At 40.4% G+C, this 144179-nt stretch overlaps 1 protein-coding gene across 1 annotated transcript; it reads left to right on the plus strand.

Moving 5' to 3' along the window:
• The first annotated feature begins 301 nt into the window (after positions 1-301).
• LOC141018190 (solute carrier family 12 member 9) lies at positions 302-78134 on the plus strand. Its single transcript, XM_073493108.1, has 13 exons — positions 302-796; positions 6399-6533; positions 7932-8069; positions 8755-9075; positions 12039-12146; positions 12257-12368; positions 34798-34955; positions 39392-39474; positions 52479-52603; positions 64342-64534; positions 70503-70677; positions 73213-73359; positions 74395-78134. Exons 1-13 carry the CDS (start codon positions 577-579, stop codon positions 75354-75356), a joined length of 2877 nt encoding a protein of 958 aa, XP_073349209.1. The 5' UTR covers positions 302-576; the 3' UTR covers positions 75357-78134.
• The last annotated feature ends 66045 nt before the right edge of the window (positions 78135-144179 follow it).

The raw sequence follows: 144179 nt of genomic DNA on the forward strand, positions 1-144179 counted from the left end.
TCTATCGATCATGATTCATACGTTATAGCAGGATACGCATATTATGGCAAAAAGAACGACTGAATTTTGCGTTCAATGCGTATTCCTGTTGAAATGTCTCATTCGTGTCTGTTTTGTCTCTGGCATGTGTCACAGGCGTCGCGCTAGCTCGTCAAAGCTTTTATTTTGAAAGATTGATCAGAAGTTGTAGTTGTGGTTGAGGGGGATTAACGTTCGCACATCACATGATATTCCTCTATTCAGTAGTTTTACTGAGGAATTATCCAGAGCTACTGTGGCAGGACATGGGCTGCTTGTGGGGGTTTGTGACTGCTTTTTAATATCATGTCTGCGGACTTCGCATTCTGATGTGCAGGTTTAATACGCTGGTTTGAAGTGCTGTGATTGATGACGAAAGCACTTACCTATTCTGCTATGTAGCTAGGCAGGCAGTCGGAACAGTCAGGAGGCGTCACTATCCTCTGATAAAACCTCTGGAAACATTTATTATTATTACATTGAAGGAGCAAGCCGGAGTTTGCAATTATTCAGACCACTCTGTGAAGTTGTGAAGCTTGTGCGGAGGCAAGTTTCACTATGACAGAGCGGACTCCTCTTCTCCACTACCGCCTCTCCACCAGCGTCAATGAATCCGAGCAGCGGTCACCTCCGGCCGGGCAGGCCCCGGAGCAGCACCCGGGCAGCCCCAGGCAGAGGTCCGCACATCAGCGGCAACCGAAGAAACTCTCCATCTTCTTCGGTGTGGTCATCCCCACCTTGCTGTCAATGTTCAGCGTGGTGGTGTTTCTCAGAATAGGTGAGTGCCGATGGTAACAGACGTCCACATAAATCACTGCACACTGTTTTCTGACGTCTTAATAAGAGAGGTACGCCAAACCCCATTCAAAATTCTGAGATGTTAATGCACAGCTAATCACTGAAGGTTCATAATGTGTAATATTACGTTGGGTTTTTTTTAATAGGAGTCACTGGTGAATTCGGTATGCAAGCAAGTCATCAAATAGTTGTTTCATTAATATCAACTCAATAAGAAATCCTCTTTTGTCTGAATAACATTTGAGGTCCACTTGTGAGCATGCAGACCAGCTCAACAAGTAGATTTTTTATTGAATTAAAGTTGTGCTTAATGACATTCAAACTGATATGATAAATCCATTTAAAAGTTTGGAGAATTAGTTTTCGACTCTTTGGCTCACAGGCAGTGACTTCAGGTGTCACACACACCTGCACTCAAAATCAGGTTCCTATTTCTGCTTCAGTCCTCTGTTGGCCCTCTGGTGCTGCTGTAGTTTGAGATGTGTGATTTGCAATCACCAGTTATATGCAAAGTGAGTTTATCTATTTGTAATGTAATTACATTTAGCATTAAATGTAGCTAAGCATCTAACACAGTTTTGCACGTAACCTGCAAGGCTGATGAATTCCCCCAATGAGCAGGAGAACGATCTCTCCTTGTTTACATTTATTTGGTAAGAATACAATGTTTGACTGGACTTTCTTTAGTTTTGAATGCTACGTATAACCTAATCTCGGATCTATTTCTTGAGGTTTAAATAATAATTTGAGCAGTTCAGTGAGATGCACTCTGGCATGGAGTGATGAGCTTCAGATGCTCAGGCTTTTGATATTTCAGACTCACAGAATAGATTCGTTCTCACATTTTCCTCAAAGTGTTATTATTGGTAGGAAAGTGTAACTCACTGGTTTCTACAGGTCTGCTTCAGAGTCTTATTGCTGTGGCAACACTAGGTCAAGTTCATATTAAAGAAGGATTTCTGTTTTTTATTTCAAGGAAATCTGTCTAGGTTTAAGTGTAAAACTAGCTGAATTATGAAGTTTGTAAAGAGGGTGTAACTTCCAATTTCCTGTGAAAAAATGTGTGAAGCTAGTAATCGTATGTCATGCAATCCACAGTTTAACATTTCTGCTGTCAAAACATAAAAAAGAAGCAACTGACAACGTAGATAATCTCCTCTTCTAACTTTGCTCTGTCTGTTCTGGTTATTACGGTCTTCTGCTTGTCTGTTTTTTCCCCTGCTCTACCTCTTAGTTGTTTTCTAACTCTCTCTCATTTTACCCCCTCCCCTGCCACCCCAGTCTCATGAGATGTCAGCTGCTGTGCAGTGGACACGCATTGTGAACACACACACGCACACGCACATGCACACACTCACATGGACACACACAGTAGCTGTCTGTGTTGTACTTTTAAACTAAGGCTCTACACAGGAACTCACAGTCGTTTAATTGTGGATGTGAAACTATTGCAGAATCCTCAGCTGCGAGAGCCTCCACATACGTGAAGATGAAGAGACAGATGTGTTGTTGGACGGTTTATCTTTGAAGTAAAACACGGTCTAACATATCCCAGTAAATCAAACTGAATGCTGTGTCCACTGCTGCATTCTTGCCTTTTCCATGAGATTTTGGTTCTGATGCTTTGTGATCATGCGACACCCAGAGCAATGCTGTAGATAAAAGCAGACCATGAAAATGGAAGCATTATGCTGTTAGTCACATTTACTGATCGTATATAAACAGCTACAATCAGGTCACAGTAGTTGAAAGTGGTGAAAATGCGTAAAATGTGTCTAACATGCTGTAAAATGGCACTGACATCTTTTCCCACACTTTGATTAGATACACATGACTTTGATTATGAAGATGCAAGATTTTAGTTATTTTAATCAACCATTGCTAGCATCTGACCTCGTTTTGCACATTATGGGCTCTATTAAGACGGTCTAAAGCGCAGTGCGCAAGTGTGTTTAGGACGTGTACAAGTCCAATTTGCTAGTGAAACGGCGGATAATCTGGGCGCAAAGTGCGGCGCACGGCGCAAAGAGGTGGTATTAACACTCTGAATTAGTCGTGGATGTGTTTTGGGCGGAAAATAAATCAAACCAATCCGAGTGTCTCCCATTCCCTTTAAGAGCCAGGTGCATCAGGAGCTGACACATATTAACCAGTGGCACTGGTCTATGCTGAAGGAAAGGGATGTGATCCTCGGCTGCTGGACCCTCTGCCTCATCAACAGCTCTGTTTGACTGCATACGAAAAAATAAACTGTTATTTAACTGAGGAGGAGGAGGAGCTCTGCTACACGTCCCTCTGTTTGTGTGGATCTCAGTCTGTGGATCAGGCAGGATGGGTCATCATCCTGATCAATAACGGTGGGATGAGAGGGTGAAATAATTTCCAAATGAGGAAAATATTGATGACATTACCTGCATCGATCCTCCAGCAGCAGAAACAGTATGTGTATCTCTACATTAACACACGCATTTGTGCACAAGGAACAGCTGAAGAAAGAAACTAAATTGATTATTTAAAACTCCTGACTCGTTTCCTCTGGAGAGTTTATAACTACAGCTTTCAGTTTTGCTGATTAAATGTGCCATGATATTTGTTACAGTGACATGAATGTGTTCATGAAAATGTTTAAAATAACTGAAGCAGCCTCTCAAATCATAAAATCAGAGTGTATGAACGGTGTGAACCCGCCTGTGTAGTGCAGTAAACAGACTGCTCTTTGACTTTAGACCAGCTTTTTTGTTGGTGTCACTTTCTGCTGCCTCAAGATAGCAATCCACCATCAGTGCGCCTGACCACACCTCACTTTAAGGGGCGCACAGGTGGGCGCAGGTACATTAGCTATTTACACAACGTGGGCGCTGGGTGTGTAAAGGACAACTGCGTCAGTCTGAAACTAGCAATGACACTGCGTTCCGCTTTGCACCTAGCCAAACATAGAGCCCTATGGGGTATTGAGTTTTTTTGAGCAATGGTGAGATTGATAAGTGTGAAATCCTGTCAAGCTGTGGCAGAGTTCTTGATTGAGCAAGTATTTATTTATTTTTTATTTTATTTAACCTTTATTTAAATCTCGAGGGGATAATTGAGTGCAAGCCCTCATTTACAATGATGTCAAGAGCACAGGGGAACAATGAGACAAACAACAACAAAAACAAACATTGTTAAAAACAGTTACATTCAAAAGCAGAGTAGCTGGAAATCATATTTGTAAATTGGTCCATGGAAACGATTGTGTTGAGTTTGAGTGTCTGTTGTAAAGTATTCCAGGACGATGCAGCAGAGTAACTGAAAGCATTTTTACCAAATTCAGTGTTAATCCGGGGAACGTTGAGCATTAAGTAATCACTTGAATGTGTTGAAAAGTTACTATGAGTCCAATTTAATAAAGTGCTGATGTATGATGGCGTGTTGCCTTTCAAGACTTTATAGATGAAAGTGAACCAGTGCATGTCTCGTCTCGTGGATAAAGGTGCCCATCCAACTTTTCATATAAAGTGCAATGATAGGTGGAGTAGCTGTCACCAGTAATGAATCTGAGTGTGGAGTGATAAACTGAGTCCAGTGGTTTTAGAGTGGAGACAGAGGCATGTCTATAGATGATGTCACCATGTATAAAAGTATGTATAAAACATATAAGAAATCGTTTGAAGAATTGTCCTTAACTTTGACTAATTAGTTAAACAATCTCAGTAAGAAGCAGGACTTAAAAGCTATGTTAAAAGAAACTTAAAGCAACTTTTAACAAAGTCAAGGTGATTTTTTTTATAGTGCAGATTGCCCTGACTCCTGAGTGCTTTTAAATAAGAACTACAATTAGCATAGCATGTACCACTTCAATACTTTCTGCTAACAATCCCACAATGCAAACAATCACATTTTACAGATGTGAAGTACTGTTGTGCAACTCACTATAGAGGAAACCACTGAGTATATCTTATACTGAATGAATTATGGAGTGATTCTAGACAAATTATCATGCATTGTGCCCAGTGTTTGCATGATTCAGTATACTGTAGCATGCAAAAGGAGAGCTTATATTTGCCCTGCAGTTATGTCCACACTAGCAGTAAACACTCAGTAACCAGTTTATTAATTAAACTGGTACCTGAGCTTGCTGCCGAGGTATTGACAGAGGCACCAGACACTACAGTGCAGCCTCCAAAGTGACCACAAACGTAAATCATCTCTGCTGAACATTGTAATATTATAAACATCACAAAGGGAGAATTAACTTCAAGAATGCTGCATTGAAATGCATTCATTTTAGATGCTTTTAGGAATATTATTCATCCAAATGTAATTAGTGAATTATAAAGGGGGATATACAAATGATTAAAGGATACATCTGTGATATGTGCCTTTCTCAGTCTCAAATCATGACTAGACGAAAGGTTTTCTAAGGCGATGCGGCATGGAACTCTTAAACGTTTTACAGAAACCGGATGATTTGTATCCAAAGAATGATCAGGCAGACCCAAAGTGACCACACCATCAGAAGATTATGTATATGTAGTCAATTTGAGTGATTCAGTGGAAGGACTCAACAACATTTGATTGTATATATACTGAATCCACCATTTCATTAATGTTTTCACGTAGCAGTAGGTAGGTAGTAACAGGAACAGACAGTGTATCTTATTAACCTGTCATCATACATTTCCAAAATATGTGATCTGCCTTTGCTGGTCACTCCTGATGGATTTTGGATCTCTCTTGAAGGAGACATTTTCAGGTTCCATTTTATATTACTACTAGAATAGATTTACATGCTTTAATGCTCAAGAAAACCCATTTCTTTTCTTGTATTGTCCAGTGCTGCGGCTCTGTGTTCACTCTCTGTCTGAAATGCTCTGTTTTAGCTTCTGTCTCTTTAAGGCCCCCTTCCCTTCTGTTCTGATTGGTCAGCTCATGCCTGCCTGAGCCAACACCGCTAACAGTCTGTCTCCGATCAGCTCTGAAGATGTGTTTAGCACATTATTTACGTGCCAAACTAGCTGCTAAGCATAAATAATGTAAATGTGTGGCATGGTGACGAAGTGTGATGTCAAGAAGTCACAGTATTAAAGGCGGGACTACTGAGGCATTTCAGGCACTTCAGGAGCATTTTTTGAATGGAGCTCCCCTTGTCAAGATGTTTTACATACACAAAAACCTATATAACACACTGAAGGAAAGGGAAAAAACGAAAGAAAAAAAAATCAGCTACCTTATACAAACCCTGATTCCAGATGTCAGCAGTACAGAAAAAGCACAGAGAGGAAACTGGGGTCACCTTCAACATGTGATCCCAGTTTCACTTTCAGAGTGACTGTTGTGTTGAGTCATTTTGTGCAACGGTCACTTTCATTTTGATATCTGACATTCTGACAACATTAGGAATATATTATTCATCATAAACTGGAAGCACAGTTCTTCCTCTTTGTAGTTCTCATGCCACACTGAACGCTCACATCGTCAGTGCTCGTCCTTGGAAAGAATAACTTCCCTCCTCAGCCACACTGACGTTACAGCTAATGCTGAAGTTCTGCTTTCGACCAGCTGCTCCGTGTTTGTCTCACTGTGTTTGTATTTTCCCTGACCAGGCTTCGTGGTGGGACAGTCTGGACTGTACCAAGCCATCGCCATGTTTCTGGTGGCCTACTTCATCATCTCCATGACTGTTTTGTCAGTCTGTGCCATCTCCACCAATGGAGCCCTGGATGCCGGGGGAGCCTATTGTATCCTCTTGACATACGCACCATCACATGACATTTGCACATGACAGTCAGTATCAGGAACATCGTCAAGATACCAAGAGCACACACTTGTAGAATTCCTTGATAGGCTCAACAAAGAGAAAGTGCCCTCATTCTAGCACTGTGTTACCGAAGTATGTCGCATTGTATGTGGCAGTGTTTGTCACTGACTGGCGGACTGATATGTTTGTTAACTGCACTATAGGACATTGTTTGCTACTTTCGATAGGGGCCAGTATGTTTTGCTGCCAGGAGTCTGGTCATTGAGCCCACACAGTGCTGTTTATCAGTCAGGACAGGCCGTTTCCATCATTGAAACACATTAACATGTACAGTTTAGACACACAGACTGTACATTAAACGGCATTGTCTCCTTAACATTTAGTTGTTGAAGTTGTCACTTCCTGTTGATGATTTGTAGAGAAATAACACTTTAAACATGGATCATCTGCAGTAATTAACACTGTCCCCCAACACATAGTATGTCACAGTATTTTGATTGTGGAAGTAAAGTTGTATAGAGTAATCTATGTTTCTACATTTACACACACTATTATAGTGCTTGACAGGACTGTTTTGACTGTGTTTAAATTTTCCAACCATTATTATATCTAGAACTGCAACAACTAGTCAATTAATCAATTAGTTGATCGAAAGAAAATGAATCACAGGATATATTGATAATAATAATTTCAGTCATTTTTCAGTCTGGTTCTTCTTAAATGTGAAGATTTGCTGCTTTTCTTTGTCATTTATGACACTATATGAAGCACCTTTGGGTTTTGGACTGTTGGTTGGACAAAAGAAGCAATCTGAAGACGACACTTGGCTCTGTGGAATTCTGATGAGCATTTTCACATTTTTTGACATTTTATAGACTAAACCATTAATTGATCAATTATGAAAATATTGAGTAGATTAATCACTAATGAAAATTATTGTTAGTTGATCTTATCATATCCTTTACCCACCTCTGACTATAATCATAAAAAATGCAGTCATTAGCTCTAAATTAATCTCTTAATCTCAGTTAAATTGTTTGACATTTTCCAAATTTGCTTATTCACGAAGATTGATACCTCTGTTATATCTGTCTGTTGAATATGAAACTACAGCCTGGAGGCAGTTCGCTTACCGCAGTGACTAGAAACAGGGGAAAGAGCTAGCCTTAGATCAGGAGAAAGGCAAACTAAAATCTAAAAGTTGTGATTTGTTTCCCTCTCTCCTTCTGTAGACAAAACATACCATAGCCAAGACCATCTCCCCACTTCACTCATGTCAACCTCTTCGACAGAAATGGGTTCTATAAGAATTTTTAAAAACTCACCTTTTTCACAGTGTATCCAACCACCAAGTTCACTTTGCCTTAACTTCGCTCAGACATGATAAGTCGAGCGTTGGGGCCAGAGTTTGGTGGCAGCATCGGCATCATGTTCTTCCTAGCCAACGTGTGTGGCAGCGCTCTCTATGTGCTGGGTCTGGTGGAAGCCATTGTGGCCACCTTTGGAGTGCCAGAAGGTGAGTTCAAACTTGGAAATGATTGTATTAGTTTAGAAAGATGATTTTATATACAGTAGATTTAGCTTACAACATATTACACACATTATAATACACATTTCATACAACATGTTTCATCCATCAATCCACTATATGTACCTGCTATACTTTTAAAATATCAGCAGAGTTAAGAAGTAATACTGAGACGATCCGAAAAGCTCAGACATTATTGTATTATTCCTGAAATAAAGCTGTTTTTAAAGGGTACAGCAAGTGATTCTGGGCAAAAATTGTTGATTGTTGAGTTCAATTTCCAGGTCGATAAATACTATCCCTGGCCGCATTATGCGGCCACAGTGTGATTTAAGAAAGCATGCTCGCAATCCGCATTTAAAAGAGGCATGATGTGAAACAAAACAGTGTTGGCATCTAGTGTGATATTTTTAAGTGTCAGGCAGTGCTTTGTAAAAATGACACAACAATAACAATCACTTACTCTCCCTGTTATATGGCGGTTGATTTGACGACACAGAAAATGAGACTCATTTATCTTTTCCAAGAATCACATGCTGCACCTTTAAATTCACCAATTCAAATTTTCATTCTGTGCTGTAATGTTGTACTCTTAAATACTTCCTGTCAATCATTTACAAGCAGTACCTTTTCCCTCCTCACCTCCTGCCTCCACACCTTTTACTTTCTCTAGATGGAACTGTGGCCACTTCTCCCTACCAGGTCCTGCCATCAGGCTACTGGTGGTCTCTGCTCTACGCCACAGCTGTCCTCCTGCTGTGCCTGCTGGTGTGCCTGGTGGGAGCCCACATCTATGCCAAGGCCAGCTTCCTCATTTTCCTGGTGGTCATGTTTGTCCTGGGCACCGTCTTCGTCAGCTTCTTTGCTGTACACCCTCGTACTGTTGTCCTGCCCAGTACTGCAAACCTGATAGCCAATGGAACGGGCCCCGTGTTTCCCACCACAGCTAACTTCACTGGCTTCAAGTTGGAAACGCTGCTCGGGAACCTGTGGGGTAAGGTGGATGAGGCTGGGAGAAAAATAGCTCTGTCAGCATGTTTGAAGATCCTCATTTGATCTGTGATGTGTTTAATTTTTAAAAAGGAATGTCAATGAATAATCGGTTAGTTAGTGTTAATAATTGAATAGATTTAAACTATGTTAATCAACATTATAGAAGACGAGAGAAGAGGGATGTGAACTGCCTGAAATTGTTCTGTGGTTTGGTTGTACTTCTGGGTTGCATCAGTTGTTCTACATTAATTTAGCTGAAAAGTGACAAAGGAGTCGAAACACATCATTTAATCATAATTTAAATTATTGAATTAATTGTTCAAATATCTAATTTACATGGATTTAGTGGCAATTATGAGCCATGCTAGCAGTTTAAAAATGCTATTTGTGTATTTTAATGATGATCAAGCTATTGATTGTTAACGAGCCCAATGTTCAATTTAGGAAATTCCTTGAAATTTGTGTCTTTAGTTTAAAGGCTGTAATTCAAACTTACGTTGACATCAGGACAATGGCAGACTGGAAGATTTGACAAACTTAAAGAAGTAATTTTCTGACTGCATAAAACTGGGCTGATGGGTGACGTTATGCGAGTTGGGCGGCGCTTGGTTTTGGCTTGGAGTCAGTTTTGAAATGGGAAACAGTAAAGCGGCCATATCGAACAACAGTTCACTAAAATATGTCTCTGTAAACATTTAAGAGAAATGGACTATGAACAGGATTGTGGCTATTTGATCAGAACTACCTTGTTTTACAGTTCATGTCCACAATATTTCTCCATTGCATCTTACCACTTTGTTCAAATGTTTCTGAAAACAGTTTAGGTGAGAAATAGGCAGTGTAGCAACAGAATCTTGGTTTATAGTTTATCAGCATTGTCGAGTTTAGACAGTTTGATCAGAGTTTAGTGAGACACCGCTCCCTCAGTACGAGAGAGGGAGAGCAATGGCACTCTATCACGATCCGACTACTCTATTTGTGTCCGTGGATGTGGGCATACAAAAATGCGGAACAACAATCTGAAGTTGATTTTTAAAAAAAAAGCCCTAAAGTTTGCCAGATGATGCATTCTGGCTGGCAAAAGAGTGGGAGGCTTTGGGTGCAGGCACAATGGACAGAAGTTTAACATTGTTCATTTGCATACACCACTAAAGTTGTAGTGACACAAAGCTCTTTGAAAAATGGCAAAGTTCCTGTTTAAATGTGTATGCAGGTAAGGGGTCAATAGTAGAAGGTTACATTGACCAGTTTAACCACTACATAATGGTTAAAACCAGCACTTTGGGATATTTTTTCTCAGAGGGTTTTAACAAGCATTGTATTTACAGCTTTTAACAGGGTTGCACAATGCAGTCGCTCAATTCTGTTCATTTATTGAATTGCAACAGGCCTAAAAAATGATTGTAATACAGTTATTAATGAGAGATTTGTCACTTGATTCAATGTGTGAAAAATGTAGGTTTGGAATTTTCACTTTAAATAGTTGCGTATTGGAAGTATGGCCTCAGTGACAAAGTTTATTGTACATCTACTGTACATATACAGTATTTCAGTAAATCCAAATGCAGAACTTTTATTTTCATCTTCCACTGCTGCCTGTTTTTACACTTTGGTTCTTGTATGGATTTAAACAAGATTTAACATTTTAATTAGTGAACTTCAGAGGGGCTCTTTGCGCTAAGATAAGCTAAGGTAAGCTAAGCTGCTCAAAGTACCTTCACATTCACTGTACAGACTCGGGTGGTATCGATCTTCTCATTTTGACGAGAACGCAAATAAGCGTATTTACCAAATTTTTCTATTTCTACTATTCCTTTTAAGAAAGATGGAGCATTTCACTCTATCCTACTAGGTCCCAACTTCATTTATGTGAATGCTACATCAACCTGTAGGACTCACTACTGCAGCGCTAAGGACATGATCCCTCACTGGCTTCCCACCAATTAACACAGCTGAAATCAGCATTGCAGAGCCTCTGCAGTGGTGGCGTGAACTTTTTGCTGTCATCACCGTTGTGTCCCCGTTTCTGACCATACATAATCATTTCCTACACTGTTGGCAGAGAGTGGATGTTTGTATTGATCTGTAATTAGGTGTACATGCTCTCCGATTCTTGACATCCAGGGAGAACTAACCAAGCAGCCCACTCTGTGTGCAGGGATTATATCCAAGCATATGATTACTAAGATAATTGCCGTAACTCGGGCATGTACTCAGGCACACGTGAGAACTATTACACTTTAAAGCTTTCAATAATCCCAAGATCTGACTAAATGGAGCACAAACGCACACAGAGACATGTCAAATTATAATTTTACATGTTTACATTAGTTTAAAGAGAAAAGGGTAAATGTGTTTAAAACCTCCATGGATGGTTTCTGAATGTGTCTAACAACCTAAATGGTTTTGTTGCATCAAACTGCTGTATTGAGTACATTACAAAAACTGTTGTTAATATTAGCTTTTTGATTATTTTCTTTGTTTATCTTAATGAATTTTTTTTAGTTAAGTTCTTGTTGGAACCCCCCAGGTAAAATTGGTATTATTATTATTATTATTATTATTATTATTATTGTTGTTATTGTTAACAAGAGAGTGCTTGCTGAATTTAAAGTGTCAGTCATGATCCACGTTGGATTGGGATGGATTGGATTGATTTGGTAAGATATTGCATGTATTTCCAACCATACCCATACAATCATAAAGATTTGATTGAGAGAGTAGTATGAGTATTTTGAAGAAATAAATCCACCATCCTGTGATGAAGTAGATGCCACTCTGTAAACAACAGGAAATACGTGTAGAGAATGCTTTTTTCCAAATGCCGTAAAAGAAGATGAAGTTTGGCTCCGAGCAGGTACAGTTGAGTGTCGGCCAACGAACCAAATGGAACTTTCCGTTAGAAGACTGATGATGCTGATAAAAGCACAACAACAGTAACTTATCTGTTATCTCTTCCCGCAGCCGACTACACTGTGGATTACACAACAGGATATATGATGACATTTGCCACTGTTTTCGCTGTCATGTTTAATGGCTGCACCGGCATCATGGCTGGTTCTAACATGTCAGGTAGGTGAGGGCAGGTTGTGAGTGGGTGTGTGTTTGTTTCTGTGACCTGATATTGACTGATATGATCTGTGAGCTACAAATGAACACATGTAAACTGCTTTATTTATCAGGGGAACTTAAAAATCCTAGCTACTCCATCCCACGTGGCACCATCACAGCTGTCATCTTCACCTTCATCATCTACAATCTGCTCTGCGTACTGGTGGCCTGCTCCTGTGACCGGTCAGTCACACACACACACACACACACACACACACACACACACACACACACACACACACACACACACACACACACACACACACACACACACGCTAAGTAAAGTAGCCTTACATTTTCTTGTAATGTAGCTTCATGCAGTGGATTTCGGCACCTCCGTGGCTGGTTATGGCAAACGAGAGTGAAGATAAATCCAGTTTTTAATCCCAAAAGTTTCAAAACCTCTATACTCTCCTTGACTCCTGGTGTTTTCCTCTAGAAGCTCCAGGCTCCGGCTGTTTCCTCCAGAGCTTGCTGGCTCCAGCTGCTATCTACAAGTTAACACTCCTTAACAGAGTAGCTCGTTAATCCAAAACACCGGTCTCTGTCTCTCCACACCCATCTTTTAGTTCAATTACCCGTACAGAAAGTCATATTATGTGTCAGATATCTGAATTAAAATCCTCCAAAAGGCATCATCACCATAGATGCGGCTGAGTGCCTGCAATTAGCTGAGGTGAAGCCGAGCAGACAGCTTGGGGCTACCCGTCACTCAAAGCTGCCATCCCCCCAATTATGCTTAAGTTTAAGCCTTAAAAATTATTTAAACAAGTGAGTTATATAAAAATGCACCCCCCCATACAATTGTCATGATGGGGTAAATTAGGTATAGGGACCAAACCATTTTTTGCACCATGCTGTAAACATGTTTATTTCTGCCGTAAAGTCACCTTTGGAGCCGGCCTCAAGTGGCCATTGGAGGAACTGCCGTCTTTGGTACTTTGGGCATTGTCAGGGCAGTCAGTGAGCGTTGCTAGCTCTAGTTGCTGCGGTTTGACTCGCACCATTGGCACTGGACAGCCCTTGTTAGTGGCTTTTTGTCTGATTCAGCATGTAGATGCTCATCAGTGAGAGGAATCACTCTGATTGACTGTTCAGATAAGTGGATCAGTGCATGAAAAGAGAAACGAAAAAAAACAAAGGGAAAGCCCCTTAAGCCTGTCGCTGTAGTATCTTAATGGTATGTAGTATTTTTCTCCTCCGTCTCTTCACCAGTGCCATTTGCAACTTTTTATCAGACATATTCTTGATTAGAAGCAGCTATACACCGACCAGTCACAACATTAAAACCACTGACAGGTGACGTGAATAACATTGATCATCTCATCACAATGTGATGTTCTGCTGGGAAACCTTGGGTGCTGGCATTCATGTGAATGCTACTTGACACGCATCACCCATCCAAACACTGTTGTGGACCAAGTACACCCCCTCATCACAACAACACTACCAGATGGCAGTGGCCCCCCAGCAGGACAATGTGCCCTGACACACCGCAAACACTGCTCAGGAGCAGCTCGAGGAACACAATAAAGGGCCCAAGGTGTTGACCGGGCCTCCAAATTCCCCAGATCCCAATCTGATCGAGCATCTGTAAGACATGCTGGAACAGGTCTGATCCATGGAGGCCTCAACCCCCAACATACAGGACCCAGAGGATCCACTATAAAACGCCCTGGTGCCAGACACCACAGGATGCCCTCAGAGGTCTGAAGTCCATGTCTTGACAGGTCAGAACTGTTTTGGCTGCACAAGGGGAACCTTCACAACATTAGGCAGGTGGTCATAATGTTGTGGCTGATCGGTGTATAAGCGAGAGAGGTGTAAAAAAAAATACTGCTGAATCATAACAACAGATTGTATATTGGCAGAGTTTCGTTGACACAACAGTTGGACTTTGATGCAGTTACTTCATTTATGTTAGTTTGGTGTGTCCAGGCCTTAAGGCATTACTTCAATGTCCCCCTAAGGCCTTAAGCCCTGAACCCTCACTGGCTTAGTTGATGTCATCTGGTAAATGTTTGAGAAGATGCAAGAGGCTTAAATGATATGAATAGGAATGGGATACTGCGACATTTCAGTTTGTCTCATTGGTTTGAATCACAGGGAGAAGTTCCATAACACCGTAAACGTTTAAGTGTGAAGACTTGGGTTAAGGTTAGGGTTAGGCAAGTAGTGGTTATGGTTGTGGTCAGGGTAAGTCTTCAGGAAATGAATGTAGAGCCCAATCCAAACGTTCACACTTAGACTTAGACTTAGACTTATACAGTTCAACAAAATTAAACTCCAGGCAGTATCTGAAAAGCATTAATTTATGCTTTTGACTTTTCATCTTCCCATTTTCATATAATTGTCTTGGGTTTATAGTATTTCAGTATAAAACACATTCAGTTATATCATTTACATCTACAAGCAAACAAAAAGCAGTGAAACGACCCATAATTGAACATTAATCCACACAGACCCAACAAGGTAATTAAACCTTTGGGTTGATAAGAGTACAAGTGTGGTGCTGTAGTAATAGATATAGCAGATGAAATCCAATACTCAGCGGCTATCAGATAATGCAGACAGGGTTCATTTTCTGCTTCACCAAACAGAACTGGAGCATCAGAGGAGGCCAATTTCAAAACCATCTATTCCGAGTGAATGTTATCCAACACCAGGTGTCAGATAATCAATTTGAACAACTGCAGCATGCTTGAAAGAAAGTGGACAAAATAATGGAGACACAATACTTTGTGACTTTGTGCAAGAATGACCAATGTGACTCCATTCAAGCCCATTTTTTGACAACACTTTAGTGAGTCAGTTTTTTTTACTGCATAATGCAGTCCTAATGCAAATACTAGCACTTTTAAATGTTAGAGCAGTTGCAGCAAAAAATGCCCATGCGAGCACACTGAAAGCTGGCCTGATCAGTCTATATTCAACAATGTTTGACGCTTGCAAATATTATTCATAAAGCTAAATGTCCATTAATTCCCTAGTTTCTGATAAAGCTACTAGAGATCAGATTAAAAACAAAACAGTCAATTAAAGTGAGCTACTCTAATGCTCTGACTGGGTGAGATTCATGCACATTTTAACACTCCGTCAGGTGAAGCAAGTGTACAGACAGAATTAAGAGCAGACAGAGCAGGGAATTTGGGAAAGGGCAACTGAGTAAAACTGAGTGGGAGGTTATAATTTTGTACTTACACAAATAATTTGTCTAAGCACTGAATACGTAATTGTTTCCCATCAAAATATTTGTGCATTTGTAAATTTTGTTTACCGTTGTGCTGCCAGGATTGAGACACAATTATAGCTCATTAGGTGTGATGCCATGAAACAGGGTCTTAAAAACATCTAGGGCACTGTGCTCTGATATTTGGATGGGAATTCTGTCTTGAAGGATTTAGAAATTCTTCCTTGCAATTTTACATGACAGCATGACTCGCCCCTTTGAACAGTTTTTGTGGAGATAAGTGATGAAACGACAGACGGAACAATCATCCCTGCCTTTAGTACATCTATCAGTAGGTCCATTACAACACGCTTACACTGTAGCATAAGGTATATTTAGTGATCTAGCTGTCCATGGTCTTCCATAACCGCCCACAGTCTCTTTCTGGGTGATATTATAACATAAAACATTATTCATGTTCATTTACTACACCTGCTACACGTTAGCAGCATGAAGCAAGTTTCCTGGTTTTGAGTTGTTGTGTTAGAAGACAACTGCTACTTGACATTGAACGCTGTGTAATTTTAAATAAATAAAAATACGTTTTGAATAACAAATATTTGCTACCCATGGGCTTGAAAAGTTTTTGGTTTCTCCTTCACAGAGGATGCTAAATGTACTCAGCTCGGTTTTACAACAAGTCTTGGCAAAAAAACATGTCAGATCATATCAAGATGTCCAGAGAAATGGTGTAATCCACAAGCCTGTTTAACACTTAAGATACCAATGTGGTGAAATATGTAATGAAGTGTTAGCAGGCAGCTAACAATCCATCATGGACACACGGGTATTTCTGGCGTCTGTGTCCGCTCTTCACTTCACTCTTAAAGTTAGTGTGGAAAAGTCTTAACCTTGGTGTTGCACTAGGTGTTTACTTCTTTTTCTTTTCTTGTTGTCCCTCTCCCCCTCTCAATCTGTCTCTCTATCTGCTGAGTGCCAGAGTTCAGTATTGATGTAGCTCTAAAGCCAGTGTTGCCAAGGTGCTAAACTGACATGACGGGGCTATAAAAGAGCATTGGAGATCAATACTGCCATCATTTACCCTGCTGCACCATCCTCTCTGCGTCCACACACACTCACTGATAAGAGACAGTTTCTTAACACACTTGCTCCACCTCTGCAGTACTCTATCTAGAATCACACATATTACTTGTACTTTAGGTTAGTGTATGCTTAAATACATTTTCATCTATTGTAGATATTTAACGTAGTTGTCCTTGTTAAAAATATCAGATATATAGTTATTTGGTCATCAATGATGGAAGGGGCAGTGCCAATATTTTAAATTGGGACCAAGTCAGCACTGAGCCCCTGCTCACATGACCCAGCAAAGAGGCCACAAAGATCCCTCACATGACCTGTGTGTGTGTGTGTGTGTGTGTGTGTGTGTGTGTGTGTGTGTGTGTGTGTGTGTGTGTGTGTGTGTGTGTGTGTGTGTGTGTGTGTGTGTGTGTGTGTGTGTGTGTGTGTGTGTGTGTGTGAGGGAGAGAGAGAGAGATGGGGGCATTGTTCACACTTGGAATTAAAATGTGTCTCAGTCAGAAATGCACAGCTCTAAACACATTTGTGGATGCAGTGAAATCTGGGCACTCAGGCCAAATCTGGGACACGTGAACACGTACAGCAGCGGTTCCCAACTAGTAGGCCAAGTATGTCTACCTCAGAATGTAGGCTACTTCGGCAGTGGCCAGTGGGTATATGGAAATATTGCAGAACAACTCAGCTAATTTGAAAAAAATAGAAAATATGTTTAGATCAGAAAAACATTTCCATATATTGAGTCACTTGTAACACCTGAACACTATGTGTTGCATTTAACAAAACTGTGAAAACTAGCAAATAAGCAGAGATGTCGACAGATAACTAAATCGACAGATACACAGCTGAACAATAGATAGCTAAAACTAACAGATAAAAAAGTTGGAATTTCTAAATGTCAAAGATTAATGGTTAAAACGTAAGCTAATCATATTCACCTGTTGAAATGTTTGGCTGAAATAGATGGCTAAAAGAAAATGGTTAAAATAGTTAACTATAAGTAATGGAGAAATTGTTAGAGCAGATAGCAATTGATGGATAAACAGTTGAAATGGTTAGCTAAAGTAGGCTACTGAATAACAAGGCTAGTTTAAATAGCTAAATAGTAAGCTAAATGTAGAAATATATATGAAATAAATAATAATATATGAGCTATATAGCTACAAGTAATGGATAAACAGTTGAAATAGTTAATGTAATGGATAAATGGTTGAAATAGTGAGCTAAAAGTATTACACTGTTGCAAAGGTTAGCTAAAAGTCATGGATAAATGTTAGAAAGCCTCCAGCTGCTACCAATCCATGGTGGTAGTGGAACAAATGCAGACTTGACCAAACCAAACTCTTGTTTAATTAAAAGTTAAATAACTTTCCAGTTTAAAATCAACTCAAATCAACACATAGGCCCATGTAGGTCTACATGATGGGTGGGGATGTACTCCAGGTCACCTGCCAGGGCTGTGGGTGTACAGGGTTCAGACAATATATACAGTATGTAGTCTTGACTAAATGCACCCCCAATGTATTTGGTTCTGTCAGACTACTCAGAGTTGGATCATTGAACCGAGGTATCACAGAACCACTGCAGTTCCCTCTCTAGCAGTATGCCTGAGAGGAAGTGTGTGTGTGTGTGTGTGTATGTGTGTGTGTGTGTGTGTGTGTGTGTTTTTGTGTTTTCTTTTATGTTTGGCAGCAGTTTCCCCACTGATAAAATCAAATGGAAGCAGGTTAGTGGACTTTGCCCACTAGTGGTCACACGAGACATTTGATTCACATTGTGTTGCTGGCTGTGAACTGTGGCTGGATCTAGACACTATCTGGACACATGACACACTTGTGTGGACTGCATGCCCAGGCCTGTGCTGTTCCAATTAGATGAAGCTCTCCTTCAACTTTATCAGTGGAGATTTGTTTTGTTCAGCACCATTCTTACTGAAAGCAGCAACAACATATCACACCGTGTGCATACTGTGTGTGTGTGTGTGTGTGTGTGTGTGTGTGTGTGTGTGTGTGTGTGTGTGTGTGTGAGAGAGAGATGGAGATAGATTATGTAACACTGCATTATGTGGAAATCTGGTCATATGACTTACTGTAGACAGGAAAGGTTAAAGATTCATATCAATAGACAGAATGGTATAAAGGAAGAGAGGTATGTGGTAGAAAGTGAAACACCAAGTTCCTCAGAGCTGGCAGCTGCTTATTATGAGACACAGAAGAGTTAAACATGGCGTGTAAAATCCTGTTTTATTGTCACTATCTGCCTTATCTTCACTTAGCTTGGAGTCATGTGGTTTATTGAGGCTTACCAGAATCCAACTGATATGAGCGTTATCTTGCTGGAGAAAATGAATAATAATTTCTCAGAAAGGAAAATTGTCTCTTACAGGGTATTTCCTAATTGTGCACTTGTTTCTGTTTATCCTCATGTAGGCCAGATGTCTGACTTTGTGACCTCGGAAGAAAAGATAGTCACTTAAACTTTACCAAGTTACTTTATTGAGTAGATTGTCTCATATGTCTGAGTGTTTTTCTCATCTTGCTTATACATAGTGGTTTATGCAGAATTTCCTATGTTGCGTAAATGAATCTCAGCATGTAATAAAAGCTCAATGGTTGGAATTTACTGCTTTCACTTCCCCAGATTCACAGACACAATGGGGCTGATTGTGCAGAGAGGAAAAAGTCACAAGACAAAAGTTGACACTTAACTCATAAGAATGCCCCCATTGACTGGCCAGCAGCCACTATCCGGAGATGACAAGTGGGCCAGTAGTGACAGTGTCAGGTCCCGCTGGTGAATAATTTATTTTAATATCCACCTTTCATCTTCTAATGGAGGATGTAGGAGCTTCTGAGCATTACCTGCTTGTAAGCTGTGTGCCGCAGGATATTTCATCTTCTGCTCGTAGAAAAACATTTTCATTCACCGTCGTTTCTGCTACATTAAGTCGGCTCACTCCTCGAAAAAATATTACCAACAATACCAAAAGTGCATCATAAAACTTTATTGATTTTTCTGTAAGGAAATTAAAAAAAGACTAATATTTATCATAGAGCAGGAATAAGTAACATCCATTTACCAAGTGCAAATTGTTTGAGGAATGAGGGGGATTCTGCTCATACATTATAAGTACAAGAGCACATACCAATTCAAAGAAAGCATTTTGTGGAAAACACCCTGAGATATCTGTATACAAACAGAATCACTATGCGTTGACTGATTTATAAAAACATAGGCGCTCAGCATGAAGAGAAACTAAAACCATGAGGGTGAAAAATTATCTTACATTTGTCTCATGCCAAAACCAAATAACACACACAATGACACACAAGCATGTGTCTGGCCGGCGGGCAGCAGGTTTCTTGTCATTAAAGCACACACACGGACAGGCTAAGCAAATTATCATGGATTAAAATATGACCGCTTCAATTAAAGTCATTCGTCATATTATGGCGCCACCATACTACATATCAGGGAGGCCGTCGCATCTGAGACGAGACTCGAGGGAAACTGTAATGATGGCGGTATCTCATTATTATTGGATGTCACTGTGGGACTGGGTAGGTAGAAATATGTTTTCTAACCTTTAACTGTAACAACCCTTATGTAGTGTTTATATTGTTTACAACACACTATAATGTAGTTGTGTAAGGATATTTAAAGTGTTCATTAGTATGCAAGTAAATCTTTGCAGGGTTGTGTCTGACTTTTCCCTGACAGGGGTGACCCATGTGGGCCACTGACTGACACCATCATGCAAGCAGACACACACACACACACACACACACGTCCCAACAGAATAAATTCACCATTTTTCATAACTTCTTTAAACCCGCAATAGACAAGTTTTCTGCCTCAACCTATCATTATGAAGTGAATGTTGATTGCACAATGTAATGGCTATAGATCAGGGGTGGGCAACACTTTTCTAGAAAGCTATACTGACTTACAAAATGTAAGCGAAGGGCCACATATTGGGCAATTGAGTCGAAACCTTAAACACATAGTGCTGAATTATGTTAAACTACTTCTCAGTACCAAATGCAGAACAGACGTGCAGCACTGAATGAAGAAAAGATCAGGCAAATAAGAACTATTCATGAACAAACGTGGCATTATACTTCATGTAAAGACCACATTAACTTATTGTCTATCTTAAAACTGTAACTAGCCTATGAGAATGAATTACTGTTAGATATTTGTGACTGACAACATGAAAAGCAATGCCTGCCCATGTAAGTTAGCCCATTGGTAACAGTTGAGACGCTCACTACAGAGGACAGGTGTTTACCAGCTAGTGGTAATCTGTAACCTGAGTCAACTTCAGGCCTATTGTCCAGTAGAAATGTAGACAGTTGGAATCAAGCTAAATGGCAATGCAGACTCACTGTAGTCGTTCGCCTTGAGATTCATTTACGTGCTGCCTCTTATTGACTTTTTAGAGATGGTTTTATTTTTTGAAGTCTTCGCGGGCCAGATTTTGCCCATGTGTGTTATAGATTATCGACACCATCAGCGTTTCAATTGGTTTTCTATAAACCTCACTTTACAATTTTGTCTGCCGCTTGGCACACAGTCACCCAGGAAAAGGAAGGTTAACTGTCGATCCATTTCTATTAAAGACTAAATTATTGAATAAAACTCGCGCTAAGGGGGGAAAACTGTCTGTTGTCACTTTAAGTACCATCATTACAGTGTCTTATAGTTTCCTACGTTCCTGTTTAAATAAAAAAATAAAAAAATTATATAACATTAAAATCATTTAGCTGTGGCTTTTGTCCAAAGTGACCCTACAAGAAGTACACTTAAAAGATTTAAAGGCTAAATAGTCCTAGTAGCAATCCTGACCAAGCAGAGTCAGAAAAACAATTTCCATACTTAACATTCTCAAAAAGCGCTTGTTTCTCCAAAAATAGGCTACATACAAAAGAAAACAAGCATTTTATAAATGCATTCAAAAATACTTCTCAGGCACTTGTTTCTAACTAAGCCTCCACCTCTCTCTGGGCAGATGACAGAAACCCAGGCCCCCTGGACGTGTCCCCACCCTTTGCCACAACCTCCTATCAAGCATTCAGACCGGTCTATAAACAGATAATGAATGACTGTCAACACAGTCAAACATAGCTGTAATCATATTTGAATATATGTGATTCACACACGATCACAAACTTACAATTTGTTTGTGTTGTGTTGTGTTTACAATGTTCAAGTTATTAATTTTTATACATATGTACAAGTCATTCACAGTAGTTGTACTGTGTTTACCTCAACAGGCTCTATCTTACGCTCGGTGCAAAGCGTCACACAGTGCAGTGCAAGTGTCATTGCTAGTTTCAGATTGACGCAGTTGTCATTTTCACGCCCAGCTCCCACTTTGTGTAAAAAGCAAATGTACCTGCACCCAGCTGTGCACCCCTGGGTGTGTTGGTCTTAAAGTGAGGTGTGGTCAGGCGCACTGATGGTGGATTGCTATCTTGATGCAGCAGAAAGCGACGACGCCATAGACCAACAAAAACAGTCTGTTTCCTGCTATTTAAAGGACGCATTAGATGCACCTACACAAGCGGATTCACACCGTTCATACACTCTGCTTCAGTCATTTTAAACATTTCCATTAACACAGTCATGTCACTGTAACAAATATCATGGCACATTTAATCAGCAAAACTGAAAGCTGTAGTTATAAACTCTCCAGAGGAAACGAGTCAGGAGTTTTAAATAATCAATGAAGTTTATCAGCTGTTCCTTGTGCGCAAATGCGTGTGTTAATGTAGAGATACACATACTGTTTCTGCTGCTGGAGGATCGATGCAGGTAATGTCTTTAATATTTACCTCATTAAGGACCCTATTATTTCACCCTCTCATCCCACTTGATCAGGATGATACTTTTTATGACCTATCCCGCCTGATCCAGGGACTGAGATCCACACACACAGAGGGATGCGCAGCAGCGCTCCTCCTCCTCCTCCTCCTCCTCCTCCTCCTCCTCCTCCTCCTCCTCCTCAGTTAAATATCAGTTTATTTTTTCATATGCAGTCAAACAGAGTTGTTGATGGACAGATGATTGTGAAATGGTGGGGTAGAGGGTCCAGTTAGCTGAGGATCACATCCCTTTCCCTCAGCGAATACGGGTGCCACCGGTTAATATGTATCAGGTCCTAGGTCACCTGGCTCTTAAAGGAAATGGGAGACGACACTCGCATTGGTTTGATTGATCTTCCACCCAAAACACAACCAAGACTAATTCACAGTCTAAATACCACCTCTTTGTGCCGTGTGCTGCACTTTGCGCCCAGATTATCTGCTGTTTAACTAGCAAAGTGGACTTACGTACACGCCCTAAACGCACAGGCGCGCTGCGCTTTATACCGTCTTAATAGGACCCAAGGTGTACTTACTAGATTTCTCCCTGATCTAAAGGCCTTCATTAGAGGTTAGAGTTGTCTCAGTTGTAATCAGAGAAATGAAAAGCATTTATACTTCACTAGATATAATAAGCATAATGGACATAATTATGACTATGAAATAATGATAATGCTTATTATTTCACAGTCATGAAAAATAATTAATTCTTGCAGCTTCACAGAAGGAGTTGTTAACAAATGGAAATTAGATAAATTGAAATGATATTAAAATGCCTGAAAGAAAATGTCAATGTTTGGCATGGCACAAGAATTCAAGTGACATCGATTTACCATGTGCAAATGGAAAATACTGTTCATTCCTTATTAGTGCAACATGCATCAGATACTGATCATTTTTTGAAAATAAGTCTGAAATATCTTTACGTAAACATAAAACATATATTTATATCTGCTTACAACTTAATTATAGTGGGTTCGAAACCATTAATTAACTGTTAATACTATTTGTAAATTCTTCATTAAATAGTTACAATAAATTGGAAGATTAAAAGGCTGCAGTAATGTGACAGCATGTGTTTAGTATGGTACTAATGCTGTTTGGTTACATGTTTCATCACAACTGGTCCTATATGTGCTGAATTTTTTAAAAGGAAGTTTCCACTGATAGTTCTTAAATAAAAGCTCAAGGAAAATTCAGTGCCTGTTGTAGTTGCTTGTCTTGTCCAAGGGGTGGCAGTCATGCTCTCTTACCAACCAGCTATGCTCCCTTAACACAGAAGACTTAGAGTGACAAACTAACCTTTACGTAAGTTCTTCTAAATTGCTACCTGCTGCAAATTGTAGTTCTGCATCATAGCTTTAAAAGGCAAAGTAGTTAAGATCATATTTTTAAAAGTGAATGTCAAAGCAAAAGCCATTGAAAATAATTGTACCGCACGATATGTGCCTCTTTATAACTGCCTACCTGTGTGTGTGTGTGTGTGTGTGTGTGTGTGTGTGTCACACTGATGCTGTAAGTCTGGTACACGGGGGGATGTCACTGAGTGCTCATTATAACGAGGTATGAGGTTGTTTAACCCATGGCCAAAAGCATCAGCCAGTTCAGACTTAGTCTTAACATGACTTATTACATGACATACCTCAACAGCTATTACTCCTCCATTATACCCTGTCTGTGGCTTTGCTCACTGCTCACAGTATTCCTGGAGAATCATGGGTTGATGGCTTTGTTGGGTGATTTTTTTTTTTTAGTGAGTCACTGAATTTCACAACATTTTAGAAATACAAATACACACTTCTTGCACACATTTAAATATGTTTTCAGAAGCATCCCAGCTACATAATTCAACTTCTATTTGGATTTTACACCCACTTCACAGCGGGATCCCTGTGACTGTGTGATTGACTATGCAGATGCACTGACACTACTGAGTGTGTATGTGTGTGTGTGTGTGTGTTTTTTTTAACAGCCGTATGAGCGCATTTTCTGCTTCACAGCTATTAGCGCTGCAAAGAAAATGAAGTTCATTTGGATGTGAAAGCCGTACGCCTGGTTTCCAGGTCACTGTTAATAGAGCGACCCCATATTTTGTCTGTTTTTGAGATTATCGCTGATGATATGCCACTATGGTAAGAGGGCCGCTGATGATGGCGATGAAGGCCGAGAGGATGTGAGATAAAGGGGAATCTATTAACCTCATGTGACCAGCTAGCCAACCATGACAGATTGCCCTGTCCCTACTTTATCAAGCTCTTTTGATAGTGTGTGTGTATGGCTTTGGAACTTAAATCTTAACAGTGTTAGCATGAAGACTCATTCTGTTGCTCTATAGTTTTTTGTTCTGTTATTACTGGTTTCATGCTTGAATATTAGCTAACTGGTTTTGTGTGTGTGGGGGAGTTTTGTCTTGGCTTGATTGACTACATTTTGTGTCTGTGTTTGTGTGTGTGTGTGTGTGTGTGTGTGAGAGAGAGAGAGAGAGAGAGAGCGGGTGCTTATACCATGCACACATGTGCTTCCACAGCGCTGTGCGTCTGTGACCCGTGGGCTAATCCACCCCGCGCTATAGAAGCTTTTGTATTAATAACGGACTTGATAATTATATTAATTTGAATCTGCTGGGCCTCCTTTTGTTGTGCTATCTCTGACATGCAGCCTTGTCAATGTGTGCGCAATCCGCACCCCCCGAAGTGCCTCTGTCTCTCATCTCACTTCTGCTCACCCCCTTCACGCACACACTGCATCTAATTCCTCTCACTTTTCCAGAAAAGCCCCATTTTTCATCACAGCACTTTTCTTTCGTCACTCCATCCTCCAAAAAATATGTTCTATATTTCTGCTGTGTCTCTTGTCTTGTCACCCACACACTGTCTATTTTAATTCCTGTTTTCTTTTTCTATATTTTGTCCTTTTCCGCACCCCACTCTGGTTGCCTTTCAATCATAGACTTTTATTCACTTTTTACTCATTCAGCATCTTCTGTCCTGCTTTAGTCCCTTTCTGTCTGCTGGATCTTCCTTAGAACTCTGAAGCTTTTTGAATGACTCAACAACCTTTACCTCCTTTCCAATCTGAAAAGGGATTAAAGATTCTTGGCCATAGTTTGTAGTTTATAGAGGTGAATGTTCATGGTATAAATCACCAGTGTCATCAAGATATGATATTGATTCTTTGGACAAAGATGCAATGTTTGCTGATATCACAAAGTCGGTACGATTTCGATTTGATTCAATTCAGGGGGCCTGCGATCAATATGAGTCGATTTCACCTGCCAATTTAACACAATCAGTCAGAAGAGGCTGCCACCCTGTTATTTTCTGCTTTTGGCAATAAAATAAATAAACAGCACATAAAGAAATTGTACATAATTTTAGCCAGTTAAGTGCAGTAAAGTTTACTTTCAATTGCCTCCACTAACACACAGAAAACATGGCTGAACAACGACAACATTTAACAGAAGGTAAAAATGCAGCTCAACAAGTGTCAAGGAGACACTATTAGTCAACATTATTAACTTAAGCCTATGGAATTTTACATTGCATAAATTAGTCGAGCAGCTAGCAGACTTTTCCTCTGCTCATTGCTTAACAAGTTACATGTATTATTTATACTCTTTCTTACACACTGCTGGTTTAAGTCACTGCATCTCCTGACGGAACAGCACAGATGAATTTCAGCCTGCATGTACGTTTTTTCAGCCTAACGTTGTTGAAACAGAGCAGCTAATTTTAGCTAAGTTAGTGGACTGCTTAGTCAAACACAGTAAAAGACATGTACAAACAATCTCCAGACCCCAAAAGCATATTGTCTTCTGGCAAATTTGCTACAGAAGTATGCACTGCTTGAGTACACAATCAACTAAAGCATGTTGAGCAGTATTATTGAATGTTTGGCTTGTATCTTTATAGAGGGGACCTGTGTGGTGCCAGTCAAGGCCGATGTCTCCCATCTGGTTAAATGGATAGTTTGACATTTTGGGAAATAAGCTTTTTTGCTTTCTGCCGAGAGTTAAATGAGAGAATCCATCATTTCACTCTCATGTCTGTATGCTAAAAATGAAGGTACTGTAAAACCTGTGGTAACAGCTGGCCTACCACCAGCTCTACAGCTCACAATTTAACATGTTATATCCCTTTAGTTTCAAAAACCTATGTGTAAAAACAAGCTGGGGTTTTATGATGAGATACGTGCAGGAGCTATATCATGTGAGTGACTTCCCGGACTCTCCTCACTTATTTGCTTTAACTCTGCAAGAAAGCAAATACGTGTATTTCCAAAAATGTCAAACTCGTCATTTGGTTCAGCCTTGTCCAGGAAAGAGTCAAGGAAACAGATTCAGGTTTATCACACTTCTCCTGTCACTTCATTTGTTTGGAGGTGCAAAGGCAAAGTAAACATGAACGTGTTTTTTATGTAGTCTATGAACTTTGTGGCTCATTCTCTGGCAGAAAAGATTCAGGACCCTCATGTGGGACCACACACTCTGTGGTCTTTGTCATTCATCACCTCTGCTCATCCTCAGGCTTTCTGCTCCTTCTTGTCCAGACTCTGGCCATTGTAAGGCAACAAGTCCAGCATCCCTTCTCCCCTCACCCTCACTCCTTCCTTTTCCCTCTCCTCCCTCTTTTCCCCTCTCCCTCCTTTATTTTGTCTTGGCACTATCACCCCACAGCAGCATTCTTGGCTTCCCTTCCTCCTTTCTACCTCCTCTCCCCGTCTATCATTCATCCATCCATCCACACGGCCATGTTGCCTCCTTTTGTTATTCACCCCGTATCTCTCCACTGCAGAGATTCCACTCACTTTCGCCCCCTCTCTCTCCTCTGTTTGTTTTTGAGGATGGGGGGGTAACAATGGTGGCTGTGCAGGCCAAGTCTTTAACAACATGTCCAGTCTGTATTAAAAGCTGCTGGGATTGAAGGGAGAGATGCAGGGATGGAGAGCAGCAGCAGGAGCGAAGAGAGAGGGAGAGTGACAGTTGTTTAGATGTCAGGATTTTTTTCAATTTAAAATGGGCTGGCAGGCGCTTTGTACAGTCCATGAAAGATATGAGGGACTTTATTATAATTGATGAATACCTCATCTGTCAGATATAGTAAGAGCTACTTGAATATTTTGATCCAATTCTACACAAGCATTAATGAGCGAAGAGCAGAAGTCTTTATGTCACTTCTGGTCTTCAGTAATCTCTCATTCAGGGTTTCTTTCATCTGTCTTTCCAGAGAAATTAAAAATGTTTCTTGGGTTAACTATCCATAGTCCAATATAAATGACAATCAGAGTTTTTGCTATTATAATTTGAACCCTTGATGACTTTCACAGTGAAATGATGATTAAATTAAGATTTAAAGTTCAATTTCAACCTGGGAAACATTTATTGACAAAAAGAATCTCACCACAAGGTAAATTTAGTAGACCAATGAAACACTATGCAAGCACTCTCATGCACAATGTTAGCTAAATATGCCATTAAACTTTTCCATTTAAAAAAAAAATAGAGCTGTGGTACATTCATCAATCAGTAAGCCTATTTGTTTTAATGCTGTTGAACTGTTGACATTGTTTGATCTCATTTGGATTAAAAAACTAAGGCTCCCATGTAATAGTCTCTTTATGCCTGTGTTTGGCATGTCACTGCAGACTTAACCTGTCAGCGAATAACATTAATCATCTCATTACAATGTGATGTGCTGCTGGGAAACATTGGGTCCTGGCAACATGTGGAAGTGGATGACAGGAGTCACTCACCGCATACCTTTGTGGACCAGGTACACCCCGTCATGGGAACGGCAATCCCCAAGGGCCATGGCAGCACCAGGAGGACACTGAACCCTGCCACACCACAAAAACTGCTCAGCAATGGCCTGAGGTCATGGTCATAGTCATTGTCAAGGTTATGACAAAGAGCTCAAGGCCTCCAAATTACAGAGATCCCAATCCGATTGATCTTTGGGATCTGCCCTAACAAGTCCAATCCATCAAGGCCCCACCTTGCAACCTAAAGAACTCAAAGGATCTGCTGCCAATGCCCCGGTGGCTGACACCACAGGACACACCCCCAGAGGTCCCGTTGTCATGCCTCAATGGGTCTGAGCCAGGTCTGATACACAGTGGGGCCTTCTAGGATCAGTCTTGTTCATGGATGTTCTGCCAATGCTTGATGTGAATCTGGGGAATTTGGAGGCCAGGTTGGTGCCTTGAGGTCCTTTGTCATGTTCCTAGACATTCCTCAGCAGTTTTTGATGTGGCAGGGTGCAGTGTCATGCTTGGGCAGCCACTGCCATCAGGGAGTGGCACCAAGGTTTCCCAGCAGACGATTTGATTGTAATGAAATGATCAATGTTCTTACGGGCTGTTTGACCCTAAATATCAGGAAAGAAAATGTCTGTCAATATTGCTATCCCGCTTCAGTCTATCCCTCTGTTACAAGCATCGGGGGTAAATGATGGTGTAATACAAAAAAGTGTCTGGAAATTGGTGCGAAGAATGACTGAATAGAGTGGAAGAAAATTGGATACAGGGAAATTGAGAGCAGCCGTTAAACAAGATGACAATATCTGGAAAATACTGTGATAAACATTTTTAAATGTGAACGGTGAGACTGGGCTCAGAAAGTCTGCAGAGTACATGCGAAGAGTTGGGAGAGAAGGGAAGGTGGGTAGAAAACAAGGGAGGGAGGAGAGAGAAGGAGGAAGTGTGTGTGTGTGTGTGTGTGTGCGCGTTCGTGCATGCGTTCACAGAGGCCTTGTTAGTTATTGATCCCATTTAATAATCCTTAACCACAGTCTGCTCCCCTGAGAGCACTTAACTCTCCCTCTCCCTCTCTCTCTGGCTCTTACAACCCCTCTCTGCCTCCCTTTTACTTTCTGTTGGCCTCCTTTTCCTTCTGCTACTTCTTTATGTGTCTTTATCTTTTCCTGGCCCCTTGTGTACCATGGCTACACACCAAGTACCTCCAAGGTCAAGGTGAAGTGGGGCTAAATACCGACACTAAATCCCAGCAGTAAAAGGTTGTAGTTCTGTGCCGGTGCATTTGTTGCTGTGGAGTCGATTCAGTCGTCTCTAAGAGGCCCGAACTTATTCAAAGCACACCGGGCCAGACACAGACTCTGTAAAGGTAACACGGGTCTTTTGTGAAATGACGTCCACATGTTCAGGCTGTCACTGTTCAGACTTTTTCAAGTGTGCTCTGAAGATTTTGACACTGGCTTTGCTTGAAGAAAGAGTTCTTTGTTTTTTCCCCGCTGGCATGGTGGAAAGTTGGGCCATAAAATTGTCATCTTTTCATGTCTTTCACTGCAGGCGTTGCCTCAATACTTAAATATCTGACACTTTCAATTCAAATTTGATTAAGATGAAGCTGCACTTTTACAAAGAGGACATAGTCAGTTTATTTTTCCATTTAAGACACAAGAATTTTTTTTATTAATTCAACACTCACATATGATTTATGTTAATCTCCTGTTGGCCTTTAAAAAGGTCCATAAAGGGGCACTTCACGCATTTTACACATATAATGTATAATGATACTAGCATTTTATTATTACAAATGCTGTAATGACAGATAAAGGCCTGTAAACAACACACACTTTCCAGTTTTATACAACCTGTGTGGCCATTTGAGTTAGGATTTCTGAGTTTATCAATAAGTCCCTGTGCTTGTGCTGTGTGTGTCAAACTCTGACACAGGCAGATGACAGAGGACAGAAGCAGCGTGCCTGAAAACAAGACCAAAAGGCTTCGAGACTTTCAGCATAGTTTGGCTGAATTAAATTTTTTAGTAGTTGCCACAACTACAACTAGGTAGTAACTAAAGTACTAGGTGTAACTAAAAAAGCCCACTTGGATAAAGTCACTGCAAATGTTTCAACAATCTCCACTGTCCCATTAAATTCAACTGCCTTTCTCTCCATTAATAAAAGCCTTTCACTTTACACAAAAGATGGATCCCTTAATGTCACTGACTATCATTTCATGGGACCTTTAAATCTGCATTCTTTATTTTTCTGGCTACTTTTCGAAGGTATCCCCTTTTTTGTGTTGTTACGGTGAATGTGTTAGCAAGCAGTTGCCTAGTTACACACTAAGCACATGCAAAGCAACATTAGCTTTCATTTGGTGTCGCGTTTTATATCCACCTGACAAATGAAAATCCAATATTTGACTATCCTTTTACCGTTAAGCTTATAGATGTCTGACTTTCTTCACCAGCCAGTCACTAACTTTTGCTGCAGACGAATGAGAGTAGAATTGGGCTTGAATCCAAAACAATGATCTAAAATGGGCGAAAAGCACCACAGAGGTACAAAACTGGCCAGTAATTCTCAGTTTGTCAGTACGAGTGACCCTTTTTACATTACACAAAATAATTTAATTCACTGTTAATATTGATTAGTGCAGCTCCAGGTGAAATCCATATTCTGAGGCAGCTAAATTAGTAAATATCTGAGTTGTTTTGATTATAAGAGCAGAAAAATTGGCTGTAATTGGCATTAATCTAAAATACATCAGTTCTGTATCCACACATCCCTGTTTGTGAACATGGGACAAAAAAAAATGCAGTGATATATAAATGATGTCCATGTCATGTTGATGGAGAGACTCATAAGAGCGAATAACCTTTGAAATGTAGAGAGAGTCAGAGTATTGACTAACAAGGCCATCGGGTCCATATCGCAGAGACACAAATGGTCACATAATGGTGTATTGAGCATAGCAGTGATGTTAGCCATAATTCGGGGCCATCTCAATAACTATGATCCGACTTGAGCCTTTTTTCTAAGGATCATTAAACTAGATGATCCACAATCGTTATGTTAGTGCTGATGAGGACTGACCTCGCCCTCTGAGAGCTGAGACGACCACATTTGTGGTGAAAATTCTTACACCTATGTTGTTATACTGTACACCTCGACACACACACACACACTCCTTGTCCACACATAATTTTTTCCCTCCCATTTAAAAACATCGAGGATAATTAATCCATAATGTTCAACCGAAGCGCTGGTGAATTATCAGAAGCACAAACACATGAAATGATGGATTAAAAGATGAATACGCATGAATGCACAAATGAGGGCATGAATAAACGTGGTAAACAAATGAGCTAAAGGATGGAGTGGGCCGGGAGGAGCGAGAACAATCGGCCAAACAATCTCTGCGGGCTCCTTTTAGTCCTTTTAGCTTTGTTTCCTCCTCGTCTCTAAACGAGCTCCTTTAATCTGTCACTCGCTCCCTCACGCTTTTGTTCTCCTCTTTATTTGGATGGCAGAGCTCATTTCAGCTGGATGATCTGATCAATAATTACTATCCAGGCCACACACACACACACACACACACACACACACACACACACACACACACACACACACACACACACACAAACGTGCAGAGAGAGTCACATATAACAGTATTCCCTTAGCAATGAATACACAGCATTGGAAGAAATGATAAAACACAGTATACATATAGTTGATCATTCAATCATGACCCAACACATGAACAACAACCTCCCTCTCTGTCTCTCTCTCTCAGACACACACACACATACACACACACCCACACATTAATACACACACCATTTGTCATCACTGTCACCCCGTTTACAGCGGCTTTGTTTTTGAGAGCCAGTTTGGAAATGTCAAGCTTTTCAAGATTTATTTAGCTTCTGCTGCACGTCAGAGAAATTAATAATCAGCCTATAATTTTTGACCCACATCATCACTCACCTCTCACACACAACTTTAATTCCTCATCATGCTTAGCACCTTTTTTTTTGTGTTTTTTTTTTGGACGATTCTCTTTTTTATGCAACAAAACATACTGAGACTGTGTGCCCCTGTATTAGACCACTCAACAGTTTTTTTGGTGTTGTGAATATGTCAGTGAGTCTGATTAAAGCAATGGTTCATAAACTTTTTACTGCAGCACCCTCGTCTCACATACACACCCGGGCACACACACACACACACACACACACACACACACACAGCCACACACGTGCACACACACATACATGCCAAATAAATAAAGTAGTTGGCATTTCCTAATTTCCAGGGTGATGTTAACTTCTCCAAGAACCTTTGTTTATTTGATTTGTGTTAATGCAAACGTGTGTGTGTGTGTGTGTGTGCGTGCGCGAGCGCGTGTGTGTGCGCGCCGCCTGCCTCTCGGGCTCCTTGTGAAATAATAGTGTTCTCAGATCTTTGGATGGAGTGAACAATACTTAACAGGGCCATGATAATAAGTATTAAAATCACTGGACCTGAAAGAAAACGTGGCGAGACTCTTAATTACGAGAGAAATAAAGACAAAGAGAGAAATGAAAGGAGAGAGGGAGAGAGAGGGAGACAGAGAGAGAATGGCCAGTGACACTAGTAGAAATAAAATGAGTGGGGGAGAAGTGAGACAGAAAACTATTAAAAAAAAAAGAAAAAACCCTTGAGTGGTTTTAAAAACATCATGATGAGGGAGATGGAGGTGATGAGGGAGGGGAATAGATGGATTGTGTGCTGGGTGTGTATTGAAACAAAGAGAGATTGAGATGGATCAAGAGAGAGAAAGAGGGAGAGAGAGAGAAACACTTTGCACTCTAATTCTCCTCTCTCTTGCTGTGTTGTATTGAAAAGAGGTGGGGGGCAGGTCGCAATCACGCAGACCCTGCTGTGGTTTTTCGTACTCTCTGATCTCTCTTCCTCCGTGTCTAGTGCAGCATCTCCTGAGCACACACACGTACACATACCTCCCCGCTGGAGTGAGTCCTTATTCCAAGATCTCATCATTAGGCACGCTGGCAGAGTAATCACCACTTCCTCTTCAATCTTGTTCTTTTTCATTGGACACGTTTTGCCCCCCGGAACAAATGAGTTTGAAATGACACACAACCTCCTCAGACCACTTGATTTTGATGTCCTGATATCAATGTAATAGAATTTAGAGTTTATCTGTGTATGGCTGTAGTGGCGATTAGTGTCTCCTCTGTAGTGTAGACATTTTCAATGCTAGGTTGCAGTAGTAGATGTAGGTTTTGGCTTTATTTGTGCTTCTGTTTCTCTGCCATTCTTTATTCACTTTATCAGTGTTGCCATCCTATAGGAGCAAACAGCAGGTCCTGAAAGTTAAAATACCCTCCAGAAATGAATAGTGTCCAAAATATAATGGAAGCTGCTCTTTTGGCCTCTGATGAGAGCTCTATCTCTACTTGATTTATGAGACAGACACCAATATCTATTCTTAAATATGAAAATACTAGTACGGTGTTCTAGGTGGTCAGTCCACCATTGTGGTCCAGTCCGAAATATCCCAACAACTTTTCCATGGTTTGCCACACAAGTTAGTAGTAGTTAGTACAGATATTTATGGTCCCTATAGGATGAATCCTTCAGACTTTCTTGATGCCCTGAAACATCATCATGAGGATGACATTTGTGTTTTTGAGTACAAATATTTTGACAATTGGATGGATTGGCAAGAAATTTGGTGCAGCCATTTGTATTCTTGTCGGGATGCATTGTAATAACTCTGCTGATCCTTACTTTACATCTAACGCCATCATCAGGTCAAAAATTCTAACTGTAGTCAATCAATACTTTGATTTATGACCAATACCTGTAAAACGAATGATATTGCCAGCAGCCTCGGAGTTTAGTGCTAGTTTAGTCACGAAACTCATACACATGGAGATACATTCTTTGGTAAAGAAGTGTCTTGAGTATAAAATATTTTACAGTTGAACAATCTATCTCCACTGACAGTTACAGGAAGTACAAGATAACAGATCACGTACCAGCTTTTTCTGGTGCTTAAGACTGTTTCAAATGATCTTCATCAGCAGAAGGAATTTAGTCAGTTGTTGACATGTGGACTCAGAAACTGTTTTGATTCATCGAATGGACCTCCTCTCTGTGTTGGCTTAGAAGTTAAGGATGAAAGGTTATTCTTGACCTTGGAATTAAGACGAATTAAAGTCAAATACTACTACAGTTGCAATTACTGCTGCACAACTCCTTTGTGCATATCTGCCAACATATTGTACATTCTGCTGCAGATGTATCTGCAGTGTGTCCCACTGGATTTTGTGAGACTATGGTGGTACTGTGCTCCCCAGGGACAAAATTGTGCACATTTTACAGTTAAATGCATCAATCTGGTGCACTTTAAGTGTAAAATTAAGAGGCTGTCTCATTAATAACATAATCAGAATCAGAATCAGGAATTCCTTTATTAGTCCTGCAAACGGGGACATTTGTGAGTCACACCAGCCAAAGGACAGTTCAGTATAGAGCTGCTGTAACAGTCTGCCAATCATGTGGTGCCATCTTGTTGTCATAAATGAGTAATAGAATATAATCAAATATAACACTAAGCTTTGACTCTGCTGACAGGTGATTAGTCCGTAGTGAAAGCCAATACCAATTTTCCATGCATGGCTCTTTAAGTAATTTGTTGAATTGTATTCTCCAAACCTTTACAGAGTCCTGCTTCAGAGGGATTATAGTTTCCTAAGAGACATCAACATCTGGCATCCCTTTGTCACAATCGGGGTTTACTCCTCCACTCTCTCCGCTGCCATGAGCAACCTCATCGGAGCCTCACGCATCCTCTACGCCCTGGCCAGGGACGACTTGTTTGGTAGGTGTAACAACCACTTCCTGCTCGGGAAGAATGATCTCTGAAAATGCTGCTCAAGTTGTTGTTGGGGGAGAGAGGCAGTTGGCCTATTTTGAATGTTTATTACATAATAGAAAGTTTAAATTAATGTTTCATCGAAAGCTCTCCCCAAAGTCCAGTTCATTTGATAAGTGTGAACACAAATGAACTGTTGAAAAGGTGGTCTCGAGTACGGTTCATCTGTACTCGAGAACTGTTTGTATCAGGTGTGAAAGCAACTGTACCAAAACAAGGAAGTGGACTACTATGACGTGGGTTTATGATGCAAGTATTTGCTTCTTCTTCCTCTTCTTTTGTGTGTATACTGGTGGATCGCAGAGGTGCATACCACTACCTACTGTATCAGACGGTGTACACACACAAGTTTACTCGGGTATGAAAGGACATTACTAATGTGAAAGTTGACTGGTGGGGGAGAGGGGAAGAGGGGCAATCATACTCACGGTACAAAACAATCGTACCTAATGTGAACACAACCTACAACTCTATGTAGCCCATCTAAATATTACACATTTCGCAAACAGGTACTTTTTATTTGAAACAAATGATTGATATCATCTCAGTTGGGGCCAAATATTGATACCTCATCATCAACCAACAAGCTTAATTAATACATCTTGTCACAAACCTTTAACTCTTCAGTACTCTGTACTTTTGTTTGTTTTCAGCCAGTGGCTTAGTAAATGACAGTACTTAAAAACTTTGAATATAAAAAATGTTGGAGTGCTGCCCATTCTAGCTTCAGTAAATGCAATAAGTAAACAATCACACCTTGAGTTTAAATCTTTCTCAAATTAAAGAAATTTCCCAGTGTAGTGACTTTAAGATGGACCTGAAAAAAATCTGAACTCATCATGTAATACCTCTGGCTTCCAAGGCAAATAAGCATGTTGAGTTTTCCTCAATACACTTTTCTTGCAGGAGTTGAGATGTCACAGATGTGTCTTAAAACACATGATATGATTTAAATCATAAGTGAAATGTCACTAACATAACACTTTTTTAAAGACTTGATGATTGACCCTGATATTTTTTTCATTCCTCACTATTTTCAGCTTCTTTTTCACTCGTATAACCAAGAAGAGAAACTGTCAGAAGATGTAGGACCTTATCTATATTGTATTGTGCATTATATTTAGATAAGACATGCAAAACGCAACAAGGTCTGGAAAGGGATCTAAAAGGCAGTGCAGTGGAACCACCAGGAGGCTGTTTTCTCCATTGTCAAGTTAAGCCATTCAAAACAAGCAGAAGTACTTTGGCCTTTTAGACATGGTTTGATGACATGTTGTACCAGCTGTTTAATCTCAAGAATACTGAACCTTTAAAGATATATGGGACTCTGTGTATGTTTTTTTTTAAGAATCTAATCAAGCGACAAGGAACATAACTCGAAAACAATGCAGACCCTATTTAATCGATCTATGGCGCATGGTCTACAGTCCATGGCACAGGTGCATTTAAGGCGTGTTCAACTCCCTTTTGCTAGTTAAACTGGGTGCAAAGTAAGATGCAAGACATAAAGAGGTTATATTTAGACTCTTAATTAGTCATAGGTGTGTTTTTGGGCATAACATAAGTGAGTGTCATCTCACAGCTGCACTCATCTTCCCTGAGGGTCAGGTAAGTGGTACTTGGCTGCTGGACGTTGCCATTTCTCAATCGCCTGTCCCATCAACAACTCCAAATGCACTGATATCGATTGGAGGAGGAGGAGCGCTGCTGCACATCCCTCTGTGTGTAATTGTGATGCGGTGATCAGGCGAGCTGGGTCATAAAAATCTTATTAATAGTGGATGGGATGCAGATGGGTGACATACGTCTTTAATGAGGAACATAGTAATTACATTACCTGCAGCTATGCCCAAGCAGCAGAGAGGATAGGTGCGTCTCTTAATTAAGAGAGCTGGCGTCTGCATTTGTGCCCAAGGCACAGTAGCTTAACTTCATTGATTGTTTAGACCTTCTGACGGAATCAGTCAGGATCTTACATTAATAAATCCTCTGTCTTCTTTACACATCAAAAGGTCTCACACACACAGTTCAGGTCCACACAGTGAAATGGTTCGGAGGAAAGCAGCTGTCCTCTAGATTAAACCTGAGCTCCATCAGAGCTGTATAAAAAATATATTATTGCAGAAGCTAAAAGTTTAATTCTGTTTCCGCGGTCCTGTCAAGTTTATAACTATAGATTTTGCTGCTTAAATTTGCTGCAATATTTACTGCGCATATGGAAACCTTTTAAATGATTGAAAGCAGCATCTCTAATCGTTAAAGCAGAGTGTACTCGCATTTTAAAGCTGCCTATGTAGGCGCATCTTACTATTTGAATATTAGAAAAATAGCAGGGAAAATACTGTGCCATGACTTCATACCAGTTTTTTGTTGGTCTATGGTGCAGTCACTTTCTACTGCCTCAAGATGGCCATCAGTGCACCTGACCACGCCTCATTTTACCACAGATGGGCTCAAGTACATTTACTACTTGAACAATGTGGGACCTGAGCACGAAAATGACTGCATTGCTCAGAAACAATGACACTTGCGCTGCTCAGTGCGCCCCTTGCCCCAGGTTTAAGATTGGGCCCCTTGAGTTGTCATGTTAGCAAGTTTTTTCCATATTAAGCGAACGCAGCATTCGTATGATTTCCGTCTCTCTATGTGAATCCATACTGCCTGCTGCCTTGTCGTTATTAATGACTGAGCAACTTCCGTATCCGATCCTGCGCTCCTTTGTTCGATCAGCTGCAAATATATTTGGCCTGTTTCTGCCTGTGTGTGGCTGTGCGTGTGTGTGTGTGTCAGGGGAGGTAAATGACAGTATAAGTGCGAGTTCCTCTCTGTAGTGATTAGCTGGAGCAGAAGCAGATGATTCCGTCTGTTCAACAACAGCCAAAGGGTTAACTTAGATTAATCTGTTTCATTAAGAGTCAATGACTGTGGAACTATGAACGTGTAATGGTCTTGTAGGGGGGATAAAATGGTCAGTATGACCACACTGTATGTGCAAGAGTGTGTGTGTATGTGTTGTTCTTGATGTTGTCATTTCATGCATGCTGCTCGCAGCTTAACCTTGCACCGTCCTATGCAAACAAAGTGATGGATGGGTCAATTTTCCAACACACACACACTAACACACACGCACAGACTTCTTCCATTTCTTTTTTCTCAATAACTCGCTAATCTCCAACTCCTTCACCTCTGTCCTGCCTTTCTCCATCCTCTCCATCACTCAATCTACCCCTCTCAGCAGCATTGATTTGACTTTAAAGTCTCACTGATTTAATTCGAGTCCTTTATCAGCTGTGAAATTTAGACTTAAACTCAGATTCCTGCTCCACCAACAGTCACCTCCCCCCTCACCACCCCTGGTCTAACCCCCTTTTAAGATACCCTTCTTTTTTCACTTCTTTTTGCGTTCGCTGTTTATGGGGTCTGCCTTTAATGTGTAACTGTGCAGGGCTGCCACACCATTCTACACAAATGTCATGTCATGTCACAAATCTTTTTTCATACATGACGTTTCATACATGACATGATGATCAAAGAAATGAGAGGCTGTATGTAAATGATTTGTCTTCCAGCAAACCATACAGCCGTATAAGGTATTAAATAAAGTTACGTGTCAGCTCAATTTGTCTCCACCGCTGTCTCGCCCACCCACTCACTTTCCCTCCCTCTCTCTCGCTCTCTCTTTTTTAATTACATGTATTTCATTTAAAATGTCAGTAACATTAGAGATTGCTGTCCACTGTCCAAATCGGATCTTTTCTGTAAACTGTAGCCAGTCTGAGGACTGATGGTCCATAATTTGGTCTGTGTCTGTTGCCATAGAAAACAACATGAATTATAAGAGAAAAAGGAGCACAGTCCATTAATTGTTATAAATCCTGCAGGGCCGAGCCAAAGTCCTTACAAAAACTCTTCCGTGCAGACCTTCACTGCTCTGTAGTCTTTCAATATTCTGTTTCCTATTTTATATTCTATTTTGTGTGAGTCACTGAGAAATTGTCTACTGGCAGCAAACGTTGCATGAAAAGTGAATACTTTAATATTTCATGGTGACTTGTGGAAAGTAGTGTCAGAAATCATCAGGATAGCAGTGAGGGAAGTGTCAATAGAAGGGCTCAAGTAAAACTGTGCTCGTGTGAAGTTTTGCAGGTATTGACAGTTGAACAGGCTCATATCTATTTACATCTTCTCATCAAACACAGGATGGTGATTCATGACATTCATTCTTTCGGTGATTAAAGCTTTTTTGTCCGTGCATGCATCAAGGGTGTCACTGATGTGGGTTTTTAAATGAAAGCTGCTACTAAAGAATGATAACTGTAATTTTCACTTCCCAAATCTGAAGAGTTTGTTGTATTCACCAAGATCTCTTTTCATCCCGGTAGGTAAGGTGCTATCTCCGGCTAAGAAGACGTCCCACAGTGGTAACCCCTGGGTGTCGGTGCTCATCTCCTGGTTTCTCGTGCAGGTTAGTGGAGACGGTAGTCAACAAAGAAAGTTGATACTACAAAAGTTACTGACTGTAGCCACCCAAAGGAAAATCACAACAAAGCTGCCTTGTAGTTCAGGCATCATATCTCAAAAACACTGATGGATGACATTTTTTTAGTAGAAGTTTTTATTTTGATCTAATTTGTTGTAAAAGAAAATGTGAAGTGTTGTCTGAGGAGAAACTGGGTGTAGAAATCAAATTTCTTCTTCAGACACAACAGTTACATTCCATTTCTCCCTTCAGGTCTACATTTTGTCCAAATTCCAATAATCCCCCGTCGGCTCTATTAGATTAAAAGACCAAAAAGTTTTACTGAATTCAAGTGTTTGTTGGCCTAAAAATAGAAAGCTTCAAGGGTCAAGAATTCTGATACAGCAGCAGCTGTAGACTTTGTATTAAATATTTCAGTGAAATCAATATATCAAGGAGAAATTCCTGCTGAGCTACGCGAGCAATGAAGCACAATAGGAAGGAAGAGGAGCTTCAAACAAGCTACTTTTATTTCAGTGTAATAGAGGCAAGGTTGGCAAGGTAGTTGGACAAAATCAACCCGAGCTCCTATTGTCTGGATTGTGTAGTCTTGTCATAGAAACTTTCCTCTGGCAGAAAGGTCAGAAAGATTCTTCCTTCAAACACATTCAGAGAAGAAACTGGATCACTTTTGGCAGTTTGATGTCTTTGTGTCCTGTGACTGCTCAGCCTGCGTCCAGGCAAACCTGTTCTGCTTGTCTATAATTTGTGCATTTGTGTCGAACAAATAATGCTTGAATTCCAAAAAAGTGCTGAAGTTTGTTCGGTTGAATAGTTTTCAATGAGTTTCCCAGAAAAAGTAATTAAATTGTTTTCCAACAAACAGATTTTACAAAGGGGAAAAACGCTATTTTAACCCTAACCCCCACTGCAACTAAAACTGCATGACTTTTAAAAAAAATAACTCTGATATAGGGCATCATTTTGCGCTAAAAATATCACATTGCGATCATTAGGACAGATATTGCCATATGATTCATGATTAATGGGGATGATTTTTTTTGCATCACACATTGTTCGGGGGTCTGTACCAAACAAACATGTTTTCTTACATCTGGAGAACAAGACTTTTAGACCAGTGCATCGCTGCAGCACAACAGTACTTTTTCTATAATACTGTTTGTCACACGTTAGCTTTCTCAAAAAAGGAAAAAGATTTTAATTAGGGATGTCCCGATCAGGTTTTTTTCCCCCCTGATCCCGATCTGAGTCATTTAATAAGTCCAGATCCAATACTTAGCCCTAACTAATATTTTCTTTGATAATACAGCTGCATTAAGAAAAAAATCACCTGCATCCAAGCTGTTATTAATAGCTTTTTTTATTTTGTTGAAACAAAGTAAATACTTTCATATGGCTCTTTCTTATTCTGCATATTGGAACATTGGTTTTCATTAGTTTTTTGTTTTTTTTTCAACAAAAACAACAAGTAAACAAAGTCAGTAACTAAACCCTGATCCTCTACCACAGAGGTGGGCTGGTTATCCAGAGCGATGAATTCAATGACCTTCTCTGTAATATTTGTGGCCATGTCGCTGTCTCGAGGATATTTCTCTTTCCTTTTGAAAGTATCCACGAGTGTTTGTTGCTTCGGTGCCTTTGCCTGTATTGCTTGAGTGAACTCATGTTTTTGTTTATGTGCCGTATCAAACTTGTAGTATTAAATGCAGCGCCTTTGTTACCAGTTCGCGAAACGGTCGTATTGCAGATGTTACGTGTTGCCGTTGGACTGCTTTCGCTTTCTAATTTGAAATATTTCCACACTGCAGACATTTTATCCACAGGTTCTCCAGACTAACGTTACGAGCACGACTGCATTCTGCCACAAATTGTGCTCCGTTGACGACAGCTGACGTAAAAATAATCGGGCTTGGGTCCACGTTCAAAATTGCCGATCCCGATCAGTGAAAAAATGCCCATATCGGCCCCGATCCTGATCCCGCAATCAGGATCGGGATCGGGACATCCCTAATTTTAATTATGTTTTGATTCGTTTTATGTTTTGTGTACACAATGCTCAACATTGTCTCCGCTGTGTCTCTGCTGTGCGGTGCCTATATTTTGACTAGCTGCAGGGTCTGTAGTCAGTTGATTTTTCCTGCCAAATAACACATTTTCTCCTAATCACTATTCTAATTGTAATTGGAAAAATCAGATCAATACACTTTCTTAAAATAGTTACAAAGTGCCCTCACTAAGGACATGAGAGGCAGTAATAATATACTTTCTAAAGCTGGAATTAGCAATGTTGCCGTTTTTTATTCCACAGTGTAATAACAGCATATGTATTTTCACCCTTAGACTCAGGCACAGCACTTTATAATAATAATAATAATAATAATAATAATAATACATTTTATTTGTACAGCGCTTTATAATAACAATCATTAATAAATTGTATATTTGATGTATACATATTTTTAATTCATGAATTAATCTTAAAGGTTCACAAACATCAGTTGCAACTTTTTAATGGCCATCCAAATAATGTTTATAACTGAACTACACAGTATTTATTTGCCAATTTACAAAGTATTATAAACATCAGTTGCTACCATACAATAAACAGTTGCTTAATAAATGGTTTAAAACAGTGAGTGTTAACAGTGAAATAGCTATTAACTCAAGTTTAACTATATAAGGTTACCATTTATTAATGATGGTTATTATAAGGTGCTACTGACTTGGGGACTGTGTGAGGAGCTTTTGCTGCCAACTTCAGTGAGCTCCCTTGTACAATTAGTAAGTCAGAAATATAGCTTGGAGCCAATACATTTAATGCCTCATGAGTAATTAAAACAATTTTAAAATGAATTGTGGAAGCAGTGGGACATCAGCGTAGGGATGCTGAAATTGATTTTTTTCTAAAAGTTCCACCTGAAAGCCAAGCAGCTGCATTTGGGACCAAGTGAAGACGATTTAGTCCTTTTTTACTGAGTCCTGCTGAATGTAGTTAGTAGTCGAGCACAAACTATACATCATTTGGCAGATATTACCAGCCACTGCTCGTATTGTCATCTTGTAGGAGGGCCACTTCAACAATTTCCATTATTGACATAATAATACAAAAATGCAAACGGCAGTTTTTTATAGATTTATATATATTAATATATGTATAGATCCATGGTTGATGCAGTCCCCAACTGGGTAGGTCAGAGTAAGTCTAACTCATAAATGCAGGGCTTCCCTCAACCAGTCAGAGTGACTTTAAAGAGTTGGAGCACGAGAAGGAGAGCCATCATTTCCCCAAGCTTCCGACAAAATTAGTGGCATCTGAGAAATTTGTGGGAGGAGTGCAAAAATTGTTTCAAGAACAGACAGGGACCGATTAGACAGAGGCCAGGAATACAGTAGTATTAGAACAGCTGAAATCTTCCTGTACTGTTTTTTCTCTTCTATTATGTCTTCTTTGTGGGGGAAAGAAGTCAATTTAGACTGAGAAGAAAATATTGGCAGAAGGGGTGGAGGGTGAGGATAGAGAGACAAAGAGGAGGAGGAGGATCTTAAGAGCAAATAGGCCTGACTATCCCATCATTATCAGAGGTGAGTGTTAAAGGCTGAATGGCTTGTCATTATTTGTGCTCTCCCTCTCTTTCTCTCACTCTCTGTCCCTCTCGTCCTCCTCTCTTCATCCCTTGCCTCTCTCCATGAGTAGAGGAGGAGCAATTAGATGGAAATCGTTAGCTGCGCTGCCGTCGCCATCAGAGATCATTGACTCCCTCGTCCTCTCTCTCTCTGCCTCTTCCTCCGCCATTTGAATGATTCACTGATGACAAAAGTCTGATTGTAATCTCGCCTTGAACACTCACACACCGCAGGATTGAAAGGGAAGGAGGAGGAGGAGGGGGAGGGTACAAGCCAAGGCTTTCTATTATTGGACTTTTAAGTAAAGGGAAAATAAGCGGGCTACAAGAACAAGGAGAGAAGAAGAAAAACAAAAAGTTACGAGAAGTTTGGATAGGTGAGGTAAAAGTAAGTCTGGTTAAAAAGAATTTGATGCAAAAAATGGACATTGCACATGACAACATTCAAATTTCACATATGCAGTCAGTTTTATTCAGTCACTTGTCATTAATCTTAAATTCAGAGCTCACAGTAAAAATAAACACCATAAGATCTAAAACCCTCAATCTAAAATTTTCTTTAGAAAAAATATTTTGTCAGAGAGAGCTTGTGTGTTAAAGGGATAGTTTGGATTTTTTGACATGAAGTTATATGACATCCTCACCATCAGTGTCGTGCATCAGCAGTGACTTTTCCCCCACTACGTCCTGTGAGCCGAGGTCTGTCCCGCTGTTGTTGCTGAAGAAAGTAGTTACGGCTAGTTTGCGGGGTCACGAAGATAAAGCGTTTTGCTTCAAAAAACAATATCCGTTCAAAAGAGTAAAACATTTGCATCACAAAATCGTTTACGACAAAAAAGTCAGACCTCACGATCACCTGGCACTATTTCCCCTCCCTTCGTATCACTGCGCGCTTCCGCCTGTTGACACACGGCACCGCTCCGTCAGCTGTTTCACGGTGTTTACATGCTCGGATGTGCAAGAGAGCTAACGTGAGTACTAGCGAGATTATTAGACAAGAGGATATATAAAAATGGTGCGGATTTGCGATTATCCGGGTTGCAACAACAAAGATCACACCAAGTCGCCGTATATATTCCACCGCTTTCCTGTCACGGACATTGCTATTAGGCAACTTTGGCTTCTTGCCATAGGCTTGAACATTGAAGCAAGACTGCCAAGGGTGAAAAAGCTTCGTGTGTGTAGTGCACACTTCAGCAAGGACGATTATGTTCCTACACGCCCAGGAAAGAGGAAGAAACATGTTTTGAAGAGCGCTGCTGTGCCACGACCCCAGGTAAGAACAACTATCTACAAGCTAAAGACGGTGCCTTTTTATATGATGACTGTTATTATTATTGTCAGCAACTTGGACCGCTTCTCTGTCTCTCTCCTCTCTCTCTGCCCGTTCTAACTCCATTTGACGAAGCTCGGTGTCTGTGTATTCGGGTTCATAAAGATATCCCTTTGGCTCTGTGGTAAAAGGAATGTCTTCATCACTCGTTTCGTAGTCAGACATATTTACATTTACCATCCGAGCATGTAAACACCGTGAAACAGCTGACGGAGCGGTGCGGTGTGTCAACAGGCGGAAGCGCGCAGTGATACGAAGGGAGGGGAAATAGTGCCAGGTGATCATGAGGTCTGACTTTTTTGTCGTAAACGATTTTGTGATGCAAATGTTTTACTCTTTTGAACGGATATTGTTTTTTGAAGAAAAACGCTTTATCTTAGTGACCCCGCAAACTAGCCGTAACTACTTTCTTCAGCAACAACAGCGGGACAGACCTCGGCTCACAGGACGCAGTGGGGGAAAAGTCACTGCTGATGCACGACACTGATGGTGAGGATGTCATACAACTTCATGTCAAAAAATCCGAACTATCCCTTTAAGGAGCCACCATTTCCAGGTAGACCTTCAAAAAGAAGAAGAGATGGATAGACTGATGCAGGACTACCGTCTGCGGTGCCTGCTCAGGCCTGTGAGAGCTGACCAGTCAGAGCAGACTGGGCTTTTTGAGAGGGCGGCCTTAAAGAGACAGGAGCTAAAACGGAGCGATCAGACAGAAGGTGAACAGAGGTGCTGCAGGAATGGACAGTATCAGAAAAAAAAAAATGTCTTCGAATATTAAAGGATGTAAACATTTTCTATGTGATACCCAAAATATTTAGTATGAACCTGAAAATTAGCATATTATGGGACCTTTCAGATGATGATTAGCTAAGATGTTAGCTAACTTTTGTACAAATTCTGTCATGTATGGCTTCGATAATCACCCAAAATCAGTTAGCTGCAAAAGTGTCGTTCAAAATTGTGTTGATTCACAAGAGCTGCTGTATCTGCATCTGAACCCAAACACACACTAAAGGAGGAAGCAGTGTCCAATTGCTACCTGTAACATGGAGACATTTCTGGAAACGGTTGGTTGTTGTTGTTGTTGTAGCCCAACGCATTACTCAGCTGCTTCCACATAATTCCTATTTGATAAAAGTGTCTGTGTGAGGCCACTTATTTCAGTCAAATTTATGGCAATTTATGCACACTGCTTTCCAGTAAAAACAGTCTTTCAAATTGAGATTTAGTGTGTGTGGTTGCACGCTCGTGCACATGTCACGCACATCTCACACACACATACTTTGTGCACTACGACAGCAGTTGTCCACGCTGGCCTGTGAGTTAATGGCTAATTAATGCTCTAGTAGAGCCCGCACCCAAGGGAGCGCTGGAGAGACTCCCACTGACTTTGACTGCCAGAGGTCAGAGATGCTCGCTCAACACGCCTTGTCTTTTTTCACTTGTCTTTCTTTCTTTCCCCTCTTTTATCCATCTCGTTTTTTCTCTCCCCTCTTCTCCATCTTCATTGCTCCCTCAGTTCATCATTCTCTCTCTATTTCTGACCGCCTGTCAATAATGTGACATCATTAATCTCAATTCCCCATCATTACCTTCTCTCCTCTCTCTCCCCTTCAGTTTACTCCTACTTCATGGTCACAAAGTTAGTGATTGCACAGTTTCTACTTTCTTTCCTACATTTATACTAATGAAATGCCCTTGAGCTCAAGAAAATATACTCCAACTCCAGCATAGTCTCTCAATGGCCAATTTAAAAGGCATGATAATTGGAGAGAAAGACTATACTCTCCCAGGTACAGTGCTGTGGTTGCCTCTTTGTTCTGCACAATCAGTCTCAGCAGCTCACATACACATAAAGAAAGCACACTTGATAATGAACATCCACAGAGAAGATTTCATTCAGTACAGAAGATCTAATGATGGTCTTTGCTAAAATGTTTAATGTCTATGCTCACTTAGTGTTCCTCCACCAAAGTAAGAAGCTGTGGTGATGGAGAGTGGCAGTGGAGAAGTTTTCCATTGTTATAACTTGGGAGTGTTTATGCCAGTGCTCAGTTCAATACACAGTTGTTAGTAATGATTGTAATTTAGACACTGGATGAATAGTTCAGCTACAATTCTTATGGAAGGCACAGCTGACCATATGTGGATAAAAATAAAGTAAGTACACCAATATCGTGTTCAATTTTTAACTGATGTGGGACATTTATACTTGTTTACTTGCCTGATTCTTTTATGTTGTTTAGTTTCAAGTCAAATACCTAGTCTCCTCTGATTGGTCAGCTCACACATGCCTGAGCCAGCACCGCTAATAACAGATAACAGATGTGCCAAACTAGCCGCTAGCCATAAATTATGCAAATGCCTGACATGGTGATCTAATGTGCCGCTACGAAGTCACGGAATAACAGGCGAGACTCCTGATGAGGGTGTCTCAGGAGCAGTGTTTTCTGTAGGAGAAAGGAGCTTCTGTTGGTGTACATTTTGACCTTTTACATGCACAAGAACTTATATAACACACTGAAGTAAAAAGCATAATAGGTCTCCTTTAATGAGATTTTTGTTATTTCCTGACAATGTTGATCAAATACTTGTTGACAAATAATTTAATTTTGTGCTCAAACTAAAAAAAAATAAGCCGTTGTCTAAAATTGAACAATGATGTGTGACTAAAATAGAATCTGGAAGTCATACATCATCCTCCAAGCTCGGCAGGCGTGTTGAGAGGACGCTTTAAGAAGCTGTTGAGGCACCAGCACTGTCTCCCAGAAAGCAAGTCATTTATGGAGAGAGATTAATTTGCAAATGATCAACAAATGAAAAATTGCATTTACGAATGTGTACAACAATTTGTGCGTAATTTTGGGTACTCACAAATGCATGTTCCATTCCACACACAATTACCAAGCCGTTTGAACACATATGAAAAACAAATGCACACATCATAACCTAATAAATCCAAATATTTTACACAGAGATTTTTACTCTAACCTAACAGATGTAATAATTTTCATTTTTACAGATGTCTAAAAACGAGTGACAATCTCTGTATTTATTCACAGATTGTTAAATGTGTGTGCACACTTTTACACACAGATCAGGTCCACAAATGCATGCTGCGTTTAGTACTGGTGGAAAACTAGGATATCTGGGCTTTCTGTGAATTTGTGTGTAATTTCAAAGTGGGAAAGGTTTTTTTCTAAATAGGTAGAATGGCTCGTCACCTTGCAATTAGAAAATATATATTTGCCAAGTACAGACACTATACAGTAGTCTATAAATGTACTGTATATGGTTTGAATAAGCAGCTGCTAGGTGGTTCCACTAATGAGAAAACAGCCAGTCCAGGCAAACAGCATACAACAGGTGTCTTACTTAAAAAGCCTGTTGTGAGCGGCAACACTTTGCAATATGAAAATTATAAGCTCAATATTTCAGGTAATGTCGGATAACATTATCAACGTCTGTTAGTTTTGTGCACCGTTCATTCCTACGGTGAAGTTAGTTTTAGGTTGGATATTCGACAGACTTTCATTCTGGCCTGTCTAATTTCCAACCTAAAACTAAGCAGGTGAAGTCATGTTGGGCGTCATGTTACCAACCTCTTAACAGCGACATTAACATTAGCTCAACTACTGTAAACAGTTGATTGCTGGAGTCATTTTAACTAAGTCACCAATATGTTATGTTAATAAGTTATGTCATCGGGATTCATAACAAGCATAGTTTTTATTACTGTTCAGCTAACATCAGTTTAGCTTTACCCTGTAACGTTAGTTGGCAATTAGCTGCTAGTGTTCAGAATTTTCATTAATGATTAAAACGCTTAGGAATGAAGAATTAACGTTACCACAGTTTAGGTCAAATTAACCTGAACATTAGTTTTTGTGTGTTTATGAAGTGCATTTTTTATAAAAAGTATAAGATGTCCAACACATATCAGAAACAGTTGTATTAATCGACTTCAGATGAACCGTACAACTATTCACAGCTGTCATTTCAATTACATAGAAGTATTTCAAGCTGTGAAAGCTAAAAAGATAATTTTTTTGAATATCAATATGAGATACTATGAGATTACTTAATAACCATCTACATGGTTAAGCTGACCTGATGTTAGCTGACACCAGACAACTAGACTATATTAACTTGGTTATAAATTCAAATGACACAATTTCCATAGCTGAGGAATAGGCAGCTAACGGGCATACTCACATAGCCTTAAAACTGTATTGACTGCAATAACACATTTGATAAAAGTGACCAGGAAAACACTGTGGTAGTTAAGTTAAGGTCAATGTTAGTTTGTTATTACAAAACGGTAAGATGATTAGCTAGTGCCCCAACTACCAGACGTTGATAACGTTATCTTATGTTACCTGAAATATTGAGCTTATAGTTTTCATAATGCAAAGTGAACATATTTTCCTGCTTACAACAGGTTGTTTAGCTCATAACGCTAACTCACTTTTCAAGGATGAGCCACCGGGACGTGTGCAACAACCAATGACATCCGTTTTTTTCCTGGACTGGCTGTATTCCCAGTAGTAGAGCAAGCCCACCACCTAGCAGTAGCATATTTGAATCATCTACATTTAAAGGCTACTGTGCAGAGGCTTGGCAAATACAGTCTATATGTTCTAAGTGCGGGGTGTTTATTCAGAAAAACACCTTTCCCACATTGAAATTACACACAAATTCACAGAAACCCCAGATATCCCAGCTTTCAACCACTACTTAAACGCAGCATGCATTTGTGGATCTTGAGTATGAAAATTATCTCAAAACCACACACTCAAATGTAACTTCATCTGTGCATACCAGGCGATCTTTGCACACACATTTAACAATCTTTAAATAAATTCAAAAAATGTCTTTCTGTAAAAACAGTCTGTAAACACAGTAAGCTTTTCGAAAGTAAAAATGATCACATCTGGTAGCCATGGTAATGGATTACATCCTGTTTGAAAGACGAATGTTAACCGAACAACAGGGAGAAGCTCTGGCTTGAATGGAGCTTTAAAGCTGCACCAACCAATACTTCTATTTTAACAAGCTGTCTGCCCGGCATGTAAATATGCAACTGTATGCTAACAAGTTATCCAAAGCAGCTTTATGAGGTGATAAAGACTGTTCATCTGCGTTGTGCTGGCCTATTGCGTTACCCCCAAATGGGCAAAAAATTCAAACAATGCATCTTTAAAACATAAAATTCTGCTTTGTTGACACAAATATCTGCTCCTTCTTACAATATAAATCTAAGCATAATTGTGGTTATTACAGCAAAATGTAATGCAGACGAAACAGTGGAAACTCTTACTGCGAGTTACCACAGATGTAAAAGCCAAGAACAAAAGGAGTGAGTAAGACACAGCCCTGTTCACACATAGTGATGTCAGAGAACATGGCAGTGAGCAGTACTTCTAATGGGGTCATCATTTCCTTCCTCTGTTACAAGTCACCTACTACTCCTCAGTCAGAGAGGAAGGGAGAATCTCATACATTCATGAGCTGTCAGTACATGCACGACTCTCTCTCCACGTCACGGTGAGAATTTTAATTGTCGCTCGACTTGGCTGTTTTATCTGGTAGCTGCTGCGGCTGACGTAGCTGACCGCACGCAGCTGATAGCATCTTAATTCAAACTGAACATTAGCCTCAATCAGTGGCTCCAAAAGTGGAGCCTGGGGACCACCTGAGGTCCTACACTGGTCCCCAGGAAGACGGAGAACAAATTCATTTTAATTCTTGCTCCCTAGATGTTGCTAAAAATCTATCCTTGCTGTCACCTTCCAACTACAGTGCAGACAGATAGTCCTATCTAACAGCAGAAAAAAGGTGTCTTGGGAACAAACTGGACAAATGCTCAATTATCTTGGGGTCCTTGACTCGAAAAATGTGAGGAAGCTCTGACCTTGACAACAGATTATTCAAAGCCACTGTGTGTAGAATGTGTATTTTTAATTAGAACTTTTTTTCAAATTATTTTGAATGCATTCATTTTTAATTTTTCATAAAGGGGACCATTCTGGGTCTCTACCATTTATTCTCAGTGGCCAGGGTTCAGATCTGATAACCGGCTCTATTTTGGATCTGGTTCACAGTTGGCAAAATACCCTGATTTACTAAACTCAGATGATAGCAAATTTTATGTAAATTTTTTTATTTCTCTCTCTTTTTTTTTTTATTAAGAACAAACGAGAAATGTATAAAACACACAGATAGCAGGCATCTCATTTTTTTCCAGCTAAGACCTTAAATAGTGGACTTGAATTGATGTAGTCATCCATGTTTGGATTTGTCCATATAGTAAGAGAAACACTTTATGCTTTCAGCTACTCATTTCATTTTCAAGTTGTTGCTGCAGGATATAAAACTATAGAAGAAGAGATATGAAGAAAATTACATATCTGAATTGAATCTTGAATTGAGTTTTAGTTGTTTTTAACTAGTTATTTACAAAAAGCGATCAGGTTTGATAAATGCACTCAGTGCTGCGTTTGGGATCAATCAAAGACCGTCAAAGATTATTTAGCGTTGTCGTCAGATCCTGTAGGTTAACAGCATTGCCGTCTGTCACAATGTGTTTTTTGATTCTACTGTTTCAGTTTCTTTTGAGTTGAGTCTGAATTCTTTGAAGCGGTCCGCCATATACATGTGCTCTCTTAGCTCGACTTGGTTTGACTTGTCACGTCAGCCCAGTGCAGCAGGGATTTGCAATTCCATCGCAACAAGGCTGTCTGCTCGAAGGTGTGTCTTAAGCTGATGATGCACTTGTCTTGTGTAGGGGTCGACGGAGCGGCTCTTCTTCCTTGCAGTATTATCAAAGAATCACCGCTAACAAAGCTTTGCTAATTCGGTGATAAACATGTTTCATTTCCTATAAATTATTGCAGTAGAAGTCCCCCGTTATTTTGTTAAATAAAAGCTTTTATCATCAGGCAGCAATATCAGGAAATGTTGGGTTTTAATCAGCAGTAGCTAAACAAGACTCCCGAAACAGCTTAAAGCAAACATTATGAAACTAAAATTAAAATAAAGTACAAAACAGAATATGGATGCAGGAGAGGAACTAAAGAGCTTCAATTAGAAACTCCAGATGAACTGAGACCTGGACACAGAGACTTTTAAAAATGTCTCTCTCTCAGGCTTCCTGAACAGACATGAGTGCAGTACAACACACGCTTGTTTGAGGGGGAGAAGGGGGGTCATCATGGGTTTGATGGGGTCGTAACACGTCACCCGTTCACTTGGAGGGCATGCTTTGGTCCCACTAGGGAGAAGGTCCATCTTGGGTGTGGCTTGGCACAAATTAACAAGCTTAAACTGATAATGGAAATGCAAGTAAGCTTTGACTCAGCATGGCCAAGAAGTGCCAGCGGAAAAGCCCCATTTGATGTTTGAGCGTGATTGTTCAGAGTTTGACACTAGAAGGCTGTTTTTTCACATTTATCTGCTGAAGATGGAAAGTTTGTTTGTTTTTCAACTTAAATCTCAGTTTTACATGTGTATGTGTGAGCATGTTTATGGTATCATTTTATCTATTTTATAATGAGGGGAAAAAGAGTAGATGCCATTTTAAGAGTTTTTTTAAAGAATTTTTTAATCAGCAAATGTTAGAAAAAACATTTTGGACACAAATTTCAGTATTAGCCATAACAGACGAGTGTCTTCAAGCATATCTAGAGGGGGTCTTTCACTTTCATACATACAGAACAGGCGTTTAAGACTGATACATGAGCTTGTATTGCCATTTTCCATAAGAAGGTAGATGACACTGCGTTACTTATAAATCAGATGTTTTATCATCTGATTTTCACTCAAAAAGCACATGAACATGCAAATCACGCGCTTGACTTCATATTTTAGAGATTCGTTTTGGGGAATGAAAAGTAGGTTGGTGTCGGAAAAGGTCATATGAGGAAGGCATTAAAATGCACTCCTCTGTCCCACTTTGGAATGACTGGTTGCTCTGAATGTTAATCCTCTCTCTTTCTCTTCTCTCCCTCCTCTGCGTTGTTCCTTCTGTGTAGCTGGTGCTGTTTTCAGGGAAGCTCAACACCATCGCCAGTATTGTGACCATTTTCTTCCTGTTGGTGTATGCTGCTGTGGACTTGGCCTGCCTGGCTCTGGAATGGGCATCTGCACCAAATTTCAGGTACACACGAGTCACTTACTTAACACACACACATTTTACCCATCATAATGAAGGCCTATGGGCAGCACCCACGATGTGACTTTCTGTCGCACATTCTCCTCGCGAAACACACTCCTTCTCTTCTTTATTTTCTACCTCTGCCATTGTTTATGTGTGTGTGCATAAGGCGGTGGTTGTTTGCCAGCTGGATGCTGCCATGGTGACAGTGTACTAATTAAAAGACATAAAAACTGGCCACTGCTTATAGCCCCATATTGGAGAGGGACCAACAATAAAAATGTGAGTTTGTGTGTGTTTGTTTTTGTGGGGGCGCAGCCTGAAGTGGGTGCTCAAGTAACAGTGCAGATGCTTAAAGATTTAAATTTACAGTGTTTGTGTATGTGCATTGGTGTGTGTTGTTTGTGTTCCTCGGACACCTGCAATGATCCTGATTTATAAAAGCTCCCTGAAGCCATTTCCACACAACAGTAGCAAAACCCGAGGACGGTGTTGGTGTGTATTTCGCTGGAAGATTACATCATAACATCAACACGGCCAGAGTTTGGCGTTTGCTTGACTCTGCAACTTTTTAAAGAGTTATTTCAGATTTTATGAGCGATATGATGTTGGTGTCATAGAAAAAATATGTTGGCATTCAAATCTTTATCTTCAATTTTAAAAAGTCCATCTCCACATCCAATAGCCTTTATTGTTTCTCTAAAATACATTCCTTCCGCTATTAAACTCCTCCACTCCCTGGGAAATACATTTGAACATGATAACGGTTTTTATTTTTTTATTGGGTAGAGAAACTGTTGAACCACCATGTATCATTTTATTGTTATGACAGATTGCCTCCAGTGGTGCATTTGGTATTATGTATTCTTCTGCAGTGATAGTGATAGTTGGAATTGATTTGTAAGACTGGTGAGAACATCCGCAGGTCCCAACATCAAGGACAGATGTGTCAAGTCTGGTTGAAATCAGGATACAGCAGCTGACAGTGTTAACATACTGTACATTTGGAAAACAAGGAGGTTGAGAAGTAATTCTCAACTCGATGAGTTCTTTCTGTAATATTGATTCTCAGCACAATGAGATTCATTCAATAGTTGTGCTTTTGTATAATTATCTGGATGATGTTAGTGGATTAAAATCATCATTGCTTGGACTACAACTGTAGCATTGTGGGGATTGAATACCTTGTATAAAGGCATTCACATATAAATGCCAGTTCATGTGTGTTAAAAGGCATGGTTTTTGTGCGTGCACATCATTTACACACCTGGTCTCGGTTGTCTCACCTGTAAGAACATGCTCCTCAACAGCAGTGGCTTCCTTTGCTTTTTCTCCCTTTGTTTAAATGTGAGCACAGAGATGATATTTGTGCAAATTGTCTTGTCACATTTTAGAGAAACTGATCGATGAACCAATATCCCACCAAAAAATCAGAGCAGCCCTTTTTTTTAGTGCTTAACTGCAATGTTACTGCATGGCAAACATATTTCTGTTAAGAGCTCTGGAATCATATCTTTGGGAGAGATGCACCCAGCTCTGTCCCTGTGTTTCATCCTTAATGAGCCTTTATAGCATATATTTAATTTAGAGTTTAAGCTTATTTACTATTGTCTGCTTCCACTGTTCATTTACTCCAATCGTTAAGCAATTTTGTTTTATAATTAGATTTTTTAATTGTTGAAATAGGCAGAGACAACTGTCCCAGCACATAGAGAGAAACTGAATAAACCAAAGCAAAAAATGCAATAAAACAATAAATGCTTACAGCAGCTTTAACTCTGAGCCTGTTATCTCTTTAATCTACAATTCTACAGCCCTCTCAATTCAGAGACCTGATAATTTAATATTGTGATGAAAGGGCCTTGAGAAAAGCTTCTTCCCAAGTAACGTTTTTGCCTTCGGGAAATGATGAATTGACATGAATGTGCACATACAGTACTTGTCAATTATTCACCTGCACCTGTTATTTCTAAATAAGAGTTGCCATGTTCGTCCCAAGTGGATACAGAGAGTACCTGATGTACCTAACGCCTCAAACAAAAAATATAGCCAAGTTATAAGGTCTTCAAAAATTCAATTTGACAAGCTTTTTGTCAAAAAAAGATTTTTATTATTTGATATTGGCAGAAGTTTTGTTTAGTTGCCGCCTCTTGGTTATTTCATGTGTAATTTTGCATTTATAAACTCCTAATTCCAAAAAAAGTGCTTGCCCCATACTTGTTTGTGAGCCTTTCCAGGATGCCCCACTATCCCCAATCATGATACCAATTGACATGTGGAATGATCCAAACAGATGTTTTCGGAGCATTCCACAACTTTCCCAGTCTTTTGTTGCCCGTGTCCTAACTTGTTTGAAACATGTTGCTGGCATCAAGTTCAGAATAAGCATATCTTTACAAAAATCAATGAGGTTGATGAGGTAAAAACATTAAATAGAACTTTTTAGAATCTGGGCTGTACGAGAATCAAAATGCATCAATTTCATCTGCCACTAGAGTGCACTGTCAGCATCAGTATGCACGGTCTTCTTTATAGTATAAGTGTTGTGAGGAGTTGTTTGTTGATTGAGTGTGAGAGAAGAACTAACTTTGTGTACAGCACACTCAGAGTGCCCAGTGTTTCCTCTAGTGCCTTTTATGTACACTGCTGCGTGCTATCTGCCCATGCCTCGTTATCACTGTGTGACCGCTGGCAAAGGCTACAGGACACAAAGTTAGCTGCAAAACTTTTTCCCTACCGATCGTTCCTTTCCCGGTCGGCCGGAGGACCCTGGGCCCCAGAGCTGATAAGGCAGCTTGTTGTCTGGCCGGCCGCCTGCTTTGGGGCTCCTTCCTCTTCCCCTGAGTTGTTAATACGTTTAGTTCATTGTTGCCGTGTCACCGGGCGAATATGAACGGCAGTTGTTTGTGTGTTGTTTTTTGTTTTTGTTTTTGCTTGTGCTCTGTGCTTATTTCACTGCGCTTTCTGTCTGGCTCTCTCCCACGTCTCTTTCCAGGCAAAAAGAATTAAAAGCCATTTAGCGCCGTCTCTCCCCCTGAGAACTGCTCTGTAATTAGCATAACTAATTTAGCAGAAATATTTCCCTTTCCCTTAAATTTGCTGTTGTGAAGGGGAGGGGAGGGATTGAAATTATGATGTAGCGGAAAAGATGTCTGCTTGTTAAGCGTGTTTGTATTTGTGTGCATGCGTGTTTGCACATAAGAGTATACAAGAGGAAAGTGAAGGTATGCAATTTGGAAACGGTGTGTGTCTGAGAGCCAAGTCACGTTGTACGATTTTTTTTTTTAATGATCATTGGTGTGTGAGTAAATCTGCCTTTAGGACTGTCTGTGTGGCTATTTTCCTCCATGTGCGTGTGTTTGCAGTGTTATCTTTGCGTGTGTTTTGTGTGAGGAGGCTTCTGTTGGCTGCAGCTTTATCAGCGGTGACTCCAGCTGTATGAAGTGTCCCTCAGAGGGTACTGTGTGTCCTGCTGCTGCTGCTGCATGGGCACCGGCCACTCAGAATTGTGGCTTAAACACTCATGAACACACACCCACACGTGCACATAAACACACATACACACGCAGTATCACAGGCAATGGCCCGGACACAAGCGAGCGCTTCGCACTGATGCCAAAGGATGTTTTTGGAAAGTGGAACTCGGTCACACGCAGGCGTTGACCTTCAGCTGGAGGGGGACGCTGGAAAGCAACAACTGGCAGCTCAACAAGAAACACATTTTTTACTCGTTTTACTTTTTACTAGCTTGGTGCCATCTGATGTCCACATTACATCAGTAGCATTCTCTGCGGCAGTCTTTGTAATAATCCGTGAACTGACCAGCTGAATTAGCTCCCAAAACAAAAGCTTCGTCCTCTGCTGGCCTTGTCCTTTGTCCAAATTGAGTCAGAGTGATTTGACAGATTGGGGTGTATAAAATTCCAGATGGATCATCAGCTGTGTCTAGATGGATGAGAGACAGTAGGTTGTTAGAGAATCATTATCTGTTAATGGAGGGGTATGACTTGAAAACGGTTGAGGATAAAGGTGCCTTTATCCTCGGCCGTAGCTTTAACCAGATATTCAGAGCTTTGGTTTGTGATCAGGTCTTTTTTTCAAGAAGGCTCTTGAAGTGTTGAGGTATTTGTGCAACCCTGATTCCAAAAAAGTAAGAATACTGACCAAGTTTATCAGTTTGAACATTAAATCTTTGTAACACATATATAGGAAAAGGATTTGAAACCATTGCATTCTATTTTTATTTACATTTTACATAGCGCCTTAACATTTGGGGAATTGGGGTTGTAGGTACACTGTATCTCAACTTGGATTGCTCTTGTCATGTCACATTAGATCCCAATGTAAATTCTAAATGTATAAGCAAACAAAGTGTCAAAGATGATTTGTTTGCTTGGCAAGATCAGCTTATTCAACTTCTGTTGTCTTGATTTTAACCTTACTGTCCTGTTTCTCACAATTCTCCCCAACTCAATGGAAGTGTGATACTTAAGGGTTAGGTAATGGTAATAAGTAATGGTTCAAAACAAGCTGCAACAATAGCTCTTTTTTTTCTAATGACAGGATTTCTTTATTATGTCATGCCATTATGTCAGTTATTGTGGAACAAGATTACCTGAGATTGATCCCATCATGCAGCTCAGGTAGTTTTCGGGGTAAGTCACATTGAGTTATCGTGTTAAACCAGGCTGCTCCCATATGAAGTGATTTCTCCAGTTCTTAAGTGGTTCTGTAAAGTCACTCCAGTCATCACTGATGTTGTGCCAGTGTTGGGACGCTGCCTGACGTAACGTCTCATACACTCACTGACCTCTCACTTATAGAATCTGGCATCTTCTGGCAGCCCCCCTGTGTGGGTGTGTGAGGATAAAGTTTCTGTCCCCACTTTGCCTCAATTATGACGTGTCTTTTGGCTGAAGGCCGGGTCTCCTCTCTCCATCTTCATCGCTCTCGGTTCCTTTTTCTTAATGTCTCTAAGGACTTGATTGGCGGCAATTATTTCTGGGTGCTTTTGCTGTGTCAGCAAAGTGACATCAGTTGCTGGAGAACAAGAGGGACAGCAAGAAGGGGTGAGAGCGAGGTGATTGTGTGGAGGGAGCTCAGAGACAAAAGACATGGGTGGGGGAAGGCAGACCTGGTGGGCAAGCTTTTAGCGTAATTACACCAGTTTTTCAATGGGATGGAGAGAGGGATAAGATGAGCCCGCCGATGCTAAGTGATGAAGTTGAGTAGAAGAAAAGCAAAGTTTAAAAACTATAGATCTGTATGGTGCAACTGTGGGCACGGCGCTAGGATAGAGCTAATACAGGTACGTCAAGATGATATACAGTAGTCATCCAGTTATAATATGATGGAGCCTCCTATCAAGTTTTAACTGTAGGAATCATCCCACTGTGCTGTGTGAGGAAGGTCAGTCTTTAAAACCTGCTGTGAAACCTGCCCGACTCTGGCTTAAAGAGCTGCTAACCACCTTACTGAATTCATTTATGTGACATTCAGTCCTGGTTCAGTGTCCCATGTGGTCCAGTATGATGATTCAGAGAATTTTCCTCCCTGTCAAGCGTAAATGTATGTATATGCCAAAAGGTAATCAATTAATACTCATCAGAATGTTAAAGATAACTGTTACATTGTTTAGAGCCAAAAAACCTCTAATAACATCAGTAAACCCCACAGTGCAGGCTTATGTTAACCACCCCAGCTGGGGTGATGCTATATATATATATATATATATATATATATATATATATATATATATGTATATATATATGTATATATATATACATATACTGTATATACATATACTGTATATGTATATGTATGTATATGTGTATATATATATATATATGTATATATATGTATATATATATATATGTATATATATATATATATATATATATATATATATATATGTATGTGTGTGTGTGTATGTATGCTATATGGATACCAAAGGGACAAGATAGGTAATATTGCTCAGGAATAAGTTTTGTTCATGAAGGACGACTTCAACATGATGACACGTCCTTTTTTTTGGTAAGAAGTAAAAATATCAAAAATCTGAACTTTAAAACAGCAGTGGTGATCTACACCAGAAGTGTATCAGTACTGGAACATGTCGGCAAAGAAGTAACATGTAATTGCAGAGCAGAAAAGCCACAAATACTCTTGAGGTGTATCCACTACATACTTTGTCCACCAGGGAGCACAATCAGGTTAATTTTTCAACTTTGATGTGTCCCACTCTGTGCATGTCTTGGTCATTATTCTTTGACAAAAAAATAACTAAAAAGGAGTCTTCAGACATGCTAGCAGTTCTGGAGGCTCAGAGGTGCTTTGAGCTAAATGCTAACATCAGCATGCTAACTGACCATGCTAACAATGATTGTGTAATGCATAACCTGGATATGGCCCCGCTGCTCAGTCTTGATCCCAATTTTGCTCAGTGGCCACTTGTGGTATTGGTATATAAAATCCCCCATGCGGCCCAAAAAACCCAACTTTTTCACCATTCTAAGCACCATTATAAAAGAGAAGTCTGTAAAACTGTTGGCAGGACACCTCGAACTGCAAACAAGGTCAATTATGACTCTTACTTTTATGAATTTTGGATCAATAGAGGTTTCATATTTGTAAAACATTCTTCTAGCTGAGAAAAGCTATTTAAATATCCCTGACATAATCACATTGTTAAGTCTCTAGGCAGAGCAGAAACTCGCAGGCGGTGCAGGATAAACATAGTCAGTGGGCTGCATACCCCAAAAGTGAAGTTAGAAACTTTTTAGGCATATGCATCAGGCGAGCAATACTTTTTGGCCTGAATAGGCGGCATCTTTAAGTCCTGTATCTAGTTCATTGGCGTTGCTGGTCGGAGTTTGGTTCATAATGACGTAATCTTTCAGAATGAGAGAGTAGAGAAAATGTGAATTATTTAATTTAAAGGGCATCAGAGAGATGCATTTCAAATAAGCTTTTGCCAGCGACTTTACTTATTATGTTGCTTATACACCTACCTATTACCTAAATATAAAGGCAATAATAAATTCATCATTTGTAAATGTAAGCTATATTCATGTAGACATGCTTTGCAGTAAGAAAAATGCTTAATGTCTGAGTTTCAAAATGCCCATGTTATTTGTTTTTATATATATTTTTTTTTTAAATGTAACAACTTAATCAGTTATATATCGGTTATCGGGATTTTTTACTCTATAATATCGGTATCGGCCCCCAAAAAATCCATATTTGGGTTGGACACTAGTTCTAACTATTACTTCCACGGTGCTAACACACTGATGTTTTTGACCTGCTGGTAATGCCAGAGGAAAACACAGTGGGAGTTTATCCTGTGGGGAACATTAATGTCTGTACCAGATGTCATGGCATAGTTCAGATATTTCACTTGAAGCCAAAAAACATAAACCTCCTTGTGGCACTAGAGCAAATGTCAGAGGATCACCATAGTTATTGAGCTTCATTCTCTGGGGACCATGAATATCCGCACCATATTTTTTGAAAATCTGTCCAATATCCAAAGGAGACATTTCAGTCTGGACCAAAGTGGTGGACCAACTGAATGAATGACATTGCCATCCCTAGCCAAAAATGAATTTCAGTCAGTATATCAGTATCGGATGTTTGTAACTCAGATTTTGACATCTGCCTCAAAAATTAAGATTGATCTGGTTTGAACTACTACTATTAATTTTGACAAATGGGGCAGATTTATAGTCTCAGTTATACAGGATGAGACTTTTGGATATTGATGTGACATATCGGCTTTCAGCATCTTTGATCTTTTCAAGTTTCTAACCTCAGTCCTGCTCCCATTCTCCTTTTCCCCCTGTTGTTAATGAGGATAACTTTACCAACAGGAGGGTTAATGACTAACTCATGACTGTCTGTCGATCTGTCTTCTAATTTAGCGACGTGGTGGTCTGTCCCCTCGATACTTTAACACTCTCCTATTGTGTGGTGCTCAGCAGTAGTTACTTTTCCCCCTCCTAAGTAGTCTAAATCTGTTGGTGTATCCGTGCAGGAAGCCCATTCGGACATTTGAGCTGTGTTGTATAATTACAGCTGGGACTATTTTAATGACTGTTTATCCACACTGCTGCAGTTATTGCTGGGAAATTGGGGTCAATTACATGATCCTCCAAATATGTGAGTGCCTCCATCCACTGTGGCTCCCAACTCCAGGACCTCTTCAACTCATTTACACTTAGATGGAACACACATACTGTGTATGACATTATATTTTGACATGCTATGAGTACAACTGATGCACTCATTCATATATTGAAACTCATGCACACAAACACTGAGAGACCTGCAACTTATTATCTATGTGTGGTGTTTGTTTTAATTACTCTTGTCCCAGCATTAACTCCACATTCTTTCTGATGCTGCTGTGCAGTCGCACATTAAATGGCTGTGTGGCTGTGTTGGTGTGTGCATTTGTGCATGCGTGGATAATTAGAGTTGGAGTAATTATGGTCTGCGTGACTTTAAAAACTGACCTTTTAACCCATAAGAACCCATGGTGACACACTTGTAGCAAACACTTTAAATGTCCTAAAATCTTTAAATGTCCTGAATGTCCACTTTCAATGTCCTAAAAATCATTTTAAAAATATGGCTTACCTTGCCAATGTAACACCTTGTAAATATGTTAGGGAGTATATAATTTCTGCTTTGTGTGTGTTGTCTTCACCAGAGTCTGTCTGAGTGCACATACTGTTGATTAGTATTCAACCGACACTGGGTTGTATCGCACAGTGGTACAACGAGACTGGATAGTCACAGCTTGATCTTTTGGAGCAACAGTCACAATAGTGGAAAATGATAGAGTGGGAGAGAGGTGAGGTTTTAAAAAAGTCATGATGTCAGAAGCCAAGAAAGCATTCACAAGTACAGCCTCAGCAACACTGACCGGGAGAACAGGATGTTTGTTTAATAACATGGCAGAAATCACCTCTGAAATCACCATCGAGTTGAATAAAAGTGGGTTGAGGTAACAACCCTGACAGTCTCGCAAAATCAGAACAGCATGAGCTTCACCAAATAGGTATTCACAATGGCGTGATATTGCAGTGTGTGTTATTTTCTAAATTCTCTACTGTATAACTGATGTTGTGCCTCAGAGCTGACTCATACATTGACTATTTCATTTCCAAATTTCTGAAAGTGTCTTCAATATTTCCTATTTTATTCCTGTTGAGGTGGAAAAGTCTTTGACACTGAAACACAGGCAAATGTAATTCTTTCATGGCTGTGAGACTATTTAAAAGCTTCCCTCAGTGCCGGTGAAAGTTAATTCATTTTCCATTTTCCACACTCACTCACTCCTACGAAATTGCTGTATTTCATATTCTTTACTTTTTGACAGTAAAAGGAGATGATTCATGCATCAAGTCTTCTTTTCACTTGATCCAAACAACCATGTTAGAACTTCATAACTTAATGGAAGTGCTACTGGTATTGTACTGACCTTGAAATGGGCTTTGCCTGTCTGCTTGATATTTTGGTGCCAAAGGAAAGGAAAGGAAGTTTTTGATTTTTTTGGGGTGAAAATGTTCTCTTTCTGGCATAGCTTCACTCTGCTGCTAATCTGATGATTTTGTCAATAAGACAAAACCTTAAAGATTTTAAAGAAACACTTCTCAGCCATTAGATTACTTCAGTTTACATTAGATTACTTCAGATTACATTAGATTACATTAAATTCGATAGACCATTAGTTTAAATTGGCCGTAAAAATAATTGGCCGTAAAGATAGAGTTTACTGTGGTGAAAGTAGAGATGGTGGTAAATCAGCCTGCATTGATTATGAAAGTCATTAGGATTCATCTTTGGGCACCATATGGGGCAGATTTCAGAGCTATAAATCTTAAATTTTACATTTCACAATGTGAATGAACAACAGTCTTGTTTAAAGACTAAAAGAGGCGGCTCAAAGAGGGTAAAAGATCATTCAGGATCTACCATTGCTGTCTGAAAACAGCTTGGGCATAAGGTCAGTTTGTTGCACTGCTCTGACTGAAAATATATTCCTTGCTCCTCTCCTGCAAGACTTTGATAATTCAGTATGTGATTCTTGATGGATAACCATGTTCGAACAATCTTGATTTCATTCCAGCTGCCTTTTCACCAAAATCCTCAGTGGTCTAAAGAACTGACTCTTGGGAAGTGCCTCTTCAAAGGTGTTGGATATGAGCCAGAAGATAACAAGCATTTTTCTTATATCCTATAAAGAACCCCTCTTTACTTTAAACAAAGAAACGGAACGTTTATAATCTATAAAATTTGCCAAATTATGGTTAAAACTGGACAGTCTCATAGACTTCAGAGAGAATTTTTCCTTTAGAAAGAAAAATGACATTTGAAGTTTGCACAGTAAGGTGTACATATCATGGGCGGCTGCAGCTCAGGAGGTAGAGTGGGTCGTCCACTAATCGGAAGGTCAGTGGTTCGATTCCCGGATCCCCTGGCTGCACGTCGAAGTATCCTCGGGCAAGATACTGAACCCTAACCTTGCATTGCAATCTCTGTATGAATGTGTGTGCGACTAGATACATGTAACAAGTGTTGTAAAGTGCTTGCAGTGGTCAGTAGGCTGAGGGTTAGTCCATTTACCATATATATATATATATATATATATATATATATATATATATATATATATATATATATATGTATGTATATATGTATATAACTGCCTACAAAATTCAATCTCAATACTCTAAACACTGTTTATTACATTAAATCTTGTCATGTCAATAAGAAAACTTTCATGTGCATGAGTAAGCAGGTCCAATTAAAAATATCCTTAATTACCATATCATTTTTTTCATTTTTAGAAAAGTCATTACCATGGAAACTATGTTTTATAACACTGTATTTCACTGATCTGCAGAGAGTATTTGCAGAGAGCTGCCCAGCACCAAATGCCTGACAGACAGACAAAGTTAGCCACTAGCTTGTGAACATAGTGGAGGACTTGCAGAAGCAGTGAAAAAGAGAGGTATCTCCCTGAGAATTATCGGGAGCCCACTGTCATAAATACAAATCCCAGGTCTGTAACAATTTGTCAGATGTAACATAGGTGCTGACTACAAACAAAACTCATTACATCCTAACTATGTTATGTCTTGATAACTTGTATCTTGAAGTAAACATGTATGTAACGCTGTGATCCTCCCCTCTCACTGAAGCTGCATAGTGCAGAAACAAAACCATTCACACTATTACAAGACACTGTACTATAAAAATGATTTTGAAGCTGTTATTTTAAGGTAAAAAAGCTGCGTAATGTTGCTTTAAGGCGATAATATTTCATGTTTGCAGCTTGTTGTGCATGTCCCCAAGATGCCCAAAAGAGAAGTTTGGTAGATTTTTACATACCAAGTTTAGCACAGGTTGTTTCCTTATGTTATAGAATGAGGACATATTTAAAACAATAACTAAGTAACTGCTTTTGATGTCTTATATTAGTATCCTAAGTCTTGAAAATGGTGCCATAGCAGTGATAAGTAAACACTGTGAGGCAATTTCACAAGGCAGTCAGGCCAATATGGGCAGTAAGGATAACTTTTACCAGCACCACGAGGGACTTTAGCTTCAAGATAATGTGGACACACCCATACATCTGATATTAAAATACCTTCATCAGGTTAGAAGTAGGTGATTCTGACTTACTCATAAGGGAAATCTGAATTGTCTGCCTCTCATGTCCACTTTTTTAGGCCCACTTTTCGTTACTTCACCTGGCATACCTGCGTGTTGGGCATCATTGGCTGTGCCGTCATGATGTTCCTGATCAACGCCATCTACGCCTCGGCCAGCATTGCCTTCATGTTGCTGCTGCTCCTGCTGATTCACTACCTCAGTCCCACATCCAGCTGGGGCTACATCAGCCAGGCTCTTATTTTCCACCAGGTCTGACACACACACTCACACTCAGACACACACACTCTCAATACTGCATTGTCATTACTAGAGCAACTAAAATCTCATCCCCTCAGCTTTACAATAGCCTGTACCTCTGCCAAGCAATCGTTCTATCATGTTTATTGAGACATGCAGACGGACACACACACACACACACACACAAACACATACAAACTCTCCCTCAGCCAAGCCTTCTGCATTTAGTAGACAAACACACATATTGTTGCTTGCTCTCTTTTCTGACACATACACACAACACTGCCTTGTCATTCCTACAGCAGCTATCCATCACATTTATATCAGGTTGTCCAGACACACACACTCACTCACACACACACACACATACATACACACACACATCTGCATATATTCCCTCAGCAAAGCTCTCTAAATGTATTACACACATACTCAGAAACATACACACACAGCTTTACATCATCCAGCTCTCCGTGTCCTCTATCTGGCGAGCCTGTTGCTCTCAAGGAGAGGGGGCCCCTCTGCCAGGAGGGCCCGTTGCCGAGAGGAACAGTTGCCAAGGCTGCGAGCAGGGGTTATAGGCAGGGGGGTTGAGGGAGGCTGGGAGGGTGAGGGTGGCTCTGTTTGCCAGCAGCTTGTCAGGAGGCAGAACATTATTACAACCACTTAACTTATTGAGCTTTTCCTCCTCATCCTCCTTCCCCTCCTTTCCTTTTCTTTTTATCTCCTCCTCCTCATTCTCTCCCTCCTCTGCTGTTTTTCCTGAAACAGCAGTTTTGAGCAGGGGTGGGGCCAATCTGATTGGCTGCCCCAGGTTCCCCCCGATCAGGGTCAGAAGTTGATCGGTAGTTGGCTTATTAGTATCAGGTTAGTAGTAGTAGTATGCGTTGATTACTGAGCAGGACTACTGGGTACAGGCCCAGGGCCCCTGACAAGACCCTCTGTATGTAGAGATGGTTAACGTAGAGATGCCAAACATTTACAAAGAGAAGAAAACTAAATAGAGACAAAAAAACACACAAAAAGATGGAAAAAGACCACAAAGAGACACACTAAATGACCACAAAGAGATATACAAAATGTCCACAGAAACACACAAAACAACTACGACCACAAAGAGACGCAAAACGACAACAGAGAGATGCAAAATTACCACACAGAGACATAAAGACACACAAGGAGATACACAACAATCCCCCCAAAATACAAAATGACCACAAAAAAAGACAAAAGACCTCAGTGTCTCATAATCTGTCCCTAGGTTATTTGGAGTTATAAATATAAATATATGATTAGTAAATATTATAAGTTATTTGTTCATCTATTCATCATTCGTCTATTACACTGAATGAACAATGTAACTATTAATAATGTACTGTTTGTTATTGCCAAGAACTAGGGCTTTTTATGTGCATCTTATGTGCCTCCTACCTTTAAACTGGGCCCACGTGATTACAGATTACACTAATAGGCCTAACAGAAGAGGCCAAGTGTGTGCATATACATCTCATACATGCACTCATCTTCCTCTCCCACACCCTCTAGCAGTACCCAGTATGGCAGGGCGCCAACTGGGTGACTTTGAAGCAGAGACGGGGGACAAAACAGCTCGCAACAAAAACACACTGGGAGATAACAGGCGGCTGACAACAGTGTTTAGGAGAGAAAGAGAACGAAGAAAAAGACAAACTGAGGCAAGAAAACGCTGATGGTATCATGGGAGGGAAAGATAGAGACAGAATATAAGCAGGGAGAGGGGATGAGTGATTGAGAAGCTAAGTGATGGATGAGACTGAAGCGACAGAAATGATGATAGCCTGATGGATGAGTAGACAGGAGAAAATGGAGAGATAAAGAGAGACAGATGATTAGATGAGTGGATGCAGTTGGACTTTGCCTCCGGGGACCTTGTGTTTTTTTAGTTTTTACGGCAATTAGCGGACGGTAGCATGAAAACAGACGCGGAAATCATGATGGTAATAATGTGAGAAACGGTTGCATCTTCATTTTTGATTGATGGCTGTATAGACACACACGTTGACTCGCAGCTTCAGGACCTTGAGCTAAACTTGTTTTGCCAAGACAGTCATTATTGACAGAAAAATGGAATTCTTGAATTTTTCCTACAGTTTCAGATCATTACCTCTAGTCTATCAAACACACGCTGGAAGTGTTTTCAAGTGAAAGTCAGAGAGGTTTTCTAACCAAAAAAGGGCCATCGCTTTAAGTGGCTGGTGCTTTAGGTTCCACTCTCTCCCCCAAAATGTGAGTTAATTGGTTTACTCCAATAAAGTTGATTTTCTTCACATTATGCCCCCTCTTTGCTTGCGGCAGTGATGGCTTTCTCCCCTAACTTAATTGTAGCACCAAGACAGTAATAGTCACTCCACTTTTAATAAGGACCACTCAAGAGCGCAAAACCCTGAAAGAACACAAAATTATCCTTTTTAAGTTAGGCTTCATCTCTCAAAGACGTGATCCAAGCAGCAACAGCTTTAACGTGGTGGACATGTCGTCACTGAGCTAATGGTCATTAATTCCAATAAGGATATAAATCGAGTGTTAATTATTCCTAGTAGATTGTAGATTTAGATCTAATGTTTGGTTACACTTGGTTAGACTTTCTTAATGGTACCTTGATGCCAACTCATCAACACACTTTCAGAATCCTAATGATGGTTGTGTTATCGTGTGCACTGTAAAACTGATGCACAGTAGCATTCATGGCAGGCTCATAAGCCATCACAGATTTTTACCAATAACAGGTTTGACACATATGTATGCATGCATGCAGTAACTACTCTTGTATGCACACAAATATATACACACAAAACCACTGGTCCCTTTTATCCTAACGGGATGATGATGAGAGATTGAATGTGTTCATACAAGAGAAGTCATTGTTGTGACAATACAACAGCACATGCATACACACACACACACACACACACACACACACACACACACACACACACACACACACACACGGGATATCCAGACCCTTTCAGCAAGATTACTTACTACGCTCATGCTGAACTGTGGCCACTGTAGCCGGTGGCAGCTACATTACAAAAAATATCATGATTGACACATATTTAGTTCATATCTTACTTTTGTGATAGAATAATTGAAACATTCACCTGTGATGCGTTACTGTAAAACACAGAGTGACAGTAGCACAAACAGAGTTGTTAAGTCAGTGAACTGATTACTGTCAGATAAACAGCAATGGAGTGCTGCAGGGTGTATTTTTCTAGACGATCACGGAATTTAGCATTGCCCTGGTTCCCTGGTCAAAAAACCTATTGGATTTTGAATTGTTGCAGAAATGGACTCTCTAGTTTATAATACTTACACGTTGTGTTCAGAAAGATAATTTTCCCAATTGAACACCAGATAAATGATTCTTTAAAGAGGTCATATTATGCTAACTTTCAGGTTCATACTTTTATTCGGGGGTCCTAGTAGAACAGGTTTACATACTTAATTTTAAAAAACAGTATTTTTCTCATATGGTGCATTACTGCAGCATCCCTTTACACACTGTGTCTTGAACACTCTGTTTTAGCTATGGAATGAGACATCTCGCCTCTGTTCAATCTTTGATGAGAGTTGCACATGTGCATTCCTTAACGGGCAGGATGCAGCCAATCAGAGGCAGAGTAGGGTGGGTTATGCCGAGCAAGGTAGTGTGATTGAATATAACACCGCCACAGCTGGTAACCATGGCTGTGCTACAGCTGTACATATTTTATAATAGCTATATATATATATATATATATATATATATATATATATATATATATATATATATATATATATATATATATATATATATATATATATATATATACATATATATATATATATATATATATATATATATATATATATATATATACATATGTTGACTTTGAGCTGTCGAAATGGAAGTTAAGAAATCCTTACTTATTCCTGTTTTTTGGACTAATAACTGCAGCAATCTATATCTATAAAAAGTTTGCTAACATTAGCTAACATAAGCCCAAATAAGCTGCTGGTCATACGAGACCAAATATGGCTTCAGCTTCAACATTTGCCATTTGTAGCATCATTTGTAAAAAGGAAATTGTGCCATTTCCTTTTCAAAAGTTACATAGCCTAATTTTAAGTTCAAAACTCCAGAAAAGTCCATTGATCCATATCGTACGACAAATTTACTTAACTGCATTCTTGGCAGCTCATTCAGGTTATTCAAATCACTTTCATCCAGTTCACCTATCTGACACTGCCAGATCTGTCATGTGAGAGCTGGGGGATTTGTTTTTATTTATGTATTTGCCTTTAATCCCAAAGAAATAACAGAATCTAATCAAAAATGTACATTGAAATAAAATGAGAATAAAAATGTATAGGGCAAAAATAAGACCAGATGCAAAACAACATCTAATAGTAGCAATACTTTACTGAGAAGTTTTTCCAGAAGTATCCTATCTTAATAACGATGGCACTAAATTAAGTAATTTCTTGAGTTTAGTCTGGAAACAGCAATTCAGAAAAGAATCATTTAGTAGCCGTTGAAGGGCTCTTGATTATATCACATTATCTTTATCAGCAGATGACTTTGCTAAAGAATTTCCACTTTTCACAGCTTTTTAAGAACTTCTAGTCTTTGTTGGTGTAAAAGCGTAGGGTCAGAGTTAATTCTAGTGAGTTAAAATGCAAATCTTTCTCTGCTGATAAAGGTCATGTAATATTTCTGAAAGTTCCATAACAGCTGCTAATTGTAAATTTGTGTCCACCTAGAAATGGCCATTATAAAATAGTTTTTATCAGCAATTTGGTGCATCAGCAAGTGCACTTCAATATTTCCATAGTGTTTTACTTGTATTTTTATAATCATCCTCGTGGCCCCATGAATTCCACAAAATAAACCTTCTGAAACTAACAGGTGAAACAAATTTGAACAAATAACAAACCCTATCCTAAAACAGACTATATAAAAACTATTGATAATCTTGAGCCTATATTACAGCTAAAATATATAAACACTAGGAGCTTAGGGGCTGAAATATACAGTTAATACCTAATATAAAGTACCATCAACTCTCTCTTAACCTCATATTAGCTCATTAACAGTGTTTTTTCTAAAAATGGTTTATTTATTAAATGTATTTTTCTCGGGCATAAGAAATTATATATATTATAGATGTGAAAGTAATTATTGGGTTTATTATAGGCGGTTACATGAACCCCATGTGAAATCTTAATGCACCATGATCCATAAAAGTTACTTCCCCTTTCTGAACATGTTCCCAATCATGGAGGAAAAGCAAAACAGGTGTTAAAAATATGAATGAGCATGCTCAAGTCTCTAAATGGCCAACTTTTACTTGCTTAATTAAAATCCTGCAGTGATTTTGTGAGCACGGGGAATATCACATATCAAATCTGTAGGCTGGCAAATACATATTAAAGAAAATGTTATGCAGAAAATCTCTACTGCAAGTGTTGTAAGCATGTGTGTGTTAGTAACACACCTACAGAAATGAATTTCTGGCAGTGGGTATCACTTAATTAAAGTGGAAGTTCTGAGCTTGAGTCTCAGATAACTGCAGAGACGTCTCTGATATAGGGAAACTCCACCCTACACACATGGCTGTCTGAATGTCAGCGTCCACTGGTATGGACCACAGGGTCAATAAATAAATAAATAGACACACTTCTCAGTAGAGCTCAGCATTGAGCTTCTGGAAGTGAATATCACGTTCATGTTTTTATGTAAAAGGTTTTTATGGACTTGATTCAGCTCGTAGTGGGTTTGCTTGGTTTACATATATACTGTATTTATGTTCATATATACCGGTTTAAATTAGGATTTTCTGAAATGCCAACGGAGTGAATGAATGGGAAATTCTTTTTCAGAACGGGAGACGTTCAAGAAGTCTGCAGTCACTGTTGAGCTCTATAACCCTTTTCTCAATTGTTTTGTCTCCTATAGGTGCGTAAGTACCTGTTGATGCTGGATGTAAGGAAGGACCATGTCAAGTTCTGGAGGCCTCAGGTCCTGCTGATGGTTTCCAACCCTCGCAGCAGTGTGGGCCTCATCACCTTCATCAACGATATCAAGAAGAGCGGTCTCTATGTGCTGGGACACGTCCAGCTAGGAGATCTCAGTAAGGACACTGAAATTCAGCTCAGCCTCTAGAAACTGACTCATGGTTTCATATACAAATATACAGATTTTCTTGAAAATAGATATATTCCCCTCTATGTAGAAAAGAACATTTTGTCCACTCAACCTTATATATATCTACATACACACGAGAACGCAATTTCAAACACTCAAACAAGCATGCAGGGCCAGTAGGTGGCGATAAAGTCTGAAACATGCAGAGACATGCAGTAACATATTCTCCTGCCAGTTCAGCTGCAGTGCTGTCGTCTCCCAGAAGGCTTTGAATTTGTCGATCTTATGGTAAGGTATACTTACAGCAAGGTCTGGGCTTATCGGCTTGAATTTGATGAAGACCTCCTCTCTAGGTTTTTTGCACTTTGGACACCGTGTAAGAACATACGTTTGTATCTCATCTTCCTCTGTTCTACAATGGATACAAATTATGTTTGTCCTTTTTATTTTCTGGCAAATTTATGGTCACATCTATATCTAATTAAGATTGGTCTTGTTATAGGATGTATTTGTTTTTGGCCTTAATTGTTGGGATCATTGAAATTCTCTTTCCAGTAATTTACAGCATTCTAGTTTATTTATGGATTGCTGCTTGCTGTTTTTGTTTGACTTAGTGGGACACTTGGATTGACAAGGGAGGGGTAGCAGGGTTAGAGAGGTGTCCAGGCCCAGAGAGTAAAACATTTCTACAAAAAATATAAAAATTCAACTGTTAGTGATTAAAATAATGAAAAAAATCTCACATCATTCTGCTGCTTTCAGGTGTATCGTCAGATGTTTTGGTAAAATTTGTTTTGAAATTAGATGACTTAAAAATGTTTAACAAATTACATCAAGATATTTAATCAACGATATGTAAAATACCAGAAAGTGTTCTGAGAATGCATAGTAAGCTCATTTTCCTGTGGCGGTAATAACTTAAAAACACAAGTAATTGCAGCTATTTATTAATTTATTTATTGTTCTTTGACACCTATTTCTTCACCTTTATTTATTTTACACCATTTTTGCATACAGCTTACCGGCGCAAACCAGTTGTCCACTGTTGTTTCAGCCGTATGCTGAGCAAAATTGTTTCACTTTCAACAAATCTTAAGTCCCTATCTTAACAGTCTCGTGATTGTTCTATTATGACTTGTGTGTGAAGCAAATGTATCATTACAAGTAGCATAGCCAAACTATTACTTCAAAGTATAAATCAGTTCTTTCTCCTGTGAAAGGGTCTGTAAACCACCCAGTGTTGACTGAAAGTTCGTTTGCATCAGATCATCAGAAGTACTTGAATGTTTTACTTCTGCACCATGCCTCATCTACAATAGCACGCAGTTTTTGGATAATTTAACATCAGTGTGACAGTCAGACAAAACTAAAAGCTTGTTTTTTTGTCTGTCAACTTCAACATTATTGCTGAATTTTAATAGCCATTTGTTGTACTACTAAAGAAAAGTAGCAATATTGCCACTTTACTTAAGTGTTTCCATTTAGTACTGGCTCAAAATAACTGTGAGGTCTTTTTAAAATATTTAAGTATATGAATTATCAAAATGCCTCCCTGTTTCACAGTGAGCATTCAATGGACCTTTTTTGCATAACTAGACCTTTCTCCATGACATCGGTTCATCTGCTACTGTTTCATTTCGAGGGAAGTAATTGCACACACAAAGCTCCAGAGGCGTGTCCTTTCTTCTCTGCAGAGGCACACACTTACAGAGTCGAAAGGAGCAGGGTCATTGATTGTTTTCTTTGTCTTTTGAGGATTTTGTTGGGCCTTTTTATGTGTTGATGGGAGAGTGAGACTGGCCCTGAATGGAGCCTTCAGAATCCAAATCCTCTGAGTGCTTCACAGTGAAAAAATGACATGTTCATTAGCCACTGAAGAGCCCTTCTGTCATTCTGAGCACTGACGAGGCACTTGCTCCTGAGAAATATGAAGGAGTCATTCATTCACATGATTACATTCAAGAGGAGTTTGTTGTGGAGGACTTCCAGCTACTCCACATTGCCCTCCTAAGTATTTCAAGTCTGTCCATTTATTCTCTCACTTGTCTTTGAAGCTGAATGCAACAAGTGCTTATCCATAAAGACAACAGTGTTAGGAGTCAGAAGATATCCATACGCAGCTTAAACTACCTCAGGAATCGTCTCTGTAGCTGGCAGATGCCTCTGGATTGTTCTCGACATACATATTGATGTTTTTTTGGATGATTGATCGCCTGCCTGCCTGCTTGTGCTCCCCTGTATCTTTCTCTCTGTCTCGCATTCTGTCTACGCTGTCATTTGTGCTTGCTTCTTTCTCTCTCTGTGCCCCCCCACATCTCAGCATCTTGTCTCGTATCTCACTCACGCTGTGCCTCTAATTCCAGCTCTGTCATGCCGACTTCTCTCCTCTCTCCTTTGACTTGTATATCAATTGTTCTCGGCCCTCTCATTCCTTTACCTTCTCTGAATCCCGTTATACTTCAGTTGAACAGTCACCTGTATTTCTCATGTCTTACCGTTTTGTTTTCTTCTCCCCTCCCAGGCACTTTACCGTCCGACCCGCTGCAGTCCCAGTATGACTCTTGGTTGTACCTGGTGGACCATCTGAACATCAAAGCTTTTGTCAACTTGACATTAGCCAATTCTGTGCGTCATGGGATCCAACATCTCCTCTTCATCTCTGGACTAGGTCAGTGCCACCATCATTACCATAAAATCTCCCTATGGGTCAGTTAGGACATTGGAAAGCCTATGTTGATATCTGGGATAACAGCTGCTGATAGCGTTGAGCTGATTTTGTGCTGTGATTTATGATTTTTGTCTTTATAAGTACTGAAATTTAGAATTTCAGTGAAATGTATTCAAATCACAGGGTCGAGTTAACACTGAATTTTAAACTTCCATTTCAGTTTCTTTTTGTCCTTCAAACTTCAGGTACAATACCATATCCTTAAATACGTTCACCCTTTAGCTTTTATGTCCTTACAAAGACAAGGTTAAGACACTGAAAGGATTACAAAATGTTTAAACTGCAAATTTTCAGCTGCTGGCTCACTTAAATTTGAGAAGATTTTTCCCTTCTTGGTAATGTTTTTTTTTTCTTTTTTCTGTACCTTTGGTATAAATTATTTTTAAAAGGGACCTGTCATGCTCATTTCCAACTCTGCATTTTTATTCTGGGACTCAATTAGAGACACACACGCACACATATATACATACACAAATGTACATACATGCACACATATATGAATACACGTATATAAATATTTCTATATGTGTGTGTATGTATATATACACACACACACACATATATATGTATACATATATGTATGTATGTGTGTTTATACATATATATATATCATTTTCTGACTGTAGTTTTGTACTTGGTTTTAACAAAAACAACTAATATTTGGGCGTACTCTCCTCTTCACTAAGACATTTGACTGGTTTTCTAGTTATTTCCTTCTTATTTTCTGTCTTCCTGCTTTCCTGAGAGTTGTCACTAATGTCTAACTTTGCCCTTTTTCTTGTCTCTCTTTGGCTTCCCTCCAGTTCTTACTCCAGCACTTCTTCACATCTGTCTTTATTTTCACTTCTTCATCTGATAAAATGACAAAACTTCTCCCTCCGCAACTTAAGAAATCAATGATAATGATAAAGAAACAATTTGTGTTAGGTTGTAACAAATGATCCTCTCTCATCCTTCCACTTCCTCTCTTTCCAGGTGGGATGCGTCCTAACACTCTTGTCCTCGGTTTCTATGACGACTGTCTTCCAAAGGACAAGCTGATTGATCCGTCGCTGTCTGGCATTCAGTGCACAGATTCCTCAGGCCTTTCGCAGGAGCTTGAGCAACAACCCCCTCGCTTCCACTTTACTTCCCTGCGGGGGTCCAGCGACAGACAGGATTGTGGTGAATTTGGCGACGGGAAGGTTCTGGGTCCCCAGGAGTATGTCGCAATCATTGCTGACGCCATGAAGATGCTAAAGAATGTGGTGCTTGCCCGTTACTTCAACAACTTTGACCGTGCCCAGGTCCTCTCACCGTCCTCCTCCTCTCCAGGGAAGGGTGCTGTGTATGTTGACGTCTGGCCGGTCAACCTCCTGCGTCCAGACAGCAGCAGCTACGTCGATACCTGCTCTCTGTTCCTACTACAGCTAGCATGCATCCTCAACATGGTGAGAGCCTGGCGCAAGGCTACGCTCCGTCTTTTCCTGTGCGTGGAGGAAGGACGGAGCGTGAGAGGCTCTGAGGAGAAGCTGGGCCAGCTGTTGAAAGAGTTGAGAATCAAAGCTCAGGTCTACTCCGTGCCCTGGGACCAGCAGGTGGCGCTACACTGGCAGCGCCAAGGCGAGTGGGGCAAAAAGCACTCGTCACAATCCCCTGATGCCACTACAGAAGAGAAGAAGCTGAGAGCAGGTGAGGAAGAGGAGGATGAAGATTACGCTAATAGCTTCCCGAGCAACGCCACGCGCCTTTCAGATGACTACCTGTCAGCTGTCAATAAGCTGATCCTTGACGCAGCTCATCCAGCTCCTGCTGTGCGTTTCCTGTACTTGCCCCGCCCCCCAGCTGATACCCGCCGCTACACCACCTACTTACACCAGTTGGAGCTGCTGACCCAGGAACTGGGTCCCACATTGCTAATCCACGGTGTCACACCTGTCATCACCACTGACCTTTGAACACTCCACTTCCTTTAGGTGCTGAGAACTGGTGAGTTATGTGGTGTCCCCAGCAGCTGCTGAAGGTTTCCTCTGAAGGTGTGTTGACCACTTTCAGTGCAACATCACTGCAGTAGTGCAAAGCAGTGCTTGGGCACTGACCTTCCCACCCAACCACTGACTGAAGAAAAGAGAACAGCCCTTGAAAATTGATCCGGACAGGGATGTCACTGCTGATACTTGGTATCATCTGCCTTGGACAATTTACAGGTACAGCCTATTTTTAGAATACTTAAGATTAAGACCTGATATGACCACTTGGCCACTTTGATAACAAAAATCCTGACTATATCCAACAGAATACAAAGTGAATACTGTCTATCTTTGTGTTACAATACTCACCAATAGTCCACAGGCTGACAGCCCATATGGGATCAATTAGATTGCCAGTCTGCCTCTGTACTCCATCAGTCACTTCTTTATCCACACAGTATCTACAATAGAGAGAGCATTTTAATTCCTGATACATTCTAGAGAGACTCCCCTTGTCTCTTTCCTGCAAATTTCACCAATTTTCTTGTGCTGCTGCTCAAATTCGTTTAAATAATCATTCCATAGGCCTTCAGATCAAAAAGTGCCTTGCTAGTTGGGGGGCTAAAGTTTGCACACATTCCATCATGGACAGAAGGTTGGACTGCCTTACATCTTCGAGCAGTTGTCTACTGAAAATCTGCTTTTCCATTTTAGCAGCTTAAAACAAAGGAAACAGTTGAACAATCATCTACAGTGCTACTATGGTAGTCTTCAAAGTTTCATTCCAAAAATCCTTTTTCTTTGTGGGATCTCAGGAAGACGTTCCTCTATTTTCCAAATGCACTTTTATACTTCCTCTGCCAAACTGCATGTTGTGCAGCTCTCCCAAACTCCTTAAACATGTTTACAGTGCCAATAACTACTGTGATTATCCACAATATTTTATTGATTTTTTATGCATTTTAGCTACTTTTATTTTAGGTAACTTTTAGAATAGTTTTTACTCACTAGTGACCACGTTGCTTGACCAGCCTGAACTGAAGTGCCTAAATACATTTTAATATTCACAGCCTTGGCTTTTACCAAAAGTGTTAACATTTAAAGTGAACCTATGTAACTATTGCTGAACAGAGGCTACAAGTGGCATTTATACACACATGGTACATATTAAAACATAGTGTGCCAGTAGTGCAAGAAGTCTAAAAAACCTACCCTACATGGTCAACTGCACAGCAATATCTAAACAAACTTTTCTATTGGAAAGTATGCTAACATAAGCTGCTGGTCATACCAGACCAAGTACTGTAAAGGCCTTTACACATCGCAGACATGACGAATAAACAACACGGATATGCACGATACTTGTCTGAAAATATGTTGCATCAAAACTATTCACACTGGCAGAGATGCCAGTATGCCATAGTATGCTCCAATATGCAAATTTGCAACATAAGTGTATCATCACATTACAATGATACTTCCTGCAGACCAAGCAGGACAGGGACTGGCAGGAAAATGGCGTCAGCTTGCAGAGCTCCAGGAGGGCCCCAGTGGCATTATTATGGATCCCACTGCTTTTCTTGCAAGACCTGACCTACTCTGCCTCTGATTGGCTTGCATCTGTCGTGTTCATACGACGAAAGCCTCAACAGCTTTGTAGTCCTGGTACTCCATACTAAATGCATTCAACTAGTTTTTCCATGGGAGAAATGGAAAAACTAATAGGTGCCTTCTCCCCATAGACAGAAATGAAAAAAACAAACTGATACAGTGGAGCAGCGGAACTGATATGCAGATTGTGAGCTGTAGTTGCCCCTGTAAACACCCCAACCTATTCCCCTGGCACCGAAGACCTGTTCTGGAGGATGAGTGACCCTGCGAGGAGCAGCAGAAGGCTGGAAGAGAGAGTGAAGAGGTCGGTGTGTTTACCGGGAAAATTGCAGCTCATAAACGGTGGCATTACAGTTACCAAGAAACCTACCTTGTTACAAATTTTTTTGCTTTTCGCTCCGTAATATTCGCTTTCTGTGTGAAAGTACTCATGACAGAAACAAGTTTGAAAATAAATATTGTTGTGCAAATTAATAGCAGGAAAAAACACCTCCGGTGCGCAAAGGCATTAAGACTGTAACAACAAAACTGTATTGACTTGAAAAAAGGTACGTTTTATTCCATATACATCTAACTTGTCATTGGTAAGAGAATAAATTGGATATTTCTTTTGTCAGAAGTTACTTAGACTCACTTTAAACATAAATATTGAGTGTTGTATTTCCATTCCTTGACGCATTAATATGTAACCTGTAATCCTCTAAAATCAATGTCAGTTGTAGGTTTATTGTGAAGATAATCTAATGTGTTGGCATCTTTGTCTAAATTCTCTAAAATAATTTTTTTCAGTTAAATAGATTCATGCAGACAATCTCCATCACACTGACTTTGACACATCTGTGAGGTTCAGATTCTTATTTGAAGGACTTGTGTTTGAAATGAGATATATGTTTACTTGTGGACCAATTGGATCCTTCCTGTTTTTTGTGAATGGCATCTTGTTTGGACACTCCTCAACAAACCATTGACACTACATTTCTTCTTCTTTGTTTTGGATTTGTTCCTGAACTCACAAGTGTGCAAAATAATTCTGCAGACACACTCGTTTACTGAAGAGATGAAATGTTCAGTGTTTGATTTCCTGTTGAAATATAGGTACAGTATATGTGTACTTTGCAAGATGTAAACTGAAATGACATTAAAGACAGATGTTTATATTGTGTCCAATTTTTTTTGCTTCCTCAGGAGATTGTTTGCAAAAGCCAGTTCAAACTTAACAACTGCTCAGAGCGTCCAGACTTTGTTTCGTGTCAGCTGAAGACCAGTTTGTGCATCTCAGTGCAGAGAACTGAGGGTATTTTGTGTCCGCTGCAATTGTTTGTTTGAGGTAAACTTTGGAAATGGAGGCTGAGATAGCTCAGCAGCTCAGACAGAGAGATACTAGAGGTGCCAGCCAGCCAAATTACCTTGTCCTACAGTCACCCTCGCCGCCAACCAGGCAGAAATGGATTCTATCTCTGCTCTGAGGTGAACAACAGATTGAAGAAATAAGCCCAAATAACCATCGATATCTGTTCAGGAGGAGGAAGGCTGACATTTATCACTGAGGGAAAGGACCCTGGCTCTAAAAGGATTTGATGTATGTGTGTGTGTTTATTTGCAAAGTAATAGGTTTAGGACTAGGTTTTGTTTATATGTTTGTGTTTATTAAATACTTCTATGAAAAGAACTGGTGACAAATACATATGAGCACTATTGGTGACAGATTTACAACTGTGTATGACAGTTTGTGAGTAACTGATGGTGCTCACAAATGCTTTTTCCCAACCAGAAACTTACAACAACCAATTTGAACAAATGCAACAATACAACACCATCCTATATCAACAAGTGTTTAAATATACATTTTCATTTGTTTGTTTTTGGAATTTTCTGCACATTGTTTAATTTCCACTATTGTCTATGTATGTAAACCTGGAAAAAATCGCAAAGTTTGAGGATTTAGAAAGTAAGTGAAAGTCAAATTATTATTCTAGACAAAGGGTCTTTTTCAGTGTCAAGTCACGGTTAGACTAAAGGTTTATAAGGGCAGTGCATGCAATTCTAAAGCTCTTTGCAGAAACTGGATCAGTTGTATCCAAAGCACGATCAGGCAGACCCAAAGTGACCACACATCAGACGATCAATACATCAAGCTTAGTTCCCTGAGAGTTAGAAAAGCGACTTCATAACAGATACAGAATTTACTAAATAAAGTATGCAAGACTCCAATCATCAAAGTCCTGTCAGAAGAAGGCTGTCTTGTAGTGGTCGTAGAGGATGAGTAGCAGTTTTGTAAACCACTTCTCAGTCACCTGACCTCAACCCCATTGAAGATTTATGCCGGATTCAAGTCTGGTATTCAAAAACGCAAGTCCTCCAATTCATTTAAATGAGGGTAGTGCCTTTTGGCTGCACCGGTGCTGACCTCAGGGGTTCTGAAAAAAAAAAAAAGGTTCAGCCAGCTTCAAAAACTTTCAAAAGTTGAAAAAGCTCAACTATTCACTCAGTTTGCCATTGTGCACCGGTTTAAAATACTTTTTTTCATCAATGAGGAATGCTGCCCAATACAGACTGGAACAGATGCCTGCTATTGATGCTTCTATTGCTTCGCTGATAGTATCACCAGATGAGGCCTTTAGACCAGATGCCTGTTGTCCATGCCCACATTGTAGAATCACTGATGACCTCCTTACCAAGAGCTATGATACAGCAGGTTGGATGGGACTTATCAGGAACTTGCTGTCCCACCTTGTTTTAGCTCTGTCTATCCAGACTGCTGGAGTTGATGCCCTTCTCGAGCCTGACTACCAATGTCCGGGTGCCAGCTGTTTCACCCTGCAACATCTCAGCCCCCGGGAGGCCTTGTTTTCCGACTCTTCGGTGTTGTCAACTCTATCCAAGGGGTACAGTATGCAGTTCAGGCGTCAGCTTACAAAGTTCAACGGGGTCAGAATGACTGCGGTCAACTGCCCTCTGAGGTGTCTGGCTCTTAGGCGGGGAATTTTGGTGCTTCTCAAGAAAGGCACCATCTAATGTGTAGAAAGTTCAGTCCAATCAACCGGGTTCTATTCAACGTATTTTCTTGTTCCAAATAAGGATGCCGGTTTTCCTCCAATCCTCGACCTATGTTTAATTAAATTGAATTTTAAAAAAAAACATTTTTTTTTTTTTTTAATGTATGAGTTTCAACTCTTAACATTTTATTTCAAAATAAGACTTATTGAAGCACTGTTATTCAGGGTAACTTTATCCAGGATAAGTAAATCTGTCCTTTTTTTGCCTGACAACAGCATGTTAGGCTGGAGTAGTCAAGCCATGTTTGTAGAAAGTAGCCCTTTGCTGAACTTATTGGCTGCAATGATGTTTAAAAGACAATTCGATTCTTAAATGGTTATCATCTTGGGACTGAGGGAGTCGATCAGCATGTCTATAGTGGTAAGGGAGGGACACAGCCTCTACATGCTTAATGTGACAGAATCACAGTCGGTGAATCCAATCATGTCAGGAGATCTATGAACACACAGTCAACAAATCTGTAAATAAGTGCTTCAGACATTTAAATGCATAAAAAGCTTTTCAAAAGAGAACGTTATCAGCTCTAAAAAGTTGAAGGTGAGAATATAAATGGAGAAGTCTGACATTTTTTAGTCAAGTTTAGTCACATTTATTTGTAAATCTGTTTGACATTTGTTCAAACTGACCAAGATTGGAAAATGTATAGACCACAAGTTACTTAAGAATTGTTATACATTGTAAATCCTGTTTTATTTTTGGATCATGAAGCACACATACTTGACACTAATTTCTCTCCATATACTTTAGGCTTCAGAATTAGATTTTGCATTCAGTGTTTCGCTTGTTTAAAAAAAAAAAAGCTGTAGGCCACAAAAACCAAGAGCTCATGACAAGAAGAAGGAGGGTGGCCATGATGGAAGAGAGGAGCCACTCACCCAAAGGGGTTTACCTAAGAGTGTGTGTGTGTGTGTGTGTGTGTGTGTGTGTGTGTGTGTGTGTGTGTGTGTGTGTGTGTGTGTGTGACAAAATCAAATATGGAGACCATCAGGGACTGAGTGTGTGTTTGCCTCCAAGTCTAAAACTCCGCTCTGTCATGTCTACAGCCCAGATCAGAGGAAACTTGTCACTACCTTGTCACTTCCACCGTGTGTCATAGCCCTAACCCCCGGGCCCGCCGCCGGAATACACACACACTTCATCACTTATAATTTCTACCACACTTTCCATTTCATCTCCCTCTCTGCATCTTCAGATCCACTTAATTTTACATGACACACAGATTGCTGGAGTCATCAGATGGATTGGAGGCAGAGAAGGGTGGAGTGTCAAGTAGAATTTAGTCACACTGACACCCAAAATCAGCTACTAGTTAGGGTTTTCGGAGGCCAAACAGAGCCCCCAGCTTTTTCTGTGAATCGTGTTTGCATTCCAATATGCAGAGAGTGTGTGTGCACATTCAAATTACACTACGAGGGCATTTAAAGAGTTCAGCACAGCAGTCATAGTCTGATTGCCAAAGCACTTCTTCACTGCTGTGATTGCACGTCCACAGTGTTTTCAGTAGCGTGATACTAAGATTCCTCTCAACAGCCAATACATGCTCTCTGTGCGCACATGTATTTTCTTGCTCCTTATTGACAACAAAGCCCAGAGGAAAGTGCACTGAGTGGTGTCACGAAAGCCTTAAGTGAAGGCTCGAGCAAATCATTTTTCTCGATGTCAAATCGCAGCTCCATTTTCTACGACAATATGAACTCAGTGTGTGTGTGTTGCTCAGACAGCGGGCACTTCATTGTGTCTCTTGCTCTGACAAACATTATAAATAGAATGAACCTGTGTGGGTTTTTGCAGGAAGATAGTTTGGATCTGCAGACATTTGCTTGCAACAGTGTACAGGTATTCAGTGTTTGACCTGTAAGAGAATGATTACAAAAGCCTCCAAAAGGAATTTTAGGGATGTTACAAAGATACAAGGTTCAATTATTATTATTGTTTGTTGTTTTTGAATTGTTGTTGTTATGTTTCTGAACTACACAAGGGTTACGAAACAAAAACAAAAGTGTGGAGGATTAATTGAGGAGTCTGGGGAATGAAACTGCTCCATAGTCTGTTGGTATGGTGGATACTTCTGTATCTTTTGCCAGATGGCAGCAGGGTGAACAGACTGGTATCCTTTGGGCTCTGTGCAGACATCTCACTTCACCGAGGTACTTTTTCTTACTGGGATATATACTGTATGTATATATCCTGTGACTGATATGTGTCATGGGAAAGAGGTTTAGTTTGTTTTAAAGCAATATTATGTACCTATTTTATCTAAAGTAACAGCTTCAAAATCATTTTAATGTTACAGTGACTTGAAACAGGGTGAACGGTGTCTCTGTCTCAGCCACTCCCCTGCTTTTTCCTGCACTCAGTAACTTTGATCGCATCACAGTGCATAATGCTTTATGGCGGTACATCACACACAGCACCAACTATCACTCATTTTGATGAAACTGGATCATATTTTATAGAGAAAATGTTTTCTGGTTTTCCATCTGATGTCCTCTGGCTGCTCTGTGTCAACTCTGTGACTTACAGAGTTTCCTGAATGCAACCTGTAACTGCTGCGTACTGGGGCTGCAAGTTAGCTGTGTTAGCTCACTCTGATTGGAGCCCCGTCGGAGAGTGTTGGCATTTACACCATGATGTTTACACATGACTCGGACCTCCAGTAGGAGGAAGTTCTCAGGTCTGGGGCTGGAATGGACACCCAAACTGGAGCCTGTTGAGAGGGCAACAGAACCGGGCTCAGCAGCCTCTACGGACATCAGAACAGAACTGAAGAGACCGAAGAGCTTCAGTAAATAAAAGGCTGCCGACAGACGCCTGGACTTGTTGCTGTTGAGTAATGAGTAATATTAGCTGGCTTGGCAAGATATGTCTTGTGTTGTTTCACCTGCTTGATGATTGACTGATTGAGCTTAGTCAGCAATTAGTTTTTGATCATCAGCCAAGTCATTCCATTTCAACCGCTGTTACTGTTCTGAGTTGCGAGGAGCACTTGTAAAGACTCACTGCTGCATGGCAAAAATACCCGATCATGTATGTTACTTCAAGACACAAGGTTTGAAGACATAACATCGTTATGTCGTGCCAAGTTTTATTTGTGGTTGGCGTGTAAAGTTACATTACGTCTGACAATCTGTTACAGAAACGTGGGATACGTATTTACGACAGTTGTGTTGCACTCAGAAACTTATGGGGCTGCCAAATTGCATAAAACATGAATTACTACATAATGTCGCTTTAAATCCATCAATCATCAATATATAATTTTTTTATTCACAATACTTCCTGGCAGGAGGCAATGCAGGTTGGCGTTTCTCTGAGAGTGGCCCCTGGAGAGAGTTGACTCAGTCACCTATAGCGTGAATACATTATGCAACTGTAATTACTGCCGCTAAGCAGAGAACAATAGGATATGTGATCTGGCTCTTGACTATAAAGAAGAATGGACAAGGGGGAGAGAGGGTGCTTGCATGTGCACAGAAGTGCGATGTGAAACAAAACCTTTCTTTTATCATGAAGCATAACGTAACTCTGTTTGATACAAAGGTTACCAGTGAGGTGTATGATCTGCGAGCTTTGACACTGTATATTTGTATATTATACTACTTATACTCTTTACTTATACCTATTTTTTTCTTTATTTCTTGTGATACCTTTTTATCTTATTATTTTCTATTTTTCTATATATGGTATATACATCTGTACTACTATTTGTATTTTTTATTTTAACTTTTATACCTCACGTTCCTTTGTAAAACCACATTCTGTGGATGCCGAAGGAAGAAAGTAATCACACAGGGAAACATGTTTTTAGCAATTTAAAATTCTGTTAAGACATAAAAATCCTGCAAGATTTAAAAAAAAAAGCCAGTTTTGGCCACCTGGCTGGTGATACTTGTGCACACAGAGATGCAGAGCCAAATTCATGGTTTTTGCATTCATTTCAATGGCTAGGATAATGAAAAATGCAGGGTTTGTGAGACAGCTCAGGCATGCTGGGGAGAGATGTGAGCCATTACCAGTTCATAAGTAGTTCATAACAATGCAGGACAGTACACAACCTTCTCATACAGGAGACAAGCTAAGATTCCAGTGTACAGTGACGTGTTTATATGCACAGTTGACAGGACCAGATCTGGTATTGAATGCTTGTTAACATGTTGACTTTGCCATGTCATCATAATAATGCTGACTGATGCTTCCATGCTTTTGGCTGGCACTGCACTCCACTCATTTTGAACAAAAGGCAAAAGTACAATGGTACAGTGTCTTACACATCACAGACTATTACAGTCTATAAAAAGAAATATGACATAAGCAGAGAAGAAAAGAGTGAGGAAATGAGCATGTCACAAACTTTTCAGACACCAGACTTTAACCTGTTGACTGCTAGAATCATGACAACTAGCATGTAAAGACATGGCCCAATTATCATGTGTAAAAACATGAAAAATTCTGCAATTTTGGCCTCCTGACTTGGAATACATGACTGGCTAATAACACAGCAGACATGTTCCAATTGTGAGACATAATCCCTTCCAGCAGAAAAGCCCTGATTCACCAAACCAAAAGACATATCACAGCAGGAGTCTAAAACGCTTTATAAAACCTAGTTTAAAGGACCTATTTGTAATTCCCAGCCACCTGTTTCAAACAAATAGGGACAGTATTCCCCCCCCTTCTCAATGTTTAGTTCAAACCCTTTTTATTATTTTATTTCATTTGTTTCTATGCAAATTCATTGTTGTTAAAATTGTAAAGATTTAGATAATTACTACAATGTGTGTATTTATTTATCCTTATATTCACCACTCCTCAGTTGCATTGTTCCATTCTTTTGTTACACAATAAATACTAAATAAAACTTTTGGAGGTGTGCACTGACACTAAGGGTGTGCATCTCTCCCTTATAAGACGATTCGATGCGTATCAAGAAACATGGGCTATGATACGATTCAGGGACGATTCTTTTTATTCTGTAACGATTCGATACGATTCCCTGGCTGTCTGTATCCCCTGCTTATAATATAACAATAATAATAATCAGTGTATAAAATCACACCGATGATTAACAATCAGACAAATGTTTACTACTGATAACAAACTCAAAAGCTGGATTCACTTAACAGTGTGCACTGTGCAGCAACCGTCAGTAGACAGTATGCAGTGTGCAGTATGGTTCAGTTCAGTACATCACAGACTAGATGCTGTGATTACCTCAGACTTCGCTGAGTTGTGACTGGAAAAACAGTTTGATCTCTTTGTCTTGTGTGTTCTTGCTAGTGCTAGCTTTAATAGCATCTTCATCGTCTGCACAGGTTTCATCATGCCTTCTCACCAGGTGAACGCTAAGATACTTGCTACCACTGTACTTAAATGCTGTTCTACAGCGCTTACAACCAGCCTGCATTTTGTCCAACTTTCCGTCCTTCTCATAAAATCCAAATCTCTTCCAAACTTTGATTTTAGATTTGACGGTGCATTGGACAAGTTTCTGTGCCACACTATGAGAGTCTCACTTTGACCTTTGAACTTTTACGTGAGTTTGACGATGCTGTGAGGAAGTAGCAGCACTCAACCGATTCATAACTTTGAAATCGGGCTATCGACCGGTTGACAGTACATTTAGATCGATCCAGAGGTCTGCGTATCGGTGTAGTCATATCTTTAACTTTGAGTGAGACTCTCATCATGTCAGCTGTGTGGAATTACTTTAAGCTAACAGAAGAAAAAAGCAAAAAAGCTGAGTGCAATTTATGCAGTGTTTTGAGGGGTGGAAGCACCGATGGAAACTTCAACACCACGAACTTTTTAAAACACTTGCAGAAACACCATTGAAAGAGTATACCGAATTTTTACAGGCAACGAGTGCCAAGATGAAAAATGTCCTTGCTGCCCTGCGATAGTTACCTGAGTTTTAAGAATAGGTTTTTAAAGGGAAATATGTAAGGATTTTTGCTAAAAACATAAAAAAAAAATGTATCAACAGAATGTGAAAAAATAACAGTTTTGACATCTATGTATTGTACTGTAGAGATTTCTACTGTAGATAGCATTCTAACCAGCTAGCCCCAGCCACAGTCCGAAGCTCCTTTGCTTGCGGTGTAAACACCAACGCTCTCCTGCTGCTCTGAGCTCCAGACTGCTAGCTGCATGGCTCACCCCTCATTCTCTGCGGTGCAGAGCGGAGAGCCACTTCTGGGTCTTCATATTTGTGTCAAATTTTAGCACAAACCTACACCTGGACTCAAGGGTGAACTGATGAGATTTTGGAGGTCAAAGGTCACTGCAGCCTTACATATTGCGAGGGTGCAGTGATCTTGTTCTGTATTATGGCTTTTTAGGAGCTTTAACTTCTTTAAAGCTGAGGCATATAACCGCCACGTGTTAGTTCTTGTTTTATTAACATTTAAAGGTGACCTGTTTTTTTCTTTCCTTCAGTGTTTTATACAGATTCTTGTGTATGCAAAAGGTCTCGAAATGTATAAAGGTCAAAGTCTGCACAAATAGAAGCTCCTCTCTCCCACTGAAATCATTGTTCCTGTAGTGCCAGTAATCCTGCCTTTAATTCATGCGATTTGACATCATACTAAGTCACCATGGTTGCACATTTGCATAATTTATGCAGAGCAGCTAGTTTGGCACATAAGAATTTATTTAGCACAGCTGCTCTGTTGTTGTTAGCAGTGCTGTCTCAGGCATGTGCAAGCTGACCAATCAGAGCAGACTGGGTATTCGTGATATGGGCCTTAAAGAGACAGGAGCTACAACAGAGCGTTTCAGACAGAGGGAAAAAAATGATGTTTTTATAGCACTGCAGCATGTAAACCTATTCTGGTAGTAAATCAAGATGAGCACAATATGTCCCCTTTAAGCAAAAACACAATTATGTGTGACCCATTCTCTAATCTTAACCAAAGTGTGTTTGTTGCTTAAACTTAAGTTTAGGTTCTGCTGCTCCCACATCACACACTCACTGGACTGATAGTTAATTTTCAACTCACAGTAGACATTTAAAGGTCCTCATGAGACATTCCATACTGCAAATAACAAACTCCATTAAATGCAGCCGGCATGTATGCACACACAGTCAAACTAGCATAGATGTACAGTGTCAGCAGTGTGTGTGCTAAGTCACACTGTGCTCAATGTTGAGTTTCCCATCGTGCTTTTGAATATGTATGGTGAACTTGCTTGCAGAGCCACAGGTGGAGGAGCATTCCTCATTGCTTATTCTGTTTTATGTTTGACCTACCTTGCAGTGCGATATTCATTCATTTTCCACGCACAGGTTGGACACAATAAAGTGCATAAAGATGGCGGCCTACTGGCTGAATGTCATTACATTTTGAATTCATTGTGGCACCACAGGGCTCGGCAACATCCAGTTTTCGTTTGTATTTTGGGGGGTGAGGAGATGCGTGTGGGATGACGGGAGATGGTACAGTATGAGGTCGCAGAAAGGTCTTGTTCCTGTTTGTCCTTGGCCGTCGTCCTTGGTCTCTATCCTTATTTTAAGTTTAGCAGTAACAGTGGGTACGCTCTCCACAGGTGTGTGTCCTTGCAGATTGTATTCAGGACCACTGTGAAAGGCCTGCGTGTCCCTGAGTAGTGGGGATTGGTGCTGTTGCCATGGCAGATTCTATATTAATTCCATGTAATTGAAACAGGCTGAGTAAACATACTATGTGTGAGTGTGTGTGAGCTGGCAACCCACAACAGCCCTCTCCTCTCATTTTAACGTCTGTTTTCACAGTGTTTTCCTCTCATCCACTCTTCATTTATCCACTCGAGCTGCACGCTCCTTTCCCCCCATTTACTACCTGTCCTGGTGCTTTAGAATTAATCTCCAGATTTGCTTTCATTTCTTGTCACCTTTTGTTCTCCAACACTTTCTCTTCTCAGTTCCTTTTCTAAAACGTGCTACGTGCAGCATTTTAACATCAATAAATCATTAATGCATTGATTTTGGGGCATTAGGTAAATAACCAAACAAATGAGAACATCATTTAGAAGATTTAGCAGCCCCTTTCATCCCTCTACGCTCCATTAATTAGCCATGGTAGCACCGTGACTCCATGATTGGCTATGTGGGTTGGTCGAGTTGCTTGAAAATGTTGTGTTTACATTCATGGGCTCTATCTTATGCCCTGTGCAAAGCAGCGCATAGCACAGCGCAAGTGTCATTATTGCTTGTTTTGCTAGATTAAATTGCAAATGTAATCTGTGCGCCCTGGGGCATGTTGGCATTAAAATGAGGTGTCGCCAGGAGCATTGATGGCGCATTGCTATCTTTAGGCAGCATAAAGTGACTGCGCCATAGACCAGCAAAAAATACTGGTCTGAAGTCAATGGTATACCAAAGGCGCACTATTCAGATAGAGAGATGTGCCTACACAGCTGGGGTCACAACATGCGTACACTCTGATTTTACAAAAGTGATGTGCGAGTCATGAGTCAATCATTCAAAACTTGAGACTCTTTTTACTGACTTGAGATTGACAAGTTCCTAATCTCCATTAACTTGTTCACTGACTCGGCCCTTTTACCTGCTACAAGCTAGTGTTAACTGTTAATACGATGCGAGACTATGTGTTCCTCACACTATTCTGTTACTCTTATATTGACTGTATACATGGTTAATTACATTATTAACCTAGCCCTGTGAGAAAAGAAACCACTTTGGCTCTTGTTCTAACTTAGTGCTCACTCTCTGAGCCCGCTCAAATAAATTAATAGAGCGTGCATATGTGTGTTGAAAGGCAAATACATGAATGAAGAGTTACTTTTCATTCATGTACATACATTTTTCTCATGTATAAGAAAAATATTATAGTTGGTTTACTGGCTGTGTCCGTATCATGATGGTGATGATAAGTCAGGTGACTGTGGGGACTGAACAGTGCCAAGATAGGTTGTAGACTACATTAGCAGAAACATACAAACACATAACAGAGAAAAGAAGTGGTGGCACATCAAAAAGTAAGGTTAAAAGAGGAGGGTTAAAAGGAGAGCGGTGAGATTAAAATATGGAAAAATACTGACGCGGAGGGTGGTGGACACCTGCTGGCAGGTAGGCTACCACTTTGACATCCCCACAATGTATCTTTTACTTCATACTTTTTCTATTTCTCAGACACCCTTAGCTAAATATCCCAACCATTCAGGCCAGGTGCCACTTAGTGATCGTTTTCTGTTGAACTATAAATAGCTGCCAAATCGCCAAATCCATTTACAGAGCCGGTGAACATATCTCACTTTTCTCCTGATATTTTCACATCTAACGCAGTGAATTATGGGTTTAGTTCGACCTAATCAGACAGAGTGAAAGTGAAACGGAAAAAAATACGAGCAAGAAGGTTTTTATTTTGTTTCTGTCTGGTTTGAATGAAGTGTGTTTCATGATAATGAAATGATTGTTTCTGCAAATGGAGTCTGGTGCATTACGCACGTTGTTTGTGATTAAACAAGAGATCTCATTCTTTTTAAAAAAGTCTGTCTCTGTAGGGTTCTTTCTATTATTTTGTCAATATCTGAGCCTTTCAGTGGCAAAACAATCTATCCATGCAATAGGGGTAGATGTTTGAAAGAGTGTGTGTGTGTGTGTGTGTGTGTGTGTATGATTGAAAAATCTGAATTATAATGGGAGAGGAGTATGCTTGGATATACACTGTTGGCTAATATTTTGATGTTGTTGTCGCTGCCCCAGGAAAGTATTGTTGTGGTCATGTGGTGTAAATCTTGTATGATAGACGATATCTTCAGGTGTTACAGATGTTTCCAACAGGGTTAGGGTAAGCTCTCTTTGGTGAGCAACTCATACTAGCTCGAGTCAGGAAAAAGAGTTGAGTTTACTATCTCTATTTTATAATAAGAGAGGCTGCTTTCAGTTATTTAAAACATTCCCATGCACGCAGTGATGTTACTGCTGCAAATAGCGTGGCCAGTTTATGCACCAAAGTAAAGCTGCAGTTATAAACATGACAGGGCAGAGGAAACTCTTCAGAAGAAACAGAACTAAACTTTAAGCTTCTGAAATGATCACTGTGTCACTGTGTGTGTGAACATTAATTAACATGATATACCAACCAATCCTGTCGGCAAGTCAAGAGTTTTAAATAATCAGTGACGGGAATCTGCTGTTCCTTCTTGGAAATGCACATGTTAAGGGAAGAGAAAACACTTACCCATCCTGCCTGATGAACGGAGATACGCGCATCACTATTACACACAGCAGCAGCAGAGTTTTTGATTATGAAATGGTGGGGGAAATGGTCCAGCAGCCACAGACAAGTGCCACTGTTTATTAGCAATGCACCAGGGAATGGGAGGTGACACCCACTAACACACCCATGACTAATTAAGAGTCCAAATATGACCCATTTGCGCTGTCCGCCTTACTTTGCGCCCAGATTATCCGCCGTTTAACTAGCAAAAGAGAGTTTAACGCGCACAACACCATGCGCTATATATCATTTAGATAGGGCCTGTGGTGCCTAATCATGAATCACAATGGAGTTTGGATGCTGCTCTGTTTTGCAGGTGATGTTAGAGAATTTTGTCTCAGTGATTTGCTGACTGCAGCCTCTCCAGTCTTTCAGACGTGCCATGAGCCTGAGGTGGAGTCTGAGATAACAGAAAAAAACCTCTAGTGATTGCACTCGAATACATCACTGTTTGCTTCAGAAACACTTTGACTTTTCTTGCTGGAACATTACTGTTTAATTTCATCTTGTAATCAGCAGAATCTCAACTTTTTCAATGGCTAACCACAGTAAGAATTGAATCATGCTCTACCTATTGTGTTTTACTAGAACCAACTACACAACTTTGCCATTGTATCCACTGTACTGCATAAACAATATTAAGTAAAGAGCACGCCACTGCTCAATTTGTCTACAGTAATCAGAGCAGTGACCCAAAAGAATAACAGAAGGAGGCGAGAGACATCATCTGCTCTGTTCCTCTTGGCCTTACGGCTTGTCATTATCTGTCCACCTCTTATTTCACCTACTGTCACCTCCTGCCTTCTCCCCTCTTTCCGTCACCACTCAACCCAGAGATGTAATCACATCTATTCATTGACGAAGATAAAATTGTCCCTTCCATGCAGCTCCTCCTCCTCCATCCACTACCGTTCGAGCCTGGTTGAGTCTGGTCATCCCTTTGTTGTTGAGGGAACAAACAAATGATGCCTCCTTACACAGTCAAGACAAGAGCCACCACTTGAATGGAATCAGACGGAGAGCAGAAGGAGCATGACGGGAATACAGAGGCTCAGTGAAATTAGCAAGGTAAATGGTGATGAGTGTTTGTCTTTGTGTGTGTTTACAGCAGTAATTAGTGCATTATGCTGTGGGTAAAATGCTCAGGCCAGCCATGCAGAGGAAATGGACAAGTAATGGAGTGTTACCTACGCCAAAGCACACCCACAGGGTTCATTTAACACACACAAATACACATGGTTGTGGGTGCATCCAGTAAACACAGAAACAAAATGTCACGGAGGATAATTGCAAGTGTTTTACTTAAATGATCATTGGTCTGTGTGATTAATCAGATTTCAGAAGTTGAAAGGCAACTTAAAGCCTTGTAAATTAGTGTGGGTGCTGTTAGAAGTTCAGCAAGGTCTCAACAGTCAAGCAGTGGAGTCAGGTTCAATGAAAAGACTAACATTCTAACATTGTTAGGGCAGGCAACCGGTTCCCAACGAGGCCACTCAAGCCACAAATAGCTGTACTAATGGCTCTTTAAGGTACCTGGATAAACAGGTCTTAATAACCTTTGCTCCCCATTATAAGGAAGCTGTTTTCAATTTTGTTTCCCCTCTTAATTGTACCTCAGTACAATATTCTTCACAGAGATGAAAAAAAAAAAGAAAAAAACTCAATGATAAGTCATTATCCAAATACTGGTCTGAAAAACATGGTTTGAACAATTGATTTGAATTCCCAGCTACTGATTTTTTCTGGCACTATGAAAACAACCCAATCACCAGAATAAACGTTAAATATGTTCCCGCTAAACCACTGATAAGTGGGGGGGACCACAGGAAGAGCCACAGAGGAAGGATCCCTCTCACGGACATGCAATAGATGTCACATGTACAGAACAGAACAACAGAATCACAGTTTACAAATTGCATTAACAGAATATCTCATACAAGGAAATTATATTAAATATATGTGAAGAGTGTGGATCCAGGAGGACACCTGAGCTGGCTGCACAGATTTGTACATTGGGGAGACAAAACAACCTCTCCATAAATGAATGGCGCAACACAGGAGGACCAACTCCTCAGGTCAAGACTCTGCTGTCCACTGACATCTGAAGGAGAAACATCATTCCTTTGAGGACAACAATGTAAACATCTTGTCCAGAGAAGACAGATGGTTTGAAAGAGGAGTAAAGGAATCCATCTATGTCAAACCGTCTTTGAACAGAGGAGGTGGCCTAAGAAATTATTTATCACCCGCCAGACAGCTTAACAACCATTCACACCTGGGCTCACCTAGCCCTAACAACCCACATGAAGACCGGTTTGACCAACGACCCGCAAGTGGCCCTAACGACTCTGTAAGGACACTCCCACACAGAGTTTAAAAGCCTGCAGCTCCCCTCCAGTTAGTTATAACTGAAGAAGCCTCTTGGACGAGAGGTGAAACATCTTCAACAAACTGAAACACGTCCAGTTGCCTACGATACAGCACTTAGAATTATTATGACCTGGATGACTGAGAACCTTCATCAACATGAGAAACAGCTCTTTCCAAGAGTTTTTATCGTGAGTGATACATTTAGAGAGCCATTGCTGTGGCGAAGCACAACCGCTGTCTCTATTTTGATATCTGTTTGTGTTTATTACGCAACCTTTTACTACGAACCAAGAGGAGCTGAAAACAGGTCGATTTAAGCTCCAATTCCTACACTACTTTATACTGTTCGTGAGCTTGAGTATAAGTTGGTAGGTCAACTCAATTTATATAATTATAAACATTAAAATACCCTCTGCTCCCTGCTGTCTTATGAGTAGACAAACTGTTAAGCAAACTCCATTCTAAAAGCAGATGTTTTATAGTTGGGTCATATTTTTGTCAGAGTAAAAACTGTAGTCACAAAGACTCTTCTGATTCACTTCAATCGACTGGCACAACCGGCACATGCCATTTACTCGCTAACATCATTAATGAAGCTGTTATGAAGTGTTTGCCACAGACACCGTATTGACTGGCCGGGTCCTACAGTTTATAATTTTCATCCTCTCTGCGGACGACCTGAAGCCACAGATCTCTTTTACGATCCTTCGTTCTTCTGGAAAGTAAAGAAAATCATAAACTGTGGGTTTTTTATTTTTTATTTGGCACTTTCACAGCGTGTTTTCACCCAAAAGGGGGCGTGGTCCTTCTGGCAACAGGAAAGTGATGTATGCCTGCTCTCATCTCTATGCTGTGTGGAGCCATTTTATGTTTATTTTTGTTTTTATGTTTTAAAGCCCCCATCTCCTCGGTTGTTTAAGAGAATGATGCAATGCTGTTTTGCTCCGGAAATGTTATGTGGACTATTACCTTTGGGTAAACTTATCCGTAAATTGTTTTGTTTCATCTAGATCTAGACTCTTTTTTATAATTTTATTATGACTTGTTCTTTTCATCAAGACAGCCCATTAAACCTCTTGTCTTCTGGAAGGAACCTTAATCAGAATGTGATGTTTATCAGGTTTCCAGGGAAAGAGGATGTACAGACTGTAGGGCCTTTGTGATTTGTGATATTGAGCTACATAAACAAAACAGACTTGACTTGTGTTTGGCCTTTTCAGCAGGAGATACATGGCGGCTTAAAAGTGTAAACAGCATTGAAAAGCTTTGAAGAGCTACACTAAAAAAACACAAAGTGGAAAAAATCACTCAACAACTGCATATCAAATCGAGAAAATGCACAGTGTTTAGCTGATGGATGAAATTGTCGCCTGTTGAAAAATGCAAGGTCTGAATACAGAGAAGCAGTGTGCGTTTGTTTGTTGAGGTAGCCACAAAGTTAGAATGATGTCCTCTTGACACTTTAACTGCTTAGCTTGTACTTTAGCCCCGCTGGAAAATGGTACTGTCGTATAAAAGTCACTCGTGCACGGCAGAGTTTATACTGGGAAAAGGAAGAAAAAGAATTGTGCATAACCGAAAAATCGAGCGAAGGGGGGTGGGGGTGGGTGGGGGTGCTGGTGCACAAGGTACTGACTGGGACACAGTGATCTGGGCATTGAGGAGCAGGAGGAAATGAGATACGACATCTTCATTTAGCTTTAACATCTGCCTAACTCCGCAGTGCAACCTGCTCTGCTCAGGCAGACAGCAGCAGGCTTAGCTCCTCACACTAACAGATGGATTTAGACTTTTAGACTCAGACGCTTGGCAATATTCGCCGCCTCAGGTGAGATTTTAGAATTTGGTATTGAATCAAGCGTATCAAATCGGTCTTGGGATATGAAAAGTCGATGCGTAAATGGGATTTTCTTTTTTAATTAGTCAATCCGCTGCCATATTTCAGGGCCCCACCTGTACGGTTGGTACCTCGGGGCTGTGAATTGTGTATATTTCTCAATTAACTGTCACAAAAAGAGCTAGAATGACAAAGAAAGAGAAGACATAACAGGAGGATGGATGTGACATTATTATTGCTTTTGCAACGGATAACTGAGGCAGAAAAAAATGATTCTTTCCCATTCTGTGTGTCTGTCTATCATTTAGCACACATTGGTCATAATTAGTAGTATGTTTGAAAGATTGCAGCGATTTATTTAATCAACTTTAGATCAACACTTTGATACAGAAAAAGGCCGTGTGGATGACAGAATCACTTAAAGCAGCTCTAATTGATATATTTATATTGGCAATGGATGAAATTACCACATATGAATTGACTTCACTGTTTTGATTCAGTCTCAGCACTCTTCTAACCTTGTCTCCAGCTGTTTCTATCAGCTGCTTTCTGCAGAGAGCTAATAAAACAATGTGCACCACCTTCCTAACATCAAATGGCAGATAGGTTAAGTTAGCAACTAGCTGGTGAACACATCAAAGCAATTAGCTTTTAAAAAGTCATGTATTTCCTCTGAGGAATTGGGGTCCAGGCACCAAACCAACATCAAAGAACTAGCTGGACAGAGGCTGTTGCATCGCCTCATGCCCCCTGTGTCTTTGCCAAAAAGATGCATGTGAACCCACCACAAAGACTACAACCAGCAACCAGCTGGCTTGCACCTTCTGCACCTGCGCAAGAGGAAATAACCTGTCCACACCAGCAGGTGGCGGTGGTCTGTGTTCGTCATTCAAAAAATGGAACCGAGACATTACAAACAGTTCTTACGATAGCAATGTTTTTATTTTACACCACTCTATAATCTAATTGAATATAGCAAGTTCTAATTGAGAGTATGTTTGATAAAAAGTTGCAAATGGCACTGGAGAAGAGGCAGAGGTAACAAATGAGGAGAAACCACGCTGTGACTGTACAGCTCTCAAAGGAGCTCAGAACCCTCCTCATAAGCTCAGCTCCCATTGGCTCCCACATAATTTAAACCCAGCCTGTGAACCTGCCAGCCTGTTTACTTACCTGTGTACCTGCCTGTCTGACTTCTGGTCTGCATGTAAGCTTCTGTAATAAATCAGTGAAGTTATCGTGCTGCCTCCCCTGTCACTTTTTGATCAAACACCTGTTGATCAGCATTACCAGCCATGGCACACTAAAGGCTCCACCACACATTCTACATGCTCAATCTGCCAAAAAGCAGCCGACAAGGGCCGACTACCCACTGCGACCCACTGCAACAAGTAGGGCCACAGACGCTCATCCAAATGAATGCTGTGTGTGTGTCAATGGCCGAAAATACAATTTAGTGCTAACAATGTTGTGTTTACTCTTGCTTAGCTGTGTCAAAATACAACAAAAAAAATCTATGAATGCTGCTTTAATTTACTGATCTATAGCTTAGAATTAGCATACCCCTACCTTACTGGCATTGTTTCATCATATGCTCACCAAAGCTCAAAATCTGACGTGAATCTGAATGTGGTTTCAACACTATTGGTTCTCAACTGCAGGAACAGCCCCCCTGAGGGAGGCTCAGAGCCACTCCAGGTGGCGTGGATGACCAGGGAAGAAATTACATGAACAAAAGTAAATGAACAGAATTTATGTAGGGAAAATGCCTTTGTTTTACAAAACTTTAACCAATCATTACTAATGATTGGTTTGTCAAAATTATGAAGTTGGAACATGAACTGTTTTCAGCTCCTGAACGTGAGCATGACAAAGTTTGAGAACTGCTGGTATATAGTATTTTTGTTTTTGTTGTTTGTTTGTTTGTTACATTTTATAGTATTGCATATTTCTTCACATATCTACAGACATCCATGCTCAGCACAACATAAAAACCTACTTTTTACAAGAACACCAACACCTCTTCTTGTGCTTCTGCTTCCACCTTTTCACAATGCACTTTATGCCAGGCATGAGAAAAGCTTTATGCCTTCTTGTTTGCGTTAGTCTTCGCACACCCAAAAACCTTAGATGAGAACCAACCCACAGTAACTGATCTGCCTCTGGTTTGTTTAGAACAAATATCTAAAAGTGGTAGGTAAAAATCCTACCAACAAACCAACAAATCTTCCATAATTGATCAATAATCAGGTTTTATCAACTATAGTCAAAGGTTCACACAAATAAAGTATTATAAACTCAGTGTGTGGGTGTGTGTGTGCGTAATAAAATGCGTAAATCATTCTAAGCGTGTAACACCTTAAGTGTGTGAGTATGTAATAAATCTTGAGGGCTGGACAGAAAGCGAGCTGCAGCTGTAACTCACTCCTGCTGTCACCTGCCCCACCACACATACACACAATACTCTTGCACTTTCAGTGTGTGTGTGTGTGTGTGTGTGGTCCTGTTGTACGTCTGTGTTTAGTTCCATAGCGAGAGCTATGGGAACATTCAGACTAAAGTTATTTGGCTCCAACCGAGAAACGAAAGAGAGATTGTGTGTGGCTGTGTGTGTGCGGGTGAGAGAAAGAATAGGAAAATAAAACCACAGATAGGAAAAAAAACAAAGGCTCCCCTCTGATTGAATCTGTTGAGGCGTGGCATTGAGATAGATCACAAACAGTGATGTGTGTGTGTGCATGTGTGTGCGCGTCCGTATGTGCTCCTGCCTGCTCTGACCGCTGCACAACGTGGAAAAAGATAGAATTTCCCATCCATTTCTGAAAGACACGTAGCAGTATGTGTTTGTGTATGTGCCTTTTTGTTCATAAATGTTCAGACTGAGTGCGTGTGTGTGCACAATAAACACATTAGTGTGTGCATCAGCATTCATGCAGCCCAGTGTGTGTGATTAGATATTTACTCGGTGCTGCAGTGTGTGATTAAGTGCGGTTTGAAGCGACGGCTTTACGCTACACTGCGTCCTGGACTCAGCAATCACAACAGCGCACACAGGTAGAAGGAAAGGCACATCAGAGTGCTGCTGCACCATTTCATATCTGCTTTAAAAGGAGTTCACAGAGTTTGTCCCATTCATAAACTTACTGATTACTGATGAGACACTAACATCCCTGATATGAAAATAAGTTGTAAAATACCCATTTAAATATACATTTCGTCTTAGAGGAGCTCACTCACTTTCACAGGGTTTAAACATGTTATCATAATGTGCTCCACCCTTACATCAAACCTCCAAATCAATTTAAATGAATGGGATTTCTCCTTTTTGTGAGTCTTGGCTGTGGTTTTAGAAAATGATTGTTAAATTGAGAGGATGTTGCGGCTTCAAGCTGCAATCAGTAATGTGTTTTTGGCACTTTGCAAACAGTTACAGACAAGAAATACCTACAACCATTTGCTCATTGCCAATTCCTCATTTCATTCTGTGCAGCGAAAGGTGACAGCGAAGACCATCTGTGGTCGACACGCTGTCAATCATGTCTATATATAATAAAAAGAACAACTGGGAATGAGCACACAGAACGGGTGTTTTTTTAAAAAAAATGTTTCATCTGTCACTGCAGATAATTTCTCACAAGCACCTGCACAGATTTTAAGGATGAGCATGTGCCTCTTTGAGATTGGCTGTTCACTTTTCAGGCAATTACCATAATATGTTTTGAAGGGCGGCTCAGAAGTGTTGTTGATCAATGCCAGTCACTCCTCTGTTTCCTCAACTGCTGCTGAGCTGTTAAGCTTTCTAAATTGTCCTCCTGGCTATGTTTATGTTTTCGATGCTCCTTACATTCAGGTCTCCCTGAACCACACACACAAGTGGACAGCACAATGTACAGCTACATTTAGAAAATACCATAGATGTATTAAAAGTGTCAGCAGTAAAGCCTCATTTATGCCCTACTTAAGATGAGCCTACGTTTCTGGACGGAGCCCTCTGTCTGTGCTCTGCGTTCATTTCATCCCTACTTCTGCACGTTTTCTTAAAGGTTACAGATAGTGACCGACAAAACAGGACCTCTGGTAGTTGTGGGGGGGCAGTGTGGCCAATAGTTCAAGCCAGATATGAACACGGGACAAGAGGAAGAAGTTTTAAAAAATTAAAAACTTTTTGAGGAGGGGTTATGGGAGTCGGCGAGAAGTTTTAAACATCCGTATGTTACTTTGTCTTTCTTGCTCTTTCAATGGGGGTAAAGGAAAATCACGTCATCATTTTTTATCAATTATTATCAAAGGTAAACTCCATGGAAAAAGATAGGGCTTTTAGATTTTGGATGGCACTGACAAACTCATAGAAGTGCTTGATCTCAAGTCATGAAAAATCCACAGGACCATAATGGAAAAGATAAATCCTGAAATCTTTAAAGTTGTCTGCCTGTACACCTACAGTATACAGCTTTTCAAAAAAAAAAAAAAAAAAAAACAACCTAAAAGAAACAATAAAACTATTCTCCGGCTTGTTTCATAAACAACTTTCATCAAACAGGATTTCTCTACAAACTAGGTTTTCCTAAATGGTACATGTTTTTATATTATGCTGGAGGATATGAAGCAAGCATCAGTCACTGCAAAACAGCTACTGGATGTATTTGAGCATTTCAAACAGATTCACGTAGTTTGCGACTTTGTAAGAATGTTGTGTGGTAATGTGGATGGGTTGTCATTTTTAAACAAGTTTATTTTCCCAGGGAACATCTGTGTGTCTCGCAGATTGTCTCACTGACAGATAAATCACCAGAAAGCATTCTGGAATCTAAAACTCATCTTGTTGTTTAAATTACCAGCTTCCAAATGTCTCTTTCATGTGTGTGTGTGTGTGAGACTGAGTGTGTCTATATGTGTCTCATGAGCTACAGTTTGTACCTCACAAATGTACCCTCCTCACCTTCATTGTGAAAACCTGTACTCTTTACAAAGCCCACCACCACTGTTTGGCAACTTACTTCCAAAATGGTATATTACTAGCTACTATGGGTGCACTTCTCTACCAGGAAATACCAGGAAACCCCAATTTTGTTACTTTATGACATGAGGAAAAACTGAAGACAAATGAGGGCAGCAATGAGAATAATGACTGGTTGCACTGTAACTAATGCTCACATCAGTATTGTCTGTTGGCTGTTGCCAATCATGATTGTGATTATGACTTTTGCAGTAGACACAGACAAAAAGAGACTTACTGTATAAACCAACATTTTGACATTATTAAGATAAACTCACCCAACCAGGCCCAGGTGCCTCACTTTGGCAGTTAGGGGGGAGAACTATATGGAATGATTACCTTATGATTACCTTAGACGTCGCAGAGTTGTAGCAGGAGAAACTGTCTGATATCTTCGTCTTTATGTTGCTCGTGCAAGAGACTAGCATCCACATATTTACTCCTTCTGCCTGTCTGCATACATTTCATCATACCGTCTCTCCAGGCGAGTGGAACCATCTTGCTACCGGTGAACTTAATCGCTCTTCTTCAAACCTCACAAACGACCAGACTTTTGTCCAGTTTTCCTTCTTTCTTTTAAAATCCACGTCTTCCAAACGTTAGTCTTAGTGGCGCACTGTGAACTGTGTCAGCGTTGTCAGAGATGTTGTTTTTGTTTACCCCCCGCAAGCATGGATAGAACAGAGGGGGTGTGCTAACGCTAGCTTTAAATTTGGGCCATTTATAGTACATTTATATCGATGTTCTCTCATCTTTAACTTTGAAAACCAATTTCTGATTCATATCAGTGAATCTTTACCCCCCACACACCAATTACTATCATTTAAAAGTAATACGTTACTTTACAATATTACTGTAATACTCCATGAGTATGAGGCATTATACAATGAAAGAAGGTAATATTGTTTTGCTACTATAGCCTGGAATTAACCTGGTCTAAACCGTTTACTATCATTCGAAACGTATTGTTTATCATCCTTTTTCTTATGTTCTGCGTTCAGCAGCATGTAGAAAACAACTGGAAAAGATGATCTTACTGAAAAGCTGTGCCATGTCTGATTTACCACTGAAATGCATTGAAATAGTTTCTCTCCTGTGCAACAAAACTACCATGCAGAGGGTCTTTGCCTGGCCAGATGCTGAAGGTCATTAACACCTGTAATCTTACAGCACTGCCTAACTATTTTTTTTACCAGTTTGTTTTTGTTTTTCAACCTGTATCAGCCCCAACAACTTCAACACACAATCAAGTCAATAGTTCATGGTGTTTAATTGTCTGACTATTACATGCACAGACTCATAATCAGAAGGAAAAAGTCACACGAAACGTTTTTATCCAGATGTTTTTAATTAAGCATGGTTGAAATGTAAGAAAATAATAAAGTAACATTATGACACGTTATGCCTATCTTGCATAATTTTAACAAATATTTGAATACAATCGTACTACTAAACTGTATGCTACAGCAACACACCGAACTAATGCATGAAATATGCAATGAGATGAAGAGGGAGAGACTTGGCTGGACAGTATAGGGTTGGAGATGTAACCCACAGAACAAAACTGTAGTCTGACATTAGTCTTCATGATCAAATTTTTTATAATACGTCAAGGTTCCGTTATTCTGTCATAATGCTCATCCGTTTATCCTCATCCCTCCCTTTTTGGCTGTGAGTGTGCATCACCCTTTTTTTAAAATCAGTTGATGGTTTTAGTAATGCCTGGTTTTAGGTGTTGCTGCAGCCTCCTCAGCACCCCAAATGGAGCAGTTTTTTTCACCTGGTTGTCATGTTCGTAAAGCCGTGATTAAACAGCACAATAAGAACATATGGGGAGGATTAAAGAGATGCACTTTTAGTTGTCCATCTTACTTTGTAGTTTCATGACAGCGGCGCAGGCAACAGCTGTCACATGACTTAATTACGTAGCCTAGTGTGAGTGGAGTCCCCACTTTTCTCAGTCTCTTTTTTCTTTCCATGCTGGCAAATCTATACGAAATTATTCTTTGGTTTTTATGGTGTCTGTTAAATAAAATGTTAAAACATATGTATCGTTATAAGCCTTAAACTGGCTTAAAGGGGTCACCGGTGACCAGGTGGGTGTGCCCAGGCTGACAAACATCTATAAACACTTAAGGGTGGTCATGCGTTGCTGGACATCCCGACTGGCAAATCCTATTGAAACGCATCACTGTCATGGTTTAAGGTTTTTGGTTACCCCAACCTAAAGCTTTCTTTTTGTTTCTCACCTGCCTAAAGAGAGAGACGTGATGATAGATTTATAGGCCACTCACATATGTTGGAACAATCAAGGAATCACCCCGGACTCAAGTCCTCTCCTTTAATAAAAAACACCAGTGAGAGAACAAAAAGAGCGTTGGTGAGAGAACGGATGGATGACAATAACAGAGATGGAGCGGAATGATGAGAGAGAGAGACAGAGAAAGAGATGGATGGAGAGCTGAAAGAGGCACTGGGAAAGAGCTGAAAGAGTGGATAGATGTTGAAGAAGAGTGGGGTTTTTTTAGCCTTTTTTTAGTCTGGTGAGGCACAGGAGAGGATGTATAAAAAAACAGTAAAGTTTGGATGAGATGTGAAAAATGTGGAAATGAAAGAGACGGAGGGACAGTGGGGAGGGACTGAATGAGCATGATTTAATGTGGCTCATCTTTATGAGGTTGTAAGTCTTGTTTTTTTGATGAAAGTGATCTTTGGTTTATAGCTTACCCTTCTTCTCCTCTCAGTCGACTCTCCCCTATTCCTTTCTTCTTCCCCCATATACAGTGGTAAAACACTAAAATATCTCCAGAAGATAGAAACAGGAAGGATGTTTTCCTTCCATAGTTAATATTAAACATATGGTTTAGTTTTTAGTTTTTTTTTCATACAATACTTGAAAAGCAAACTTTTCCATGTTTGTCCCTGAGACATTTCTCGATGTGGCCTCGAGGGCAACTTTAAATTTCTCCACTGAATATTAACGAGACAAGTGTTTATGGTCAAAGCCCACACAATGCTGAAAAGGAATTTGAGACAATAGTATAAAGCATGACACGACTAAAACAGATTTGCAAGTTCTACGGGAGCAGTGGCTTAAGGGTGGTCATGACCAGTCCACTTTGCCTGGTTCCAGACTTTGGATTCATCAGCCATATGATTTGAAAGTGAAATAGCATGGCAATTCAGTCTAATTATCAGGCTAAAATCCACTGGCCAAACAATAATATATGTATGGGTGTGACTATACCAAACCTTAAAACAACATTATGTAAGTTTTTACCTTAAAATAACAGCCTGTCTTGTAATAGGGTGAATGGTGTCTCTGTCTCAGCCACTCCACCCCCCATTGCTTGTTTCTGCACAATGTAGCTTCAGTGAGAGGGTAGGATCACAGCGTTACATACATGTTTACTTCAACATACAAGTTTTCAACACATGACATTGTTATGACTGAATGAGTTTTGTTTGTAGTTAGCACCTACATTACGTCTGACAAATTGTTACAGACCTGGGATTTCTATTAACAACAGTGGTGTTGATAGAAACTCAAAAACTGTGGGGGGTGCCAAATCACACAAAAGGCCAATTTCTACGTAATGTTGCTTCAAGTTTGTACATGACTGAGTGTGTTCAAGGGGTCACTGTACTAAAAGTAATAAATACACTCACCACTTTTAACTAGCATTATAAGACTTTTTATTCAAAAAAGGAACACTATTGCAATCATTTAAAATATTTTGTAGTCATTAAAATTGTACACACATGAACTTTAGACATTTTTATAAAGGAAATGTTGACTGATTTTAGATGGGAATTGAAAAATGACACTTTCTACCTTGTCATTGATGTTGGAACTGGTAGTAAATCAATCATGTCAAATTTGGAGAAGATTGGACAATGTACACTGAAGTTACAACAATTTCCTATTTCATGGTGAGCAACGCAACTCACTCAAATGGATTTGGCCGCCTGACGTGAGAGTGGACACAGCTGGACACCAAACTGGGACTGAACACAGCCTCCAAGACTGACTGAGGTCAGGTTGAAGACAGGGGATACAGTGCGGAAGTGATTTACAGCGGCTCTGATCAAGACGATGACTTCAGGGATGACAAGACAGCAGGCGGAGATGGGAGAGGCATGCAGCAGGAGAGAAGTGACAGAGTGGGACATCAGCAGCGGGTGAAAATGGCATGTAGAGCTGGATTATTTGCCCATCTTACTCAGTGAACTGAGGATTTATTTAGATCAAACCAGACGTGACGTCGGAAAGACAAACCAAGACTGTGTCATTGACTTTTATTTAGTGTATGTGGAGTTTGAATGAAATCATACAAAGTGGTATTACAAACAGGACAGGCCAGGGCTAGCTGGTTAGCATGCTCACTTCAGTAGACACAACACATGCATGTCTTATATGTAACGTCAGCACTGTTGTTTCTTCACTTTGTTGATAATGTTTATTCATTTTTTCAAAGTTTAAAACTTAAATTATGTCCATTTTTCACAGTGGCCACTCATGGCCTTGCAGTGAAAAATTCCCATGCAGCCCAAAAAAGCATCTTCCCCATACACTACCATCATAAAAGAGACATATGTGCAACTGTTGGCAGGACAACTCAAACTGCAAACAAGGTAAATTATGACTCTGTCTTTGATGAATCTTTCATTCATGGATATTTAAGTTTAGCAAAATTTTGCCTTGGCACAGAAAAGTTAAAAGTCTGTAATGTCATCACAATGTAAAGTCAATGGGCCAAGCAGGAAGAAACTATGCTGCACATATTCACATAACCTAGAGGTAGAAAACTTAGAATTTTTATTGGACTGAATAGACGCCATCTTTGCATTCCATATCTAGTTCTTCTTGTAAATGTTTTGATTTTATGGCCTGCAACTTTTGTTATTTTGGTTAATTCTCACCACTCTCATCAACCCCAATTCCAGTAGTAGCAGGCAGCTGTCTTCAGTTTTTTTTAAAAAAAAGCTCTGATAAACTCATTGTACACTACTCAGCACCAAATAGCAGACAGACAAAGTTACAAACTAGCTGGTGACCAGAGTGGAGCATGAAATATTATAATATAATAGCAAGAAATATTTCTCAAGAGTTGGTGGAGACAAAAAAAGAGCTAAAAGAAGACCAAACATTTTGATGAAGGTTCTCAGTCATCCAGGTCATGATAATTCTAAGGGCTGTATCGTAGGCAACTGGACTTGTTTCAGTTTCTTGAAGACGTTTCACCTCTCATCAAAGAGGCTTCTTCAGTTCTAACTAACTGGAGGGGAGTTGCAGGCTTTTAAACTCTGTGTGGGAGTGTCCTTACAGAGTCATTAAGGACACGTGTGAGCTCTGAGTTTCAGAGTCGTTAGGGCCACTTGTGGGTCGTTGGTCAAACAGGCCCTCATGTGGATTGCTGAGGCTAGGTGAGCCCAGGTGTGAATGGTTGTTAAGCTGTCTGGGGAGAGAACTCAGTACTGCATTGTAGGTGGGTGATAAGTAATGTCTTAGGCCTCCTCCTCTGTTCAAAGATGGTCGTTCCAGTTTGACATAGATGGATTCTTTCACTCCTCTTTCAAACCATCTGTCTTCTCTGGCCAAGATGTTTACATTGTTGTCCTCAAAGGAATGATGTTTCTCCTTCAGATGTAAGTGGACAGCAGAGTCTTGACCTGAGGAGTTGGTCCTCCTGTGTTGTGCCATTAGTTTATGGAGAAGTTGTTTTGTCTCCCCAATGTACAAATCTGTGCAGTCCTGGCTGCACTGAACAGCATAAACTGCATTACTCTGTTTATGTCTGGGTGTTTTGTCCTTAGGATGGACAAGTTTCTGCCTCAGTGTGTCGGTAGGTCTAAAGTGAACCGGGATATGATGTTTATTAAAGATCCTCCTGAGTTTCTCAGATGTTCCCGCGACATAGGGAATGACGATGTTGTTACGTTTTCTCGTCTCCTCCTCTCTGTCTGCTCTGGATCTTTTAGAGGTTTTGACAAAGGTCCAATTTGGGTAACCACAGATTTTAAGTGCTCCCCTGATATGCTTCTGTTCCTTCTCCTTCCCCTCTGACTTAGTGGACACGGTCCATAAATGAATGGCGCAACATAGCAGGGCCAACTCCTCAAGCCAAGACTCTGCTGTCCACTTATAGGAATGATTTTCTCCTTCAGATGTGAGGACAACAATGTAAACATCTTGGCCAGAGAAGACAGATGGTTTGAGAGAGATCTCACATGTCCTTAACGACTCTGTAAGGACACTCCCACACAGGGTGTAAAAGCCTGCAACTCCCCTCCAGTTAGTTAGAACTGAAGAAGCCTCTTGGATGAGAGGTGAAACATCTTCAACAAACTGAAACAAGTCCAGTTGCCTACGATACAGCACTTAGAAAAACGAATAAATGACCCCCCTAATTTTTGTAAACATTTGAATTATTCTAACACTATTTATGCAGACTTCCTTTCACCTCTCTACTCTTTCTCCTGGTTCCTTAGCCTTTACCATTTCTTCTTTTCTCTCTTCCTTCTCATCCCTTCTTCTTTCAGTCTCCCCATCTTATTTTTCTCTCTCTACTGTTACTTTGTCCCTCTCACCCCTTCTCTCTCTGCCTGTTTAATAAGGAGGGATTGGTGGAGGAGACGGCCTGTACGCCCTCCTCACTTCACTGAGCCACAGTCCATTAATGCAGGAAACACGCTGACACGCACGCACACACACACACACACACACACACACACACACACACACACACACACACACACACTTCACTTCATACTGTGGGACTTCATTGGTTACCCGTCCCCTTATTCTCTTTTCTTCGCTGTCTATATAATTTTGACCTTTTCCCCCTGAATTCTATTGCTTTTCTTACTTCTGACCTTTTCATTTCTCTGTGAGCATGTGATCGCCTTTGTTTTTTAGCACTTTCTTGTTTTATTTGTGCTGACAAGCCTTTTCAGTTTTTACCTGCTAAACAGCTTTTTTTCTGCTTTACTGATGTTTTCTTTTTCATTTTCCTTTGTCTCATGTGCTCTGTTTCATCTTTAGCTTTGCCTCAAGTTAAACCGACATAGTGACATGACAACACAGTCCGCCTGGAGCAGAGTCGAAGCTCCTTTTCATTCTGTACCTGTGTCTTTAACAACAGAGATTCTTCAACATTTTTAGTTCAGGACTCAAATGAGAATTGTCTTCTTGCAATTACACCTAGACTACTAAAAAATATTATTTTAGAATGTCTGAAATTTGCATTTTAGATTTAATGTTCAATGTTCCAAGTCCAATATATTATGGTTGTTATTGCCCTCCAGAATGACCCATATATGTGCTTTTTTTCCACGTGGTTCCACCATATATCAGTGGTAAGGTCATGCAGGTCCACTTGGCTTCTCGGATCATGGCAAGGGCTGCTCCCAGAGCGAGACTGATCCATTAAGTAGGAGCCGCTTCTGGTTATGCGACACTATATCACACAACCTCTGCCTAGGTATCTGACAGTCTTTATTTGCAAGCCCACTAGCAGTCACCTGTAAAGGTTAGGGTTAAACTTAAAAGACAAAAACAACTAGAACTGCAGCACTGGACAATTCTGCAAAACTCTGGATTATTTTTTTATTATTATTATGCTGACTGCCACAGATACCTGGATATACACCTGGATGTTGTACCTGTGTATTCATCATGTGCATGGGCATGATGGTATTCCATACTGTCTCTTGTGGTCAGGCAGAATTCATAGAACATAGTGGAGTTGTCACACTGAGAGCAGAAAACGGTGGACCCAAATGCAGGAGGTGCCAGTCAGGAAGATGAATGAATGTTTATTCAAAATAAACCACAGGCACAGGTTACCTGAACATTAGACACGGGCAAACACAACAGACTGGACAAAGACTGGACTGAAATACAACTAAACTAACGAGGGGATACGGTACAGGTGGAGAGAGGCGGAGAAACACAGGTGAGAGGAGTGGTGTGGACTAATGGCTGATGTGAGGGAAAATCAGGCTGTGGAGGAGCACAGGAACACAACACAGGAGGGAAACAGAACACTGGGAACACAGGTGAGCAGAAAAAAGGGCAGCAAAACGGACAAAGATAGGAAGTGGAAAATAAAACATGACACACGAGGAGAGAGCCTACGCTATAAAACAGGAGATAACTGAACTAAAAACCCAACCCATGACAGAAGTAGTTACATTTGGAGCTCTCATTTTACCTTTTCAGTCTTACCTGCCCTGACAAGATGTTGTTGTTTAAAAGATAAGGTAAAAAATTAAATTGATGTGTTTTCCAAAAAATATTGCTTCCAAAAATGTAAAGAAATAAACATGTTTTAATACTAATCCTTTTAATAATAATAATAATAATAATAATCATCATCATAAAGATTCACCAATGCTTTCTCTTTCTAGATCCACCTAGTTTCTCTCTCTCTCTCTCTCTCTCTCTCTCACTGTAACTGCTCCCTCTGGTCATAGCAGCTTTGACAATGAGTGAGGGAAGAGAAAGGCCATGTGGTGTTTCAGATAAGCACAAAGTTCTTCTCTCAGGAACGCAACGACCCAAATCACTCACTTTCACTCTGACGCACAGACACACACACACACACACACTCACATGCTGACGCAGATAAAAAAATTAAAGAGAGATTCAAACACAAAGCTCAAAGAGTCAGGGATCAATCATTTGACATATTCTGTCTCAGATCTAATCATGCACACACCTACACACACACACACACACCTACACACACACACACACACACAGAGTACAGCTGTCAGATCAGCTGGGTGTTTCAGCTTTAGACAAAACTGTATTTATAAACTATATTTCATGGTAAATGTTCTTGCTGTGGAGGGTCAGCTGACTCAGACCATCTACCTCCCAGGAAGGCCTCGTTCTCACTGCAGCCTAATAAATAAATGATTACATTGCAACAACAGCGGGTGTGATTGCACCATTGATTTGTTTCAGCAGTATAGCACACTAGCTACCTCCTCAACACCTGCAAACTGCTCAGACACTGACGGTAATGTCAAGTGTGAGGTTATCTGTAAAGAGCCTCCGGGGGTGTTGTGATAGCATTATTCCAGAGGGATGTGATCCCACTCAAAGGTGGACATAGAAGCTTTAAAGGAATAGTTCACTCTAAAACGAAATTCAATCATTATCGACTCACCCTCATGCTGATGAGAAGTCCGGTGTAGTTTCTTATTCCTCAAAGTGCAGCTGGAGACCCGCGGGGGTACCGTCCTGCAGCAAAAATCCATATAACGAGCGTAAGTGGCGCCTGAGAGGAAAAGGTCCACAAAACTACACAAAAACTTTGTAATATTCCTCCATACTGCTCGTCCGCTGCAATCCAAGTGTCCTGAAGTGGCGACATCCAGAGTTTACTCGAAACGACGTCATTTAGTACATTTTTCTAGCCTAAACAGTCACTATGCTATATCTGCCTGGAGGCACGCTCCGCGTTCACGCGAGTCTCCCTCACAGCATTTGCACTACGGAAGCCGCGCCGGACAAGATGAACGAGACTTGCAATAGATACACACCAGTATTTACTTCCTGCTTTGAGCGACCAAGCGACACACAAACACAAGAGGGATCTGCCTGCACTAGTGATTTGAAACTTTGACACTCACAGCAGGAAGTAAATACTGGTGTGTATCTATCGCAAGTCTCGTTCATCTTGTCCGGCGCGGCTTCCGTAGTGCAAACGCTGTGAGGGAGACTCGCGTGAACGCGGAGCGTGCCTCCAGGCAGATATGGCATAGTGACTGTTTAGGCTAGAAAAATTTACTAAATAACGTCGTTTCGAGTAAACTCTGGATGTCGCCACTTCAGGACACTTGGATTGCAGCGGACGAGCAGTATGGAGGAATATTACAAAGTTTTTGTGTAGTTTTATGGACCTTTTCCTCTCGGGCACAACTGACGCTCGTTATATGGATTATTGTTGCCGGAGGGTACCCCCGCGGGTCTCCAGCTGCACTTTGAGGAATAAGAAACTACACCGGACTTCTCATCAGCATGAGGGTGAGTCGATAATGACTGAATTTCGTTCTAGAGTGAACTATTCCTTTAAACACAGGATTTAGAAAGTACCACAATCATGGACATAATCACTGCACATATTAGAGTACCTTAATTTGGGTATAGCATAAGCATATATAATCATGGAGAGCATAAAGTTTATAAAGAATTAAATAAAGAAATTGGTATTATGGTCCCAAAAGTCAACTTACTGACAATCAACACTGACTAGCCAAGTGTCTCGGGGTAGTCATCGGGTTTTAGATTTACAGTAGATTCAAAATGTACAAAACACATTAAGAATAGGTGCAACACTTACTCTTAAATATTGCTGGCTGGGGAAATAATTTAATTTAAGAGTTTAATCCCACCAACAAGATGCAACCAAAATAAATTCAGCTGAACCAAAATGTTGTGAAATTCAGAGGTTTCAAAAGTTATCATTGTTGGACCAAGTCCGCAGCACACCTTCACTTGCTGGGAACGAGACAAGTCCTTTTCGAGGCACCAACTTGTAACCTAATGCACCAGATGGTTGTTATACAGAACCATCTGAAATGTCATCCTTAGATACCTGTAGAGTCCAGAATGCTGATCCTGTCCATTGGTGAACTTGGTGTTTCCCACACCATTTGCTTCTCCAGTCACTGCTTTGGCTCCCTGTTGCAGCTCACATCCAGTTCAAGACTCTGGTGTCCGTCTACAGGGCAGGTTCTGTTTCTTTGTTCCTCCAAGTAAACTTTATTCTCCAGCCCAGCCACTGTGCTCTTCTAACTCTAGCGACTAACTGCCTGTCACTGAATGGACCTTGTTGTCTCTCATCCCTGTATGCAATCTGCCACAGGCTGAAAAGCTACTTTTTCAGACAACAGTTTGACCATGTAATTACTTCCTTAAAAAAACAACAACTTGGCATTTGTATTGTAGCACTACACAAACTTTTACTTGTTTTGGTTGGATAGCTCAGGCGTTAGCACCTGACCTAGAACAGATTGGCACTGATTCCAAGGACACTGTGTAAAACATAAGTAAAAACAGAATGCAACATTTTGCAGCGTCAGTTGAATACAGTACGACAAGATATTTAATGTTCAAACTGATAAACCTTATTGTTTTTGTGTAAATAAACAATTTGATGACTGCAAGTGAGAAGAACCACAGCATCCAAACTCTTTTGGAGTCGGGGGACACCTTGACTCCTCCTTTTCTTTTTACACTATCTGAGGACAGTTGGTGTTCATGTATCTTTCAATCGAATACGCCCCTTGTCAGGTATAAATCCTTCACAATAAGGGTCAGTGTTGACCAGTGTGCCATTTATGTACATGTATACAGTATGTCCTCATTTGTAATGCAGTATGTAAGTTTGTAAGTAAGTATGTAAGTTAATTACCTGTTGATAATTAAGCTAACCACACTAACCTTTTGCAATGCTAATCCCATAAATGTGCTTCCTCATAGCTATGGACAAAAACTATATGTTTGGTGTTGTAGTGTGTTAGCTATTCTGTTTTTATGTTGCCAAAATGTTTGTGTTACTGAGGTTTTTACAGATGCGCCTCCAATTTTGATAACATCTGGCTCTTATTCCTGTAGCCTACACTTTGTGTCAGTGGCTTTGGACAAAAGTCCCTTGAATGTAAATGTAATGTAATGAAGGGCTGGTGAGTCACATCCTAATATAAACACTTCAGAGGCTGATGATTGATCCAGCAGAAGTATCTCTGATTAAGGTCCAGTCCACTCCAACAGGCTGGACACACTGGATGCAGCGTTACCTCTCGCTTTTCATTTCAGCGTCCATGTTAACAGGTCAGACTGGCCACACTGGATGCATGAGAGGTGCTTCTCATTTCTACCACGACACAAGCACAGTTCTCGCCAAAAATAGACCTCAAAACGACCTGCAGACAGTCGTATCGACATCATACCAGCGTTTTACTACAGTAATGTAATGTCTGTATGTGTAGAATATGTCACAGACATGAAGAGAATACACAACAGGTGAGGGGCAGTTTCTTTCCTCTGCATTTTGCATCTTTCTTTCACTTTCTCTCTCCCTTTCCTCCTTGTGCTTTCTCACTCATTCAAAGGGGATAACGGAAATCCACATCATCATATTTATTGATAATTATCAAAGGCAACTCCATGTAAACGGCAGCAACGCAGCTGGCATGCAGCCTTTGTAAACACAAACATGCGAGTGAGGAACAGCAGCTCAGCAACCTAGCCGCCATGCAGTACAGTCATCCAGTGTGTCCGGCCTGTAAATCATGATACGCTCTCTTTTAGCTCCTGTCTCTTTAAGGCCCCCCTCCTGAATACCCAGTCTGCTCTGATTGGCCAGCTCATACACGTCTGAGCCCTCACTGCTTACCATGTCTCTGGTCTGCTCTGTCGTGTTTTCAGTTTCCAGAAGCAGTTACAGATTGTGCTGCTGAGAGAAAATCATAAAACCAAGAGGCTCGTGAAAAATTTAAAGTCAACAGATACTAAAAAAGAAGTCAAAGAAGCTGATTGTTTAATTCCACAGGAAATTGAAATATCAAGAAAAATGTGAAACCATACAAAGTATTGTAATATCCCTAATGCAGGAAAAATCAATTGTAAATCAGCAAATCAATGATCAGTTTCCATTAGAAAGAGTGTGTGAGTCTGCTTTAGTGACCCTTATCAGTCTTAGAACAACACATACAGTGTCCAGAATCCATCATATAAACAGACTACATCTGCAAACAGCACACACTGACACACACGCAGTTAAGGACCTGCCTGATTTGTGTGTATGTGACACCCTATGTCTGTGTGTGTACAGTGTGTGTGTGTGTGTGTGTGTGTGTGTGCGAGCTGGTATTCTGTCCCGTGTGGCGCTTTTATGGATGTGATTTATCTCCTTCGGTCTCCAAAGTGAATATTAATAGATTTATAGCTCAGGAAACTTTGCAATCCATCTAAACTATGAGGGAGAAGAGAGATCTAATCAGTCAGGAAAACAGAGTGAGGTAGTGTTTGAAAAGAAGGGGAGTAGATGTGTTGGCTGGAAGATGAAGAAAACGAAATGAGGAGCCTCTCTGGAGAGCTGGTTGTTGTTTAATGGTCTGCACACACAGTGAGTCAAGACTTTCAGTCACCTCTCAGCACAAAACCCGAATCGTATTTAGTACAAAACTCAGGTGGAAGAGCCGGTTTGATTCTAGTTTGATGGCATCAGATAGCTACAACCCAAGAAAGGGATCATTTTTCTGGCTGATTTGCAGGCGGCATATCCTTTGTTTGCACCTCTTAAAGTGTCCCGACCGTTTTCATACCGTCACAAGTGACTGAGGCTGTTGCGAGCCTCCCTGTTGGCTGATAGTTCTAGTCAGCTAAGTGTCCAAAACAGTAACAGCTGTTTATTCTGCCTAGCCTCTAACTATCCGCTCTAATTGGGAGTTTGTTTTGGTCGCTCAGCCAATGGGGGTGTCTGCCTTGACTCCCTGAACATCCCTGTCCATTTTCTGTTGGCTGCGCTGTCTGATGAGGTCTGGTGAGGTGTGTGTGAGAGAGAAAGTGTGTGTATGTGTGGCAGACAAACTGGTTTACAATGTGTTAACAGCATCTCAAACTACAGACCAACTGCCTGCATCCGCCCTCTTAACAAGCGTGTGTTTCCAGCGTTAAGATGGTGGTTGGCCAGTCACTAAAGAACTTTGGAGGACTTACAGAGAAAGAAGAGGGTAAAAAAATTTATGTGTGTATGTGTGTGGGTGCCAGAGCTCTTTGGGCCCCATTAGTAGTGTTTTTGTTTAATAGGGAATTTAATTGATTGAAGGTTGTTGGAAGGATAATGCTGTTTTTAAACTGTGCCTCCTGCTCCATCTTAAAGGAATCCAATACTTTCCTCTGGCCTGCTAAAAGCATGAATAAAAAACGATTAGTTTTGGCTCAGCTCTGTGCCAATGTTTTAAGAGGAAGGAAGAAGGAGGAGAGGGAATAAAAGATGAGAGGAACAGCGACAGAGGAAAAAAAACTGTTGGGAGCCGTTTTGTTTGTCTTGCAAAGCAACGGGAGTATGGCTACACTTTGATTGATTCTCCAATGGTTACTTGTTCAGCCAGTCACATTGCTGCCCACTTTATGGGGAAGCTTGCACAAGTTTGCATCCAATCATCTCCCACACTCGCTGACATGATGCCACCGGCTGAAATGGTACCTTATCACAGATCCTGCATCATAATGTCAAAGCTATAAACACACCGCAGTCAAATATGTACAGAAGTGACGTTTTATGGTGTTTCAGACAGGATACATAAGTCATGCATGGCACAACAGCAGATCAGTTCAGTCCGCTCATCCAAACAAACACCAATCACATCTGACACTGTAAACCGGAGGGTTTGTTTGCGAAATCAGCCCTCCTATTTCTGCCTGCCATGAGCTACACCTGCTTCCTTCACCAGCCCTGACTCCCCCTGTTCACGTAGCTCCTTCATCAGGCAACTTTCGGGTAAATGTTCTCATTTTTCTGGACTTGATACAGGTACCTGTTTGACCACACTTTTAAGTGGCATTCAGACAAAAAACAGTTCTCCATTAAAACAATGCAGGGAGCTGCATCAGAGTATTGCATAGGAATGACACGTACTCAGCTGAAAAGAGTATCGGGTACAGAAAATGTACTTTTTACAAGCACAAGTATCATTCAAGTAAAATGTGTCCATATCTGTACTTGTGATGAAGGAAAATCAGCTGTGTTCACATAATTCTGTGCAAAGTACTCCTCCGGCCTCCTCCCACGACAACCTGCAGCCCTGCTGCGCTGCACACACACTGTCACAGGCAGCCACTCTGTCCGGTGTCCATAGGAGTTAACAACAGCTCGGGACTCTTCTCCCACACCCAGTTATGTTCTTTCATCGTTTCGCTTCTTCCCTGGTTTGTTGAGCAACTTCAGCAGAGTTACTTGGAGAACTTGGCTCGTACTCGCCACGACGCAGTTGCCTTGAGTTGACTCATGTTCACTGCAAAGTACATTGTTATTTAATATATATAGCTCATAGAAGTAAATAATAGTGTAATGTTAGCCTGCAAATGAAAGCTTTATATATATCGGCATTAAAGTTGCGGTAGGTATTTTTGAGAAAGGTAACTGACACAGTGTTCTAGTGGGGTAATATGGTACATCTTAGATATGCGGGTTCCTGGCCATTGAGGACTTTATATGTGAGGAGGAGGATTTTCAATTCTATTCCTGATTTCACAGGAAGCCAGTGCAGAGAGACTAATACGGGAGAAATATGTTCTCTGAGTTCTTGTCAGTACACGCTGACAGCATTCTGTATGAGCTGTATGAGTCTTAAGAGACTTATTGGGGCAGCCTAAAAAAAGGGAATTGCAATTATCCAGCCTTGAAGTAACAAAAGTGTGGACTGATTTCTCTTCTGCATCTTTTTGTGACAGGATGTTCCTGATTTTTGCAATATTCAGCAGCAGGGACAAGGCAGCCCCTGAAATGTGTTTTATGTGGGAGTCAAAGGACAAATCCTGATCAAAGATAACTCCCAGATTACTTGCTGAAAGAGTGTAAGCAATGGCACAGCGCACAGCGAGAAAAATGGTGTGTTTGCTGTAATTTAGCCGACATGAATAACACACGGAGCATACCGTGTCTATGTTGTGGTGATCAGATGGCGTAAATGTACTGCACTCTTCAAGGATTTCCACTAGCGAATGGGAGGATGACCTGAGAAAGTGGCCAGAAAAACATATCGGGATATATTTAATTATTTTGTGCTCTCCTTTGGAGTAGATGGTGCCATTATGAAAAATTACAAAAGCACTGAAGCCAACAGGTACCTTCATAGTGGTAAAGTGGGTTGTGCATTACTCCATCCATAGAGACAGCTAGGTGCTCTTGCATTGCTGGACTGTGGAAGTCATGAAGCTGCACAGCTTCAATTTTGTGGAAGGTGCTTTTACAAATATACATATACGCACAATAATTGTCAAACATACAAGGAAAATACTCTATTTGAAAGTATAATCTCACTTCACATTAGCTTTTAATCTTTTGACATAAAACTTGATGTGGTTAAATTTGGTGAAAAATTCTCAGCTGTGTTCTTTGTCTCATCTAACTAGCAAATAGGATATTAAAGAAGGATTACTGCACAGTATTATGGCATTAGAATAGTTCACAGCTACTTTGATTGGAATAGACTCACAAAACTGAAACTGTTTTAATGTATACCATTGGTATTAAAAAACATGTTTATATTAAAACTATACAATAACGTATAACTTGTCATGTGGATAATGTTAAGATGCTATTTGTGTAACACAAAACTGCAAGAATGAGAATCATGGAGAATCTGTAAGTATCTAGTCAAATCTCATATTGGCAGAGAAAGAAGGTAAGTACAGAGTATGGAGTCAAGGTAAGTGAGCTACTTCAAATCTTCTCTACATCAAAACACAAGTTGCACAGGTATGGAGACAGTTTCTCCAGGAGATGTACATGTAAGTATAAATCTAGTCACATCACTTGGATCCAAAGTAAGGTTATTATAATGCTAGTAGGTCTATCAATCAATTTGTATTTATAAAGCACCAATTCACAACAAAAGTTATCTGCTCATGACACTTTCCAATTTGAGCAGGTCTAGACCAAACTTGCAGACTACAAAGTGCAGAGAAAATTCTCAGGATTTTATCGCTTTTTGGTGCAAGGTTGATCGGCACGACCTGGGAAATAATTCTGAAGTGCTTTAGTCCAAACACTCTGCTTACAACGCTCTGGGACACTCTAAATCGTTCAGCCAAATCATCCTGGAGCAGATTAAGCTTCAACTTCATCAAAGTCTACAGAAGCTGGGCTGTTGGGTCAAGCTGGAATCAATTTTTGTAGAGAAAAAAATAATAGTTTCACCACTGTAGACTACTGTAAATAAGACATTTCCATTAACTATCAAATTATCCACAATGTTGGTAAATAGCAAATGATCTGATCTGTATTTTCGCAGATTATATGGTCATTATAAGCCTATACTTGGCATGGACATGCAACGTGTTTCAGAAGTAGGTAAACTGTTTTCAAGGTTAGATATGGGTCTACACTTGGCTAAAACCTCTGGATCAAGTGTAGGCTTTTTAAAAAGAGGTTTAATTGCAGCAACTTTAAAGGACTGCGGTACATAGCATGTTAATAGGGACAGATTGATCATGTCTATTAGTGAAGTGCTAACTAGAGGAAGAACTACATTATGCAATTTAGTTGGGATTGGGTCTAACAGACACGTTGATGGTTTAGATGATGAAATCATTGCAGTTAGCTGGTGAAGGTCAATGGTAGAAAAGCAGTCTAGATATATATCTGGTTTAACAGCTGTTTCCAAGGGTTTTATGCTAGAGGCTGTATTGGTACCATCTGAGGTCAGAAGGTGAATAATTGTGTTAGTAAGTACAATTTTATCATTACAGAAGCCCATAAAGTCATTACTGCTGAGTGTTATAGGAATACAAGGATCAATAGAGGTATGACTCTCTCTCAGCCTGGGTACAGTGCTGAAAATAAACCCGGGATTCTTCTTATCTTCCTCTATCAGTGCGGAATAATAAGCTGCTCTGGCATTACAGAGGTTTCGTGTAAGTTTAGTCTGGCTTTCTAGCCAGGTACATTGGTGATGTTATGTACACTGGGCTAGGATATTGTGTACACTGTTCTTCTGTGCCACTAGTTTAAGTTCTGTAAGCTGCTGACTGTATTTACCGTGTAAGTTTAGCATGTTAACTGCTAATGTGGTAGTAGCAGTGTGGGGTGGTAGTCATGACAGTGAGCCCTCATGTGAGGGAGCCCCTGTTGCTGACGTTTATATTTCATATCAATGTTTAATAAGAAATATGGTGTTATATGGTGTTATACTGAGCAAATATTGTTTATTTGTTAACGACTGAGACATATTGCCCTTTAAGTTTAAGTTTTCTCTGCATTTGTCATATTATGTTATAGTTTATGGTGAACACATCAGATAATGAGAATCTCTGTGTACAAGATGGAGGCAGACAATGCATTGTGAATCCAAAGTAATATATATTTGCTAAAAAATCTTCTTTAAATGTGTTGTACCAGACTGAGCCTGTGTGACATCATTCTGTGCAATGCTACATTAACAACAATTTTATCACATTCGCTCCCTTGAACAGCACATCCCAGCTCTAGTACTGCCCATACAGTGTATCCAGAATGAGCTCCAGGTGTCATTAACTGATGTGACGCTGTGCGATGTGGTTGAGTGGGTGTTGCAGTAAAATTACAGGTGTTTTAATGCCAGCAGTTCTCAAGTGCAGTGAGAGTGAGAGGCACATACTGTAGCTAAGTGACCATGAGAATCTGAATATAATTTCAAATTTACAAACCACAAGACAGAGAAAATTATTATTCTGATTGTAAATTATTCTACATAGCTGAAAACGCTCACATTGGAGAAGCTGGAACCAGCATTTGTTTGCCTGACGAATAACTAAAATAAACACTTGGTTGGCAAAATCGTTATCTCAGTGATATGTGAGTACTGCTTTGTTTCAGTGTGATTACAACGAAGACACAAGTGCCCCCTGCAGAATCTTTGGCACATGCTTAATTTCAGGTTGGGGGTGTCCTAAACAGCAGAGCTATTACTGTGGAATACCACTAAATAATCATTTAGTGAAGTAACAGATTGGTGAATTAGAAGTGTTCACTCTGAACTAAAATATAGCTTCGTATATGTGCAGGCACAGCAATAGATGAAAAATAAATGCACACACTCCTTCATCAATGTACACTAACTGACTAACAGCAGACAGGGGTGAAGAATCACAGACTGGTCCACACATACTGTAAATGCATTATAATAGCAATACACATGTGTTTTGCTGCTATGTGACAGCCTTTAAACTCTCATGTCTCTGATTTACTTGATTGACATTCAGGTAAGAACTGTCTGGTGTAAATGGTGTAAAAATGCAAAGCTTGTTAGTCTTACGGTAGCTCTAGCAAAGGGGACATTTTGGAAATGAGAGGTTTGCAGAAAACAGTGTGATACATCAAGCTGGTTCAGTCACAATGTGGAGGTTATTTGGAATTAAATGATGCTACAGTCAATTCACATTTATGTTTCAACTTCAACCTAAATCTTTTTATTTGATTTATTTTCCTGCATGCAAACGTCTAAAATGCTTCCAAACAAATCTCAGTTTAGTCACACAGAAAACCGCCTGGAGTACTGTCAGGAAAGTCATTACTCTTCAACGTTTACTGTCTTCCTCATAATTCACAGCAGGTCATTTGTAATCTCTGTTCCACAGAGTTAATTTAGTCTCATTTTAGCCTCAATTCAAGTGCGAGAGGTAAACATTTACATCTGAATATCTACACCAAACTTGTGGATTGATATGAGCTCACTTTAAATTGACTCATTAACTGGATTTTATTCAAATTTGAGAGTAGAGTAAGTGTATGGAGAGGAAAGTGGCTGAAGAGATGAGATTTGATCCAATTTTAGAGGCTGGGGATTCAACACAAAAATGTACTTCTTTTAGTGCTAACTATTTGGGCATGATCTCCAGGATAAATCCATGTCTGTATTCATATACTGTATGTATTTTCAATCCACAGCTAATCATATCAGCTGCTCAGTTTGTCAAGATGAGCTCAGTTACTGCTGGAACGTGGTGGTGCTAATTAATGTGATCTAATAAGAGAAACCCTCTGTTCACAAATACTGACTTGGAGGCACAACAAGCTGCCATTCATTGTGAATGGAACTTCCAAATAGCCTCCTGGTTCCTTCTGTGTTGAATAACCAGGATCTCCAAAGCCAGTAGAATTGGTTGTCTGGGGACAGTGAATGTACCAAATTTAATGGCAACTCAATGGCGTTTTATAGTGGATCCTCTGGGTCCTGTATGTTGGGGGTTGGGGCCTCCATGGATCAGACCTGCTCCAGCACGTCTTACAGATGCTCGATCAGATTGGGATCTGGGGAATTTGGAGGCCCGGTCAACACCTTGGGCCCTTTATTGTGTTCCTCGAGCTGCTCCTGAGCAGTGTTTGCGGTGTGTCAGGGCACATTGTCCTGCTGGGGGGCCACTGCCATCGTGTAGTGTTGTTGTGATGAGGGGGTGTACTTGGTCCACAACAGTGTTTGGATGGGTGGTGTGTGTCAACTGGCATTCACATTAATGCCAGCACCTAGGGTTTCCCAGCAGAACATCGCATTGTGATGAGATGATCAATGTTATTCACGTCACCTGTCAGTGGTTTTAATGCTGTGGCTGATCGGTGTATACATATATACAGTCAAGATCAAAAGTTTATATGCTCTTGTAGAAATGAGAAAAATTGGCAAAGCATGGCCTGTCAAGTTTAAGCTATTGTTACAGTCGTGGTCAAAAGTTTACATAAACTTGTAAAAACATGTATATCATGGCAGTCTTGAGTTCCGATGTCGCATTTTTCTGTGATGGAATGAGTAGAAATCAGACTACTTTGTCACAAAAACATTCATGAAATTTGGTTCCATAATAGATTTATTACAGGTCTTCTGAAAATGTGACCAAATCTGCTGGATCAAAAATATACACACAGCAACTTGAACGATCAATTTTGGTGATTATAGAAAGTTGTGTCAATCAAATTGGCTTTGTGGCATGGCCTCTTAACTTCTGTTGAGTGATTCAGATTGATAACAGCTGATAGCTTTACTGGGCCTATTTTAATAGGGCTTGTTTGATACACCAATTAGACTCAGCCACAAAACCCTATAATGGTAAAGTCTAAGGAACTCAGCACTGATCTGAAAGAGCACATTATTGATTTGAAGTCACTAGGAGACATTTCAAAACAGTTACAGGTTCCAAGATCAACTGTGCAAGCAATTGTTTTTAGGGAAAAATTGCACGGTGCAGTTGTGTCACTGCCACGATCAGGAAGAAAACAAAAACTATCACCTGCTGCTGAAAGAAGATTGGTCAGGATGGTCAAGACTCAACCAAAAACTACCAAAAAGCAAGTCTGCAATGAATTAGAAGCTGCTGGAAGACAGGTGTCAGTGTCCACAGTTAAGCGTGTTTTGCATCGCCATGAGCTGAGAGGCTGCCGCGCAAGAGATATGCCCTTGATCCAGACACAGCACCTTAAAGCTAGACTGAAGTTTTTCTGCTGATCACATGGACAAAGAAAAAACCTTCTGGAGGAAAGTTCTGTGGTCAGATGAAACAAAAATTTAGTTGTTTGGAGATGAGAAGGTGAGGCCTTTAGTGTGGTGGTAGTATGATGCTGTGGGGCTGTTTAGCTGCCAGTGGATTTGGTGCTCTAAAGAAAATAAAAAGTAAATGGAATAATGAAGAAGAAGGATTATCTCTAAATTCTTCAGGAAAACCTAAAATCATCAGCCAGAAGATTGGGTATGGGATGCAGTTGGTCGTTCCAATAGGACAATAACCCCGAACACTAATCAAAAATGGTAAAGGAACAGCTAAATCAGGCTAGAATTGAGCTTTTGGAACAGCCTTCCCAAAGTCCTGAATTGTTGACTGTGCTGAAGAAACACGTCTGTGCCAGGTAGCCAACAAATTTAGTTGAACTTCACCAATTCTGTCAAGAGGAGTGGTTAAAAATTCAGCTAGAGGACTACCAGAAGCTTGATAAACCCCAAACTCCTCTCTCCAACTCTGGCTCACTTTTCCACTGTTGTATACCTGCAACAACTTACATCTTATGAGATTTCATAGAGAGACATCTCCTTGGGTGGACTTGTGTTTCTGGTAACAAAAAGGAAACTATTAGGTCCATCTCCATGGGAATCGTTCCTGCAATGTTGTCAGACACTTCAAAATGACAGCCTGCCAATGGCAAAAACAGTTACCCCAAAGGATTATGTTGCAGCTGCTGTAGTTGCCAGCTGAGGGAAGCTACTGAAAGGATTCCAAAACTTGTATGAACAATTTACACAACCAAACATGTAAATATAGGGCCCACGTTTGAATATACTCCATTAACTATGCTAGTAAGTTAAAATAGCTGACTATTTTGTGTCAAACTAGACAGCGGTCTCCTGGGTGAAAGCTCTATGCTTGTTAAACTATCTACCCAAACCTCCTCCCTTTGCAGACTTTGTCGTTCTTTACACTACTTCACCTGACTGCCTTCTTTGCTGCTGTGATAATTACTGCACCCACTAGAGGTCGCTGCCTATCATTAAACATAATTATGGGTTGGAATAAACTGTAATAAGCTCACAATGCATCTATGTGATATTTTTTCTGATGAGGATGGGCTGATAACATAGTAGATATAAGATTTTGTAACAAAATATGCACTTCCTAAAGTTTTATATTGCTGACGATTATGACTTTAAAATAAGTGTTTTTGTATTACTCTAATAACAGTTTAATGCAGTAATATTTTCTATCATTTTATGATATCATTATGTTTAATGCATTTTTCACTCATTTAAAACAATATTTTGGTATAATTTGACAACCTGGATTACATTATTAGTTTCTACAGAAACTCTCTGGCTCCAAGATTAAAACTCTACGGCTCTGTCAAAGCAATTTCTAGTCATGATGCTGTAATGCCATTCAGGAGAGTTGCTTAGTCACTTATGATGTCATATTAGCAGCACTGATTGATTTTGCCATCGAGTCATAGATGCTGTAATTGGACTCAAGAATAAATCTCCAAAGTGGCCTCATTAATTAAGACGCAGTAGAATGACTCAGCTATGAGTTAATGGCTTTGCAGATTGAGCACAAAGAACAGTTGAATACATTTTGAATACTTGAGGAGCATTTGATTTATCTCACCTTCATGCAGGTGACACATTTGCTGTTGTAGCAGTTTAAGGGTCTGATAAAAGAAATAAACACAATTCAATCATCTGGACTCTACAGGAATAATTTATGTGAGACGTTAGTTGTTCGCCTCAACAATGAGCCTCATGGAAGAACATTTTCATATTCTTATCTTAACTCTCTCTTATTTTTTGGCACATACAAGTTTTCCAAGTCAGTCACCAAACTCTCTTAACTGCAAAAACGTGTCGTAAATTGTACGTGAGGAGATGCATGTTCATTAATTTGAGTACCAGCATAATCAAATTGCCTGTTAAGGCTACTGTTCTGCTCCATTTGAGTGCAGGTTTCAATCACAAATGTCACTGTCTGGTAAAAACCTCATTACATCACGCAGTCTAGTTTTATAGCAGAGGAATTCATGTTGATCCATAGTGACTTGAGTATAGATCTTGAGGCAGTGGTTGGAGTGCTAGAATTAGCAATTACTGATACCACTAAAATATAAATAGAAACTGTTGTTGAAATTGGTAGTGGTGAACCCAGAATTCTGGCCCAATGAGCCTAGTAGCATCTTTCAGCTCTTTGTTTTGTTTTTGTGGCCCACAGCCAACTGTTTTTGTTCTTGTCTCACCTGTCTCATCAGTGCTGTTTCCAGATGCAGCAGGCGGCTGTTGACAGCGAAAAAAAGTCCAAAAACCCACTGTACACTACCTGTACAGCACGAAACAGCAGATGAACCTGGCGGAACATTTAGCAGCCAACGAGCCAGATGTCTTCCTCATTAGGTGGAAACCAAAACAGAGCTCAAAGGAGAATGACTAATAGACCTGTATTTGTCAGGAGGACACAGCTCCATTTAATGCTTATGTTGCTCTGTATCTGCTAAATGTGTTAATCAATAATAATAAATGTGTCAACAAGCAGCTGTTTGCGTGACCCAGGCCCACCATGTGTCTTGCCCGTGCCCGGGACAAGATGATCTCTGATCTTCTCTCTCTTCCTCCCTCTCTGTTTCTCTCTCCCCTGCTCTCCCTCTCTTTCAGCGAGGGTAAAGGAAAATCACATCATTATCTTTACTGACAATTATCAAAAACTCCATGTAGAAAATAGCAGTGCTGCAGCAGCAAGGCTGCCTGTGTGGACAGACACACTGCTGTGTGAGCTACAGCAGTTCTCACTCACCGCTCATGCAGGATAGTGTCTCAGCTTTGACCTGCAGTAGTGTGACAGACCAAACCTTTTATTGATAATAGGGAGGGAAAGTAAAACTGTTTTTGACCACTATGTAGAGGAAAATTAAAGAAGGACAAAAATGCTTTAACAAATCACAAATACTATATACTGTAAAGTTTTTATAAATATGTATTTTTACTTATTATTCCAACATATTATTTATAGGTGACCTTGGGCCATGGGCCCAGGTCAACTGTCCCAGTGTTCCCCTGTTGTCGGCAGCCCTGGAGCTATCTATCAACTTAAAATATAATAGTGTGTCAATTTTGTATCTACACCTTTTTGTGCTGCACCAAAGTGGCTGAAAAAACCTTTTTTGCATGTTTAAGAACAAATGTGTTGATACAAGTGGTTCTTGTATGAAGCCAAATGATTTTATTCCTTCCATCACTATAGTATGTAACAATAGCTTAAATCTGACAGGCCATGTTTTGCCACTTGTGATCAAAGAATAGAATGGAAGTTAGGCAACTAATATTATTTGGTAAAAAGACGCACTAAGCAATTTTTCTCATTTCTTCTATTACTATTAATCTGATTATAAATCTGGAGTCATTAGGTGATGGCTTATGTAAAATAATTGCAGTGTGACAAAAATATTTCATTTAGTCCTCAATCTGTCTGTATCTATGATTTCAGACTCTTGTTTCAAGTTGAAACTATTATCTTTTGATACTCACTGTGACTGTGACTTTGCAGATATAGCTGAACTGAAAATAAGACAGAAAATGGAGATTTATGCCCTGAACTGAGCTTCCCAGACAGGGGCTTACATTAAGAGCCAAAGTCAAACGGTTCGTCTTCCTGTATAGCAGGTAAGCTAGTCTGAACCTGGCATTAAGGGAGCTTTCTTATATAGTGTGACCCCAGTTAAATAAAATAGATAATACCTCACAAATACAACTGCCCAAACAAATCAATTACTGGTCACTGAGGCCAATCAAATGTTTTGCTCCTCGCAGAATAAGAGTAATTGGTTGGCCTATTGGTAGAGCTTCACTTATAGTAGTCTTATAGTAGTAGTAGTCGTATTGATATATGGCATGACATATATCAGTATTACATATATTACATATTATAGTATTAGAAAATACACAGAATTAGGTAGGAATATAGGGATATTTTGGTGTTTCACTTGATTGTTTATTCTGTGACATATATGAGTTTTTATTTTGTGTTTTGTGAATATTTTTGGTCCACACAAAAATGCAACACATTTCATTTGACTCTTATTGCATATCCATGCACATGCATATATGCACCCATATGCCAATATGTCTAACTAATTTTGAGTAGTGTACGAATAGAACCCAGCCACCACTCACACCATGCCCTATACTGTGTTAGCTTCAGTTCAAACTTTTACCTGTGGATCCCTCTTGTAATGCTTTGCTGGTGGGAGAATATGTCTCTTTCACTTCTCTCCCACACATTAATGGCCCGATGCAGGAGCAAGTCTATAAAATCATTTCTGAGAAGTGATTAAAAAGTTGTAACAGGTTTTACAGGCAAAGCTCTTCAGGAGACTAATCTGAAGTCTAAGAGCCCTGATGAGAAACAACAGAGGACTTGTTTTTAGCAGTTACTAACAGCCTATGTGATGATAATAGATTGGTCTCGCTTATATTGGGTCACATTATCTCTGGTATCCATACCTCCAAAAAAACGATAAAACCAATCCATTATAAGACGGGGACTAAAGGAGTCAAAGAGTACTGATTCAACTGCACACAGCCTTTTGCTTCCTTTCTGGGCCTGAAAGCCTGTCTTCCCCTGGTCAGATGGCAGGCTTAAGCACGCGGTGTGTGTTTGATCATCACAGGTGGTAGCTAGCTCTCAGGGGTGGTGCTGGGATCAGTTTTGCCTGGAGCTTCCTGTTGGCTCTGTGTGCTATGGAACCACACTGTCCTCTATTCAATTAATTTGAATCAACTAATGTGGGCTTTTGAGAACTGTCACTGATGGTTTTGGGATTGAAGCTTCAAATAGGTGATATTTGTACTGGAGCTAGACGTGTAGGGTGAGAGACAGCTGAGACGTGTGCAAATGAAGTTTAAGGATTCAAATATTTGGGTGATGTCAGTGTCTTCTAAAGTTGTGTATGTTAATGCAACAGGTACATTTGGCCAAAATCTAATTTCTCATCTGCGCCTCAGAAATGTTGTTTGAACAGCTCAAATCCCACACATCTTCTGACATTTTCAAGTCTGATTCAGGTGACTGATATATGTGGTTTATCTGATAAATATTTCTTGTGGTTGTAAAAGTCTGAACCATCAGAATTCTTATGATTTTTAGTGGAGGAGCTTTAGAGGGAGACAGGAGCTCTTACTTGACTTGAAACATAACTAGCATTTGAACCACAACTGTGATCTTCTCCCAAACCTAACCACGTTTTTTTGTTGCCTGAACCTAGCCAAACAGTAAGTGTCTCACAATAGCCCCATTCACACGGCCTTTTCAAGGTGGGATTATTGCACTTATTATTGTTATTCCACCTCGCCGTCTGTATGAAAGTTACGGATGGGGAATAGAGGACAGTTTCATTCTCCCTCTGATCCGCCAGCAGCACGGGACAGGGGAGTGACGTTCTGATGGCGTTCACAGTCTGACAACTAAAAAGATCCTTCACTGGATATCGCTCAAAATAAAAGAGAAATGTCTCACACTTCAACACACAGAGAAAAGTTACCAAACAACAGGTAGCAGGTAGTGTCTTTGGCAAATTATATGAGGCAAAAATTGCCAAATCTATATGTTGTCCGGTTGACAGCGACTTCTGTTTCATTTGTCTGTCCTACCGTCTCTTCCTCACACTTCTTGAGCCAGGCAGCGCCCCCTGTTTACTGGTGGTGATTATGTGACCTGATTTCGAGCAAAAAACTCACGTCTTTGTCGCTTTACACTATTGTGTTATTGTAGATACTGTCTTTGACAACTTATATAGAAAATAAAATCACCAAATTGAATGTGGAAAAGTCACGCCGACCTGATCGGCCCTGCCTACTGAGTCTTCGGTGAACTCTCCCATGGAAAACAGCACCCCTCTCCATGGGTGAGAGCCAAACAGGGTCCACTATTTACTGATGGTTATTATATGATGTAAGCAAAAAACGTATCTTTGTTGCTTACCAGGATATAGGGTTGGTCAGGATCTAAATCACAACACAATATAACAGCATCCATATGATTATAAACAGTTTACAGAGACATTAGATGTGCAGGTGGAAATTGGATGGAAACACGCTACAAAAAAACGCACTGATCTTAACGTTACGATGTGTACAGCCAGCCTACTGTATAAAATGACACTCTGGAGTGGAGTTAGACTGGTTCAGTGCTTCATTTGGTGTGAACAAAGATAGGGTGTAGAGGCAAGCCTTCATTGTGACACTATTGTGGAATCTTTGTCTGAAAAGGGCTTATGTTAACCTCTTGACAAGAAAGGTTCAGCAAGGTGCCTATGGCTGGTAGACTTTAATAGTCATCTACTGACTGATACTGCAGTCATGGACAAAAGCTTACTTTTAAAGAAAATATATGTTATGGCAGTCTTGAGTTCCAATGATTTCTAAAACTCTCATTTAACATTTGGTGCGTTAGATTGCCGTCAGACCCAAGTCCCAAACAGCTGATCTGAATTTTTTGTGACAAAGTAGTGGAAAGTAATGTGTTCCACTCATTCCATCACAGATACATGAGAGTTGTAGAAATCATTGGAACTGAAGACTGCCATGATATACAGTACTACCTATTCACTTATTAAGGTATGAGGATGTGTTGTTTAAGTTGATATGTTGTACTTGATGGCAAATAGTTCCAGCAGTTATTTGGAGTTGTTCAAATCTATGACATGGTGACATCACACTACGTCACCATGTCATACATTGCATAGTTAATGCCCCGCGGTTAGTTTGGCATGTAAGAATAGATTTAGCACAGCTGCTCTGTTGTTGTTAGCGGTGCTGGGTCAGGCATGTGTACTGACCAATCAGAGGAGACAGGTTATTTGTGAGGCGGGCCTTAAAGAGACAGGAGCTAAAACAGAGCGTTTCAGACAGAGGGTGAATACAGTGCTCCAGCACTGGACAGTATTGAGACAACTGAAGCATGTATGTCTAGTAACCCAAAATAAAACTATGAACCTGAAAATGATCATAAGATGTCTGTCATGGAAAGCACTTTGATTTGCCTGTAGTTGGAAGGTGCTGCACAAATAAACTCTAAACCCTGTGCTGTACAACTCCATACTTAAACCTGCATACTAATGTGGCAGTATTATGTTGATGTATATCAGTATTATCAAGTGCAATAATGTTTAAACCAATCAGACCAGGATTAGCCTTATCTCCTTTAACCGTAACTCAGCTTCAGAGTGGATGATAAAAGTTGTCACAAGTAACAGAGGAGTGAACTTTTCGCTTATGAGTGTGTGTGGGAGGCTCAGCATACTGTAGGCGCCAGTATCCCCCTGGATCTGAGCCTGATTGATATGCAGAATAAGAATACTGATGTGTTTTTAATCAGTTTGGGTATAAGGGACGTACATATAGCACGCAGTAAAGTGTCGATTGATTCTCATGTGAATATGCATTCAAAAAATATCATATTCATCAGAGCTGAGACCAGACTGACCAGCCGGGCTTTTTGATAATGCCACCATGGAGCTTGATAAATACAGAATAGTAGGCAGACTTCTCAAAGGTCTCAATAATGTGTATCTATGAGCCGGGACTTCATTGCACGAATAAATTTCACATTCCAGTCCTGAGCTGGAAACGTATAAGAATCTTTGTGTCATTGCAGCCGCGGCTTGAATGAATTTGAGGTCATTTGGGAGTTAAAGAGTTTGGTCTGCTCGCTGCTGGCAGCCTGTTGATGACTTTGTTTTGTTCTCTGTAGTTTCCAGGAGACATATGGTGAGTGTTATGGCCTAGACCTGCTCCTCCGGTTCCATCAGTGGTGCTGAGATCAAACAGGAAGCCAAGAAAGAGATCATTCTGCTGTGAAAGACCATGCTCGCTGCTCCTATTTCTGTGTGTGCGTTGAGTTGTTATGTGAGGGAAAGCAGATCAGTATGTAGCTATCTGTGAAAGTCAGTCCATCAGTCAGACTCAACCCTGCTCATAAGGGACACAGTCTGGACTCTGTGTGTCTATAGGTGTGTGTGTGTGTGTGTTTCATGTAAAATGACAGACATGTGTTATTGCACTCAAGTGTGGGCGTGAATATGTATGACCAGTGTAATGTGAATATCAGAAGAGAAACTGAGCGTGTGAGAGTATAATGTTAACATCAGAGGTATTGTGTGCCAGGCTGCTGCTGTCCTGCACTGCTGTCTCTTATTAAAACCCATTCTAGAGGAAACCACACAACATCTGGATAAGTCATCACACACACACACAGTCTATCACATTACACACCAGGGGTATGGTCCATATGTTAAGTCCATAAAAATGTGAAGGTGTCTTTATTCATCTGTAGTCAAAGAATTTGCATGAAGAGCTGTTGTGTGTGGGCATTCATATGTGTGGATGTATGCTTTCCTGTGTGTACACCCCTTCATGTGAGCAGTAGCAGCACTAGCCACTGGGTGTCACAGTGATTTAGCGCTGAGGTCATTTGGGTGGGGGAAGGGTGGGTGTCTGTGTGTCTCGGGCGGAAAGGCCCAAGAATTTTGGAGTCAGAGCAGGTCAGAGTTTTTAAATCTACACTCACTTTGAATCACATACCCCTTTTCTACTGGTCAAAAATCCCACTTAAACCTGCTAAGATCAGGATTTTCTGTGCAATGGGAATGTGTAAACTCTGCATATACACCCGGGTCAAGTGACTCTGCAGTAGACACGGGTTTTTATCACCTCGGCTCGGCTTTGATCTAAACATAAGACCCGGGTGAAGACGCTAAATTCAGCCACACATAGTGATGATGCTTTATCAACATCCGGTGGTGTCGCGTAAGGAAGGAAGGAATTTGGATGCGGTCTATTACGGATGTTTCAATTACTGGGCCATTGTTGGAGGTTCATTCCTATGAAAGCTGCTCTGTGTTGTTTTGAAGCCGAAAAAGCACTTCCCAGCTATGAAAATACCTTGATCGCTGACCGAGCCGGCTAACTTCCGGTTTAGCGCCTGGCTAACTTGAACGGGGATAAAATATTTAAATAGTTACTTTCCAAATGTTGTTCGACTGAATGGCTCAAATTATGACAGTGAAACGAGTCATTTCGCGGGGGGTTGTGATGCTCGTAATCCACCATTTTACAGACACTTCTTTCACGATGGGTCTATTGTTGTTTTCTCTTCTGTTACAACTGTTTCTGGCACATTCGTGACATGAAACGTGACGTCAGTGATGTACAACGTAACGCTTTGGATAAAAATCACAGACCTTGCCTGTGGGAAGTGGTAATGGGGTCAATAGGCTATTTTTAAGCAGGTGTACCCACGTTTAAAAAACCTGTGTAGACCCGCTAATTTTGGTGGAAAAGCGGTGATACATAGCAGACCTTTATCAGTGATACCAGAAATTTGGCAAAACTGTTGACAGGAGCTTTTTGCAGGACAGCTGGTGTTGTGGATCATGATGTTTGCTGTAACGCTTTGACACACACACACACACACACATGCACACACACACACACCAATCTGTGGTAGAAGATAAAATTTGTGGAAATGGGATCAATGCAGCAATAAAAATGGGTCAAAGTGGATGAAAGTCTGACATGAAACACTATGATCTATGACTATGAAATCAAGCAAAAAGGAGGATAAAAGGATAAAGCACCCGACAGTTAAAAGGTAGCTCCACCAATTTTACACATTAACCCCCTGAGACGCAGTATGAAAGTGAAACAGCAACCTTACATGCAAACTATGTCCGTGCAACGCACGTAACACTAAAACAATAAATATAAAGCAAAAATGGAACAGCATGCAACGACTCGGCAATAAACAAAAACATTTTACATTACAATATCTTGCAGTTAATACTAGCTTAGTGCAGCTCACTGTTAATTTTGCATTACTCCCTCCTTTAAGCCTAAAAACTGTGGATTCAATCTGGTGTGCTTATTGGTTTTCAACTTAATTAAAATGGCTCAGTGGTACTGTAGCTGCCTTTGAAATTGTGATTCACAGCAGAGTCTTTCTAAAGTGCTGGTGACGGTTTTAGAGCACTGAAAGATTACTGACAGTGGGCAAATTAAAAGAAAATCTTGAGTAAATGAGGCAAGAGGCATGGGTCTTCACTGAATGGCTTAATGAGTATGAAAATAACATACACCTGTCATTAACATGCAATCAGTATCTGGACATCATATCTGGCATAAGCTACAAATAGTGTTGGTATCAAATCCTTTTGGTAAGTAAACTGTAAAATGTCTGTCCATGTCAGACAGCATTCTCTACCACCATGAATGGAGGAAGAATGGTGTCCATCTGTCCATTCAGAGTTCAGAGACTTGACAACCTATGACAAGGAGCATTGAAGCGGTGGGCTTATGATGTAATAAGTCTGGTTTTTCATTTAATCTGTCACACATGTCACAACATAAGACAAACACAAGAAAACAGCACTAAACTTAAAATGACCAGTGACAAAGTTCAATAAAAACCCCTCACAATCTAAAAACAAAATCCGACATGATAATAATTTAATGCAGATTTGTTATACAGTATACAGTCAGACAATATACCCGTTCCAATGCAATATGAATTTTTATATACTGCTGTGTCAGTCATATCAGTGCATAGTTGAAACAATTGCTGTCCTTCAGAGGGATACTTTTATACTATATTCATGAGTATATTTCAGAGCCTGTACTTTCTTACTTTTACTTGAGTAAAGAAGTTGAATGACTACCTCTACTTTTACCAGTCTTATCTGTATCTGTACTTCCACTTGAGTGAAGAAGATATGTACTTTTGCCACCTCTGCCGGTCATGCACCTAACAAACTTGTGCCCAATAGAGGAGCAGTGTGCATTGTTTAGAAGTGTTTTGGGTTTAGAGACTCCAACCTAGACCAAAAGACCACATATTGCAAAGTTTGTCGACCCTCTCTTGTTGTTGGTGGTGGTTACATTAACAACTTAGTCCAGTCCAATATTTCTATAACAGCAAAAGAGTACTAAGAATTGTGTGTGCACATAGAAATTGCAATTGGCGTGTGTAAAAACAAATTGCTGGTGCCTTCTTGCAATGGAAGAGGGGCCTTGCCATTGCTCAGGCTGACTTTGGCCTGCCAAAGCACCAGCTCACAATAGAGATGCATACTAGGTGGGGATCACAACAAAATATAGTCTTAAGACTGACTGAGCGGCAGAGAGCCATAAGTCAGGTGTTGAAAGTTGAAAAAAACAAAAAAAAGACTGTCCAGTTGGCAGGATGTGGATGTTCTGGAGGCAGTAAACAAAGTGTTAATTCCCAGATGCCTTGTCTGGTAAACTATGTTAGCATCGCATACCTCAGGCCAGTGCTCCATCACTTCAATTGAACCATTTTATGCTGAGGGAGAAAACAACAGGCAACTGACTAAGGACATAGAAGCGACCACTCTAACCTACTTGGCTGAAAAGTTAGATTCTGGCACAGATGACCTGCTAGACATGGCCTCTATTCTTGATGTCTGCTTCAAAACTACCTACATCAAGAATGAAAAGGTGGATGGCATCAAAGCTAGAGCAGTAGAAGAGATCAAATCACTGCTGACAGAGCAACAGGGAGCAGCAGCAGCAGCAGCAGCAGCGGAACCTGAGGTAAAAAGTAAAAAGACTGGCCAGCTTTTTCAAAAAGCAGGGCAGCAGCAGCACAGCTGAGAGCAGAACACCTTTCTCAGATGAGGAGACTGTTAAAGTGGAGCTGAGAAGCTCCCCGCTGACCACAGTCAACAGTGCTGCAACCTTTTGGAGTGGCTGAAACAAATTTCCCTTGTGTAGCAAAGCTAGCCAGGAGGTATCTGTGTATTCCAGCCACCGGCGTGCCATCTGAGAGCTTTCTGCACCGTTGGGGACATTGTCACCTTCCACAGGTCCACACCGAAACCAGATGCTGTGGGCAGACTGGTTTTCCTGGCACAAAATCTGTAATTCCTTGATGAGGTTTGATTACCAAAGCCTATATTTGTTACCCCTTGATTCCACTAGGCATGTCTTTGTAACCAGACGTGTGTGACATTTGTTTTGTCCTCCACGCAGCTTCATATCTCACTGGCTGCCTGATATTGTTGAGTTGCTCAAGTTTATTTCGTAATTTTTCCTCAATATTCTACCATGGTTGAGTAGGCTAAGTGTGTTTGTTGACAGAGAGAACTGCTTCTGGGATGCTGCTGAAACATGCCTTGGCACAGCTGATGGAAACACAAGCATTGTCTAGAACGGCTAAGATCAGCTCTGGTGACAGGTGGAATTTGGGGGTCTGTGATTTGTGCAGATAATGTCTGTAATGTTTCTTGCAATGTATGAAGATGTTAGCATCAAAGTATACTACTTCTGTGAGTTAAAATGTAGACTGTTTATTTGTTCAATGAACAAAACATGAGCAATTTAGCCCTTTGAATACTTGAATACTGTACAGTGAAGAATTTACATTCATAATGTTTTATTTGTTAAAGCAGCAATGCGCAACTTACTTGAGAAAAATAGTTGATTGTTGTGTCTCATCCCCAGATTGTCAAATACCAACGATGCCTTGGGTTGGTGACTCAAAGCTGAAACACATAACCTGGATTTACCAGAAATGGAATAAAACCAGGATGCTAGCCCACATACTGTATAAACACACTCTATGTGAAGTAATGTTAGGCTTATTTCTTACTTGTGCAACATATGTCATTCAATACTACTACAGGAGGATGAGTGACCCCGAGAGGAGCAGCAGAAGACCGGGAAGGAGGCTACAGAGGTGTGTGTGTTATCCTGGAAAACTACAGCTAATAAACCCGTTTCAGAACTGTAAGACGAACAGACAAAATTGGAGCTACAGTATGAGTTAAAGGTGCTATTTCTAAGAAAAATTGATTTTCGAGTCTCATTCCCAGTTCATCAAATAATGAAGCTTTGGGATTGTAGGCATCAGTTTTTCACGAGTTGGGAAACTCAGAGCATCACTATTTTAGGAGTTGGGAATGAGACTCAAAAATCAACTTTTCTTAGAAAAAAGCACCTTTAAAAGTTTGAGTCAAGCATAGAGAACATCACCACTGAAGGCAACCAATCAGAGGCAGAGTAGGGCTGATCTGGCAAGAAAAGCAGTGGAATCCATAAAAACACAAATTGTGGTATGACAAATTTCTTGTCATACCACCCAGCACTAGTGTGCTGTATACAGACTGTGTAAGAAGAATTCTGGTGTAGATCCATTTCACACTGAAGTAGAACATGTTTCAGAAAGTTGGCTCCAAGCAACGTACATGAACACTAATAAACTCTTACAATACAGTGGCTTATTCATTAACCCAAACTTAACAGACGGGTAATACACCAGTCTGTTATGTAAAATGTTGTGTTTTTGGACTGGAACAAGGTTGGATCAGGTTTTCACTTTTCACAACGCCTCTGGTTGGTTTGGAAACGTACCAACCAGCCCTTTCAACAAGCTTTTCAGTCCAGATGTGATGGTCTGCACCTGAATACAACTGCAGTTCCCATTAGGTTTGGTCTTGATGGCCATGGTTTTTGATTGAAACCACATATGGGCATTTCCTTATACCTAGGCCTGAAGCCAATTAATTCTTAATTCATTTTTCACCTGGCGCAAAGCGTCGCACAGCGCAATGCAAGTGTCATTGCTAGTGTCAGACCGATGCAGTCGTCATTTTCACGCCCAGTGCCCACGTTGTGTAAATAGCTGATATACTTGCACACATCTGTATCCGCCAGGGCATGTTGGTCTTAAAGTGAGGTGTGGTCAGGCGCACTGCTATGTTGAGGCAGCTGAAACTGAAAATGCCATAGACCAACAAAATGCTAGTCTGAAGTCAAGGGCACAGTATTTTTCCTACTATTTAAAGGGCAGATTATTCAGATAGTAAGAGTAAGTAATTTTAAACATCTCCATGCATGCAGTTATGTAACTGTACATATAACAAGTACGGCTGCACATTAAAACAGTTGAACTAAAAGATGAAGAGGAAACTCTCCAAACAGAAAACAGAATTCAACTTTTATCTTCTGTAATAAATATTTCAGACTGGATCTCAGGATTTATCAGGAGGACAGCTGCTTCACTCCAAACTATTTTACTGTATGAATCTGGACTGAGTGTGTGAGCTTTTGACGTAAAGAAGAACACAGAACATTAATTAACATGAAATACTAACCAATCCTGTTGGCGAGTCAGGAGATTAAAATAGTGTATCTGGTGTTCCTCGTATGCAGATGTGCATGTTAAGGGAGAGATACACAAGGTTTCTGCTACTGGAGGATCGCTACAGGTAAAGTCATTAACATATTCCTCATTAAAGATGTATTACACCCACTTGCATCCCACCTGTTATTGATCAGAATGATAATTTTTATGACCAGTCCTGCCTGCTCCACGGACCATGTATCACTATCACAGACAGAGGGACCCGCAGCAGCACTCCTCCTCCTCTTCAGTTAAATATTAGTGTATTTTCTCATATGCTGTCAAATGGAGCTGTTGATTGGACAGATGATGAAACACTGTGGACAGAGGGTCCAGCAGCAGAGGACCACATACATGTCCGTCCCTCAGCAAAAATGGGGTTAGGGTTATGTGCCAGCTCCTGGCACGCCTGGCTCTGAAAGGGAATGGGAAATGACACCCTGATTGGTCTAATTATGTTACCATGACTAATTCAAAGTATAAATACAACCCCTTTGTGCCATGCGACTTACTTTGCACGCAGATTATCTGCATTTTAAAGAGCAAAACTTACTTGGACACACCCTAAATGCGTTTGCATCATGCGCTTTAGACCATGCACTATAGATTGTTTAAAAAGCCCATTAATTATCACTCCCTATCTAGATCAAATTTAGTTTTCATTTACTGTCCTGTTGTGACCAAACACTGAATTTAAAAAACAACAAGTGACAACTTTAACATTCGGATGACCTTGTTTATGTTGACCCAGCCATTACATGAGAGGTATCTGCAGGTTAATGTATCAGTGGAAGCCTGTTTCCTAGACTGAACTGATGGTGACACTGCTCCAGGTCTGCAACTACTCTTAATCAACTAGGTGTGAAAATACTCTTAGTAACAGAGGAACTTAGAACCTGACTGCACCCGAGGGTGTCTGAGACTTTGAAGAAAGACAGGAGGAAGGAGGGAGAGAGCAAAAGATGAATGTACAAATGTATGGATTCGATGAATGGAGGACAGGAGAGAGGGAGAGGCAGTGATGCATGGAAGTGGAGTAATGTAGCTGGGAAGAGAGAACGGGGAGGAAGAAAAGGGAAAGGGATTAGAAAAAGGTAGAGGAGCAACATGAACAGAGAAAGGGAGGCTGAGAGGGGACAGGGATGGTGGTCTGTGTGTTGGAATAAGAGGAGTTATGCGATGAGCGAAGGGTGGAGCTACATAAATGAAATACATGAGGTCAAACGTGGAGAAGTGTACAGTACATGAAAGGGAGGGTGGAGATCTGGTAGAGCAACAAAATGCAAGTGGGACTGACTGTGTATGTATGTGTATGAATAGAGGGAAGAGAGAGACAGAGCTGCTGCTGCATGTGTGTGTGTGTGTGTGTGTGTGTGTGTGTAAAGGGAAAGAGAGCATGAGAGAGAGGTTTATCCAGAATGATATTTATCCTGTCTGCTTACTTGGGGGGAGAGGGGACTGCAGGCTCCTACTCAGCACTACAGATAGGCAGCTATCAGCTCCCAGAGCACAGTCCAAATGTGCGCATTTTTTTTCTGCACATTTTCAGTATGTGTAAAAAGTTTGTGTCTCTTACTCTGAGCTTTTTTGTGTTTATGTGTGTTCCAAATACCAAATACATGTATCAGACCACAGTGCTAGCTGTAGCAGTGGATGAATTTATTCAAGTGTGTGTTTCCAAGTGTGCTAGTAAGCTTCCGAACTAATAATATTACTATTACTATTACTATTATAAACTAATAAATGTCTGGGGGTCAAGGGTTCCAGTGCCTGAACGGACCTTGGCGCCTGTGTTTCTGTAGAGGTCATCATTGTTCTGCTCAATAGATGGGGTAGGAATACCTGAAAACTCAAGGAATTCGGCACAGGTGTCAGAACTGGCAAAAATTGCAAAACTCTGCTGTAACAGGGCTTGGATGTGGTCAGCGGGCTCAATAGTTCCCACTAATGCACCCCAACTTTGGGGTAAAGTTGCTTTGATGTGGGCTTGGGTGTGGCAGGTTGAGTCTAAAGTGATCCCTTGCAACTTTTAGCACTTTTAACGAAAACTTGCCAAAACTAGCACACGGGAAATGACACTGAACTTTGTGCAGTGTCCAAAACACACAATAAAATGCACAGCCGTGTCGACCGGTCAGTATCCAGTAATGTGAAGTAAGGTATGAAAAATACATGTATACCACATCCATTACCACATAAATCACAAGACAATTCAGTCACACAAATCAGTCATCACACATTGGTAGTTTGGGGCAAATAAACCCAAATGCCCAATGTGCCAACTGTACATTAGCTGTAAGCTAGCTAGCAACAGGCACACTGACTGTCTGTAGTGGTATGTCTGTGTGCTTGGGTTCAGCTCAATCTCTGACTGAAATCAGTATTGACCAGACATGCCAGTTTTGTTTCAAATTTCCTTCCAGTTGCTTTCACTTTCCCCCTTATCCCTGTAGGTTTATGAACCAGATTCATGAAGCTCTGGGTAATGTGCCATTTTGAACTCAAGTTGAAACATTTTCATCTTGCCACCATCACCAGTGGTTACATGTCAAACTCATGATGCTGCTACACAAAGTCAGAGAATCACTAAAGTCTGTAGGATTCATCATCTGGACCAATTTAATGTCTATACCAATTTTCATGGCAAAACATCCAGTAGATGTTTCAGTCTGGACCAAAGTGGTGGTCCAACAGACAGAAGACTGACCAACTGATCAACTGACATCAACCCAGCTGCTGATGTGGCTATAAAATATCAGTAAGTATAACTTTAAAGTCTTTTAAAGGCACGATTGTCTAACACAACCATGTTTTGCGGTTAGTAATGCCTATAATTCTGAAATCCAGTTCCCAGAGTTAGATTGAGGAACTTTAAAAGCAAATCCTTTAAATCAGTGTTCTGCTTGTTCACTTTGAGCTCAACTAAAGATGTTAAAGATGTTAGATAGCAAGTGAAAATGGAAAGAAAGGTATGCTGATGCTCTGTAAATACTAGTGATGACCTCTTACTGTGATGAATCAAATGACTGTGGTAATCAATTAAAGAGTAATCAGGAGTATTGATTGCAGTATGAACCTCAAATGCTCTTGTGAAATGCATACTTTCATTCCTTTTGGAGTTTAGAACCAGCTTTAAAGGTCTGGAGTTTGTCAAAAGCAGACTGTAATCTGGAGAAGCCATGGTTTGTGGGAGACATACAAGATGTTATCATCAGCATATTGATCTCGGAATAATCTCTGGTAAACACCTTATGTGTTGGGGCATCCAGTGTAGCCAGCAGATACAGATAATAGATAATGAATATCTGGGCCAAGAGTTCCACTCTGTGCGCTATTCTTTGTTTAAAGTCTGAATAGCAACTTGAAATGTTGAGATTACATTTCAGCAAATCTCTACAAACAGATAACTGCAAATTAATGAAGATAAATGTTTCTTTAAAAAGTAAATAAAAATATTGTCCCTAGCCTACACAGTCTGCATTCATGTGCAGATATCTTTTTGGAGTAAACAGCAAGGGGCCCAATATTGATCCTTGATCCTTGGATGACCTTTTTCAACCCTCCAGGGACTAGATTTGAAACCTTTGACAACAACAGTCTGTCAACCAGAAAGATGGGATTTCAACCAGCTATGAGCAGGATTATTCCATGGAACATGATGATGATCAACAAAAATATCAAAAGCCTTGGACAAACCGACAAAGAATGCACACTACAAGTTGGTAGTGTACCGTACAAGAGATCCACGAGTTACTCTCGAACATCTGCACCCAATGATGTGAAGTACTTCCAAATGCGTCTACTGTTATTTTCACTAAATAGTCTTTATTTGGAGCTTACACAGACATGCTCATACTAATAAGACATCGATCAGACATCAGACTTTACAGAACTTGAAAACTCCAGATAACTTCCAACTTCCGAGAATATTATTTTGCCTGAATGAATCACTGAAGCCCATTTCACAACAGGTCCATAAAAGGAAATCCAGAGACATATCAATGAATAATAACTTGGAGTAGTTTCATGCCTCTCCCAGTTCTTCTGACTCATTCTCAGTTCAAAGACAGTGCTGATGACAAAACCTGAAGTCCTGATTCTCTTCCAGGTTGATGTATTTTCAGATGCTCCCTGATTGCTAAATAAGATGCCTTGCTGGGGTGATGTGGTGACAGCCTGTCTGTTGCCAAGGTATTCCACTGTGACAGAAAGAAATGGGCCCATTCCCCATGTTCCACCCTCTCAAATGCAAAAACATTGACATGCACCTACACATACTAACAGCATGTAACACTGAAGCTAATAGGGAATGGGATTTCAATTAGGTGGTATACAACAAAAGATGAAGGGAGATGATTTGTGTGTGTGTGTGTGTGTGTGTGTATGCATGCCTCGTGTGGCTTTGAAAAGAGGCTTGCCCCATTATCTCCTCAGCAAAGCAGAGGAGGTCCAGTCCAACAGAGATAGTGGGAGAAAAGGGACAAAGGTAGAATAGGGGACAAACAAGTTAGAGGACACACAAAGTGTAAGCCAGACTTAGAGCAGAAAACACAGATTTATGTAGAGAACAAAAGACAAAAAGAAACAGTCTTAGGTAACATCAAGAAAAACTTATAAAGACTGTGTTAATCCAAATAACTTCTAACTGTCCAATCATAGAAACAAGTACATCAGATTTAATTACTGAAAACCTATAGCTTCCCAGCATGCCAATGGCTCACACAGAGCCATTAGTGAGTAAAAAAGAAAATGGTTAGAAAATTCCATGCTAATGTGGTTGGTCATCACTGTTACTGGATGTCCTTTGGTGATGTCAGAACCCATTAAAACACGTGATTATAGTGGTACTTGCCAGCCAATTGTAGGAGAGGAAGTTTGAATATGAGCTGATGTCATTAGGATCAGGAATTTACTGTAGAGAAAAGGAAGACTGACTGGTATTTGCAGTAACCACAAATCTGAAAAGGTTCAGTGTGTAGAATGTAGTGGTATCTAGCAGAACAGACTTGGCAGAAATGGAATATAACATTCATAAGTAACATTTGAATTAGTGTATAATTACCCAAAAATAAGAGTTGTTGTGTTTCATTACCTTAGAATAAGCCATTTATATCTACATAGCCATGTTGCACCGCCATGTTTCTACAGTAGCCCAGAACGGAGAAACCTGGCGCTAGTGAGGGGCCTTTCGCGTTTTTAAATTTAGTATGTGGGCTACGGAAATGAACCGGTTGGAAGACGAAGAAGAAGAGTGAGTGGTTGCTGTTTTCTGCCAACCAATTTGTATTGTGAGAAGTTTGAAACCACAATCTGACAAAGGATGGCGAATCATATTTATTTTGTACAAGGAAATCACAGGAGTGGGAATTGTCGTTGAAGTAACCAAAACTCCAAGACGCTCAACGAGATCGGGACAAGGGACAGTATAAAACAAGAGTAAACATTTGAGTTTCCTTTCCAAGATGTTAATCTCTGAAGAAGAAATGTTTGCAGACTGACAGCAAAGTTGCCTGCTTTCTGTTGGACAGGTAACTCTAAGATTCCACTGGATGCATGTGTGTTGCGTTCCAGCTCCGGTACAGTTTTGCTCCGTCATCCATCGTCTGGCAACCCCCACCAGCTGCGTTATGAGTTGGAGGTGGAGTTGCGAGACCGAGGAGTTCCCACGATAATTGCATAATCACGTGCGACCGCAGTTATAGGTATGTCTTATAAACACAACAACATGAAGTGTTCCCAACTGAAGGATTAGAAGTGCTTGTATTTGTCTCTTTTTTGAGATTTTTGTGCTGGCATCAACACGGAGTGTGTTATTTTGAAAATTAACCGGATGTTGTGTTGTTGTTTCGGTGTGTGACTTCCTGTCTGCTCTGTGCCGAATTCGGCTGAATTGCTGTGTCGTGCTCCGGCATCTGGCAGAAATAGAAGCCCTGCGTATCTGCTCCAGACTGCCGGAGCTGGGACGGAGCAGATATACGACGCAGCGGAGCCAGTGGAAGTAAACACGTAGATTAGAGTGAAACCTATCAGCTCCAGCTGCCGTGGCGGAGCCGTGACGGAGCGGAGCCGGACTGAACAAGGATCTGGTGGAATTAAGCTGTAAGAGTAACGTTAAAGGTTACAACCGACCATAACAAATATTTCCCCCTTTTATGAGAAATAACCTATAGTTTTTAGATTAAATAACTAAATACATTTTCACCTCATCACTTGAATTAGTAGAAATACCCGACGCTGTTGTGGACAAGTCCATATTTTGAAATTTTTTTTCTTGTCGATGAGGGCCACCATAGCTTCTGCAACGTCTTCGGAAAGGGAGGTGTGAGCGAGGGAGTGTTGCAATCTAGAACCTCACCGTTACACTCCTAAACTTCTTAAATCTATTTGAGAGTAAATGATAACAAAGCTACATCTGCTGGAGCAGACAGCTGTGAAGATATCAGACAGGGTGCAGGGTGCAATAAAAAACTTGCTGCAGAAAAGTGACAACATCCTCATATAGATTAGTTCCCTATAATCCTTGCTTTCACTTTGCTATTCAGTCTGCCACTGGGCTGGATTTTTCCTGCAAAAATATAACTTGCATGATGGCACAAAGAAAGCCACCATTCCACCATTGAACAACCCTAACAGAAAAATGCATTGTTTTCCCTGGTTGCAAACCCCAGGTAACGGTGGAACAATTGGAATAACTGTGGAAACTACACTGTTAAAGAAAAAGAACCCCGCTGATGGAGGACACAAAGAAGGTGAAGAGGAAGAGTGATAGAAACCAGGGTAAAACAAGAGTGAACTGACGGACATTCACATGATGGAGAGTGTCGGTATTGTGGATAATGGAGCCACTTCGGGCATTACCAGTAACCGGTGTTATGCCCGGCTCATTCAGAAGCACAACAAAGAAGGGAGGTCCACACAGTAACAGAAGCAAACTATGAGGTGTAAAGTCAATCGTGAAAGATGGGTGTTGAGTGCAATGCAACTGTAGGTGCTAACCTAAACTATGTAACATAAACCAAGGCTAACTAAACATAATCACAACCCAAACAAGACCAAAATGAAGTGCCCAAAAAGGCACCAGCCCAGGGTTTAAAATTGGCACCCGCCACTCGCCAAATGCATGTAAAAATATGTTTTGGCAAGTAAAATAAATAGGTCACACGCCATTGGCAGGCTGCTGAAATATGCCGACTTTGCTATATAACTTTCAACATAAATGCCAAACAGTAAAACAGACACAGTTTATGCGCCAATTCTCCGCATTCGCCTCTGTGTGAAAGTTTCAGATACGGCGAGGGGTGAAATTTCCCTCCGCCTCTGATGCGCTTTTGGAGGTAGTATCAGAGGCGCATTATTGGCGAACCGAACCAGTGTGTGTCGGTCTGATGGTGTTCACTGTGTGATAACTAAACAGGTCCATCACTCAACAAAATATAGAGAAATGTCCCACAAAGCAATGTTACAGGACCAAACAACAGTAAAGTAGTAACTGGTCGTGTCTTTGGCAACTTATGTGAGGAAAAAAATACCGCAGTTATACGTGGAGAAGTGTCTGTCAGCCTGTCGGTCCTACCGACTCTTCGTCACATTTCTGCCCGAAAAACAGCATCTGTCCCCGACAAAAAACTTTAACTCACCAACTGTTTGTCAGCCCTCCGCCGAGACTTCAGTGAACTTTCCCCCAGAAAACAGCCTTCCTCCCCGCGAGTGATAGAGTCAGACAGCGTCCAGTTTTCTGATGGTGATTATGTAATTATGTAATTATGTCATTTAGAGAAAAACGTAACTTTGACACTTTCCAGGATGCTTGGTGGGTCAGGATCCCAATCACAACACATTATAACAGCATCCATATGATTATAAACAGTGTGTACATGTTTAGATTAACAGGTAAACACCAGGGAAACACGTTGAAAAAACACACGTCATCACCATGACGTGTATCGTCACGCCTCTTTTGGAGCCGTGGCGCCGGCTTTCTGTGTGAATTACACACTGGTTCGTCTTTTACGCCGGAGCTGCTCGGCTCTGTGTGAACAACCAATGGCGGAGAATTGGCAAACCGCCGTTGCGGCGATAATGCGGCGTCTCTGTGTGAAAAGGGCTAGTGGTTGGTGTACAACGGCAGTGCTAATACCATGAAGTGCAACATCTGTCAACGGTAGAATAAAGAATCATAACTTTAATTTTCAATATCTCATACAATATTGAAAATTAAAGTTATGATTCTTTTAACAGTATCTGAAACCTTCATTTATATAGTTCCCTACTAAAAAACAATCAGTGGGCAATTAACAATTATCTTTATTTATCTTTATTTAACAGTTCAGTGGCCGGTCAAAACATATTTTGGCTGGTAAAATTTCAAACTCTACCTGGCAGGTAGGTCAAAAATCTAATTTTATACTCTGCACCAGCCTTTAAAAAAACAAATGTGTTAGGCCACTGTAATTAGGTTTCTAAAATAGGCCTACAAACTCTCATCACTACGACACAGAATTTGTTTTGGTTCAACCAACACTGGTAGCGGCATGAAATATATGACGTTGAAAAATTATAGATAAAATTTCTGAGATCACATGATCACTTGACCTTGCAAATTTAGCTGCCTCACAAGGTAAGTGTTTGCTGCAGCTCATTTTTTGTTTTTGATGACAATGTATATTTTGCAGTTTTATTTGCAGTTTTCAAAGCAACATAGCTCAAGGGATGGCAGTGTCCGTCTGTGACACAATCGGTCCACCACTTTGGTCCTAACTGAAATATCCTAACACATAGTAAACAGATGGCATTTAAATTCTGTTAGATTTTGTACAGACATTCGTGATCCCTAGAGGATGAAACCTAATGTGTTTAGTAATCCCCTGATATTTCTTCTAGCACCGTCTGTGGATACTTTCTCTACTCTCTACTTCTAGAGCATCACAAACGAACCATCAACAGAGAAGAGCAGGCAGGTAAGAATGAGAATGTATTCATCACGTAGTGCCCCTGGTAATGTAATTTATTTAGGAAGAATCTCTGAACCTGATATTGAGAGGGCCAAAAAGCATACTGGCAACTTGTGAGAAGTGCAAGAAATGTCATGGTACACCAAAAAGTAAAATGTAAGTGCCAGTACTGCGTATCAGTGAGTACGCACTGGTACCCACTGGCCCACTTCAAGCATTGGTTGATATATTTGGTTTAGAGCAAAATGTCTCAACTCCTGTTGGATAACCATGCAGTTTGTTGCAGACATTTATGGTGTTTGTGATTATTTGACATATTCTGTGCCATTTGC

This window comes from Pagrus major, chromosome 2 (genome assembly GCF_040436345.1).
Source record: "Pagrus major chromosome 2, Pma_NU_1.0".
Lineage (NCBI taxonomy): Eukaryota > Metazoa > Chordata > Actinopteri > Spariformes > Sparidae > Pagrus > Pagrus major.

Bases quoted from the DNA above. Each gene is read 5' to 3' on its own strand.
- LOC141018190 (XM_073493108.1), top strand. From the start codon at position 577: ATGACAGAGCGGACTCCTCTTCTCCACTACCGCCTCTCCACCAGCGTC. The intron at 34,956-39,391 runs GTAGGTGTAACA...TCATCCCGGTAG, and splicing joins GGCCAGGGACGACTTGTTTG to GTAAGGTGCTATCTCCGGCT. The intron at 70,678-73,212 runs GTAAGGACACTG...CTCCCCTCCCAG, and splicing joins CGTCCAGCTAGGAGATCTCA to GCACTTTACCGTCCGACCCG.